The following is a 138,923-nucleotide window of genomic DNA, read 5'->3' as shown; positions in this document are numbered from 1 at the left end:
CCGAGACCATATGAGCAAAGCAGAATGGTTAAATTTAAAAAAAAAAAAAAAAACCCCTCACGTTGGTCATGCCTGTTGATATTCATATTATTTATGGAGTAGTGTAATTTCTTACGGCCATTCCACAATTTCAGGAACTACATTTATATATGTGCTAAGTATTTCATTTTTTTTTCTTTTTGCGCTAAAGAAAGCATTTTATTTAAAAACTAAGTAAAGGAGTTTATTACAGAAATGGCAACTGAACGAAATGTTACGGATCCCCCAAGTCTAGTTGGAACTAAGGGTGTTAAACGGGTGGGCCGGTCCGGTCCGGGTTGGGAAAAAACGAAACCGGCCGAGTTTCAATCTGGGCCGGTTACGGGTTAGGGTTTACCGGGCTTAACGTGTCCGGGTCTATCTGGGTAAAAAATGAACTGTAAGGGCTACGGTCCAAGGTGGCCGGGCCGGTCCGGGTTAGTGTTATTTTTTTTTGTATTTTGTATAACTATTGTAATTTATATTAATATAAAAAATACAATGAAGATGGAAAAAAAATTGCACTTGTAATTTGCAAGTGCTTTTTTAATTTCAAACTTACAAATTGAACTTTGCAAATTAACAACAAGTAAATTAACGAAAAAAGAATAAAACTAAATTTTCATTGCATAATAATACTTCAAATTAATCTAACAAACTAAAACAGTAAGCATAAATACGTCTAATAATTTTAAAATAACACAAATTGTCTCAAATCAACTTAAATACGAATTTCTGGAGGACGCTCAAGACAACTCTTCATATGCTTCCTTAGACTGCTTGTGCCCACCCACTTTAGACGAAGATTTAAAACTAGACCACAGTTCTTGCACTTTACTTTGTAAACTTCTTCATTTTCTTCTACCACCTAAAAGTGTTCCCAAACATATGACCACACTCTAGAAGTACGAGGCATGATTTAACTTGAATTGAGAATATGAGTTTGAGAAATGAGAGATGAGTGAAGAAATGAAGAAGATGGGGGTGTATTTATAGTTTTTCAATGGGCTAAATTAGTAATTACGAAAAGTGTTATTTTATAAAATATTGCCCAAAAAGGGCTATTTGTGCAATAATAACGTTGGGCAACGACCATAAGGTAGTTGATCGTTGCCAATGTTCTTCAACCTTAAAAAAATTGAAATCTAGCCATTAAACTGGTCCGGGCCGGTTAACCGATTCTACAAGGATTTTGGTTGACCGGGTTAACCGGATGAATGAAAGTGAACGGACCAACACCCTAACCCAGCCCACCCGGCCTCCTATATACCGGTCTGGGTTTCAATCGGTCCGGGCCGGTCTGAAAACAGGTTGACCCGGCTCGTTTAACACCTTTAGTTGGAACTGACGTAAGTAAAGATATTTTCCATAAAGTGCAACATCATGCTCCTATTTAGTAGCTATCTTATTCCCAAACTTTGCTAGTTGATCAGCTACACTACTCCCCTCCGATAATGTATGGCAGACCTCTCACTACTAGAAATTGCCAAATTTTCGACCATGAAATCCGTCGGAATCAGTTGGAATCTCTTATTTCGGGCGAATTTTAAGTGGTAGGAAAAATGATGGTCGCAAAATATTTGCGATACAATCGATTGCAAATTCCGACCATTTTGGTTGCAAACAGGATTTTTTAGTTGACCGGGTGAAATTAAAGCTTGCGACCACTTTGGTCGGCATATTTGCGACTGATTCAGTTGCAATATTATTAATACAAATTAATTATATATTAAATTTTTCGACTGATTTGGTAGGTAATTTAATTATTATTTTTTATTTTATTTAAAATTTTTTGACCGAATTGATTGGAAATTAAGAATAAAATAATTAATTATAATTCCGACGACTTCAACCTCAAATCTAGGAATTTTCAGGTCTAATTACCGATCACTTTGGTTAGAAATCACTCACAAATTTTGGTAAAATACAGCAGTAAGCCACACTCCCTGCCAAATCAAACAACCAATACACAACAACCACTATCACAAATATTCTGTCAATAGAACCTAAAACAACAAGTATCAAACTTGTTTAAACAAAACCAACTATTCTATTAAACCATATAAAAATCTAAAGCTTTCAACCAAAATCACAATACATCAAGTCTAAAACGAACAAAGTTTTGCAATAACCAATAAAGTCTAAATATCCTATTACACAATCCAAATTGCTATCGATCATCATTGGTTTCAGTCTCTTCATTGTTAGATTCTTCCATTGAATGATGTTGTTTTCCATGGTTTGCCATGAATGTCCGCATCATATTATTGTTTCTTGAACATTGTTTCATTGTTGAGATAATTCATTGATTTGTATCCGCTCATTCTCAATTTCTTCGGGTGAAGTAGAAGCACCGCTAAATAATGCGGTTGGACGACTAGGCGATGGCTGCATTCCAAATCCGTAGACTCTGTTTATTTTCATGAAGAGCAAGAGAAGAAACATACAACTTGTGCAAAATAACATTAAAATGAAGTCATATCTAAAAAATTATTAAAATACCTTTATTTATTCCACGGCTACCTGTGTCCATATCGAAGTCATATCTTCGGGCGTCGGTTGAGAATCAAGCTGAGTTTGTTGCCACTCCTCCATTCTTCTATGATACCTTTCATGAAATGTTGTTGACAAACATTATATAAACAAATTAATCTTAACCAAGAATAAAGGTAATATTGTTAGAATCTTATATATGTATTTGATGCACGTGGTTCGATGCATCCTCCTCCTCTGTCTCCTCAAAGACAGTAGCATTTTCTTTCAAAATTCTTCTTCTTCTTCTTCTTCTTCTTATGTGTCAATATGAGTTTATTACTTGAATCTCATATAAGTAAAGCAAAGTAAAATTTTATAAATACCTTATTAATCTCAATCAATGGGCCGCAAAATTGATTGAGCCTCCAATGTGCAACGAGCCACCCTTACTGGAGGCTCTGTTTTCCATCGCCTTCTTCTTCTTCTTCTTCTTATTCTTCTTCTTCTTCTTCTTCTTCTTCTTCTTCTTCTTCTTCTTCGCCAATAGTTGAAGCCAAACATCTTCAACCATAAAGGCCTGCTCCCACCTTTTAGAGCAACAAAATGAGTATCTTTAATCTTTTTCTGAGCTCTCTTCTCGAAATTTTCATTCACCTGATTTTCATGTTGAGGCTGCCATACACACTTAGTATGTAATTAAAATAAATGTTAGACGGACACAATAAATATTATGTAAATTATATATATTCATACCTTAAATTTAAGCCACATATTCACTCTGATTTTGTATAGAATCTCTCTCCAAAAATTCTACGGCTCATGGAAAAATGGCTTCATAGCTTCCACAACCATATGTGTGGCCTGAAAGGATGACAAAAACCTACATTATATGTAAAATAAACATTCGTTAAATATATGTAGATCTTTATTCTAATAATTAAAAATTTAAGAATTACTTACCCGTCCCCATAGGGTACGATAATCAATCGATGCATATGATCGTACTCTACTGTCCCACCAACATACTGTCTCCATGAAGGAGCAACTGAAGCAGTATTAGTAGATGGAGATGCAACCGCCTGAGATCCTCTAATATCCAGTCTAGAAATACTAGGCGTAGATGATGATGGATATGATAATGGAGTGGATAATGATGGAGGCACAAAAGATGAACCATTATACTAACCGTAATGCCCGCCCTATGATGGAATCAATGGTGAGACATCATGGTGACTAGCAGGAACACGATGACTCAAATGTGGAATATTACGCGTGGGCATAAAATTAATAGTAGTGGAGGTTGAACCACCCTGGGTCGGCATGGAATAATACTGTACTGTGTTAGCCGGAGGGAGGAGGGACTCTGAAAAACTCATGTGGTAATATAGTCGTCGACTGAGAAAGACGAGGAAAACTAGGAGGAGGACTCATCCCAGGCATGTGTAAAGGAACTTGATCACTCGTGGATGGCTACGTATTTTTTTTCTTCTTAGATTGTTTCGATTCTTTACCCTTAGAAGCCACCTGTGCAATTTAAGTAAAACAATATATAATAATAATAATAAAAATAACAGGTAATAATATAAAGCAATTCTTCTACATATTATAACAATTAAAAAAGAACATATATAAAGTCCAACAAGATATAAAAATAAAACAATAATATAAGAAATAACATAAGAATTCAAACATGTTATAAAACACACAAACAACTCAATCCTCATCGCTTTCTTCAAATTGATCATATTTATTTTCATCATCACTTTTTTTCAAATTCATCATATAATTCTTTATCCTCGCTTGCTTCATATTCATCACTTGGATCCCCATACTCGTTTTCCATGGTTGTTCCTTCCTCATAATCACTTTGATTTGATCTAATGCCTGAAGGCTCAAATTGGGAATGTTATAAGAAGTCAAGAAAGCAGCTTATTTGAAACTAGTGGAGAGCACAGGAGGAAAAGAGGATGAATTGGGAATGTTATAAGAAGGCAAAGAAAGAGGTGAAGTTAGTGGTTATGGCAGCTAAGACTGCTGCCTTTGGACTCATGTATGCGGAGCTTGGGAGCAAAGTCGGGGAAAAGAAGTTGTACATGTTAGCCAAAGTGAGGAAGAGAAAGGATCGTGACTTGGACCAAGTAAAGTGCATCAAAGATGAGGACGACATGGTATTGATGGAAGATGCCCATATTAGACGAAGATGACATACATACTTCCACAAACTGTTGAACGAGGAGGGGGACAGAAGCATTGTGCTAGGTGAGTTGGAGCACTCCGAGAGTCTACGTGATTTTGGCTATTGTAGGCATATTAAGGTTGAAGAGGTTATGGGAGCATTGCGTAAGATGAGCAGGGGAAGAGCGACTGTGTCAGACGAGATCCCGGTAGAATTCTAGAAGAGTGCGGGTTGTACAGGCGTGGAGTGGCTTACTGGGTTGTTTAACATTATTTGTAAGACGAAGAAGATGGCCGAAGAATGGAGGTGGAGTACGATGTATCCTTTGTACAAGAACAAGAGTGATATCCAAAACTGCATAACTATAGGGGTATCAAGCTACTGAGTCATACTATGAAAATTTGGGAGAGGGTGGTGGAATTCAGGGTGAGAAAGAGTGTGTCTATTTCCGAGAATCAGTTTGGATTTATGCCGGAGTGATCGACTATAGAAGCCATTCATCTGGTGAGGAGATTGGTAGAGAAGTATAGGAAGAGAAAGAATGACCTGCACATGGTGTTTATAGACCTAGAAAAGGCGTACGATAAAGTTTCGAGGGAGGTTTTATGGAGATGTTTGAAGGTTAGCAGCATTCCAGTAGCTTATAGTAGAGTAATCAAGGACGTGTATGATGGTGCTAAGACTCGGGTGAAGACAATGAGAGGTGACTCAGATCACTTCCCAGTAGTGATGGGGTTGCACCAGGGATCAGCTCTTAGCCCGTTCTTATTTGCTCTAGCGATGGATGTGCTGACGTGGCACATTCAATGAGAGCTGTCATAGTGCATGTTATTTGCTGATGACATAGCGCTGATTGATGAGATGAGGAGCGGGGTCAATGCGAGGCTGGAGATCTGGAGGCAGACCCTAGAGTCTAAAGGTTTTAAGTTGAGCAAGACCAAAATGGAATACTTGTAGTGTACGTTCAGTGACGAGACTCATGAAGCGGACATAGATGTGAAGCTTGATACCCAAGTCATCCCGAGGAGGGGTAGTTTCAAGTATCTCGGGTCTATAATCCAGGGTAACAGGGAGATTGATGATGGGGTCTCCCACCGTATCGGTGCGGGGTAGATGAAATGGAGGCTCACATTCGGAGTTTTGTGTGATAAGAATGTTCCACCAAGACTTAAGGGTAAGTTCTACAGAGTGGTGGTTAGACCTACTATGTTTATGGGGCTGAGTGTTGGCCAGTCAAGAACTCCCATGTTCAGAGGAAGAAAGTATCAGAATGAGGATGCTGAGATGGATGTGTGGGCATACAAGGAGAGATAAGATTAAGAATGAAGTTATTCGGGACAAAGTGGGAGTGGCCCCCGTGGAGGAAAAGATGGGGGAGTTGAGGCTGAGATGGTTCGGGCACGTGCAGAGGAGGAGTACAGATGCTTCTATTAGGAGGTGTGAGAGGCTGGCCATGGTAGGGCTGAGAAGAGGTAGAGAAAGGCTGAAGAAGTATTGGGAATAGGTGATTAGGCAAGATATGGTGCTACTTCAGCTTACCGAGGACATGATCCAGGATAAAATGGTGTGGAGGTCGAAAATTAGGGTAGTTGGCTAGTAGGTAGTCGAGAGTTCCCCGTTCTTTTTAGTAGTATTAGTAGATCCCTTGTTTTTTTTCGTTCACTCTATGTATCGTATGTTATAGCCTGTTACTGTTTGATGCTATTTTCTGTTACTGGTTTCGTTGTTGTTGTTGTTATTGTTTTTATTGTTGTTGTTGTTATTGTTGTTACTATAATTGTCTTTCTCCCCTTTTCTTTATAGTCCTTTGTCCCCCTATTCTTTCTTTCTTCTTCCTCTTTCTTCTTCGTCTTCTTCCTTTCTCTCTTTTCACCCTTTCTTGAGCCGATGGTCTATTGGAAACAACCTCTCTACTTTGCCAGGTTGGGGTAAGGTCTGCGTACATAGTACCCTCCCCAGACCTCACTTGTGGAATTATACTGGGTATGTTGTTGTTGTTGTTGTTATTTACTGAAGGCTCGAATTCCTCATAAAGGCCTTTACTATCCTGCAATTCACCTACTAGTTCATCATCCACCATTGCTTCAACACTTAAAATATCATTCTAGTATGCTACATCTAATGCATCATCGACCTCAACTCTACCCATGGGCTTTGTTTTTATCACTACCCGCTATGCAACCTTCTTCTTTCCCAAATGAGAAAATGTGTAATACACCTGTTTCACATTTTGTGCTATGATAAATGAGTCATAGAGTCTATACCTCCCCGTGTGCTTTATTTCAACTATTTTATACAGAGGATGCACCTTTTTACCTCTAGTAGGTGTTGGATCATATCATTTATACTGAAAGAGTATCAACTTTTTCTTCGGCCAACAAACACTGTACTCGGGTTCTAATATCTGTTGAAGCACACTATAATAGTCAATATCACCATCAGCTTTCACACATACGCCATTATTATTAGTTTTTTCCCCTTTGACCTATTCTTCTGTATTTAACTTGTACCCATTGACGGAGTACTTAGACATCATTCTGACCTTAGGGCTAGGGTCCCAAGCAATGTCACACAAAAATGAATAATTTATGCCATTATCTGGATTATGAACCTAGATCGAACCCAATATATAACAGTTAATAAGAAATTAAAAAGTATGTACAACTAATAATAATTTGCATTGAAAGAAGCTTCGCTAATACTTACAAAGTGTGTTTAGGAACATGCTCATGCCTATATGTACCCACAAACCAACTGTCCGACATATTTGAAACTTTCATTAGTAAAAATGATTGATAATTGAGATTGAAGGTAAGTCGGCAATATAAATTTACACTTACGTATAATAAGGTTGGACCTCGGGAATATTTAGTAGAACATGTGTTATAGCTGACTTTAGCTCCATATCGGTCAAAAATCGTGTTGGACTACATTTTGGACCGCCTTTTCCAGATTGATTGAATATGGAATAGGGTAGTGCTAATAGATCGCTATTGTCACCACCATCATGCTGATCGGGTCTATTTATTAAACATGACACATCCTTTTCAAAATAATATAAATAAGAAGTTTCTTTAGCCAGATATGCCTCACATATCGATCATTCAATCCTTGATCTATTTTTTATGGTCCGCTTACATTTTCCAATCATCCTTCATAGCACGATTTAAGATGAAATTATTCTTAACTAAAACATGTAAGGATAATTGATTAAAGATAATTACCTCTCGAAGGGACATCTATTTGCATTGAACTGACCCTCCTAGTCATGCCTCTTGTGCAAGATAAATTGGAAGATGTTCCATGACATCGAAAAAACCAAGCAGGAAATTTTTTGCCAACTTGTTTAAAGTTAAACGAGTGTTACTATCCATTTAAGCTAGGTTCTCCGCCCTCAATGTGCTAGAGCAAAACTCCTTGAAAAATAAGCATATCTCTGTGATGGACTTCCATATTCTATCAGGCAAAGCATTGAATGCAATAGGCATCAAAGATTCCATGAAAATGTGACAATCATGGCTTTTCATAGACGTCAACTTCCCTTCTTTCATGTCAAGTCGCCTAGATAAGTTTGATGCATACCCATCAAGAATCCTCAAAATATTAACCCAATAACAAATCTCTCTTCTTTCATCCAAAGTGAGTGTGTATCTGGACTTAGGCTTCTGAATCTTGTTGTTCAAGTATGTCAAGTACAGCTCAGCCCGCCTACAATATTCTTTCAAATCCATAATGACCTTCAAGTTATCTTTTGTCTTGTTGTTTACATCCATCACAGTATTAAACAAGTTATCAAAAAAGTTCTTCTCGATATGCATGCCATCAAGATTATGCCGAAGAAGATTGTGATTCCAATAGGGCAACTCCCAAAATATGGTCTGTTTTGTCTAGTTGTGTGTTACTCCATACTCCGGTATCTTATTAGGCAATGGATACTCGGTTAACTTAGGTAGATTCATAACTCTGTTTCAAATATCTTCAGGAGATAAGACATGTGGTGGCCTCATAATCAGTTTTGTTCTTCATAAATGCACTAGTATTTTTCCTAAACTCATGCTCCTTTGGAAAGAAGCGGCGATGACAGTCAAACCACGTGTTCTTGCCTCCATGTTTTAAAGTGAATGACTTTATGTCTTGAATACAAGTTGGGCAAGCTAACTTTTCGGTAGTTGACCACCCAGAAATTATTTCATAAGCAGAAAAATCATTTATAGTCCACATTAAAGCAGCACAGAATCTGAAGTTTTGCTTAGTTGATACATCATATGTTTCCACACCTTGATACCATAATAACTTCAACTCATCAATTAGGGGTCGCATGTATACATCAATCAATTATTTTTGGAGTGCGTGGACCTGGAACAATACAAGTTAGAAACAAATATTGACTTGTCATACACAATTTTGGCGGCAGATTATACGGTGTAACAAACACTGGCCAACGAGAATATGGTGCAGAAGATACCGCAAATGGAATGAATCCATCATAACATAATCAATGCTCGGTAGTTCTTAATGAAGCACATATGGAAACTCACTACTGGAACTGAATTAATAGTAGGAGTATCAACACTAACATCTCGAATAGAAGCCAAATATGTCAAACATCCCTTCTCAATCATCTGTTAAGCCTTTAAAATGAAATCACCCTACTAGGAGTGCCACTAAGAGAACCACTCCACTCCAGCATCGACAACCCCAGCATAGCCAACCTCACACTCTTAGCGTGACAATCAAGGATAGCATGGTGTGGAGATAACCAATCCATACCATAAATCATATCGAAGTCCACAATACTAAGTCGGAGATCAACAATGGTCTCATACCTACACATAGTGACCACACAAGATCGGTACACACGATCCACCATAATAAAGTCACTCATATGTATAGACGCATGCATAGAAGCATCGGGTGAACCAAAAGGCATATCCAAATAAGAAGCAAATTATGATGACACATAAGAATAACTAGATCCCGGATCAAACAACACAGAAGCATCTCTATGACTAACTGAAACCATACCTATGATCATAGCATCAGAGGCCATCGCCTTGAATCCCTTTGGAAAAGTGTAGAAATAAGACCGACCACCACTAGCCTGACTAGCACCAACCTGACCTCCCCCTCTAGGGTGTCCTCTCACTGCGTGACCTCCCCCTCTAGCTATTTGATCATGGGGAGATGCAACTGGAGCCGGAACTACAGACTGAGAACCCTGATGAGCTACGCCTCTAATAAGATCGGGGTAATAAATTCTCATATGCCCAAGCTCTTCACACTCATAGCAACCCCGAGCTGAATAAGACTACAAATATTGATATTGTCTTTGAGGACACAAATAACCACTAAAGGAACCCTGCATTGATAGAGCACATTATGAGATTGCTAGAAGAGTACTAAAGGATGACAAAACTAGAGAACTGAAACATGACCAAGACACCACACTGCGGGCCCTGTGTTATACATACTAAACAGTCTTGCTAGGAGGTCCCTCTACTAATTTTCTCTTTTCCCCTAGATGAGGTACTACTAAAACCACTAGAATGTCGAGGCCTCTTGTCCCTCGTCATGACCTCTCTACCCGGTCAAAACATACTCGATCCTCTTGGTGAGATTAGATATTTTGGAGCCAAGCAGTGTTCTCGCTTATGTTTTTTCACTCATCTTGGTTGAGCGCATTAAGGTACATTAGTATAAGGATCTCCATTTGCTTGTCCTCAGGTACACGATGCAGTGTAGTGCTGCTACAAAGGTGACTATTGATGATGATGGTATATTACGACTTTAGAGTTGGATTTGTCTTCCTAATGTTGATGGCTTGAGAGAGTTCATTCTTGAGGAGGCTCACAATTTGATAAATTCTATACATCCAGGTTCTATGAAGATGTATCATGATTTGAAGCAACATTATTGGTGGAGAAAGATAAAGAAGGCCATTGTTGGGCATGTTGCACAATGTTTGAATTGTTAGTATGTCATGTATGAGCACTAGAGACTGAGTGGTTTGCTTTAAAAGATTGATATATCAAAGTGAAAGTGGGATCATATCACTATGGACTTCGTGGTAGGGTTTCCATGACTTTGAGAAAGTTTGATACAATTTGGGTCATATTGGGCCGGTTGACCAAATTAGTGCATTTCATTCCGGTTATCACTTCGTATACTTCATAGAAGTTGTCTAAGATCTATATCTAGGAGATTTTTTGCTTGCTGGTGTACCTATTTATGTCATCTCAGATTGCAACACTCGGTTTACATCATACTTCTGGAGGGCTATTCAGTGTAAGTTGGGAATGCAAGTTGAGTTGAGTATGGCATTTCATCCTCGGACAGACGGACAACTCGAGTGAACCATTCAGATATTGGAGGATATCTTAAGGGCCTGCATTGTTGATTTCAGAGGTTAGTAGGATCATTTTCTACCTTTAGCAAAGATTTCCTACAATAACAGCTACTCGTCTAGCATATATATGGCTCCGTATAAGACATTATATGGAAGGCAATGTCGTTATTTGGTTGATTGTTTTTAGCCCAATGAGACTAGATTATTAGGTACATATTTGCTTCACTGGAGAAAGAGAAATTGATTTAGGAGAGGCTTCGCACATCTCATTCCATGAAGAAGAGTTATACTGATAAGAAGGTTTGTGATGTGGCATTCATGGTAGGTGAGAAGGTTCTACTTAGATTTTTTTATTTTGAAGGGCATGATGAGGTTTGAGAATAAGGGCAAGTTGAGCTCGAGGTTTTTGGTTCTTTTGAGGTGTTGGAGAGAACTGGCGAGGTTGCCTACAAACTTGCTTTGCCTTTTAGCCTTTCGGGATTACATATGGTGTTTCATGTTTCTCTTCTTCAGAAGTATCATGAAGAGAAGTCACATATTTTGGACTTCAACATAGTACATTTGGATGAGAATCTGGCTTACGAGGAGAGGTCGGTGGCCATTTTGGATTGGTAGGTTTGAAAGCTCAAGTCTAAGAAGACCGTGTCAGTGAAGTTCTGGTGCAGAGGTCAGCCGGTTAAGGAGGCAACTTGGGATACTGAGAATAATATGCAGATAAGATATCCTCACCTATTTGGCATTTCAAATATGATTTTAAATGCATTTGAGGATGAGCGCTTCTTTAAGAAGGAAAAAATATAATGTCATGGCTGATCATTTTATGTATTTGAGCCTCGATCCCCTATTTAATGTTTCCCCATGCTTGTTTAATGTTTTGTGACTTGTGGCAATGGTAGATTTGGTTCTAGTGAGGGTTTGAAGGGAATGAGAATACTTATTTCTTTTGTTGGAAGCTTAAGTTTTACGAGTTGATCAAGGTTTGACTTTTTGTAAATGATATTGGATTGGTGATTTAAGGGTTCCAATAGGTTCATATAATAATATTAGACTCTTAGTAGGTTCGGAATTATATTTGGAGGTTCCTAGGGTGTTTTGGTACTATTTGCCAAAAGTTGGCAATTTGAAGGTTTGGAGAGTCCTATGTTTGATTGGGAGTTAACTTTGATGATATCAGGCTTGGATTAGTTTTTTGTAAGTTGAAATATGTTCGTCTTTTCATTTTGGACTTGTGTGAAAATATTACTTATAATCCGCATTGGTTAGGCTTGAATCGGATGTATGGTTTGAAGTTTGGAAATTAAGGAACGTAAGAGAAGCTTAACTTATGTGTTGATGGTCGATTCATGGTTTTGATATTAGTCATGGTGTTTTGAGAATTGGTAAAAGTTTGGATAAAGTATTGGGAATTGTTGGTGAGATTCGATGGGGTCTCGGTTGGCTCGGGTAAGTTTCGGACCACCTGGAGGATTGTTAGCGTTGCAAAAAATTTATTGGTGTCAGGTCTTCATTGCAATCACGGGGGCATTGCCTCGATCGCGAAGTGTATTTTTGGAGTTGGGGAGGCTTCTTATTTCCCTTTGCGATAGGTTGGTTATGTTCACACTGGTTGGAGGGACTTGCTCATCGAGTTCGCGTCGGGAGGGTCGCGTTTGAGAGCTGGGAGCTAGTGGATAGCCTCCGCGTTCCCGAAGGTATGGAAGCATTCGCATTGGTTGGGTCAGTTTGGTCATCGCATTTGAGATGTAGGTCCTGAAAATGTGAAGGTTTATTTTTGGGCAATGACTTTTTGTACTTTGCGAACGCGAGGCACTTGCCGCGTTCACGAAGGGTACCCCTAGGCAAGCCATTTAAGTGTTATACTTTTGGGATTTTACTCATTATCTTATAATTTGAACCCTAGACTTCGAGAGGTGGAGATTTTGGAGAAAAAATCCGTTACTATATTGGAGGTAAACAATCTTCACTTGGATTTAGCTTTACATCTTAATTTCCCATGGATTTTCACACCTAAAACATGGACTTTTAAGGAAAATTTTGGGGTTTTTGTCTAAATCTTAAGAGAGTGAAAATTAGGGATTTGAAGGTCGATTTGGACTTGGATTTGAAATCTAATCACATATTTGGACTCGTGGGGTTATGGATAGTGGGGATCTACCACTCGGCTCGGGTTTTGATCATGTGGGTCTGAGTTGACTTTTGTTTATTTGATTGAAGGTTAAAGCTTTATTATTTGGGGTTATTTTCTATAACTTTATTTGATGTTATTGAATTGTGTTTGGCCAAATTCGAGCCATTTGGAGTTCAATTCGTTTGGGAGGAATTTTTGAAGTATTGATTTTACTTGTTTGAGGTAAGTATCTTTCCTAGCTTTCGCTCGAGGGATTAGTTGCTTGAATTGTTGATATTTTCTATGTGCTAGGGGTGGCGTACATGCGAGAGTCGAGTCCATGTCCGTGTATCTGGTTTATCCATGTTTGGGAAACTTCTTAGGCTATATTATACCTTGTTTTGAATATTTGTGATTCTTGCTATCATGATTTACATGTTGTACGACTATGCAATTTCGTGAATCATGTTAGAGATCATGTATAGGCTTATATTTCCTATTTGAACATGATGCTCGTTGTTCTGTGGCGTATCCGTCTAATTTGAGCCTTGTACACTTCACACATGCATACACCTTAACATGTTATTTTTTAGACTAGGAGAATGTTATTTGATATCCTTTGACAATATACATTTATTCTTGTATATTCTTTCTATGTTATGGACTGGTTTGACAACACGTGAATTGTCCGTGCAGGTTGAGTTGATTGTGGCTTGTGAGTTGTCCGTGTGGTTGTTTTATTACATAAGTCATTCATGCGTGTGGATACAGATCCATCTTCCTAGGTTGTCCGCTCATGTTTCTCCTTTATGGCATACTCGATTTTTGTGTATTTTCTCTAAATGCAAACTCCTTGGATGTATACAAGATTTTACTACATATCTCCTCTGTATACTAGCTCCGTACTTGTGTACTAGCCTTTTATGCATATCTTCTCTATATGCCGTTTCTGTTGATGAAGTGATACACAATGCACATTTTATCTATCTATCTCTCTGTGTAACTTGACTCGTATATTTATGCATATCTCCTTTATATGCCGAATTGTTATTCTGTTTGATGCTTGTGCATATCTTCTCTATGTGCACCTTGAACTTTATCTGCAGTCATGCTTAGACTCTGGTATTGTTACTGCATATTCGTACATATGAGTTGTAAAGTTTTTTCACATTAGTATCTGTCACGATCCAAAATCTCACCATAAGGGTCGTGATGACACCTAGTTCCTTAGACTAGGTAAGCCTATCAGAAGAAGAGATCAAATAATATATAACATCTTAAATGTAAAATAAAAGCAGAGAAATGCCATAACATAGCAAAAATGGGAATACAACAGTCATGAATCCCAAAACTCGGTAATACAGAGTCATAAGCTCTACATGGAATACACAAGAAGTCTAAAAAATACATCACTGTTTGGGGTACGATAAAGAGTAAAAAATGAAGTAAGATGGTGACTCCAAGGCCTTCGAGCGAAACAACAGGTATACCTTGAAGTCTCCAACAGGTCGGTCTTAACTCTCTAATGACCAACACGATCTAATGTACCTGGATCTGCACAAAGAATGTGCAGAAGTGTAGTACGAGTACACTGCAATCGTTATCCAGTAAGTATCAAGACTAACCTCGGTGGAGTAGTGACGAGGTTCAAGTCAAGACACTCACTAGTCAATAACATGTGCAAGGTAATTAAGGAAAACTGACAATAGAAAGCATAAACAAACATATATCAACAACCTCGAAGCACAAGTAATATCAACTTCAAGTAGAATAACTCCTCCATACTAACTAAGAATCAAACAAAAGTGGGAAATGTGATATCATATCTAATAAGCCAATAACTCATGAAAATGCAGGGTAGAAAAATTTAAGAGAAACAAGTAGGTGACCAAAACATCAATCCCCATTCTAACACATGAACAATAACAAGGGAAGACCTTGAATTATCCCATAATATCATCAACAAGCCACCCTTATTTCGCCATGTGATAACCACAATAAAATATTTCCCTTATATTGCAATCACACACATAAGCCACCCTTATCTCGCATAAAATATTCCCCTTATATTTCAACACGTGCATAAACCACCCTTATCTCGCCGCATGTGCATAAATAAATACATCCTTTATGTCTCCACATGCGCATCAATAAATACATCCCTTATGTCTCCGCATGCATCTTGCTATCCTTATACTTCACACAACAAAAATCAACCCGTACAATATGTATACATGTGCCACAATATCACCGAAGCAACAATACCAAATTCACATCAAGATATAGCCCACAACTCAACAACAACGTGCACAAGAATCAAAAAAATAACCTAAGAGTACGGGGAATATTCAACAATAAAGCATGTTCATATGTTAAACAACCCCAATTCAAGGCATATTAATATCCTAAGTTCTAATCCAATCACAAACCACACATACACCCATATATACATTCTTCACCTCATGCACACACCATTTCACATAACACAACTAATACAATTTAGACCAAATCCTAAGGAAAAATTCACCCACATAATGTTAGGCAAGATAATTACCTCAATTAGGCCAAATTAATACTCTAAAAATGCTTTACTTTAAAATTTACCTCCGCTCAGCTCAAATCTAGCAAAAAATGACTTAATAATATTAAATAATGCAAGAGAAAATAATTTCGATGAGCTTTATACAATTCTCAAAAAGTAAACAAAAGTCAACCTCCGACCCGTCTGGTCAAAACCCGAGTTGAGGGGTAGATCTCGACTACCTATTATCCCATTATTCCAAATATATATATTTGGTTTTCAAATTTGAGTCCAAATCGACTCTCAAATCTCAAACTTTTACTTTTCAAAACATAGTTAAAAATCACCGAAAATTCCCTTCAAATCTTATTATTTTGATTTTAAAAGTCATACATAATCATGTTATATTATCAAAATTAGATGAAAAATACTTACTCAATAGCTTCATGTGAACATCCTCTCCTAAAATCGCCTTCCATCGAGTCTATGCCTAAAAAAATATGATAAAATGAGATTAAATTCCGAAATTCCAACTTTTGTTCAGCAACAAAAGTCACATTTGCGACCTGGAGTTCGCAAATGCGACCCTTGGCAAATGCGACACAAACATTGAAAATGCGAATCCTTCCCAATCCTGTGAATGTCGCGAATGCGACTTGTTCATCGCAAAAATGGAGACTGGATGCATCACAAAAGCGACCAATTGATCACAAAAGCATCAGACCCTACCCCAGCTCCCCCATATCAATTGCGATACAACGGCCATTCCCATCGCAAATTCGAACTGGTGCTCACATTTGCGAGACCTGTAGCACCAGCTAAAAACTGGCAATTCTAAGACAACCTCAAATCATCCCAAAATATTTTAAGAACTCACTCGACCCCTCGGGGCTCCAGACCAAACATCCACATAAGTCTAGAAAAATCATAAGAACTCGCTCCCAAGTTTAAAACATCAAAATAGCATCCAAAACCAAGAATCTAACACCACAACGCATAGAAAACACAATGAAACTCAAGAACCACTAAAATCACAACTAAGTGTCTGATTCCTATCAAACCAACTCGGGATGACACGAAACTTGCGCACAAGTTCCAAATGACAAACAAGCCTATTCAAAGTCCTAAAACTAAAATCCAAACCTGATATCTATAAAGTCAACCCATGGTCAAACTTAGTAAAATTTTAAACTTTCAAATTGCCAACTTTTGGCAAAATGAGCCATTTCATCTTAGGAACATCCTAATTCAATTTCGTGCATACATCTAAATCCAAAATTATCAAATGAACCTATTGGAACCATCAAAATACCGCTCTGGGGTCATTTTCATAAAAGTCAAACCTCAGTCAATATTTTCAACCTAAGCTTTCAAACTAGGAACTGAGCGTTCCAAATAATCCAAAACCTCATCACAACCTAACCAATCATCCCCGTAAGTCACATAACAATAGACACACATACATGAAGTTTCAAAAGGGGAAACATGGCCCAAATACAGAAAACATCTGGTCGGGTCGTTATATTCTACCCCTTTTAAACAAATATTCGTCCTCGAATTTTGTAATTTTGGTCGGGTTTCGAGATGCGAGCCGGGGTTGAATTTTTGAGTTGAATTTTTGTTTTCTTTAAAAATCGTAACTTTATTGTTTGGAGTAGCTTCGTATAGTTTAAATTAATGATATGAAGGTATATTCGATAGATTCGAGACGTTTAGAATTGGATAATCGAGGGAAAAACTTACTAGTGTATTGAGTTAGCGTGTTTTGAGGTAAGTGTCTTGCCTAACTTTGTGTGGGGGAATTACCCCTTAGGATTGGCGTTGTTTTATTTTAAATTGTGCTATGTGAAAATCGTGTACACAAGGTGATGAGTGTGTACACGGGCTAAATGTGGTAATTGACCGATTTTAGCTATATAGATTCCTTTCATGCCTTTAATTGAGTTACCATAATATGTTATATTCATCATCATTAGTCTATCCTCACTTGATTTACTTGTCTTATCTCTTGCTTGTTAATTGTCTTTACATGTTTAATTGAAATTATTATTTTCTCTATTCTTTATTCATTATTTAACCGTTGTGTTCCTTACATGAAATTGTTATTCTTGGAAGATCTTATTGTTGAAATTGGTATTGAGTTATAAAGACCGTTGTTTACTGCGAAAATGGTAATAACAATTAAATTTGTTTATGAGACTCTAAAAATACGTGATCTATTTTTATGCTAGTTTGTTAAGGAGTTGATACTATGTATGTGAGATTTAGAAACAGAATAAGAGTCGAGGATAGGGTGATAATCAAACCGTTGGACCAATTATCGGGGCCTCGAGCTTGCTGATTCGGGGCCTCGGGGTCGATCCCAGAACTCGACAGGGAGCTGTCGAGGGGGGTCAGAATACGGCTAATAGTTATAACTAAATTAACACAGGCTCTTTATGGCCAATGTTAAGCAATAAATGATGAACAAATATGAAGATAATAAATAAAAGCAATAATATCAAGAGAATGTGTTAGAGAGCAAGTAGAATGTTCTTGTATATTTCGTATAAAGCAATTAAAGCAACATAGGCCTATAAAATGGTAAGGATCCCCTTTATATAGGAGGGGAATCCCAACATAGTACAAAATACATTAATGATAAAGAAACGGAGATGGGACAACTAGAAGACATCCTGACTAAGGGCTAGGGTAGTCCTGTCAGTCCTAACCATGTGCCTTGGGAACTCCCCATTTCTACCGTGGCCGAGGTCAACGTTGTCCCAAGATCGGGCCTCGACGAACCCCGAGGGAGGAGATTCGACCATAACCTTGTAGCTTCGAGACTTCGAGATGGTTTTCTGAGGTGCCTCGATGTCGAGAAATTGGGCTCCCAGATTTTACTGTATACAGCCGTGACTCACATTGAGTTAAAGTTGTGAAATACTATTCTTGTTGAGTTTTTTATTTTCGATTGTTATTGTTGAGCCATGGGCTATTTATAGCGGAAACATTGTTGATTTCTTTGGCAAGTTGCGATATTGGGCACTTGAGGTGCGATTTGTGATACGTTGTGATATTGATACACATACGATGGTAAAATGATTGGGGTTGAAACGCATGCGGTGAGATAAGGTGGGATTGATACGCGTGTTGCTAGTATGGGAACTACTTGAAGCCACACGGTGTGATTCAAAACTAAATGCAAAGCTCCCGTGGTGATATAAGGAAAAATTGTGAATTGTTTTGTAATATGAGACTACGAGGCGGTACCTCGATAGTGATTTTTGTTGATACTTTTCTATTATATCACTTGTGTTTTGGTTGCTTTGTTTCCTTAGCATATCATTCTTTGTTTTCTTCCGTGATTCCTTGTTTTCCTTGTTCAGTGTAGCTATTCCTGGTATATTTCTTCATTATTTTATTTCCATTGTTTATCATTATTACACTGTTATATACATGTTCAGTTTCTTATTTATTCCAGTAGGACCTTGACCTGAACTCGTCACTACTCTACCGAGGTTAGGCTTGACACTTACTGGGTACCGTTGTGGTGTACTCATGCTATGCTTCTGCACATCTTTTTGTGCAGATCCATGTACTTCTTGCCAGTCCAGGCACCAATGAGTATAGTTCAGATTCTAAGACTTCAAGGTATATCTGCCGGCGTCCGCAGACCTTGGAGTCATCCTCTATTTAATTCTACTCCATTTTCCTTTTTATAAGATACTGTTGTATAGGGATGTTCAGTATACCCTTGTAGAGCTTGTTACTTGATATCAACAGATTTTGGGGAGTTTGTTTCTATTGAGTTGCGGAGTTCTTTTACAATAGTTGTTGAGTTATTTGAAAGTTTTTATCATTTCTAAGTTAAATTCTGCACGTATGTTATGCTTACCTAATCTTAGAGACTAGGTGCCATCACGACATCCTACGGAGGAAAATTTGGGGTTGTGACAGTCTCGTCTTGTCTTTTCCGTCTACTTGAGCTGAGGGTCTATCGGAAACAGCCTCTCTGCCCCATCGGAATAGGGGTAAGGTCTGCGTACACACTACCCTCTCCAGACCTCACTTGTGAGATTTTATTAGGTCGTTGTTGTTGTTGTATCGAGTTTTCGTTTGATAATAAACTAGAGCAATAGCTAGTTTATTAGGAGATTTTTAAGTGTTTGATACCCCTTCTTTTTTTTTTTTTTTAACAAAGGTATTTGTGCTAGCTTCCACGCATCTAATATTTGATACCGTTTCTATTGCTAATTGACTTGCATAACTATCCATCATTTGGTATGTAAAGTTATAGATGAACTTTAAGCGTTTCATATCGATGGCGGAAGGTTATCTAAATTTGACATGATATTCCATTCCAATTTCCAGTAAGAACAAAATTTTCAACTGCAGAAAAGAAGAATGATATATATATATATATATATTTCAATCATCGGCAACTTCATTGAGCAGACTTTTCAACAATCATTACAACAGTTGTTTCATAGTCCAATATTGTTTCAAATGACACAAATATTACCCGTATGTTAGCTTAATTAACATAGTAGGTTCATGTCAGCTGAAGCATTGTTAAATACAATATCCAGTTGAGGGACGGGATACAGAGCGTGATCCAATTTGCACTGTCCTTGCTTTAACGTGATGATACATGGTCACAACTTGCTTTTGATATGATAATCGGGCAAAGTTATATATCTTAAATATGAATGGCTTGCTTTAGATATGATAATCATTTAAGGGGTCGTTTGGTTGGAATACGATTTATACCGGTATAAGTTATATTGGGATAAGTTATGCTGGAATTGTTGTTTATTCATTGTTTGGTATGTTATGTTAAGAATGACAATTGCATAATTTCTAAGAAGAAAGTATAAGTTATGCTGGTGCTAATTACCCCACCTTCTATAAGGTATAATTTATCTCAGTGTTAAATTAACACCGGAATAACTTATACCTGATTTGCTAACCAAACAGAGTATTAAAATGGTATTAAATTTTTATACCACCCTTATACCTTCGTATACCTCATGCCAAACGAACCCTAACAGGTTAATTAGTAAGCTTTCTATCAACTATGTCATGCTGAGTATTTGTGAATGGATTTAGTGATATCTTTTACTGTTGAATTGAATAAAGCATAGACTAGTGAACCAAATCTTTCTACTTGTAAACTACCCTGCAACATTATATATAATTATACATGCCGTAGTAATGCTTATTCGGTAGTTGTACATTTAATTTTGTTGTGTTACTAAGATATATAGTGAGTAATTTGTGGTATCCACCAAATCTTTTATGCATTTAATTTGGCACTGTTCTTTTGTAAAATAGGTTGGTCAATTGCCCTTAAAGCTAGCTCTTTTTACTCCTAAACTTGAGCAGCTTCTTCCCTATATAGACCGAAAAAGTATGAAATTAGTGAGGGATCGATGGAGAGTAAGTTTGCCTTTTCGATAGAGGCATGCAAGCCTATATTTAAAGAGTTGTCAATATTTGCAGGTGATTGGGAAAATGTGAATTAAAGTAATCACTATAGATCATACCATAGGCAAAAAACATAGAAGTTTCTTTTACCAATTAAAAACAAATTAATCACTCCAGATCATATCCACCATTTATGTCATACTGCACATCTACTGCAGTGGTCCATTATGAAGCCTACAAACTGGAGGTTTAGTCCATTAGTAAAAACTGGTAATTCATGAATATGAATCTAATGTTAAATAACCTTTGAGCACTTCTACTGTCCTAATCATGTGGTAGAGCTTATATTGAAGGGTATTTGTAATAGATTTAGTGATATTTTTACTGTTGAATTTAATGATATTGAGGTAACACACGCTAACAGCTTATTTTTGTGAGATGTTCTTCCCTTTGTTTTACATCCTACAATAGTACCACTTAAAAATCGTAAATGCTCATTTGTTTTATTTAAAAAAAGGAGCTATGGTAGATGTTTTCTTACTAAACTAACATGTAGTATGATGCCATGATTGCAATAGTACCACTTGTTTTACATCCGAGTATAAAGCCATGATTGCAGGTCTCGAATTAGCTAAAAGCCTTGGGGCCGAGGTGATCGTAGCCAAGTGCGACTCCTTCCTCGTGGTAAATCAAGACAATGAAACGTTCGAAGTGAAAGAGGAACGGATGCGAAGGTACTTGGATAAATTACAGGTAACGCTGCATCAATTCAGGGACCATGCAGCACATGCCCCGAGATCAGGACATAGAGTCTGATACTCTGGCTAACTTGGGATCATTGGTCGATGTCGATGAGTTCAGCTCAGGGACAATAGTACAACTCATGAAATTGTGATAGACGAAGGTCATGCCAAAGTAAATTCCACTAGTTTAACTTGGGATCAGAGGAACAATTATATAGATTACTTGAAGACTGGAAAATTGCCCTCGGATCCCAAAAAATCGAGAGCTCTGCCTACCAAGGCTGCCAAATTTAGCTTGGTCAAAGGGACATTGTTGAGGAGAAAGTTCGATGGTCCACTAGCGAGGTGCTTGGGGTCGGAAGATACCGATACGCATTGAGGGAAGTTCACGAAGGCACTTGTGGGAACCATTCGGGGGCAGAATCTTTGGTTCGAAAATTAATCAGGGCTGGCTATTACTGGACCGAAATGGAGAAGGATGTGAAGGACTTCGTACGAAAATGCGACGACTGCCAAAGACATGTACCGATGATCCATCAACTGGGAGAGCTACTCCACTCGGTCCTGTCTCCGTGGCATTTATGAAATGGAAAATGGACATCGTCGGTCCCCTACCGTGGGCACCCAGTAAAGCCCAATTCATATTATTCATGATCGATTATTTCTCCAACTGGGTCGAGGCTCAAGCAGTCGAAAAGGTTTGGGAAAAAGAAGTCATCGAATTCATCTAGGACCACATAATATGTCGATTTGGGATACAAGCCGAAGTCGTGTGCGATAATGGAAAACAATTCACAGGCAACAAGGTAAATAAATTTTTCGAAGATCACAAGATTAAGAAGATACTATCAATACCTTACCACCCTAGTGGGAACGGGTAGGTGGAATCAACAAACAAGACCATACTTCAAAACCTAAAAAAGAGGTTGATCGATGCCAATGGAAAATGGAAGGAAATCCTGCCCAAAGTCCTATGGTCTATTACTGGGGCCACTCCGTTTTCGTTGGTCTACGGGGCCAAAGCCTTAATACCAGTCGAAGTGGGAGAACAGAGCCTCAGGTTCCACTATGCAATTGAAGAGTCAAATGGCGAGGCCATGACTAGTCTGGAACTATTAGATGAAAGCCATGAGGCCACCCTAGTCTGGTTGGCTGCCCAAAAACAGTGGATAGAAAGATACTACAATCGAACAGCCAACCTCCGACACTTCAAGATCGGGGACTTGGTGTTGAGGAAAGTAACATTACACGCCAAGAACCTGAACGACGGGAAGCTGGGACCGAATTGGGAAAGACCATATCGAGTCGTCGAAATTACCAGAAAAGGCTCATACAAACTAAGCAGGAAATGGTGTGCAGCTACCGAACAATTGGAACGTGACACACTTGAAGCAGTACTACTGCTAAGGTATGATCTCAACTGCTTTTTAATAATATTATGAATCGGACTAACACTTGCAGGCAACGACCAATGATGGATGTGGCTATTAGGTCTGAAAGCACACATTACACTTTTTTTTCCTTGAACTGGTTTTGTCCCAAAATAGGTTTTTCGTCAAAGTTTTTAACGAGGCAATAGTAAAACATGCTAACTTAGATTCGAAGATCAGTCTCAAATCAGAGCCAGTGATCATTCACTTCATGTCAACAGTATCCGAGCCAACTCAAGCTCGACCTCGAATATTGGGGGCTATCACCCTCAGATTAAGATTTTTAACAAGGAAAAAGGAAAAACTTTGTACTTTAGAAGCTAAAGATCGATGGTTAGGATTCGTTGTAAGGGCCAAACGGCCGTGTGAACCGTGCCCACATAGACCACTTTAGCCATGATACAAGTTTTTACGTGATTTTGATCATGTACTTTACACATTGAAATGAAAGGAGGTTCCACCTTGCTATTGTGCATTTTCTTGCCTCTTGAAATATGGATCCTAAGAGCCCACGGGCTACCCCTACTTGGGGACTATCGAGCCCAAGGACTATCTCTACTTATGAACTGTCGTCCGAAAAATGTTCGCACAACCTGGGCTGCCAAATCGAGGAGGCACCAAACCTATTAGGCGGTGCCCAAATACAAAACGCTACGACTACCCTAAAAATGGCTCGGAGATGTCTGAAGCTCGTAATAAGAAAGTAAGGCCTTTATAAAAACTCGAAACCTGCAAAAAGTTTACGCTCGGTAAAATTATCGTCTAAAATCACTTAAGCATCTTGAAACCGATTAGACCGAGGTCTCAAAACTTCAAAAAACGTTGTATCGAAATCGGGTTCCGTTCGGACCCTTGAAAAACGAATGACCTATAACTACATTTAATTCTATGCTAAGGCATCAAAATCATTAAATGAATAGAAATTATGAAAAGATGCTGGAAAAGTAAAGACAAGATATTGCCAAAAAGGGAAAATTTCATATATATTCTAAAATATATTTACAAAGGCTCGACATAATGTCCTTGAAACAAAAAAAAATATACATCAGGCAAAAACTAAAAAATCACTAAGGCATCTACACCTAGTCTTCACGGGGGCCCGACTCGTCGCCAGAACCATTGGAGCATTCGGATCCCTAGGAACCCTCAGTACCTTTAGGCTCGAAAAGCTCCTTCACTCCAGCTTTGAGTTTCTTTGATTCCTCGATCTCGGACAATAAGTCGAAGCCTCGGACGTGTATCTCCTCGAGGGTCTCCTTTCGGGATAGCCACTTCATGTATTCAACCTTTGTCTTTAGGCGAACCTCGGCTGCCTCCACATCGACCTTGTATTGGGCCACCATTTCTTCGACATCAGCAGATTTTATGTCAACTTGGACTTTAATGCCTCATATTCCCTACCGAGGGCATCCTGCTCTACAACAACCGAACTTACCTATGCTCGAAGATCGTCATTCAGCTGAGACCATTTCTCAGCTTTGCCTTTCGCCACGTGGAGTTCGTTCTCCATCGATGCCAGCTCTGCCTTCGCAACCTCCTTCTCCGAGACCAGTCGGTCCATCCTTCCCTTCCACACTTCGTTCTGGGCCTTGACCTTGTCCATCTTGACCCACAATTGGTCGTTAGATCTATCTTCCGTTGGACATGCGAAGTTGTGTTGTTAGTCATTGTGACTAGCTACTCGTTCTTATCTTCAAAGACCTTTACTTTTTCAATTAGGTCGACATGTTCCTGTTTGAGGATCGAGGCATCCTTTCGAGTTTTTTCCAGTTCGTCTTAGATAATCGGGAAGTCCTTTAGGGCCTCGTCCTGTTGCTCACTCAGAAGCCTGTACATGTTCATTTTTTGAATCTACTCCTTGAGCTCGAACTTGAGATGGCTAGTTTCCAAGAAGTACCGAAGGAAACTCTCGTGGTGAAGCACCGAAGCCTATAAAGCAATGGAATTAAGTAAGAGGAATCAAAGGAAAATTTAAATGATTTATAAGGGGAGTTTGAGGGTGTTAGAACCTTACCCAGTTTAGCGCCTGTTGTGCCTCATTGAAGAGACTCGACGTGCCTACCTCATTCATCTTCGTCTAGTCCTCTTCGGTCACCAGGCATCAGAGGTATCTAGGTATCTAGCTATGCCTACCGGAGTGGATAGGAACTGGGCATCTTCCGGGACTGTAAGGACAACCGACCTCTTGCGCTCGATTTCCACACTCGACGCCAGGAATTGTTCACTGATCTTGGGCTTGTGCTCGGCCCGTCAGATCCCGAAGGCATGTCCTTCTTTGGTATCTCCAGGTGGCCTAGCCCAAAGAAATCTTCCAATGTAGACATGTCCATGACATCGAAGAAGGAGTAGAGAGGATCCTCCGCACCCTGAGCTCCTTCACTTGAGTTTTCCTTGCCCGCTTGGTCTCTTCGAGCATGGACTCAGTAGGTGCGCGTCTTGACAATGTCTATCACACTAATCGCCTCCTTTGGAATAGGATTGACTTCTTGGGAGGTCATAACCCCCGTCTCTATCTCAGCCTTTCGAGTCCGAAGGGGATCAGCCTCATGGTCCCTTCTATCGATCGCCGCCTGCTCCCCAGCAGGGGTTGATCCATGAGCGGGAAAAATGTCGTCTTCTTCAGACTCATCCCTGGGGTGATAAAGCAAATTAGATTCTGATACACGGGACTCAGTACTCTTCTTAGGCTTGCGAGCCCGGGTGGCCGCCCTATTTTTTATCTTCACCTCGGGCCCTTTTGAGCCCGGGGATTTTCTTTTCCTTTTATTCTGCCCCGCAACAATCCGGGGTTGTCTTAAGATGGAGGGTTCTTTGGGTAAGGACGGGTCCTCATCACCATCCTGCGGCCTAAGCCCAATGATCTTAGGAAAACCTACAAGGGAAGAGAGAAGATCAACATCATGTAAGCTTGGAGCATAGTAATAACTATCCAGGAGAAAGCCTTACCATGAGAACGGGCCTCCCATCTGCCCTTCGAAAGTTTGCGCCACCTGCGCTCGTAGTATGACATCTACTGGAAGATCCCTTCGATCTACTCCTTGAGCTGAGAGACAGCATTAGGAACCTGAGCAACAACTGCACGACCACAAATATTGCTGATGAGAGAAGAAATGAAGCGAAATTGACACTTAGGGAAAGACTATACTTACAAGATACGTTCTATTTCTCGAGGAATAGCATGAACTGGGGAGGGACCAAGTATTCACTTTTCACCCGAACAAAATGCCCCTGCCAACCTCAGTCTCGATTCACGTCGATCCTCGAAAATGGAGCCTTGATGGCTCGGTGAGCAAGCTTGGTTAGTCCCCCTCAAAAAAAAATTGGGGATTGTACAAACGGAGTAGGTGGTCGAGGGTGAACCGAGAAGATTCGGTGTTTTTCACAAAGTGGTGTAAGAGGATCACGATCCTCATGAAAGACGGGTAGATTTGCCCGAGGCCCACTTTGTACCTCTTGCAAAAGGCCGGGATCACCAGGTCAACCGGGCCCAATGTAAAGAGATAAGTGTAAACACTTAAATACCCCTCCACGTGGGTGGTAATGTCGTGTTCAGGCCCTGGGACAACCACGTCTTTGCCTTCCCATATACAGTCCTCTCGGACTATGGGAATTGTATCTTCAGTAATGGAGCATATGTATTTCCATGCTCCTTCACCCCAGCCCTGTTTGGAGGAGGCCTTCTCGACTTTGAAGTCATTCCCGATTGAACAACCCCCGGGTATAAAGCTTTTCATGGGAGGCTTTGGGCCGCCTCGGGAGCAGCAACCTCAACATCAGTGGTCCGGTGGGAAGATGAAGGGGTAGTCAGCTGAGGAACTGATTTGGAAGTTTTAGCCATTGCAATCTGGGAAAATATGAAGATTTAAAGGAAAATGTATGAAGGTTGAAGAAAAGAGTATGAAGATCTGAAGGTAGGATGAAGATCTGGGTAGAAACTAAGTGTCACACCTCCTTTCTCTCGAGGGATAAAGGAGTAGAAGGCGATAAAAATTCAAATATAATAAAAAGGTAGGTGCTCACACTAAGAACAATTATGAAGATTTGGAGGCCAAAGATAAAGCTGTGAGCACGTGATTTTTGCCCTATGAGAACTACTTCTAAAAATTCAAAATAAAATAATTTTTTCTTTGTGTGCAATTTTGAGAATTCGCGTGACATATTTTTTTGGATAATTATTTGTATTTTTGTCTGTGAATGTTTATTCTATTTTTAAATACAAAAAATATATGTGTTGCATTTGCATTTACGATTTAGTTTTGCAATTTAGGATTAATTAAACAGTAATTTGTTTTACGAAAATGAAAAATCGAAAAAATAACGTACTTCGCATTTTTAATGTCTAATGTCAAAATTGTGTGATTATCTTTGTATTTAATTTTGTGTGATAATTATTATTAAGGGTTAATTAGTATTTTTCTAAGTTAATTTTGGCTTTATTAAGGGTTAATTAGTCAAAATTGGCATAAGTTAAAATGAAAATAAAAGAAAAAGAAGAAACAAGAGAAGAAAAGTTAAAAATCGGACTGGGCCAGTTTTAAAAGAAAGGTTCAGGCCCAATGTCACACCCCATATCCAGGCCCAACCGGCCGGTCCAAGAGACCATACCAAACGACTCCGTTTCGTCGCCAATCAATCTCAACCGTTCAATCACCCAATCCAATGGTCCAAGATCCCCCTCCCATAACCCGTATCTAGCCCGACCCACTTACCCCGAACCATACCCGCCCCAGCTAAGCCTAAACGACCCCGTTTGGCTTAAGTGACTTAATCTGGACCGTTGGTTCCCATCATCCAACGGCCCAGATTAATCAACTAATTTTGATATACCAAACACCCCCCCACTCGTCTCTTCAGAGACCAAAACACACACCACCACACACCGCCGCCTTTCGCCCACCGGAAATCGCCCACGGCGGCGGACGATGTCCAAACAACCCCAAAATCACACCCCTGAACCATCAAACCATCCCCTCTCCGAATCCACACTCATTTTTCTTCGAATCACCCTCGAGCCCCTCGAATCCCCTTGACCTCCTCGTCGCTAATCCCTAACCAAATTGGCTCAAATCCGAGTAAAACTCGTTGAATGGAGGATCTAGGGTTCAACGGTTCGAGTCTGTTTCAAAGCTGTCAGGGTTGAATGGGTTCTAGTTAGTATTATAAGCCTATTTCTGGCGAAATAGACGTGTAATGCTAACTGGAACTCAAGTTTTAAAGGGCATGTTGGTGGGATTCGTGAAAAGAATAGTAAGTTCTTCTTAGCTTCTTCTTTTCCTTTTTCTATATGTTTATTTGTTTGTGTTAAGTTGTAATTAGTTGTTTCTTTAGGTTTTCAGTTTAAGTTAATTCTTAATCCAGTAAATATTCTGCCTCTTTTTCTGATTCTGGTCAGATTAAATACTCCAATGTTCGTTTGAGTAGTTCAATCGATTATTCGTTTGCCTAAATTAGGTTCGTTGTAATTCGTCTTTGTCCGTTATTTTCTCCTTTCTCCATCAGACCATTTACTTAGTCCAGTTTTCTTCTGTCAATTAATAACATATGTTATAAATAATTTCGTCGATTAATTCATTCTTGTTTGTAGACCAGTAGTTTTCGTCAAATGGTTTGATGTCGAGTGTTGTATGTACTGATCCTTAGACACTTAGCTTCAAGGCTCATCGTTAGTATGCTTTCTGCTCCTACATCTTTGTTTTAATGCTATTCATTTAATTTGAGTTTCGAGCTCAAATTGTGGTCTGAGTTTGATGAATTGAATCCTAAGGTTGTCATGTTCAGGGTCTAAAATGAATCTGACATTTGAATTCAGTGTTGGTATGATAATGTTAATTAGATAGTAGTGAGTTATAAGGTTGCATTCAGAACTTAGGAGAATTGGTTATAACTGCAGTCACAGGGTCTTCAGGGGTATTTTGGGGGTTTAAAAGTTTGGCAAATGATCTTGCTAAGTGGGTTGTCAGTAAAGTACTTAATTAACCATTAATCTAATGTGTTAGTGGGGAACAAAACATAATGGTATGGGGAGGCTTAAAAGGAATTGATTAAAATATGTTGCCCATACCTGCTTGAACTTTAAATAAAGAAAAGACAAGGGTTAGTGGGGAACAAGTGAATTAAATAAAGAAAAGACAAGGGTTAATGGGGAACAAAACATACTCTAGTGGAGTTCTAAAGAATATTATGGGCAGAGTTAGTTTCTCTTTAAGAACAGAAAACCAAAATAAAGATACTGTTTCATTGCATCCTTAGGTGTAATTCGAATTCTGGATAGTGATTCTCATTCCTTTTGATTCTTAAGTGGTTCAGTGGTCTACTGGTTCAGTTTTGGGTTTAATACAATCTTGGTTGAGTCTGTTTGTCTTGGTATTTGCTGTTGCTGTTGGTTTACAACCTTTCTGGTTTTTTCTGGAGTATTGATTGAGTCGCTGCTACTGGTGTATTGCTGTTGTATTGACTGCTACTAGCCTGTTGTTGACCTCCTTCTCTTCTCATTGTATTGCCATTTCCAGGTATCCCTTGAATCCATAGAAGATGAGATACAGAAATATGTAAAGTTGTAATTACATGAAGCTTGATGAATGAATGATCTTTGGCCTTCAGTCTTCAATAACAACTTGTTTGGAATCCAGTAGCATAATGTGAAAGGAGTTAGTTTAGTCTATTTCATCCTAGTCCAAGTAGTGTATTCTGGGAACCATGTTGCTCTTTCTTTTTTATCTGAATATTTGTGGTATGTAAAGTTAATTGAATACTTGAGATACTGTGTATATGGACTATTAACCTATGCTTATTCTCTTCAATAGAATCGACTTTAGTGTGGTTCAATTTTAGTATAGTCCAAGTATGGCACCCTGTTCTATAAAGTATTAAAACTGGAATATGATGGAGCCTAAAAGGTTAGGAAGAATGTCTATGTCCGTACCAGTAATTCCATGTATAATAGATAGTATAAATGGTTTATACTTCATTGTTTAGTGTCAATAACCCTAGCCTGGATATCATGTAGTCATAGTTCAGAAGTTGCATCTCTTTTAGCTTCAATATTGAGTTATTATGATTCGCCCACTAATTGCATATTGAAGGAAAGGATTGAGGCATTAGTGTAAGTTCGTTTGGGTAAATTCTGAAATTTTTGGACCATGGAGATTGGGCTTGAATGCGTGGCAAAGAAGCCCAAAGATTTCCCTACCCACAGAAAGATCTCCTAGGGGAGATTAAAAGAACGTTTGGCTCAAGAACTGATCCACGACTTTGAGCCCAAACGCTGGTGGCTAAAATGCCGGGTTGCTGCAATCGTGCACAAGCAAATTCATTATTTGGACTTGGCTGGAAGAATTCAATTCATAGTTCAACGTATTATAATTCAATACATAAGTAACTAGGACTCTTTCTTTTATTTTAGAGACAAATAAATTAGAGAATCATAGTTGCTCTTAGGTTTGCCCTTTAAATAATGAACGAGATGAGCCTTGCCAAATAAAACATCTAGATTGCGGGGCCCTCAATAATTATATATATTAAAATACTTAGATTTCGGGACGGGCCGTTTAGAAAATTTCATGGTCTTCCCCAAAATAATAACGCGTATTGAAATTTGAAGCCGTTATTATTTCCAAAATACTTTGAAAGAGTTGAAAGCCGCTAGGGAATTTGAAGGTAAAAGCTAGGATCAAAAAATAAAAGTACAAAAGGTCGAAGCTTTTATAGGAGGAAATAAAATCAATACGCGATGATTCTTATTCGGAGACGACCAGTCGATGATCGACATGTGTGTGAAGTCAGAACGATGTGACTGATGGGGCGTTTTGGATTATTCGTTATCTTAGTTTTAACGTACAAAGGAAGGAACCAGGATTCATTATCGTTTCCCATCATTTCGACGAACCTACTCTCTAAGAAACAAGGGGACTATCTGTATACGGGTGATCTCGGGTTTAGCGCACACACCGACTTCCTGGTTGGTCCAACTAAGAAAGAGTACGATGTATGAGATCGAGTTCGAAGTTGAGAACTCTTTGGATCGAGGCTGGAGCGGGGTACTCGCTACCGGGCCTGACGAGATAACGCTCCCCAAACCTAGAACGAGCTCCAAGACCTCGAAAGCACTATAAACTCTTGCACACGACTAACAGAGAGCCGTGATATCCACACCCAACTAGATATTACGGGGGATCTCGCCCAGTGTCGGTAGTATATCGGTAATTGATGAGAAAGGAGGATTTGTACCTTTTTTAGAATTGTACTAGAGATTTCTTCTCCCTCCTGAGGAGTGCACGCTGGTCGTGACTTCTTTCTGTTAGTGTCAAATCCCAAATAGAACGAGGTTCAGACAAGTTGCAAAGCCGGATGATCTTTTGGTTACCGGTACACACCCCCCCCCCCGGCTTGAGTTGTCCGCTCAGGTAAGCCAGGTCTAGAACAAACAAACCTAGGTTTTTAAACCTAGCATAACAATACCTCATGCCGGATCCCTAATAGGAACGTTTGTTTGCATCATGTGTATTTTGACTTTGGAGACTCAACACAGGGGTTGGGTCTGTCTAGGACAGGTGTGAAAAAAAACGAAAAGACCATCCTGATGCATCCTACTTGCTATTTGTGCATTTATTTGCTTCGGATTTTTATATTGACCAACTTTGGAATGAAAGGAGAGAATTTGGGAAAGAAATAGTAGTGTAAAGGGTTAAGAGAGTGAATCACATGTTTAAAGAAAAACCAGTGTCCAAATTGCGCTGAAACTCTGCCGAATTTTTGGAAAAAAAGAAGAGAGAAACGAATTAAAAATGAGAAAGGAATTTTGTTTTCGAAAATAGTTCATTTTATTTGCCCGAACTATGCCAGTTTGATTCTCACAGGGTGTGAGATACGTAGGCAACCCCCATCGGGTCCAACTTCCTTTTTGCAAAAATAATCCGAAAGAATAAAAATTTTACTTTTTATTTTTTGAAAATAGTTAGGGTGATTCCATTCTTGTCAGAAATAGCCGAATGGCCCTAAAAGGGCACCGGAAGGCTGTTTTTGCCAAAACAGCTGCCTGTGGTCATTTTTCAAGGTTTTCACCGATTGGCCAACACAGCCTTAAAATCTTCGTCTTCGAGGTGCTGAAAGGCCGTATTTGCAAAATCGGATTTTATTTTTTTTTGAAAAAAGGGGAAAAGAAAAAGTGTGTCAATTTTGTCTTCAAGTCAAATGAGTCTTGATTTTTGCTTAATCACCCTAATAAATGTGCAGAATGAGCACGAGTCCAAGTTTGCCGATAGCAGTTATGAACAAGATCCCTTTGGAGTTGCGTTTGTGGTGGGAAGATCTGGGCAAGTCAGAGCAAGATAAGGTCAATCTACATTTGGGAGGTCTCACCGGGTTATTAAAGATCAGACCTAGAGGAGACATCATAAAGGCTTTGGTTACGTTCTGGGACCCGGCACATAACGTATTTCACTTCTCGGATTTTGAACTCACCCCGACCTTGGAAGAGATAGAAGGTTATATGAAAAGTACTACAGGTTTGAGGCATAAGTATCTGATCGCTCCAAGGGCCGTTAACTCTCACAAATTCATGGATTTGCTAAAGATAAACAAGGGAATCCCATATTCCGAGGTGGAATGGGGGTTTTCCACTCTACGTTTTATATACCAGAAGTACGGGCATGTAGGAGGGTCCAATGATCCGCAAAGCGGGTTTTTTAGTAAAGGGAACCGAACAAAATGGAACGAGCATAGGCGTTTCGCTTTCATGGTAGTGTTCTTAGGCCTTGTGGTGTTTCCCCAAAAAGACGGGAATATCGATTTGCGGGTGGCTGGAGTCATCAAGGTCCTAGTTACCAACGCCAAGAGCACTCTCGCCCCTATGATAGTGTCTGAGATATACCGAGCTCTCACAGCTTGTAAAGCTGGGGCAGACTTCTTCGAGGGATGCAATTTGCTACTACAAATATGGATGATCGAGCACTTGTGCCACCACCCTCAGTATATGAGTTATGGATCCGCAGAGAAAAGTTGCATTGAAGAATTCAACACAAGGGTTTCAGGGTTCAAGTTACCGGAGGGGTTTGGAGAATGGATAGCCCGCCTTCGCTCCATCACTACGAGACAAATAGAATGGAAGCTAGGTTGGCTTCCTGCTGAAGAACTTGTATATATACCCGCCACGGGTCCTTACTTCCTCCTAATGGGTCTTCGAGGTATTCAGCCTTACGCTCCCTACCGAGTGATGAGACAATTAGGAAGGTGTCAGGTGATGCATCCAGATGAAGATCTCAGTATCCACGCGGTTGAGATTAGCTCCGACGGCCAATTTCACGAAGAAACAGTTCGTTCTATTTGGAATGAGTGCCAATATTGGACGACAAGCACCCGAGTGCGGAACCTATCTAAAGGAGAGGTCTCACCCGCCTACCTTGCCTGGTATAGAAAGAAGAACACTGCAAGGGCCGAATCAGAAAGACCGGCCAAAAAACCGCACATTCAGGAATTCGTCGAGGCATCGCAAGAACCATGGGCTTGGTTGGCCAAAGAAAGGAGTACAGGGCCACGATAGGAAAGCTGGAGAAGCAAGTCAAAGACCTTCAATTCAAGAACGACTTACAAGCAGCGACGGATGAGGGTGAAAAGAAAAGTCTAGCCAAAGAAAATGAAGTCCTTCGAGCTCAAATTCAGAAACTGAAAGTAGCAGCAGAAAATCCAGTCCGAAGTAACAGGGATGAAAAGCTCGTAGCTAACCTAAGGCAGAAAGTGAGTAACTATAGTTTCTATTTGAACAAAGCAGAAAGTGAACTAGCCGGGGCTCAAAAACAATTGGATAAAAATGTAGATGAGGGGCATGCCTGGTTAAGCAGTTGAGAGAAATGTACGACGATGAGGTCGCGGGGTTGAAGAAAAGGGTCATCGCCACGAGAAACAAAATGATCAAGCAGGCAAAAGACTTCAAGGATGAAAGGGAACACTGTTACACGACATTGGCACAATTAGAAATAGACTTGCAACAACTTCAGGAACAAAACTGTGCAGCCAAGCAAACTTTAGAGGCCAGGTCCCAGCAGATTGGGCATTTGTTACAAGAAAAGGGCGTCATAAGAGAGAGAAATAGAAACGTTGCTGACTACATCGTTATGAAGTGCCACATTTGTGAGGATATGACCCGCACTACATTCTTTACAGCGGTGATGACCTTTGTTAAACAAATAATGTACAGCTTGGACCGACTTCAAAGGGATCTTGCACATAGGCCCGTGGCGAGACCGAATGATGTCCCACAGACACCAGGAGCATTGATGTACTCATGATTTTCAGTTTGAGTCTGTATTTCCTTTTCTGTCAGAGCCTGTAAGGCATGTTGGGTTTTCTCTCTGTTTGAGTCTGTATTTCTTTAAAGTATGATAGCTTAATTTCAGAGTCTGTATCTTGTCTTTGCATCAGAGTCTGTTAGTCTTTTGAAATCTGTTAGTATTAAGTCTTTGTGATCGAAGCATCTGTTTTTATAAAAGCTGAAAATCCCAAAAATATTTTATTCACTTTCACACTTATTTGATAGAACTACGCACAGTCTGATTCATGCAGGGACATGATACATAGGCAATATCTATAGGATTCGACCACCACTAAAAAGAAAGAAGGATAGAATAAAAGAAACTTAAAAGAAGAGGCACAATTATGGGAGGCCGGGATGACGCACGCAACCGAAGCAAATACATGATAGAAAATGGTTAATTGCCTAGGCGCATTGCATCCCAACGTGTAATTGCATAAGTGTTAAACTCTAAGAACTTACAAGTTTGTTTCTTTCCAAAGAGTTCAAGCAGTTTGTTTATTTAGAGGATACTGGCACATTATCATTACCAAACCAGATCAAAGGGACCAATACCAGAAATCATGTCTATCCCGGAGGTCGACACTAGTGTTGAGGTAGAGGAGTTGGACGTCAATAAAATGAAAGAGGAGATGTTCAAGCTTAAGCAACAGATGGCCGAAATGTACCAGGCCTGGTCCCAAGGGCAATCACCACCGTCTTACCCAGCCAACCCGACTTTTACCCCACCATTAGCTCAGTCTCAGGTTCATCCCTCCACCAATCTAGTTTTCCCATTTATCAACACTACCATGGCACTACTTCTCATATGCCGCAATCTCCACCACCAAAATCGATTCCACGCCCTCCTCCGCCAGTCACCCCTGTCTTTGTGGCATCTCTACCAGCTGCACTCCATAGATCCCTGAGTGAACTCGTGTTCCAAGCTCAGGACAACCAGTGTTATCCCCCGGAACCCACTTTCAAAGCTCCCCGAAACCTACCCCAACGATCCACGTTCTGATCTCCCGAGAGAAGCTGAGAGACCAGCCAAAAATCCCGAACATGAGGAGATATTCAGTAAAATGAAAAGCATAGAACAATCCTTTAGGGATATAAGAGGGCTAGGAGGTTAGGTAAGCGTGGCATACAAAAACCTGTGTTTATTCCCAAATGTACAACTACCGGCAGGGTTCAAAATGCCCAAATTCGACTTGTACAACGGACACGGTGATTCGGTGACTCATTTGAGATGTTTTTGCAGTAAGATGAGGGGAGCCGGAGGAAAGGATGAATTGCTAATGGCTTACTTCAGTCAGAGTTTGAGCGGAGCAGCATTGGAGTGGTACACCCGCCAAGATAACGGAAGATGGTACACATGGGATGATCTGGCACAAGCATTCTCTTGTCACTTTCAGTATAATCTTGAGATCATTCCAGACCAACTATATTTGACTAAAAGAGAAGAAGCACAATGAAAGCTTTAGAGAATATGGTTTCCGGTGGAGGGAGCAAGCAGCAAGGGTAGATCCCCCAATGAAAGAGAGCGAGATGGTCGATTACTTTTTGCAGGCTTTGGAGCCAACTTACTTTGGTCATTTGGTGTCCGCAATTGGAAAGTCTTTTAATGAGGTTGTAAAAATGGGAGGCATGGTCGAGGAGGGGCTTAAGTCCAACAAAATCATGAGTTATTCAGCGATCAAGGCAATCACTCAGGCCATTCAAAGCGGCACTGGGGGTGTACTTGGGAAGAAGAAGAAAGAAGATGTCACGAATGTTGAGTCCGGAGCCTGGTTCGGATCTAGAGGCCCGTCATCCTACTATATCCAACCGCGACCCTACCACCAAAATTACCCCATACTCCATATAGCCCTCTACAACATTACTACCCACCGCTAGATCCCCATTTTTCCGTCCATCATGCACAAACTATACCCAAACTCCAACACACGCACAATGGCGTGCGCCGGCTCCACAAAATCCATACCCAGCTCCACAAAACACATATCCACCCCAAGAGCCTACATAAATGCCCCCGGAACGGGTTTTAGACCAAACCAAGCCTTCAAGAATAAGAGGTTACAGAAGCAAAAGACTTTCACTCCACTGGGGGAATCATATACCAGTCTTTTTCATAGGTTGAGGCAGTTGGATATGCTGAATTCAATTGAGCCTAAAGTGCCTAATCCTCCTCCTAGAAATCTTGACCACTCGGTGAGTTGTGAGTACTGTTCAGGAGCCCCGAGACATGATACAGAGAAGTGTTGGAAACTGAAAACAGTTGTGCAGGAGCTTATTGATACTCATCGGATCGAGGTTCAGGCCCCAGAAGCACCAAATATCAATCAGAATCCACTGCCAGCTCACCATGAGACCCATATGATTGAGTTGATACACAAAGGAGGGGATCCCAAGAAGCCCTCACAGACGGTAATGATGGTCCGTTCCAGTGAAACCAGCTCAAAGGAAAAGATAACTAATGGGAAATCAATGGTCCAGTTGAAAGGGGTAGACAATAAGCCAGCTGTGGTAGCCGAGAAAGGGTCGTCAAGCATTGTTGTAGTGAAACCCGAGAAAGCTAAAGTGGTAGTACCAGGGGTTGCAAGTGAACCTATTGTGGTCGTGAAGGGGGCTCGCACAGAGCCTGTTATCATAAAACCAGTAACTCAGCTTTCAGTGATCAACAATGAAGCTGTTCCTTGGAATTATGAACGGGTGACGGTGATTTACAAAGGGAAAGAAATCAAGGAAGAAGTTTGTGAAGCACAAGGTTTGACTCGCTCAGGAAGGTGTTTTACTCCCGAGGAGTTAAGAAGAACTAAAGATGATCCAACACTGGTGAAGAAAGCTGTAACTAAAGAAGAGGCAGAGGAATTTTTGAGGAAAATGAAAGTGCAGGACTATTTTGTTGTAGAACAGTTGAGGAAAACGCCCGCTCAGATTTCATTACTCTCATTGCTAATCCATTCAGATGAGCACCGCCAATCACTGATGAAAATCTTGAATGAGGCCCATGTTCCCGACAAGATCTCGGTAAACCATCTGGAAAAGATAGCCAACAAGATTTTTGAAGTAAATAGAGTCACTTTTTCCGACGATGAATTGCCGGTAGAGGGTACTGAGCATAACAAAGCCCTTTACCTTACAGTGAAATGAGAGGATTCCGTGGTTACCCGGGTATTGGTTGACAATGGTTCAAGTGCAAACATTTGTCCTCTCTCCACTCTAAGCAAGCTGAAAGTAGAAGATGAGAGGATCCATAAGAACAATATCTGTGTGCGGGGATTTGACGGCGGAGGCAAAGACTCAGTCGGGGACATAATGTTGGAGCTGACCATAGGTCCAGTAGAATTCACAATGGAATTCCAAGTGCTGGATATAGCTGTTTCCTACAATTTGCTATTAGGGCGACCATGGATTCACGCCGCTAAATCAGTGCCATCAACACTCCATCAGATGGTCAAGTTTGAATGGGACAGACAGGAAATAATGGTGCACTACGAAGATAATTTGTGCGCTCACAACAACACCATTGTGCCATTCATTGAAGTGGAAGATGACAAGGGACCATGGGTCTACCAAGTTTCTGACGCAATATCAGTCGAGAAAGTTCCAGTAGGTAAGTGTATCCCGAATCCGAAGATAAACGCCGCATCAGTCATGGTAGCCTATGAAATGTTGAAGAATGGTTTTGTACCAGGAAAGGGTTTGGGATCAGCGTTTCAAGGCATCATACGGCCCGTGTCTCTTCCCGAGAACTTGGGAACATTTGGTCTGGGATTCAAGCCCACAACCGCAGATATAAAAAGAGCCAGGAAATTGAAACAGAGGGCATGGGTCCTTCCAAAGCCAGTCCCACGTCTTCCCAAATCATTTGTCAAGTCCGGTACGAGGAGTCGCCCAGTGACAGCAATTCCCAGTTCTATGATTAATCCTGACAAGGAGTTGATTGAAAGATTTGAGAAGTTGTTCGATAGTGTGAACATGGTGGAAATTGGAGAAGGTTCTAGCAACGCGGAAGTGCAATTTGTCGGGCCAAAAACAAAGCTTAATAATTGGAAGGCTACTCCTCTCCCTACTCGGAAGGAGTCTTGGTAGTTTGCCTTGATTTTCCTTTAAGTTTGTACGGATTATTCCAGGGTTGTAATCCAGATTTCATTTTTTCAGTCTGTTCGAGTGTGCAAACCTTGTTATCTTTTATCATTCAATGAAATACAATTTCCCTTTCTTCATCATTCCTGATAGTTTTTCTTTTGTTTTTGTTTTCCTTTCTATACAGTTCTTTTTACGCTGGTTCTAATGACATGACATGCATAAGGAATCCTCAGCCCAGTCTTAAAAATCAATCTGACTCCGAAATATTTCAAGAAGTAGATTGTGATTACAAATCAGAATACAAGGATGAGGATGAAGCCTTCGAAGAGATTAGTAAGGAGTTAATTCACTTCGAAGAAAAACCCAAACCCAACCTGAATGACACAGAAGCCGTCAATTTAGGGGACACAGACAATGTCGGAGAGACTAAAATAAGTGTCCACCTTGAGCCAAAAATCCGGGGGGAGTTAATCAAAGCACTCATCGAGTACAAAGATGTTTTTGCATGGTCATATGATGACATGCCGGGTTTAAGCACTGATTTAGTAGTCCACAAATTGCCCACTGATTTGGCATTCCCTCCCGTCAAGCAAAAGTTGAGGAAATTCAAAACTGATATGAGTGTGAAGATTAAAGAAGAAGTTACCAAACAGTTGGATGCAAAGGTTATACGGGTCACCCGATATCCTGTTTGGTTGGCTAATGTCGTGCTTGTACCGAAGAAGGATGGCAAGATCAGAGTATGCGTCGATTACCGCAATCTCAACAAAGCAAGTCCAAAGGATAACTTCCCATTACCCAATATCCACATTTTGATCGATAATTGTGCCAAGCGTGAGATTGGATCTTTTGTGGATTGCTATGCCGGGTGTCATCAGATTCTAATGGATGAAGAAGATGCAGAAAAGACGGCGTTCATCACGCCATGGGGAACTTATTGCTACCGGATAATGCCATTTGGTTTGAAGAATGCTGGGGCAACTTATATGAGGGCGATGACTACTGTATTTCATGATATGATACACAATGAGATTGAGGTGTACGTAGATGATGTGATCATAAAATCAAAACATCAGGCCGACCACGTCGAGGATTTGAGGAAATTCTTCCAGAGGCTTCATAGGTACAACCTCAAGCTTAACCCCGCCAAGTGTGCATTTGGTGTTCCATCCGGAAAACTGTTAGGATTCATAGTCAGCCGGCGAGGCATCGAGTTGGACCCATCAAAGATCAAAGCCATACAAGAATTGCCCCCTCCGAGGAACAAGACTGAAGTGATGAGTCTATTAGAAAGGTTGAACTACATCAGCAGGTTTATTGTTCAGCTCACGACAACTTGTGAGCCTATTTTCAAGCTGTTGAAGAAGGACACTGCGATCAAGTGGACTGATGAGTGTCAAGAAGCATTTGATAAGATAAAAGGTTACTTTTCAAACCACCTGTGCTGGTTCCGCCAGAACCAGGGAGACCTCTGATTCTTTACTTGACAGTTTTGGAAAATTCATTTGGTTGTGTACTGGGGCAGCATGACGCCACCGGCAGGAAATAACAAGCTATCTACTATCTTAGCAAAAAGTTCACAGCTTATGAGGTTAAGTATACTCACCTGGAAAGGACATGTTGCGCCCTAACTTGGGTGGCACAGAAGTTGAAACATTATTTGTCATCCTACACTACTTACCTCATTTCACGCTTGGATCCATTGAAGTATATCTTTCAAAAGCCTATGCCGATAGGAAGACTTGCGAAGTGGCAGATTCTGCTCACAGAGTTTGACATAATCTATGTGACTCGAACTGCGGTGAAAGCCCAAGCATTGGCCGATCATTTGGCCGAGAACCCAGTCGATGAAGAGTATGAGCCACTGAGGACTTATTTTCCTGATGAAGAGGTGATGCATATTGATGAACTAGAACAGGTCGAAAAACCAGGTTGGAAACTTTTCTTTGATGGGGCTGCTAACATGAAATGAGTGGGAATAAGAGCCGTGCTTATTTTTGAAATAGGACATCACTATCCTATTACAGCTCAACTTCGTTTTTATTGTACCAACAATATGGCTGAGTACGAAGCATGCATTTTGGGTTTAAGGCTAGCTGCAGACATGGATGTCCAGGAAGTCTTGGTCTTGGGAGACTCGGATCTTCTGGTACATCAAATTCAAGGAGAATGGGAAACACGAGATCTGAAGCTCATACCATACCGACAATGCTTGCATGATCTTTGCCAACGGTTTAGATCAGTGGAGTTCAGGCATATTCCAAGGGTCCATAATGAGGTTGCCGATGCTTTGGCTACCCTAGAGTCAATGCTGCACCATCCGGACAAAGTCTATGTTGATCCTTTGCACATTCAAATACGAGATCAGCATGCTTACTGCAATATGATTGAAGAAGAATTTGATGGCAAACCATGGTTCCATGATATTAAGGAATACATCAGATTGGGGATATACCCAGTGCAAGCCACGGGGGATCAAAACAGAACAATTCGACGGTTGGCAAGTGGATTCTTCTTGAGTGGAGGAGTTTTGTATAAAAGAACACCAGACCTTGGATTGTTAAGATGCATATATGCTAGATAAGCTACGGCTGTCATGTCCGAAATACATTCAGGAGTCTGCGGACCACATATGGGATATGTGCTGGCAAAGAAAATTCTCCGAGCAGGTTATTATTGGCTCACCATGGAGAGAGATTGTATTAGTTTTGTGCGCAAATGTCATCAGTGCCAGATACACGGAGATTTGATTCATTCTCCACCATCGGAATTGCACACAATGTCAGCGCCATGGCCCTTCGTCGCTTGGGGCATGGATATCATTGGACCAATTGAGCCAGCAGCATCCAACGTGCATAGGTTCATTCTGGTAGCCATTGATTATTTCACTAAATGGGTTGAGGTCAAAACTTTCAAGTCTGTGACCAAGAAAGCAGTGGTCAATTTTGTTCACTCAAATATCATCTGTCGATTTGGAATCCCAAAGGTGATCATCACGGATAATGGTGCTAATCTTAACAGCAATTTGATGAAAGAGGTATGTCAATAGTTTAAGATTACACACCGCAATTCTACCCCATATCGTCCCAAGGCGAATGGAGCAGTTGAGGCAGCCAACAAAAACATAAAGAAGATACTTCGGAAAATGGTAGAAGGTTCTAGGCAATGGCTTGATGGGTTATCGCACTACTGTCCGTACTTCAGTAGGGGCAACTCCTTATTTGTTGGTATATGGAACTAAAGCCGTAATACCTGCGGAAGTTGAAATCCCGTCCCTTCAGATTGTCACTGAGGCTGAGATTGATGATGATGAGTGGGTCAAAACCCGTCTGGAGCAGTTGAACTTGATTGATGAAAAAAGATTGGCAGCTGTGTGTCATGGCTAGTTATATCAAAAGAGAATGGCAAGAGCATACAACAAAAAGGTACGTCCCCGGAAATTTGAAATGGGCCAGCAGGTGCTGAAACGTATCCTTCCACACCAGGCTGAAGAGAAAGGCAAGTTCGCCCCAAATTGGCAAGGGTCATTCATTGTAACCAGAGTATTATCCAATGGTGCCTTATGTTTAACAGTTATCGAAGGAAAATGCATAGACATGGCTATCAATTCTGATGCAGTAAAAAGATATTATGTATGATTTCTTTGGTATAATTGTTGATTGTTTGTATTTGGCATTATTTTGAAGATTGAAATGACGAAGGCAATTTGTTCTACTATCTAAACACTTTACCCTTTGTTCCCCTTTTTGAGCCTTATTTATTTCTTTCATACCCCTCTTTTGGAATCAATAACGAAAACAGAGAAAAAGAAAGAAAATAAAAAGAGAAAAGAAAAGAAGTGAAAAAAAAATATGTATAACAACAAGGAAATTCAGGTGTGAACTACGTTTGACCTGATCCCTGTTAAGGGTACGTGGGAAGCTTCATGGCTCGGTCATAGTAAAATAAAATATCCCAAGATCCCCAAGCAAGAAATTGTGGCAGAGGTTGTATTTGTAATGAGGAATGTGATTCCAAAAGTTGTAATTTCAAACCCATATCAAATTATTTGGAACCTTTGATACCCTTTCTTTCTAATCCCATCCAAAAGCCCACGTTACGGTCCAAAGAAAGACCTTCTGATCAGTTTTTCGAGAGATGACGATTCGAGCAAACAGAAGTGATTCATATCAGGGTAATACTCCAGTCCAAGCAGGGAAATTAATAAAAATGAGAGAGTCTTATTGGTGAAAACCTTCACAGGCACCATAAGGTGACAGAAGTTGAGAGAAATAAAATAAGAGAGTCTTATCGGTGAAAACCTTCACAGGCACCATAAGGCGATGGGAGTTGAGATAAACGAGAGAGTCTTATTAGTGAAAACCCCTCGAAGGGCACTATAAGGAGACAAGGAATTAAAAGGGGGCAAACGAGATAAGCTTGATGGAAAGGATCCGTCGAGACATCAAGCAGAATAAAGATGTTGTTTCGGCAAAAGAAGATGGGTTGCGAGACCTTTGAAATGAAAAGTAGGGGCATCATAAAGATTGATTGATATAAATAGACTGGGTTGATTAATCCAAAAATGCACAACATGACCATTGGGATCGGTTATACCATTCAGATAAGTTATTTTCTCTTCAAACAATTGTTCAGAAAGATTTTTCTTGTCCTATCTTTCGAAGTCATCATTTTCCATTTATTTTTGATCAATAGTAGTTTGTTTTTAAGAAGGATTTTCAGAGCTAACTACCAGTTGCCAACATGGTGCAAGGTAAATGGGAATAAGACAGGCAAGGATAATGTGATGGGACGAGAAAGACGTCATTGTAAGACCAAATGATGGATTGGTCTAAAATTTCGGGACAGTGTGGAGCAAAGGTGGAAAACAACGGTTGAGAAGTTGTTGAATACAGAATCATCAAGAAGGTCGGAAGTTATCAGCCAAGTTTCAAGATGGTCGAACAACGCGGAGCATGGAAAAGAGCGAAAGGGAAAACCGTCCCCAGCAGGAGCATCCCCACGTTTTAAACTAACAAATTCTCTTTGATTTTAAGCAGGGACAGGAAATGTTATTGATGATAGAAAGACATACCACAAGAAAGATTGTCAAACTGGGGCAGAAAATTTTCTTTCATTTTGAAATTTTCTGGAAGTCAGGTACCCACTTGGGGAAGAAGGAAGATAACACAAGTTTGGAGAAAAGTGGTATCCCCAGCAGTTTTTGGAAGAAGGCAAAACAAGTTTAAAGAAAGCAATTTCGGGAGGAAGATAACACAAGTCTTAAGGGAAGTAGTTCCAGAGGAAGGAAAACACCAGCTTTAAGGGAAGTAGTCTCTGAAGGAGGAAAATAACATATTTTTGAATGAAATACCGGTGTTATCCCCAGCAGTTTTCAGAGATATGAAACACCAGTTTTGAGGGAAGCAGTTCTGAAAGCGGTCGGAGGATAATTCGCGTGTCGGAGGAGAAACAATTCGAATTTCACAAGAAAGAAAGAAACATCAAAAAAAACACAAGCCAACAAGAAAGCAAGGCAACAAGAGCAAGTTTGAAGATCTAGATAAGATTTTGTAATTCCTAGTTTAGTCCAGCTTCTTGTTTTTTTTACCATGATGTAATAAGGAGGTAAGTAAGCGGTAGCAGCAGCAGCAATAGCAGTAACAGCAAAATTACAGCTCCATGGTAGTCCCAGCTACCAAAACTTCCCGAACTACATTGACCTGATTCCCTTTTAGCCAGGGATATGTAGGAAACCTTCGAAGCAGAGGTTCGGTCAACTCTCTTTCAAAAATATGCTTCACATGGAGTATTCCAACGGGCAAAAATCACTCGTATCCGCTCACTTTATCTTTGCACGAAAACCCCTAGTGTTTTCGGACAAAGAGGGGCAGCTGTGAGCACGTGATTTTTGCCCTATGAGAACTACTTTCAAAAATTCAAAATAAAATAATTTTTTCTTTGTGTGCAATTTTGAGAATTCGCGTGGCATTTTTTTTTTGTGGATAATTATTTGTATTTTTGTCTGTGAATGTTTATTCTATTTTTAAATACAAAAAATATATGTGTTGCATTTGCATTTACGATTTACTTTTGCAATTTAGGATTAATTAAACAGTAATTTGTTTTACGAAAATGAAAAATCAAAAAAATAACATACTTCGCATTTTTAGTGTCTAATGTCAAAATTGTGTGATTATCTTTGTATTTAATTTTGTGTGATAATTATTATTAAGGGCTAATTAGTATTTTTCTAAGTTAATTTTGGCTTTACAATTTATTTTAGAATTTTTGGTAATTAGGAATTTAAAAGAAAATAAAAGAAAAAGAAGAAACAAGAGAAAAAAAGTTAAAAATCGGATTGGGCCAGTTTTAAAAGAAAGGTTCAGGCCCAATGTCACACCCCATATCCAGGCCCGACCGACCGGTCCAAGAGACCATACCAAACGACGTCGTTTCGTCGCCAATCAATCTCAACCGTTCAATCACCCAATCCAACGGTCCAAGATCCCCCTCCCATAACCCGTCTCTAGCCCGACCTGCTTACCCCGAACCATACCCGCCCCAGCTAATCCTAAATGACCTCGTTTGGCTTAAGTGACTTAATCTGGACCGTTGGTTCCCATCATCCAACGGCCCAGATTAATCAACTAATTTTGATATACCAAACACCCCCCACCACTCGTCTCTTCAGAGACCAAAACACACACCACCACACACCGCCGCCTTCTGCCCGCTGGAAATCACCCACGGCGGCGGACGGTGGCCAAACAACCCCAAAATCACACCCCTGAACCATCAAACCATCCCCTCTCCAAATCCACGCTCATTTTTCTTTGAATCAGCCCCGAGCCCCTCGAATCTTTGATCAAAGATCCCCGTCCCAAACCCTAGCATGTCCGCTTAACCCCAAAAGCACACCCAATAATCCCCTTGACCTCCTCGTCGCTAATCCCTAACAAAATTGGCTCGAATCCGAGTAAAACTCGTCGAATGGCGGATCTAGGGTTCAACGGTTTGAGTCTGTTTCAAAGCTGTCAGGGTTGAATGGGTTCTAGTTAGTATTATAAGCCTATTTTTGACGAAATAAACGTGTAATGCTAACTGGAACTCAAGTTCGAAAGGGCATGTTGGTGGGATCAGAGAAAAGAACAGTAAGTTCTTCTTAGCTTCTTCTTTTCCTTTTTCTATATGTTTATTTGTTTGTGTTAAGTTGTAATTAGTCGTTTCTTTAGGTTTTCAGTTTAAGTTAATTCTTAATCCAGTAAATATTCCGCCTCTTTTTCTAATTCTGGTCAGATTAAATACTCCAATGTTCGTTTGAGTAGTTCAATCGATTATTCGTTTGCCTAAATTAGGTTCGTTGTAATTCGTCTTTGTTCGTTATTTTCTCCTTTCTCCATCAGACCATTTACTTAGTCTAGTTTTCTTCTGTCAATTAGTAACATATGTTATAAATAGTTTCGTCGATTAATTCATTCTTGTTTGTAGACCAGTAGTTTTCGTCAAATGGTTTGATGTCGAGTGTTGTATGTACTGATCCTTAGACACTTAGCTTCAGGGCTCATCGTTAGTATGCTTTCTGCTCCTACATCTTTGTTTTAATGCTATTCATTTAATTTGAGTTTCGAGCTTAAACTGTGGTCTGAGTTTGATGAATTGAATCCTAAGGTTGTCATGTTCAGGGTCTGAAATGAATCTGACATTGGTTTGAATTCAGTGTTGGTATGATAATGTTAATTAGATAGTAGTGAGTTATAAGGTTGCATTCAGAACTTAGGAGAATTGGTTATAGCTGCAGTCACAGGGTCTACAGGGGTATTTTGGGGGTTTAAAAGTTTGGCAAATGATCTTGCTAAGTGGGCTGTTAGTAAAGTACTTAATTAACCATTAATCTAATGTGTTAGTGGGGAACAAAACATAATGGTATGGGGAGGCTTAAAAGGAATTGATTAAAATATGTTGCCCATACCTGCTTGAACTTTAAATAAAGAAAAGACAAGGGTTAGTGGGGAACAAGTGAATTAAATAAAGAAAAGATAAGGGTTAATGGGGAACAAAACATACTCTAGTGGAGTTCTAAAGAATATCATGGGCAGAATTAGTTTCTCAATTCTGCCTAAGTGCTCTTACGAGCTGGCAGGGTCAGTGTTTGGGTATAAATGGAGGGACTTATGACAGAGTTAGGGGCGGATTTGGAGAGAAGGGAGATCAGTCTTTGATCAGTTTTTTTAGAGTTAAAAGAGTTCAAAAGGTTCTGAATTTTGGGTCCTTAGGAGTTTGAGAGAGGTTCTGCTTTTGGTTCCTCTCTAATCAGTCTTAGAGAGCAGTTTTGAGGGTCCAAAAGATCAGTTTTATTTGAGGGATTTTAGGATCAATTTTCAGAGGTTAAATTTAAAAGAATCTTTGAGGAGAGTTGAGGCCAGTTTTTGAGAGTTTTAAACAATCAGTTTCTTTTAGAGAGTGCTGGAGAGTTTAAGAACAGAAAACCAAAAGAAAGATACTGTTTCATTGCATCCGTAGGTGTAATTCGAATTCTGGATAGTGATTCTCATTCCTTTTGATTGCTTAAGTGGTTCGGTGGTCTACTGGTTCAGTTTTGGGTTTAATACAAGCTTGGTTGAGTCTGTTTGTCTTGGTATTTGCTGTTGCTGTTGGTTTACAACCTTTCTGGGTTTTTCTGGAGTATTGATTGAGTCGCTGCTACTGGTGTATTGTTGTTGTATTGACTGTTACTAGCCTGTTGCTGACCTCCTTCTCTTCTCATTGTATTGCCATTTCCAGGTATCCCTTGAATCCATAAAAGATGAGATACAAAAATATGTAAAGTTGTAATTACATGAAGCTTGATGAATGAATGATCTTTGGCCTTCAGTCTTCAATAACAACTTGTTTGGAATCCAGTAGCATAATGTGAAAGTAGTTAGTTTAGTTTGTTTCATCCTAGTCCAAGTAGTGTATTCTGGGAACCATGTTGCTCTTTCTTTCTTATATGAATATTTGTGGTATGTAAAGTTAATTGAATACTTGAGATACTATGTATATGGACTATTAACCTATGCCTATTCTCTTCAATAGAATCGACTTTAGTGTGGTTCATTTTTAGTATAGTCCAAGTATGGCACCCTGTTCTATAAAGTATTAAAACTAGAATATGATGGAGCCTAAAAGGTTAGGAAGAATGTCTATGTCTGTACCAGTAATTCCATGTATAATAGATAGTAGAAATGGTTTATACTTCATTGTTTAGTGTCAATAACCCTAGCCTGGATATCATGTAGTCATAGTTCATAAGTTGCATCTCTTCTAGCTTCGATATTGAGTTATTATGATTCGCCCACTAATTGCATATTGAAGGAAAGGATTGAGGCATTAGTGTAAGTTCGTTTGGGTAAAGTCTGAAATTTTTGGACCATGGAGATTGGGCTTGAATGCGTGGCAAACAAGCCCAAAGATTTCCCAACCCACAGAAAGGTCTCCTAGGGGAGATTAAAAGAACGTTGGGCTCAAGAACTGATCCACGACTTTGAGCCCAAACGCTGGTGGCTGAAATGCCGGGTTTCTACAATCGTGCATAAGCAAATTCATTATTTGGACTTGACTGGAAGAATTCAATTCATATTTCAACGTATTATAATTCAATACATAATTAACTAGGACTCTTTTTTTATTTTAGAGACAAATAAAGTAGAGAATCATAGTTGCTCTTAGGTTTGCCCTTTAAATAATGAACGAGATGAGCCTCACCAAATAAAGCACCTAGATTGCGGGGCCCTCAATAATTGTATATATTAAAATACTTAGATTTCGGGACGGGCCGTTTAGCGAATTTCACGGCCTTCCCCAAAATAATAATGCGTATTGAAATTTGAAGCCGTTACTCTTTCCAAAATACTTTGAAAGAGTTGAAAGCTGCTAGAGAATTTGAAGGTAAAAGGTAGGATCAAAAAATAAAAGTACAAAAGGTCGAAGCTTTTATAGGAGGAAATAGAATAAATACGTGATGATTCTTATTCGGAGATGACCAGTCGATGATCGACACGTGTCTGATGTCAGAATGATGTGACTGATGGGGCGTTTCGGATTATTCATTATCTTGGTTTTAACGTACGAATGAAGGAACCAGGATTCATTATCGTTTCCCATCATTTCGACGAACCTACTCTCTAAGAAACGAGGGGACTATCTGTATACGGGTGAACTCGGGGTTAGCGCACACACCGACTTCCCGGTTGGTCCAACTAAGAAAGAGTACGGATGTATGAGATCGAGACCGAAGTTGAGAACTCTTTGGATCGAGGCTGGAACGGGGTACTCGCTACCGGGCCTGACGAGATAACGCTCCCCAAACCTAGAACGAGCTCCAAGACCTCGAAAGCACTATAAACTCTTGCACATGACTAACAGAGAGCCGTGATATCCACACCCAACCGGATATTACGGGGGATCTCGCCCAGTGTCGGTAGTATATCGGTAATTAACGAGAAAGGAGGATTTGTACCTTTTTTTAGAATTGTACTAGAGATCTCTTCTCCTTCCTGAGGAGTGCACGCTGGTCGTGACTTCTTTCTGTTAGTGTCAAATCCCAAATAGAACGAGGTTCGGACAAGTTGCAAAGCCGGATGATCTTTTGGTTACCGGTACGCAGCCTCCCCCGGCTCGAGTTGTCCGCTCGGGTAAGCCAGGTCTAGAACAAACAAACCTAGGTTTTTAAACCTAGCATAACAATACCTCATGCCGGATCCCTAATAGGAACGTTTGTTTGCATCATGTGCATTTTGACTTAGGAGACTCAACACAGGGGTTGGGTCTGTCTTGGACAGGTGTACAAAAAACGAAAAGACCATCCTGATGCATCCTACTTGCTACTTGTGCATTTATTTGCTTCGGATTTGCATATTGACCGGCTTTGGAATGAAAGGAGAGAATTTAGGAAAGAAATAACAGTGTAGAGGGTTAAGAGAGTGAATCACATGTTTAAAGAAAAACCAGTGTCCAAATAGCGCTGAAACTCTACCGATTTTTTGGAAAAAAAGAAAGAGAAACAAATTAAAAATGAGAAAGGAATTTTGTTTTCGAAAATAGTTCATTTTATTTGCCCAAACTACGCCAGTTTGATTCTCACAGGGTGTGAGATACGTAGGCAACCCCCATCGGGTCCAACTTCCTTTTTGCAAAAATAATCCGAAAGAACAAAAATTTTACTTTTTATTTTTTGAAAATAGTTAGGGTGATTCCATTCTTGTCAGAAATAGCCGAATGGCTCTAAAAGGGCGCCAGAAGGCTGTTTTTGCCAAAATAGCTGCCTGTGGTCATTTTTCAAGGTTTTCACCGATTAGCCAACACAGCCTTAAAATCTTCGTCTTCGAGGTGCTGAAAGGCCGTATTTGCAAAACCGGATTTTATTTTATTTTAAAAAAAGGGTAAAAGAAAAAGTGTGTCAATTTTGTCTTCAAGTCAAATGAGTCTTCATTTTTGCTTAATCACCCTAATAAATGTGCAGAATGAGCACGAGTCCAAGTTTGCCGATAGCAGTTATGAACAAGATCCCTTTGGAGTTGCGTTTGTGGTGGGAAGATCTGGGCAAGTCAGAGCAAGATAAGGTCAATCTACATTTGGGAGGTCTCACCGGGTTATTAAAGATCAGACCTAGAGGAGACATCATAAAGGCTTTGGTTACGTTCTGGGACCCGGCCCATAACATATTTCACTTCTCGGATTTTGAACTCACCCCGACCTTGGAAGAGATAGAAGGTTATATGAAAAGTACTACAGGTTTGAGGCATAAGTATCTGATCGCTCCAAGGGCCATTAACTCTCACAAATTCATGGATTTGCTAAAGATAAACAAGGGAATCCCATATTCCGAGTTGGAATGGGAGTTTTCCACTCTACGTTTTATATACCAGAAGTACGGGCATGTAAGAGGGTTCAATGATCCGCAAAGCGGGTTTTTTAGTAAAGGGAACCGAACAAAATGGAATGAGCATAGGCGTTTCGCTTTCATGGTAGCGTTCTTAGGCCTTGTGGTGTTTCCCCAAAAAGACGGGAATATCGATTTGCGGGTGGCTGGAGTCGTCAAGGTCCTGGTTACCAACGCCAAGAGCACTCTCGCCCCTATGATAGTGTCTGAGATATACCGAGCTCTCACAGCTTGTAAAGCTGGGGCAGACTTCTTCGAGGGATGCAATTTGCTACTACAAATGTGGATGATCGAGCACTTGTGCCACCACCCTCAGTATATGAGTTATGGATCCGCAGAGAAAAGCTGCATTGAAGAATTCAACACAAGGGTTTCAGGGTTCAAGTTACCGGAGGGGTTTGGAGAATGGAGCCCGCCTTCGCGCCATCACTACGAGACAAATAGAATGGAAGCTAGGTTGGCTTCCTGCTGAAGAAATTGTATATATACCCGCCACGGGTCCTTACTTCCTCCTAATGGGTCTTCGAGGTATTCAGCCTTACGCTCCCTACCGAGTGATGAGACAATTAGGAAGGTGTCAGGTGATGCATCCAGATGAAGATCTCAGTATCCACGCGGTTGAGATTAGCTCCGACGGCCAATTTCACGAAGAAACAGTTCGTTCTATTTGAAATGAGTGCCAATATTTGACGGCAAGCACCCGAGTGTGGAACCTATCTAAAGGAGAGGTCTCACCCGCCTACCTTGCCTGGTATAGAAAGAAGAACACTGCAAGGGCCGAATCAGAAAGACCGACCAAAAAACCGCACATTCAGGAATTCGTCGAGGCATCGCAAGAACCATGGGCTTGGTTGGCCAAAGAAAACGAGTACAGGGCCACGATAGGAAAGCTGGAGAAGCAAGTCAAAGGCCTTCAATTCGAGAACGGCTTACAAGTAGCGGCGGATGAGGGTGAAAAGAAAAGTCTAGCCAAAGAAAATGAAGTCCTTCGAGCTCAAATTCAAAAACTGAAAGTAGCAGCAGAAAATCCAGTCCGAAGTAACAGGGATGAAAAGCTCCTAGCTAACCTAAGGCAGAAAGTGAGTAACTATAGTTTCTATTTGAACAAAGCAGAAAGTGAACTAGCCGGGGTTCAAAAACAATTGGCTAAAAATGCAGATGAGCAGGCATGCCTGGTTAAGCCGTTGAGAGAAAGGTACGATGATAAGGTCGCGGGGTTGAAGAAAAGGGTCATCGCCACGAGAAACAAAATGATCAAGCAGGCAAAAGACTTCAAGGATGAAAGGGAACACTGTTACATGACATTGGCACAGTTAGAAATAGACTTGCAACAACTTCAGGAACAAAACTGTGCAGCCAAGCAAACTTTGGAAGCCAGGTCCCAGCAGATTGGGCATTTGTTACAAGAAAAGGGCGTCATAAGAGAGAGAATTAGAAACGTTGCTGACTACATCGTTATGAAGTGCCACATTTGTGAGGATATGACCCGCACTACATTCTTTGCAGCGGTGATGACCTTTGTTAAACAAATGATGTACAGCTTGGACCGACTTCAAAGGGATCTTGCACATAGGCCCGTGGCGAGACCGAATGATGTCCCACGGACACCAGGAGCATTGATGTACTCATGATTTTCAGTTTGTTTTTGTATTTCCTTTTCTGTCAGAGCCTGTAAGGCATGTTGGGTTTTCTCTCTGTTTGAGTCTGTATTTCTTTAAAGTATGATAGCTTAATTTCAGAGTCTGTATCTTGTCTTTGCATCAGAGTCTGTTAGTGTTTTGAAATCTGTTAGTATTAAGTCTTTGTGATCGAAGCATCTATTTTTATAAAAGCTGAAAATCCCAAAAATATTTTATTCACTTTCACACTTATTTGATAGAACTACGCACGGTCTGATTCATGCAGGGATATGATACATAGGCAATCTCTATAGGATTCGACCACCACTAAAAATAAAAAAGGGAAATAAAGAAGGATAGAATAAAAGAATCTTAAAAGAAGAGGCACAATTATGAGAGGCCGGGATGGTGCACGCAACCGAAGCAAATGCATGATAGAAAATGGTTAATCGCCTAGGCACATTGCATCCCAACGTGTAATTGCATAAGTGTTAAACTCTAAGAACTAACAAGTTTGTTGCTTTCCAAAGAGTTCAAGCAGTTTGTTTATTTAGAGGATACTGGCACATTATCATTACCATACCAGATCAAAGGGACCAATACCAGAAATCATGTCTATCCCGGAGGTTGACACTAGTGTTGAGGTAGAGGAGTTGGACGTCAATAAAATGAAAGAGGAGATGTTCAAGCTTAAGCAACAGATGACCGAAATGTACCAGGCCTAGTCCCAAGGGCAATCACCACCGTCTTACCCAGCCAACCTGGCTTTTACCCCACCATTAGCTCAGTCTCAGGATCATCCCGCCAACAATCCAGGTTTTCCCATTTATCAACACTACCATGGCACTACTTCTCATATGCCGCAATCTCTACCACCAAAATCGATTCCATGCCCTCCTCCGCCAGTCACCCCTATCTTTGTGGCATCTCCACCAGCTGCACTCCATAGATCCCTGAGTGAACCCGTGTTCCAAGCTCAGGACAACCAGTATTATCCCCCGGAACCCACTTTCAAAGCTCCCCGAAACCTACCCCTACGATCCACGTTCTGATCTCCCGAGAGAAGCTGAGAGACCAGCCAAAAATTCCGAACATGAGGAGATGTTCAGAAAAATGAAAAGCATAGAACAATCATTTAGGGATATGAGAGGGCTAGGAGGTCAGGTAAGCATGGCTTACAAAGACCTGTGTTTATTCCCAAATGTACAACTACCGGCAGGGTTCAAAATGCCCAAATTCGACTTGTACAATGGACACGGTGATCCGGTGGCTCATTTGAGAGGTTTTTGTAGTAAGATGAGGGGAGCCGGAAGAAAGGATGAAATGCTAATGGCTTACTTCAGTCAGAGTTTGAGCGGAGTAGCATTAGAGTGGTACACATGCCAAGATCACGGAAGATGGTACACATGGGATGATCTGGCACAGGCATTCGCTTGTCACTTTCAGTATAATCTTGAGATCATTCTAGACCAACTATATTTGACTAAAAGAGAAGAAGCACAATGAAAGCTTTAGAGAATATGGTTTCCGGTGGAGGGAGCAAGCAGCAAGGGTAGAACCCCCAATGAAAGAGAGCGAGATGGTCGATTACTTTTTGCAGGCTTTGGAGCCAACTTACTTTGGTCATTTGGTGCCCGCAATTGGAAAGTCTTTTAATGAGGTTGTAAAAATGGGAGGCATGGTCGAGGAGGGGCTTAAGTCCAACAAAATCATGAGTTATTCAGCGATCAAGGCAATCACTCAGGCCATTCAAAGTGGCACTGGGGGTGTACTTGGGAAGAAGAAGAAAGAAGATGTCACGACTATTGAGTCCGAAGCCTGGTTCGGATCTAGAGGCCCGTCATCCTACTATAGCCAACTGCGACCCTACCACCAAAATTACCCCATACTCCATATAGCCCTCTACAACATTACTACCCACCGCCAGATCCCCATTTTTCCGTCCATCATGCACAAACCTATACCCAAACTCCAACACACGCACAATGGCGTGCGCCGGCTCCACAAAATCCATACCCAGCTCCACAAAACACATATCCACCCCAAGAGCCTACAGAAATGCCCCCAGAACGGGTTTCCGACCAAACCAAGCCTTCAAGAATGAGAGGTTACAGAAGCAAAAGACTTTCACTCCACTGAGGGAATCATATACCAGTCTTTTCCACAGGTTAAGGCAGCTGGGCATGCTGAATCCAATTGAGCCTAAAGTGCCTAATCCTCCTCCTAGAAATCTTGACCACTCGGTGAGTTGTGAGTACTGTTCAGGAGCCCCGAGGCATGATACAGAGAAGTGTTGGAAACTGAAAACAGCTGTGCAGGAGCTTATTAATACTCATCGGATCAAGGTTCAGTCCCCAGAAGCACCAAATATCAATCAGAATCCACTCCCAGCTCACCATGAGACCCATATGATTGAGTTGATACACAAAGAAGGGGATCCCAAGAAGCCCTCACAGATGGTAATGATGGTCCGTTCCAGTGAAACCAGCTCAAAGGAAAAGGTAACTAATGGGAAATCAATGGTCCAGTTGAAAGGGGTAGACAATAAGCCAGCTGTGGTAGCCGAGAAAGGGTCATCAAGCATTGTTGCAGTGAAACCCGAGAAAGCTAAAGTGGTAGTACTAGGGGTTGCAAGTGAACCTGTTATGGTCGTGAAGGGGGCTCGCACAGAGCCTGTTATCATAAAACCAGTAACTCAGCTTCCAGTGATTAACAACAAAGCTGTTCCTTGGAATTATGAACAGGTGACGGTGATTTACAAAGGGAACGAAATCAAGGAAGAAGTTTGTGAAGCACAAGGTTTGACTCGCTCAGGAAGGTGTTTTACTCCCGAGGAGTTAAGAAGAACTAAAGATGATCCAACGCCGGTGAAGAAAGCTGTAACTAAAGAAGAGGCAGAGGAATTTTTGAGGAAAATGAAAGTGCAGGACTATTCTGTTGTAGAACAGTTGAGGAAAACGCCCGCTCAGATTTCATTACTCTCATTGCTAATCCATTCAGATGAGCACCGCCAATCACTGATGAAAATCTTGAATGAGGCCCATGTTCCCGACAAGATCTCGGTAAACCATCTGGAAAAGATAGCCAACAAGATTTTTGAAGTAAACAGAGTCACTTTTTCCGATGATGAATTGCCGGTAGAGGGTACTGAGCATAACAAAGCCCTTTACCTTACAGTGAAATGCGAGGATTCCGTGGTTACCCGGGTATTGGCTGACAATGGTTCAAGTGCGAACATTTATCCTCTCTCCAGTCTAAGCAAGCTGAAAGTAGAAGATGAGAGGATCCATAAGAACATTATCTGTGTGCGGGGATTTGACGGCGGAGGCAAAGACTCAGTCGGGGACATAATGTTGGAGCTGACCATAGGTCCAGTAGAATTCACAATGGAATTCCAAGTGCTGGATATAGCTGTTTCCTACAATTTGCTATTAGGGTGACCGTGGATTCACGCCGCTAAAGCAGTGCCATCAACACTCCATCATATGGTCAAGTTTGAATGGGACAGACAGGAAATAGTGGTGCACGACGAAGATAATTTGTGCGCTCACAACAACACCATTGTGCTATTCATTGAAGTGGAAGATGACAAGGGACCATGGGTCTACCAAGTTTCTGACGCAATGTCAGTCGAGAAAGTTCCAAAAGGGAAGTGTATCCCGAATTCGAAAATAAACGCCGCATCAGTCATGGTAGCGTATGAAATGTTGAAGAATGGTTTTGTACCAGGAAAGGGTTTGGGATCAGCGTTGCAAGGCATCATACGGCCCGTGTCTCTTCCCAAGAACTTGGGAACATTTGGTATGGGATTCAAGCCCACAGCCGCAGATATAAAAAGAGCCAGGAAATTGAAACATAGGGCATGGGTCCTTCCAAAGCCGGTCCCACGTCTTCCCAAATCATTTGTCAAGTCCGGTACGAGGAGTCTCCCAGTGACAGCAATTCCCAGTTCTATGATTAATCCTGACAAGGAGTTGATTGAAAGATTTGAGAAGTTGTTCGATAGTATGAACATGGTGGAAATTGGAGAAGGTTCTAGCAACGCGGAAGTGCAATTTGTCGGGCCAAAAACAAAGCTTAATAATTGGAAGGCTACTCCTCTCCCTACTCGGAAGGAGTCTTGGTAGTTCGCTTTGATTTTCCTTTAAGTTTGTACGGATTATTCCAGGGTTGTAATCCAGATTTCATTTTTTCAGTCTGTTCGAGTGTGCAAACCTTGTTATCTTTTATCATTCAATGAAATACAATTTCCCTTTCTTCATCATTCCTGATGGTTTTTCTTTTGTTTTTGTTTTCCTTTCTATACAGTTCTTTTTACGCTGGTTCTAATGACATGACATGCATAAGGAATCCTCAGCCCAGTCTTAAAAATCAATCTGACTCCGAAATATTAGTTCAAGAAGTAGTTTGTGATTACAAATCAGAATACGAGGATGAGGATGAAGCCTTCGAAGAGATTAGTAAGGAGTTAATTCACTTCGAAGAAAAACCCAAACCCAACCTGAATGACACATAAGCCGTCAATTTAGGGGACACAGACAATGTCCGAGAGACTAAAATAAGTGTCCACCTCGAGCCAAAAATCCGGGAGGAGTTAATCAAAGCACTCATCGAGTACAAAGATGTTTTTGCATGGTCATATGACGACATGCCAGGTTTAAGCACTGATTTAGTAGTCCACAAATTGCCCACTGATCTGGCATTCCCTCCCGTCAAGCAAAAGTTGAGGAAATTCAAAACTGATATGAGTGTGAAGATTAAAGAAGAAATTACCAAACAGTTGGATGCAAAGGTTATCCGGGTCACCCGATATCCTGTTTGGTTGGCTAATATCGTGCCTGTACCGAAGAAGGATGGCAAGATCAGAGTATGAGTCGATTACCACAATCTCAACAAAGCAAGTCCAAAGGATAACTTCCCATTACCCAATATCCACATTTTGATCGATAATTGTGCCAAGCGTGAGATTGGATCTTTTGTGGATTGATATGCCGGGTATCATCAGATTCTAATGGATGAAGAAGATGCAGAAAAGACGGTGTTCATCACGCCATGGGGAACTTATTGCTACCGGGTAATGCCATTTGGTTTGAAGAATGTTGAGGCAACTTATATAAGGGCGATGACTACTATGTTTCATGATATGATACACAAGGAGATTGAGGTGTACGTAGATGATGTGATCATAAAATCAAAACATCAGGCCGACCACGTCGAGGATTTGAGGAAATTCTTCCAGAGGCTTCGCATGTACAACCTCAAGCTTAACCCCGCCAAGTGTGCATTTGGTGTTCCATCCGGAAAACTGTTGGGATTCATAGTCAGCCGGCGAGGCATCGAGTTGGACCCATCAAAGATCAAAGCCATACAAGAATTTCCCCCTCCGAGGAACAAGACTGAAGTGATGAGTCTGTTAGGAAGGTTGAACTACATCAGCAGGTTTATTGCTCAGCTCACGACAACTTGTGAGCCTATTTTCAAGCTGTTGAAGAAGGACGCTGCGATCAAGTGGACTGATGAGTGTCAAGAAGCATTTGATAAGATAAAAGGTTACTTGTCAAACCCACCTGTGTTGGTTCCGCCAGAACCAGGGAGACCTCTGATTCTTTACTTGACAGTTTTGGAAAATTCATTTGGTTGTGTACTGGGGCAGCATGATGCCACCGGCAGGAAAGAACAGGCCATCTACTATCTTAGTAAAAAGTTCACGGCTTATGAGGTTAAGTATACTCACCTGGAAAGAACATGTTGTGCCCTAACTTGGGTGGCACAGAAGTTGAAACATTATTTGTCATCCTACACAACTTACCTCATTTCACGCTTGGATCCATTGAAGTATATCTTTCAAAAGCCTATGCCGACAGGAAGACTTGCGAAGTGGCAAATTCTGCTCACAGAGTTTGACATAATCTATGTGACTCGAACTGCGATGAAAGCCCAAGCATTGGCCGATCATTTGGCCGAGAACCCGGTCGATGAAGAGTATGAGCCACTGAGGACTTATTTTCCTGATGAAGAGGTGATGCATATTGATGAACTAGAACAGGTCGAAAAACCAGGTTGGAAACTTTTCTTTGATGGGGCTGCTAACATGAAATGAGTGGGAATAGGAGCCGTGCTTATTTCCGAAACAGGACATCACTATCCTGTTACAGCTCAACTTCGTTTTTATTGTACCAACAATATGGCTGAGTACGAAGCATGAATTTTGGGTTTAAGGCTAGCTGCAGACATGGATGTCCAGGAAGTCTTGGTCTTGGGAGACTCAGATCTTCTGGTACATCAAATTCAAGGAGAATGGGAAACACGAGATCTGAAGCTCATACCATACTGACAATGCTTGCATGATCTTTGCCAATGGTTTAGATCAGTGGAGTTCAGGCATATTCCAAGGGTCCATAATGAGGTCGCCGATGCTTTGGCTACCCTAGCGGCAATGTTGCACCATCCGGACAAAGTCTATGTCGATCTTTTGCACATTCAAATACGAGATCAGCATGCTTACTGCAACATGATTGAAGAAGAATTTGATGGCGAACCATGGTTCCATGATATCAAGGAATACATCAGAATGGGGATATACCCAGTGCAAGCCACGGGGGATCAAAAGAGAATAATTCGACGGTTGGCAAGTGGATTCTTCTTGAGTGGAGGAGTTTTGTATAAAAGAACACCAGACCTTGGATTGTTAAGATGCATAGATGCTAGACAAGCTACGACTGTCATGTCCGAAGTACATTCAGGAGTCTGCGGACCACATATGAGCGGATATGTGCTGGCAAAGAAAATTCTCCGAGCAGGTTATTATTGGCTCACCATGGAGCGAGATTGTATTAGTTTTGTGCGCAAATGTCATCAGTGCCAGATACACGGAGATTTGATTCATTCTTCACCATCGAAATTGCAAATGTCATCGCCATGGCCCTTTGTCGCTTGGGGCATGGATATCATTGGACCAATTGAGCCAGCGGCATCCAACGGGCATAGGTTCATTCTGGTAGCCATTGATTATTTCACCAAATGGGTTGAGGCCAAAACTTTCAAGTCTGTGACTAAGAAAGCAGTGGTCGATTTTGTTCACTCAAATATCATCTGTCGATTTGGAATCCCAAAGGTGATCATCACGGATAATGGTGCTAATCTTAACAACAATTTGATGAAATAGGTATGTCAACAGTTTAAGATTACACACCGCAATTCTACCCCATATCGTCCCAAGGCGAATGGAGCAGTTGAGGCAACCAACAAAAACATAAAGAAAATACTTCGGAAAATGGTAGAAGGTTCTAGGCAATGGCTTGATGGGTTATCGCACTACTGTCCGTACTTCAGTGGGGGCAACTCCTTATTTGTTGGTATATGGAACTAAAGCTGTAATACCTGCGGAAGTTGAAATCCCGTCCCTTCAGATTGTCGCTGAGGCTGAGATTGATGATGATGAGTGGGTCAAAACCCGTCTGGAGCAGTTGAACTTGATTGATGAAAAAAGATTGGAAGTTGTGTGTCATGGCTAGTTATATCAAAAGAGAATGGCAAGAGCATACAACAAAAAGGTACGTCCCCGGAAATTTGAAATGGGCCAGCAGGTGCTGAAACGTATCCTTCCACACCATGCTGAAGCAAAAGGCAAGTTCGCCCCAAATTGGCAAGGGCCATTCATTGTAACCAAAGTATTGTCCAATGGTGCCTTATGTTTAACAGATATCGAAGAAAAATGCATAGACATGGCTATCAATTCTGATGCAGTAAAAAGATATTATGTATGATTTCTTTGGTATAATTGTTGATTGTTTGTATTTGGCATTATTTCGAAGATTGAAATGACGAAGGCAATTTGTTCTACTATCTAAACATTTTACAATTTGTTCCCCTTTTTTAGCCTTATTTCTTTCTTTCATACCCCTCTTTTGGAATCAATAACGAAAAGAGAGAAAAAGAAAGAAAAGAAAAAGAGAAAAGAAAAGAAGTGAATATATATATATATATATATATATATATATATATATATATATATATATATATATATATATATATATATATATATATATATAACAACAAGGAAATTCAGGTGTGAACTACGTTTGACCTGATCCCTGTTAAGGGTACGTAGGCAGGTTCATGGCTCGGTCATAGTAAAATAAAATATCCCAAGATCCCCAAGCAAGAAACTGGGACAGAGGTTGTATTTGTAATGAGGAATGTGATTCCAAAAGTTGTAATTTCAAACCCATATCAAATTATTTTGAGCCTTTGATACCCTTTCTTTCTAATCTCATCCAAAAGCCCACGTTACGGTCCAAAGAAAGAACTTTGATCAGTTTTTCGAGAGATAACGAGTCGAGCAAACAGAAGTGATTCATATCAGGGTAATACTCCATTCCAAGCAGGGAAATTAATGAAAATGAGAGAGTCTTATTGGTGAAAACCTTCACAGGCACCATAAGGCGACAGAAGTTGAGAGAAATAAAATGAGAGAGTCTTATCGGTGAAAACCTTCACAGGCACCATAAGGCGACGGGAGTTGAGAGAAACGAGAGTCTTATTAGTGAAAACCCCTCGAAGGGCACTATAAGGCGACAAGGAATTAAAAGGGGGCAAACGAGATAAGCTTGATGGAAAGGATCCGTCGAGACATCAAGTAGAATAAAGATGTTGTTTCGGCAAAAGAAGATGGGTTGCGGGACCTTTGAAATGCAAAGTAGGGGCATCAGAAAGATTGATTGATGTAAATAGACTGGGTTGATTAATCCAAAAATGCACGAAATGACCATTGGGATCGGTTATACCATTCAGATAAGTTATTTTCTCTTCAAACAATTGTTCAGAAAGATTTTTCTTGTCCTATCTTTCGAAGTCATCATTTTCCATTTATTTTTGATCAATAGTAGTTTGTTTTTAAGAAGGATTTTCAGAGCTAACTACCAGTTGCCAACATGGTGCAAGGTAAATGGGAATAAGACAGGAAAGGATAATGTGATGGGACGAGAAAGACGTCGTTGTAAGACCAAATGATGGATTGGTCTAAGATTTTGGGACAGTGTGGAGCAAAGGTGGAAAACAACGGTTGAGAAGTTGTTGAATACAGAATCATCAAGAAGGTCGGAAGTTATCAGCCAAGTTTCAAGATGGTCGAACAACGCGGAGCATGGAAAAGAGCGAAAGGGAAAACCGTCCCCAGCAGGAGCATCCCCATGTTTTAAACTAACAAATTCTCTTTGATTTTAAGCAGGGACAGGAAATGTTATTGATGATAGAAAGACATGCCACAAGAAAGATTGTCAAACTGGGGCAGAAAATTTTCTTTCATTTTGAAATTTTCTGGAAGTCAGGTACCCACTTGGGGAAGAAGGAAGATAACACAAGTTTGGAGAAAAGTGGTATCCCCAGCAGTTTTTGGAAGAAGGCAAAACAAGTTTAAAGAAAGCAATTTCGGGAGGAAGATAACACAAGTCTTAAGGGAAGTAGTTCCAGAGGAAGGAAAACACCAGCTTTAAGGGAAGTAGTCTCTGAAGGAGGAAAATAACATATTTTTGAATGAAATACCGGTGTTATCCCCAGCAGTTTTCAGAGAAATGAAACACTAGTTTTGAGGGAAGCAGTTCTGAAAGCGGTCGGAGGATAATTCGCGTGTCGGAGGAGAAACAATTTGAATTTCACAAGAAAGAAAGAAACATCAAAAGAAACACAAGCCAACAAGAAAGCAAGGCAACAAGAGCAAGTTTGAAGATCTAGATAAGATTTTGTAATTCCTAGTTTAGTCCAGCTTCTTGTTTTTTTTACCATGATGTAATAAGGAGGTAAGTAAGCGGTAGCAGCATCAGCAATAGCAGTAACAGCAAAATTACAGCTCCATGGTAGTCCCAGCTACCAAAACTTCCCGAACTACATTGACCTGATTCCCTTTTAGCCAGGGATATGTAGGAAACCTTCGAAGCAGAGGTTCGGCCAACTCTCTTTCAAAAATATGCTTCACATGGAGTATTCCAACGGGCAAAAATCACTCGTATCCGCTCACTTTATCTTTGCACGAAAACCCCTAGTGTTTTCGGACAAAGAGGGGCAGCTGTGAGCACGTGATTTTTGCCCTATGAGAACTACTTCCAAAAATTCAAAATAAAATAATTTTTTCTTTGTGTGCAATTTTGAGAATTCGCGTGACATTTTTTTTTTTGTGGATAATTATTTGTATTTTTGTCTGTGAATGTTTATTCTATTTTTAAATACAAAAAATATATGTGTTGCATTTGCATTTACGATTTACTTTTGCAATTTAGGATTAATTAAACAGTAATTTGTTTTACGAAAATGAAAAATCAAAAAAATAACATACTTCGCATTTTTAGTGTCTAATGTCAAAATTGTGTGATTATCTTTGTATTTAATTTTGTGTGATAATTATTATTAAGGGCTAATTAGTATTTTTCTAAGTTAATTTTGGCTTTACAATTTATTTTAGAATTTTTGGTAATTAGGAATTAAAAAGAAAATAAAAGAAAAAGAAGAAACAAGAGAAAAAAAGTTAAAAATCGGACTGGGCCAGTTTTAAAAGAAAGGTTCAGGCCCAATGTCACACCCCATATCCAGGCCCAACCGGCCGGTCCAAGAGACCATACCAAACGACGTCGTTTCGTCGCCAATCAATCTCAACCGTTCAATCACCCAATCCAACGGTCCAAGATCCCCCTCCCATAACCCGTCTCTAGCCCGACCTGCTTACCCCGAACCATACCCGCCCCAGCTAATCCTAAACGACCTTGTTTGGCTTAAGTGACTTAATTTGGACCGTTGGTTCCCATCATCCAACGACCCAGATTAATCAACTAATTTTAATATACCAAACACCCCCCACCACTCGTCTCTTCAGAGACCAAAACACACACCACCACACACCGCCGCCTTCTACCCGCTGGAAATCACCCACGGCGGCGGACGGTGGCCAAACAACCCCAAAATCACACCCCTGAACCATCAAACCATCCCCTCTCCAAATCCACGCTCATTTTTCTTTGAATCAACCTCGAGCCCCTCGAATCTTCGATCAAAGATCCCCGTCCCAAACCCTAGCATGTCCGCTTAACCCCAAAAGCACACCCAATAATCCCCTTGACCTCCTCGTCGCTAATCCCTAACCAAATTGGCTCGAATCCGAGTAAAACTGGTCGAATGGCGGATCTAGGGTTCAACGGTTCGAGTCTGTTTCAAAGCTGTCAGGGTTGAATGGGTTCTAGTTAGTATTATAAGCCTATTTTTGACGAAATAAACGTGTAATGCTAACTGGAACTCAAGTTCTAAAGGGCATGTTGGTGGGATCAGAGAAAAGAACAGTAAGTTCTTCTTAGCTTCTTTTTTTCCTTTTTCTATATGTTTATTTGTTTGTGTTAAGTTGTAATTAGTCGTTTCTTTAGGTTTTCAGTTTAAGTTAATTCTTAATCCAGTAAATATTCCGCCTCTTTTTCTAATTCTGGTCAGATTAAATACTTCAATGTTCGTTTGAGTAGTTCAATCGATTATTCGTTTGCCTAAATTAGGTTCGTTGTAATTCGTCTTTGTCCGTTATTTTCTCCTTTCTCCATCAGACCATTTACTTAGTCCAGTTTTCTTCTGTCAATTAATAACATATGTTATAAATAGTTTCATCGATTAATTCATTCTTGTTTGTAGACCAGTAGTTTTCGTCAAATGGTTTGATGTCGAGTGTTGTATGTACAGATCCTTAGACACTTAGCTTCAGGGCTCATCGTTAGTATGCTTTCTGCTCCTACATCTTTGTTTTAATGCTATTCATTTAATTTGAGTTTCGAGCTTAAACTGTGGTCTGAGTTTGATGAATTGAATCCTAAGGTTGTCATGTTCAGGGTCTGAAATGAATCTGACATTGGTTTGAATTCAGTGTTGGTATGATAATGTTAATTAGATAGTAGTGAGTTATAAGGTTGCATTCAGAACTTAGGAGAATTGGTTATAGCTGCAGTCACAGGGTCCTCAGGGGTATTGGGGGGGTTTAAAAGTTTGGCAAATGATCTTGCTAAGTGGGCTGTCAGTAAAGTACTTAATTAACCATTAATCTAATGTGTTAGTGGGGAACAAAACATAATGGTATGGGGAGGCTTAAAAGGAATTGATTAAAATATGTTGCTCATACCTGCTTGAACTTTAAATAAAGAAAAGACAAGGGTTAGTGGGGAACAAGTGAATTAAATAAAGAAAAGATAAGGGTTAATGGGGAACAAAACATACTCTAGTGGAGTTCTAAAGAATATCATGGGCAGAATTAGTTTCTTAATTCTGTCTAAGTGCTCTTACGAGCTGGCAGGGTCAGTGTTTGGGTATAAATGGAGGGACTTAGGATAGAGTTAGGGGCGGATTTGGAGAGAAGGGAGATCAGTCTTTGATCAGTTTTTTTTAGAGTTAAAAGAGTTCAAAAGGTTCTGAATTTTGGGTCCTTAGGAGTTGGAGAGAGGTTCTGCTTTTGGTTCCTCTCTAATCAGTCTTAGAGAGCAGTTTTGAGGGTCCAAAAGATCAGTTTTATTTGAGGGCTTTTAGGATCAGTTTTCAGAGGTTAAATTTAAAAGAATCTTTGAGGAGATTTGAGGCCAGTTTTTTAGAGTTTTAAACAATTAGTTTCTTTTAGAGAGTGCTGGAGAATTTAAGAACAGAAAACCAAAAGAAAGATACGGTTTCATTGCATCCGTATGTGTAATTCGAATTCTGGATAGTGATTCTCATTCCTTTTGATTGCTTAAGTGGTTCAGTGGTCTACTGGTTCAGTTTTGGGTTTAATACAAGCTTGGTTGAGTCTGTTTGTCTTGGTATTTGCTGTTGCTGTTGGTTTACAACATTTCTGGGTTTTTCTGGAGTATTGATTGAGTCGCTGCTACTGGTGTATTGTTGTTGTATTGACTGCTACTAGCCTGTTGCTGGCCTCCTTCTCTTCTCATTGTATTGCCATTTCTAGGTATCCCTTGAATCCATAAAAGATGAGATACAGAAATATGTAAAGTTGTAATTACATGAAGCTTGATGAATGAATGATCTTTGGCCTTCAGTTTTCAATAACAACTTGTTTGGAATCCAGTAGCATAATGTGAAAGTAGTTAGTTTAGTCTGTTTCATCCTAGTCCAAGTAGTGTATTCTGGGAACCATGTTGCTCTTTCTTTCTTATCTGAATATTTGTGGTATGTAAAGTTAATTGAATACTTGAGATACTGTGTATATGGACTATTAACCTATGCATATTCTCTTCAATAGAATCGACTTTAGTGTGGTTCATTTTTAGTGTAGTCCAAGTATGGCACCCTGTTCTATAAAGTATTAAAACTGGAATATGATGGAGCCTAAAAGGTTAGGAAGAATGTCTATGTCCGTACCAGTAATTCCATGTATAATAGATAGTAGAAATGGTTTATACTTCATTGTTTAGTGTCAATAACCCTAGCCTGGATATCATGTAGTCATAGTTCAGAAGTTGCATCTCTTCTAGCTTCGATATTGAGTTATTATGATTCGCCCACTAATTGCATATTGAAGGAAAGGATTGAGGAATTAGTATAAGTTCGTTTGGGTAAAGTCTGAAATTTTTGGACCATGGAGATTGGGCTTGAATGCGTGGCAAACAAGCCCAAAGATTTCCCAACCCACAGAAAGGTCTCCTAAGGGAGATTAAAAGAACGTTGGGCTCAAGAACTGATCCACGACTTTGAGCCCAAACGCTGGTGGCTGAAATGCTGGGTTGCTGCAATCGTGCACAAGCAAATTCATTATTTGGACTTGGCTGAAAGAATTCAATTCATAGTTCAACGTATTATAATTCAATACATAATTAACTAGGACTCTTTCTTTTATTTTAGAGACAAATAAAGTAGAGAATCATAGTTGCTCTTAGGTTTGCCCTTTAAATAATGAACGAGATGAGCCTCACCAAATAAAGCACCTAGATTGCGGGGCCCTCGATAATTGTATATATTAAAATACTTAGATTTCGGGACGGGCCGTTTAGCGAATTTCACGGCCTTCCCCAAAATAATAACGTGTATTAAAATTTGAAGTCGTTACTCTTTCCAAAATACTTTGAAAGAGTTGAAAGCCGCTAGAGAATTTGAAGGTAAAAGCTAGGATCAAAAAATAAAAGTACAAAAGGTCGAAGCTTTTATAGGAGGAAATAGAATCAATACGCGATGATTCTTATTCGGAGACGACCAGTCGATGATTGACACGTGTCTGAAGTCAGAATGATGTGACTGATGGGGCGTTTCGGATTATTCGTTATCTCGGTTTTAACGTACGAAGGAAGGAACCAGGATTCATTATCGTTTCCCATCATTTCGACGAACCTACTCTCTAAGAAACGAGGGGACTATCTGTATACGGGTGAACTCGGGGTTAGCGCACACACCGACTTCCTGGTTGGTCCAACTAAGAAAGAGTACGAATGTATGAGATCAAGACCGAAGTTGAGAACTCTTTGGATCGAGGCTGGAATGGGGTACTCGCTACCGGGCCTGACGAGATAACGCTCCCCAAACTTAGAACGAGCTCCAAGACCTCAAAAGCACTATAAACTCTTGCACACGACTAACAGAGAGCCATGATATCCACACCCAACCGGATATTACGAGGGATCTCGCCCAGTGTCGGTAGTATATTGGTAATTGACGAGAAAGGAGGATTTGTACCTTTTTTTAGAATTGTACTAGAGATGTAACTCTCCTACTATATAAAGGGGAAGCATTTATTCAATGGACACATTGTAACATGCATATCAAGGCAATACAAACTTATTTCTCTGCTTTCTAGCTACTGCAAAGTCTTGACTTTAGTTTTGTTCTTTTTCTTGTCTGGCTTCGAGCCCAGGACCCAATCGAGGGCAAAAATTATTTCTCAGTCCAAGTTCAAGCTAGGCCATATCGTTACGATTGGTTTGATTATTCATTATGTCCTTAACTTATTTATCTAACATTCTTGATTATTTGTGTTGAATCAATCCACATATCTTTAAAACCACATATAAATTTAATTGTTATTCATTTTAAGAGTAAACAATTATCATTGTCAAACTAAAAGTTTTCAGTTTTTCCATAATTCAATCACAACTATAAGTTTAGCAATAGTGCCTTCGCAGAAAAATTAAGAAAACGTAAAAAGAGAACAACCAAAAATACATTTGTCTTGGGAATCTTATTAGCCCAGTTTGGTGGTTACCTGAATTTTCATTTTGGTGGTGACTGGTGAGGGTTTGATTCCAACTTTGTAATCCCCTTCCCTTATCCCCTCTCTCTCTATATATATAGAGGCCTTGCTAGTATATTAATAATGCACCCATTTTTGGATTCTCTAAAGCGCCCTTATTATTTTTTATCCTTTCACCAAAATTTCACTATGAACCTAAAAACCTACACCCAAGCCTTCTCTACCCTCAGCTCCTTCCTTGTTTTCCATCGTCAATGGCAAAACCAAGCATAAAGGAAGGAACTGGTAAAACATTGACTCCTATGCAAATCACAATAACTACTAGTTGGGCAGAGGATTTGGTTTTTCATTAAAATCTTTTTAGGCCCTTTAAAGCTCTATTCTCCCGCTTCTTCGAATTCTCAAAATGTTATTCAAAAACCCCCCATTTCAGTTTCTAAATCTGATTCGAATACCTCAAAACATAGTATCAATTCACCCAACAACAAATCCAGTGAAATTACACAAGTGGGGTCTGCGGAGAGCAGTGTATACACAAATCTTACCCCTACCTCTCAATCAGCTTCACATCTTCTAATTTTATATTTGCTTAAAATAAATGTAGAGGAAACAAACAGAAAGAAACAACGAAAGAAAAATTTCCGTCACCCAAAATGGTTTTAAGAGAAGTTGTTTATGTTTAATCTATTTCCCAGTTTTATGTCTGTTGCTGTTGGCGGAGTCACCATTGATGAGGGAGAGACAGAAAAGAAAAGATAAAAAAAGAGAATTGACTTTCAATTTTGGTGAAAAGACAGTAAAGCCCCTCCTATAGGTGTGTTGGTCGTATGCTGCTAAGGACCTTCTAGAGAATCCAAAAATGAGTACATTGCATAATGTTTTGATGATTGCACTCGCAATTGTTTTGCACCTCAATTTCTCGCCACCCTGTAGGAAATAAAGTAGTAATATACTATCTCGAGATTTTGTTATTTATCAAATTTTATGATGAACTTCATAGGGGTTTCGAAATGCGTTTCTGCAAATTTTCACTTCATATGGAACTCGTTCATAGGACTTTTAACCATAGACGACATATATACACATTTACACATGTTTGAGATACTATAAACCCGAGTACAAGCTCCTACGAAACACGAAAAGGGCAATTTCCTACCAAAGATGCACACAGAACGCATCTACAGAAAAGCATTCCCCCAACCTGAAGCAGGTAACTCTAGCTACAACAGAAACCAAATTTCTACACATGTTAATCACCTTTACTTGCCTTGTGCTTGGATAAAGAAGAGTTGCATTTCCATCAGGAAGTTAATCATCTTTTACTTCTGTTGAAGAGCAAGAAACCATGCGTTTCATTTGTAATAAATGTGTTCTCAGGCTAAAATCTTTCACCTGTTTTACAAACTTCTGTCAGTTCTGAACAGATAATTGACAAGAAGAATGAGATTAAAAGGCAACATAAAAATGATCGTTTCGCAAATAAGGTAAGAAATGAGCTCCATGTTACCTGTACAGCTGTCAGTGATGACAAGAGATCTCTACATTGGTCAAGCAAAGCACGTTCGCTCCCAGCTACATTTTGAAGCTCATGTACCAACAAATCCACCTGCTCAACCTGTTCACATGTATAATAATGATGTTTAACGGAGTTTTGAATATGATGTGAGAGCAGTAGGCAGACTACAATTCAAATCCGTAAGAAATAAAGAGGTGCAAGAACTGCTAATGATTTCAGAGGGTATCAGGAAATAACTTCATTTTGGTCTCCATCTCATTTTGGTCCGTCTCATACATGAGATGAGCTAAAGCCAGAAGGGTCTTGCTCTTAAGTTTGCTGAACTGACTGAAAGGGAGAGCCAGTATAGATACCTCGTCCAGCAAATTTCATTTGAAAATGATAATTCTCAAAACCCTGTTACAGCCTTACACAGGTAACCTTACAGCCATCTGAGAATTTTTGAAGAATCAAATGTTTTTCCTACCACTCCATGTGCAAGCTGTGTTTGATCCCATAAAGTCTGACACATCTTATCATTTCTTAAAGCAACATAATTTAACTGATAGAAAGCACATTGAGATGACTCCTATACTTGAGGACAAAAAGTAGTTCTGTGCAAAAGTATAGTTTTAACGAAGACCACAGAGCAGTTACAGTTGTGTAGGAAAGATTGATGAAAGAAGAGCTTTCCACATTTCAAACTAAATGATCAGACCCCAAGTGAAACACTTTATGATGCTCACATTGTCCAAGCATGTAAAATAGGAAATAAGGACCATCATAATCTAAGATTTGAAGTTTCCTAAAAAGATGGGACAAACGTACCATACAAATTAAATTGCCGAAACTGAGATATTACGAGAGATTGGATTATTTTACTTCTATTTTGTTCTGTTATTGACTAAATCTAAGTTGAACCAGAGATAATTAAGATACTTTTGGGAGAATTTTCTCCAAGTTAGTAATGTTTACCTCGTATATTTATAACCTTCAGTTATCATATTATCACACCTACGAACTACTCATTCAGATGCCTACATAAGAATACATGATCAAACCATCTCAGACGACTATTTCCCATTTTATCTTCTATCTGTGCTATTTGCAGCATTTGTTGCATGTTTTAATTCCGAACCTTACTAATCTTGTATGACTGCTCATCCATCTTTAACATCTGCATTTTGAAAACATTCATCTTCTAAGTTTGTTGGTTCTTAGAGGATCAATATTCGCTCACATTTAACATTCAATTGTTCCATTGAACTTGTCTTTCGTCTTAATAAATATCTTTATATTGCATGAACTCTCGTACCACTCCTATGTTTCATCGATTCTATTTTAATTTTGTGGGACATCTTCATTTATATGGCATTCTCTTGCACTACAAAAAAACGGAACAATTATGGCGTTATTAAAGTGGCGGTTATCAAAAACTGCCATTATAGCACTATAATACGGCAAATTTTAAGTCGTCAATGATGCATCCATAAAGCGGCGGTTTTAGCATATTAAATGGCGGTTTAAAACGACGCTATTTTTATTTTAAAATTTTCATACTTTTCTGGTTTATTTGGAGAAAGTGTATCTCTCACACAAATTAGGACACTCACTTTCCTAATAAACCCTTTTTTCTCTCCCCTGCGGCGATTTATCAGATCGCCATAGCCGGCGACTCTCTCTTCTCTCCTCTCCTACTCTATCCTTTACTACTCCTCTTCTCGCTGAGGCCTTCTATTTCAAACACTGTGACATTCAAGGCCAGTAGAACCTTTGATTGGGAAGAAATGGCGAATCTGTGGTCTACGATGAAGCTCCCATAGAGTTTGCTAAACTCCGTCACCGTCACGCTTTCAGCAATTCAAACTCCTAACTCCAAATAAAGCTCAGCCAGGTCGTCTCTATTTTTATCTCCTTTCTGCTCTGTATTGATTATGTATTGATGTGGATCTAGGATTTTATTGTTGGTTTGCTTTGCTCTGTCAACATAGTTATTGGATGACAAACCTATTATAATCTACTGTTTTGCATTTTGAGAGCCTATTGTTTATCAAAACAAAGGGGTTTAATGTGGTACTATATATTCAACAGGAGGTGGTATTCCTATATCTAAAAAAGCAAAGGATTTGGTGACATTGTTGGATATCAATATCATGCCTTTGCACCCAAGGGTGTGGCTTAGTGGTCAATGAAGTGGGTGAGAACTATGAGGTCTCAGGTTCAAATCCCAGCGGAGACAAAAAACACTAGGTGATTTCTTCCCATCTATCCAAGCCTTGGTGGATAGAGTTACCTCGTACTTGTTGCTGGTGGGAGGTGGCAGGTATCCCGTGGAATTAGTCGAGGTGCGTGCAAGCTGGCCCGGACACCACGGTTATCAAAAAAAAAAATAATAAAAAAAATCAATATCCTGCCTTTACAGGTCAAAACTTCTGAAATGCATAGTGGTGGAGTTTTGTTTTTCCAAATATCCAAAATTAGTGTTTCTTCCATTGATTTGGATCGTTTCCGTGAGTTGGTATTCCTAGGATGTGTTACTTTCTCCTTGTCTTAAGGCCACTTCATTCATTTTGTTTACTTATCTACAGGTTATACAGAGGCATACACAATTCGGATAGTTGAGGTAATCCTATTTTTTTCTTGTTAGATCTCCTTGCTTACTCTCCCCATTTCCCCATTTAGATATAAAATTAAAATTAGTAGAAGGAAGTAGAGATCTCTATTTTTTTGTACAGTAGGATCTTTTAGTTGATAGAAGGCAAAAGATGTCTTTGGTGGAATAATATCTTATAAATAATCACATCAATAGTTTTCTAATGCTGATTTTGAAAGTTCATGTAAAAGATAAACTCTGCCAAAATGTGCATTGACACAAGCACACCTATTTTGGATGTGCAAGAAGTGGTATATATATTGGCTAGCAATAAATCAAGTGAGGTACACCTGGCTTTAGAGTGTGACTGGTCTGGTTGTAATTTCCAATGATCTTTGGTGACCTTGGAGAAACTGTAAAAGGAATTTATGTTTTTCCTATTGAGAGTGTATATTAATCACTAACTTAAACTATATGAATGATGGTTCAGGGACTGAAGAACTTCAACAAATCAGCAAGAGAATTTATTCAATTCCTCAAAACTATTTAGTGTGTGACAATTATCATAAGGTACCTACCTTTCTCTCAACTAGCTCAAGTCATTGCTATCTCTATTCTTGCTTGCCGTTCTTATTATTCGTTGAGTTTCTTTGCTTTATTGAAGATTGCAGTAACTCAAAACCTATGTGGTAATCAAACTTTTCACTTGTTCTTTTTCGATAGAACTTTTTCTTTTTCTTTCAAGCGCAGGCAATGGATCTTCTGCTTTTGGCAAAACTTCAACATGTTAGTATAGTTAGTAGTAGTATTGACTAGAATAAATATCACATTGACGGAATGTGAGAATGACGAAACGCGGGATGGTAAATTGGAAATGGACGAGAAGAGAAGTCAGTGGATTGCGGTGTTTGTGAGTTTGTGAAGTAAGGAGGTAATGTATTTAAGGAAAAGGTGAAAGGACGGAGAACAACAAATTGGGTGGCGGTGTTTGAAACAATTATTCATTGTTGTTTCGCGCTATCCTAGTATTTGCTAGGCAACTGCACAAAGATTCATCACTTGCTGATCTAATAATCTTCTTTAGGTGCATATTATTTTTGCACCAACACTTGTATAATATCTTCATGTCTTTCAATTTTTGATTTTTCTCTTATTCTGCTGTTTCCTTTTCTTTTTCTTTCGTTTGAGAAATGTTCTTTTTGAACTGAAGGCATTCAAAACATATAGCAAAGCTGAAGTTGCGCTGCATAACAAGAGGATTGACTGCTGGATCATTATTAAAGCAAAGGTTTTATAAGATTTCTCTACTTGACCACCTTAAAGTTCATGTTAATTGCGATAGTGATGACATTTTCATTCTAGTCTTACTGCAGAAAAGAGCAAAAGATAAAAGTGTAAATTTCCCCAGCAAATGATACTTATTTAGAGACGTATTTCTTGCAGGTACTTGATTCAAGAAGTGGACGGCACTTGAAGATGTTCAAACGGGAGTAACAATGCGTATCATGAATGCAACCATTAGTCATTATTGTTAGGATTGACTTAAGTTTTCCTTTAACCTTATTAAGTAGTAGTTCTTTGAGATTTTAACACATTTGGTATTGTAATTTTACACTACTTAATATTCTTTTTAATATAATGAATATTTTACTTGATTTTTCCTTTATATCTGTGTCAATATATCATAAAGAAGTAATAAACTTGCATGTGTGACATTGAAAGGCAAAAGTTACAGTAATAAATAAGTGAAGATATAAATAATATTGACGCTTTATACATGCGAAACAGGCCATTTCAATTGACTAGACAATTTGTACATTGTGGCGGTTTCAACAGCCATCCAAAACCGCCGTTATATAAACTTGTGAATTATGGCGGTTACCAAAAAAGCGCCGTATAATCTTTGTGGCGAACGTGATTTCGGCGGTTTCACGAACTGCCATTAATACATAGAAATGCACATTGCGGCGGTTAGAAACTGCCATTATATGAAGAAGTAACCGCCGCAAATACCTCCTGTTTTTGTAGTGTAATTGGAAGACTAAGTTTAGCTATCTGAATTGTCAGTATTTAGACACCAGAATTCCAGCTAATCTTCAGAACCTGAGCTTGAAGTACATATATTCTGTTTTGCTTCTACCTATCCTAAAACTTCTAGTCTCCTAAGTGCTACTGCAAGTTCAAATTTTTTGTTGACTCCCTTGCTAGTTCATCATTTATAAGACAACCCTTGCTAAGTCTTTATAAATAAATAAAAAATCATCTGCTAAATAGGGAAGCTTCATCAACCAAACTTGTATTAGTTAGCCCATCCATAATTATGTCAACAAGTAAAAACTCAAGACACATCCATGGTGTAAATATGTGATTACGGCAACTCCTCCAAATATTCTCCAAACTGTTCTCACACTAATGATTGATCATTCATGGTGTAAACCTACAAAAGGATTGTTTAATCCAAGGGAACTCATATTCCATAATACTATGAACTTGATAAGACCTTTCCAGTCTTAAAGAAATACTATTTCGCTACATTTGTGTCCTTTTTCATTCCAATCCTCAATAAGTTGTATTTGAGAAAAAATTAATTATCTAAAAACTAAAAATTCTCCATAAAAACATTATCAACTATAGAAGAAGACCAAATATTATGGGACAACTGAACAAGGAAAGCTGGTTTTATGGAATAGGTCGGGGGAGTAAGAGAGGTGCCCATACCATGAGGAAGGAAAATGGAACCATATATTCGCAAACGTTGTGAAGGAGATTATAAATTGGGGAGGTAGGTTTGGACCAGACCAACCAGCAAAAGATAATAAAAATATATGAGATTAACTTGCCAAAGGCATGGCGTATTCCAATCACAGGTTTACAAGCGAAAGGAATACTAAAGAACTCTAACACGGAGTGGTAAATACATTTTACAAGCCTAAGTGAAGGTTGGTTGTTTAGATTTGCGCAACTTTTAATTTAATCAATATTCTCCGGACCCCACTTGTGGAATTATACTGAGTATGTTGTTGTTGTTGTTAATTTAATCAATCAATCAAGTAGGCCGTGTTGCACTGAGTGAGTCAATCAACTAGGCCTCAATCCCATACTAGTAGTTGAGGTTGGGTCCTCTATTATGAAACCTCTATAGTTTATTCAAGCTTTGAGGCTCATTTTAGTGTAATATTGATAAATAATTTGTCTTTTAAGGTAAATCAATTATTTAAATTAGAGGTTCCACTTATTCTTATACTGTCATTTAAGTTTCTAACTAGGCTAAAAAGATTTCGGGCAAACATCTGAAGTAATGTAAGTATTTCATCTTTAATCTGAACTAGTTGGTATCTCCTATAAAGATCCTTTGCTTCCATTCTACTATGCTCTTAGCTAAGTGAAAAGATTTTGAGAGATATAGGTCTTATGAGACAACTTCCTTCTGTATAACATAACTGTTATAAGTCAGATATCTTCCATTTTGGTCGCCATATTTTCTTTGTGCTGGATTTCCTGACACGTGAATCACAGGTCATAGTGAATCAATCACAACATAAGGATAAAAATAGTTCTGTATTTATGCATTGCTTGCACGTGTATATATGCTAACAAGAAGAAGAATAAATGTGGTCAAAGGGTCTTGACTTTGGCACTTTGCTATAAGGATAGCTCTCTTATCCGCCCTCCCCTCACCCACCGACCCACCCACTCTAAAAAAAAGGATCGCTCATTCAGCAACTTATATGGGCTCAATTTGATTGGTGCTTCTTCACCAAACCTCAAACACAAAAGATGCTTAATAATTTAGCAATTTGGACATCTTTTAATACAATAGTCAAATTAGCTACTTACACATTTCCCTTTCCTGGCATTTGAAAAAATAAGTGTCCACTAGCCATAAGTTTCATTTATTTATTAGACAAGAGAATGAGATCACCTTTGACAGTGAAGAACAAATGGAGGATGCCATTGCCTGCATCACATCAACGGCCGAAGAGATAGCATCTTTCACATTTTGAACATCTGCCTGTTGATATTACAACCAAAGAACATTATTATCCCCTCAGCCTAAAACTGCAAAATTAACATGAAGAGCACTCAAAACATCAATAAGAAAATATAATTTCAGTTAGAATGAAAAGGAAAGATATACCACAGCCCCTGCAACAACAGGAAGACGGATAGTGCTTGATTCCAGAGCACATATAGCTCCTGACATGGAATTGGAGTGATCTCCATCTGTCAGATCCCAATTCTCCAAACTTGGCACCTGCGGTCATGAAAAAAAAAATGTTTCCATAGTGAATGGTTTAGTTCACCTACTGGCGTTAGCAACAGATAGACAACCAAATATAGTAAAAATGCTTTTGGACAAAATGGAATAGGAAATATTACGATATCATCAATTTTAATCTTGTTTCTTCTTTGTTTCTATTTCTTCAAATGCCTTTCACATTCATATGCATATTCCCACATCTAATATCTACATTGCGAGCAGTTGCAATTCATGGGTACGTGGTTATATGAGCAAATTTTATGTACGTCAACGGATTCCTAAAGCTTGGTTTGGAAAAAAAAGGAAGCAAGTCTTACTTGTCCTTTGAGGATGGAATACAACTTCACATTTTGTTGCAACAACTGCAGCTGGATTCTTTTGGACTTAACTGAATGCCGTAATTTTGAAGTGGCCAACCATGCATTGTACAGGGTCCTCTAGTACAAAATAATTAAATGAGAAGCACCAAAATTTCATGCAATTTCTACTCAAATAATAAAAGCACTTGAATTTTCAACTAGACTGAAAGAATAGAGCTTATCAAAAGAATAGAGCTTGCCAAAAGATCAGACAAACTGAAGAACAGAGACCCTAATATAATGCACCCAGATCGAGAAAACAGATAAGTGGGGAAGAAGTAGAGATATCTCGTCCAATCTCATAAAACATCTATACGTGTTAAAGTCTTTCAGAACATATTCAGCAGCTGTCAAGCTCTGACAAGAAACAAAATGTTTTTTCTAATGCAGACAACAATAACATCATACCCAGTATAAATCCCACAAGTGGGGTCTGGGGAGGATAGTATGTACGCATACCTTACCCTACTTGGAGAGGTAGAGAGGCCGTTTCCGATAGACCTTCGGCTCAAGAAAAGGTGGAAAGGAAGAGAAGGGACGAAGAAGAAGAAGAGGAAGAAGAAAGAAAGAAGAGGGAGATAAAAGACGATAAGGAAAAAGTGGAGAAAAAGAGAAGCCGAAAAAGAAAAAGTAGCATCAAATAGTAACAATCAGGGAAATAGGATACACAAAGTGAACAAAACAACAAGCAAATACTAGAGATCAAAGAATACGGAAATACAAGAATGCTACTAATACTACTAGTAAAGAACGGGGAACTCTCTACTACATACTAGCCTTCTACCCTAATCCTCGGCCTCCACATCCTTCTATCCCGGGTCATATCCTAAAATTCAACAGAGCTCCCATCTTTCTACTATCAGTGCACCTTAAGTTCACAGGCTTGATTCTATGGAGCTTGTGCACATCCTTCCTCTAAACAAAATTTTAGTTGAAGTCACTCTCCAAATTTGGACTAGTACAATCCAAATCTCTACCCTTAGAAAAAAGAATAAAACATAAGAACAAAACAAATGCATGAAACTGAGAAGAAAAGGTCTTGCTCAAGACACTTCTCATGCTTCTCCTGCATAAAGCGGCCACAATTCACCACTCCAGATTGAAGGATTTCTCAATCAACATGATGACTTACACAGTGCAGTGAACCCTCCAAAGTTTTACTATATTTCTTTTTCTTCACGCAATTAAGCATGCACTATGGTTCAAATGCGCTATATGCCTGTGCATTAAACTTCCTGTTTGTTTCTGTCAAAATCATAAAATGAGTTCCTAACATACAATCCTGGCCCATATTCGCATGAACTTCCAGATGTCTGAAGAAACTAATCCTTTTATCTATCACAAACTTTTACACCTCTATAAGTAGCAGTCTCTGACAGCTTGGTTTAACATTAATGTCGTTCAGCAAATATGGATGCCTTCGAGACCTTCAAGCTACACATTCTATGTTTGGTACGATGAAAATGAGGGTCATGGTAAAGGAGAGAAAGTCATTGGTAAACCTCAAATTGTTAGGTATAAAGAGAAACAGAGTGAAACACAACAAGAGTTGCATACCTCTCAACATTACTTCCAAACATACCAAGAAAAACAACCATTACTCTTTTTTACTTCATTCCTCCAATCCTCACTCTTCCAACCAGTCAAGCACAGTACACCATTCAGAGAACCATAGTCAGAGAGTTTATTTGTTTGGGGTTTTAAGAATTTATAGCTTTTCCACATTTATACTCGATACAAAGATTGGCAACCAATAGTAAAATCCAAGATGATGCTGCATATTCAGTATCTTTGTGAACTATTGAATAAAAAAATTGTACAATAGACCCGTTTTTAACCAACATCTAGAGAACCAGTGGCATACTAGAAAACCATTACCTCTGATGTCTCTGTCTGTGACGTTAGACCAGCTTCGGCTCTAGCATTGGCAAATCGCCATTGAATTTGCCGATTATTCAGTAGCCTCAGTTCATGTGCATCACTGATACGATTCTCCCCAGCTTTTCCTCTTCTCGCATCGGCAGCAAAACTCAAACTTGAAGGCATAATGCAAGCATTATTAGGTATTGTACGCGTAACACCATTTCTTATTCTCGTAGGACTGGGCATACCCCTTGATAGAGAATTTTTTGATGGTGTAGCCATTACACCATTTCTTATTCCTGTAGGACTTTGCGTACCGCTTGATAGAGAATTTGTGGATGGAGTATCCGTAACACCATTTCTTGTTCTTGTCGGACTTCGCATACCCCTTGATAGAGAATTTGAGGATAGTGCCACTGCCTTACCTAGTGAAGCTGGCTTTGCCCCTCCTCGAAGAGGAGATACGAAACCTCTAGAAGCTGGAGTACCCGTAACACCATTTCTTGTTCTTGTTGGACTTTGCATACCCCTTGATAGAGAATTTGAGGATAGCACCACCACAGTACTTGGTGAAGCTGGTCTTTCCCCTCCTCGAAGAGGAGATACAAAACCTCTAGAAGCTGGCATACCCCAAGGTGATGGTGTGGGACTATCAATCAAATTTCTCCTATTAGACATTTGCTTCAAAGGAGCCGCTGTTTTCAATCCACTATTTTTGGACACTGGTGAACCAGGTTCCGCCCTGCATCGGATCCTGCTACTAGTCTCTTGCCAAAACTTCACTGGCACAACTATACCAGGGGAACTGCCTCGCCCTTGAGCGACATTACCACCTTCATAGACCCCTGAAGTACTCCCTGATGAAACACTTTCACTATCTGAATTCACATTGAGCTTAACCACATTACCACATTGTGGTTTCAATTTAGCTGCAATTTTAACTCCATGATTGTCATCAATCACTGATTTTGATAATGACCTAAGTACACTTCTGGATCCAAATTTCGGTATTTCGTTGCCACAATTCAAGCTTCGAGTCAGAAAACTTGAATTCACCGGTTTTAATCTCCCCGGCCACCGTTGTTGATCACTCAATACCCGATCATTCGCCGGCGTAACTAACTCCGGTCCAGCTTTTCTCCGCTCCGGCGTACCTCTCCTCGCACTACTCAAATTGTTCCAGGTAGGAGCAGGTTTTTTCTTACTAACAGGAAATGAAACCGACTCACCTTGAAACGAAATCGATAAACTCCTTGTGGAGGTCAATAACATCTTTGCCGCAGTAGGCATTTCCCTTGTCACAGGCGTCGTCGGCCGTCTCCGGTCCACGGACTGCGACCGCTTAATCAAACCGGAATTCTGAACCGGCGTTGCAACGGGACGAGTAACCATCGGTGATTGACTCCGCCGTGATGCGATTGACTCCGACGATGATGAATAACTACTTGTGTTCGAAGATGACGTTGTTGAGATAAAAGATGAAGATGATGTCGATAGGTACCGAGATGTAACCTCTCTCGATTTCGGTCTTCTTTGAGGCACATTTTCAGCTTCAGAACGAAGCAATGGCGGCCTTTTCGGATTCTGACAACTCATTGACACTGCAATCACCATTCTAGAATCTTCACATCTCCGTCTACAAAATTTGACACAAAAGAAACCCTAATCCTCCAAACTCAAGCTGAATTTATTGACTACAACTAGAAATATGGAAATGTGCAGAAATGAAATTATAGTGAGACTGAGTGGATGTGTATATGAGTAGATAGAGAAAGACTCCAACAGGGAGTTTTAGAGAGAGAAAGTGATCGGAAATATGACCGTTACGAACGGCCGGCCACAAATTAGGCGGGGAAAGGAGAGAGAAGGAGTGGGGGCCGACGGCGAGATTTTGGAGTATAACTGTCTTTCCACTGTGTGCTGTGCGTGTGAGAAGAAAAAAAGAGAATATGCCTTAAGAAGTTGTACAATTACGCATCCTGGTTGTACCTTTGATACGGAATTTGAAGGAATGTCTTGGAGCAAGAGTCTGACATGGACCTCAGTGATTACGCGCGAGATTAAGGGAAAGGATATCACGCGCTAGGCTTTGGCAAGTGGAACGGGTAAATTGAGGAACCGAGCACGTTAGTGGGTTTTGTGGGCACGTTGATAGAAGTGAGTGGGCAATCCCGCAATGTGTAGGTCCCACCATGGCTCGATCTTAAAGGAAGTGGTGTGGGGCCAGAAAGTCCTCTTTTTGTTGTTGAATCGTCGGAGAAACGGTATGCTAGTACAATTGATTTTGATAGTTTAATCACATATTAAGAGAATTAAGTAAATGATTTTTTATGTCCCTTCGGGAACATCCGATATTTAAAAAAAAAAAAGCAAATGTTTTTTTATTAATATAAGAAAATATATTGCGTGCCTGCAAAAGCTGTATCATAAAAGAACATTTCTTACCGAACACAAGGAATTTTAAGATCATAAACAGAGCATGTTGTAAGACTACGAGGCTGAAATTACTTTCATAATTCCTCTCTCAAACGAAACTCCAGAATCATGAATCCCCAGGCCAAAAACCACCCAAACCACCTGATATTGATCATGACATTTCCATACAATCCAACCTAGATACTAAGTTATCCTTCAAGGACATGCTAACAACATCTAATCCGATGATGTTTGATGCTAACCTAAACCATAAAGATATAGAGTTAACAGATAGCTCTCAAGCGGAAGAAAGGACTGACAATCCGGAGTCCCTCGTTACAAGAGGTATCAAAGTTATTGCTTTGTCAGAAGAAGATAGACAAAGAATTTACGAATCTTGTGTTTAACCAAAAAGTGGAATTCGGTCAAAGCTTTAATTTAGAAGAACTCGGGTTACTGATAATCAAAAAATGTATAAGAGAAAGTAATTTGGCTAGCAATAAGATAATTAGAAGGAGATAAAGTAAACCGATGTATTCAAATAGTTCTTCTCCTACAATTGACCCAACCTTTCCCTTTTATAGTTATCTTGGAAATATACATTTTGCCTTTGTCATAATAAGGCAATTATAGACAATTAAAGACATTAAATGCTACGTTACATAATCATTGTATTTTAATACAGATTCTCTAACTTTTTTTAGTATTTAATGCTCATTAAATATTATATCTGTACTCTCTTGTGCTGTCAGATTCATTCTCCTTGATTCTTGGACTTAAATAGGTACGGGCGTTGAATCTTTTGAGTATCCGCTCGTGCCTCCTCTTATGTCTCTGCTCGTATCTGTTGCAACTCGTGCCTCTTTGCCAATCATAATTCTTTGACCAGTCTACGTGTCATGACACGTCATCTTCCAATCACTTTAATATGTAAACTCAATTTTTTCCAATACAGATAGTCCCCCCACTTGCCATTTATTCATCAATTGAATATTTGGGAAGTGAAATTCATTAAAACGGGAATTTTTGTCACCATTAATGCTATAGCAGAATCAACGCTTCATTTGTCACTTCCATTTAATGCTCTTCACACGTGGCACCCTTTTACTGGTTCTGCAACATTGCAGCGCTTTTTAGGGCTTTTTCACGGCTTCACTGATCACAAAGCGTCAGTTCTCATTATGACTTTTCCATCATTGCACCTTTTCCTTTGACGGTTGTTTCACAGTATAAACATAGTTTTCTTCTTTGTCTTTATCACACAAAGTTCTCAAAATATTCAGTTCTTGAATCTTTGTTTGTTTCTTCCTCATACTATCATGTCTTCATCAAACTCTAACCCTAGAAGGGTCCCCATAGTTGATAACATCCCTAATGCCCGCAGTAGGAGTAGAAGGGGAGGTAGGCTTCGTAATTTAGGATCTTCATCCTTGCGTGGTTCTTCTCTTCCTTCGCCTAGTTGTGGCCCTTATTCTAGAACTAGAGGTTCTCTTTCACACAGATTTTCTTCTAGAGGTAAGGAATCTTCTGAACCTCCTCGTGAACTTCTAGTAGAGGAGATAGTTCCGGCAGAACTATCTTTCTATAATGACAGAGAAACTCTTAGAAATCAAGTATCTTCTTTAGATCGCGTTGATATCTATCCCACTCAAATCATTGAAGGTTTGATTTCTTTAGTCCGTAGAGACTGCCATTGGAGTCATGATTTTCCTATCATTATTCTCAATCCGAATCAAAGAATTACCTCTTACTTAACTGGATTTTCCTTTGTCTATACGTACCCTTTCACATTAGGATTCAAACCTGCTATCGATCCTGTTATTCTCGAGTTATGTCGTTTTTTTGATGTTTGCTTAGGTCAAATTGGCCCAATAATATGAAGGGTTGTTGCCTGTTTGAGGCATATGACCAACATAGCCAGTGTGCCTTTTACTTTCCCACATCTAATTCATCTTTACTCCCCTAGACTCTTTCGCAATGGTGTTTTTACACTAGTAGCTAGGAGCAAAAGAGTTCTAATTAGCCTTGAAGATGACAAAGACCGTGGCTGGTATGCCAGGTTTATTGCTGCCCCCACTATTGATTTAGTGGGTGATGAGAACGTTCCCTTCCCCCGAGAAGTGGAATTTTGCATGTGAGTCTTCTAACTTTCTCGTACCTTTTTCTTCAATTTTGTTGATTTTTCTAATTTTACTTTTCTTTTCTAGCAACCATGGGAGTTGTGGAAGATGTTCCCAATTTCCGTGATTGGGTAGGAAAGCTGTTGAGTATTGCACCAATAGATGGTAGATCTTGGAAGACCCTTTCCCAACGTTTTGGTTGGAAAGTAAACACTCATGGTAAGATCTTTTATTTTATTTTACATATTGTTCTTTCCTGAACTTACCTCAATCCTTCTTTCTATCAGGATTTGCTATTCGAGGAGTTACTGCTGAGGCGGTTGCGGCTTCTCGCATCTCTTTGGAAAGGGCTCAAGAAATAATTTTGGGCTCTTCATCGAAAAGTAAAGCCGTTGATGACCAAGATTCCGAAGAAGAGGAAGACGGGGGTTCCTTGGTAACAAGGCCACGGGCTCGTAGACGCATTATTTTCGATGATGAAGCAGAAGCATCCCCCCGTTGTTCTATTCCTCTTACCGAATCTGTTGAAGCCTTGGTAGTGATCCCTGATGATATTGATGATGCTCCCGTTGCTGCTCATGATTCTGTTGAGCAGCTTTTTGACCGCGGGTTTGGTAGTGAAAGTTTAGGTCCCGTTTCTGATGAAGCTCCCTTGGCTTCTTTTTCTCCTCCCGTGCCTGTGACTCCTACTTCGCCGATTATGGCTGCTTCCGTTGCTCCCCAGGCTGTTTTTACTACTTCTACTGCTCCTCCTTCGATAATTCCTCCTCCGCCTACTCATCATGCTGAGGTTGCCTCCTCAAGTAGGAGTGGTGCTATGAGTCAAGTGATTATTGAAGTCCCCGCTGAGGGCAACCTTTTAAGGAAATTGGGTCAAGTAGATGTGTGGCTAAAGCCTTTAATTGGTCCTGTTGAGAGAGCCAAGCTAGAGAGCCATAGTTCTTTGACCTTGATGAATAACATTGTGCATGCTTCTTTAAAGTTATTCCTTTTACTTTGTCATTTTTCTATCTTTGGGATTCTCATTTCCTTCCCTTTTCCCTTTTTAGGCTAATATCATCGGCACGGAGATGATGAAAAGGGTTACCCTCTCAGAGCAGTTAATGCGTGATTACTAATTGGAGGCATATAATTGGAAGGAACAGTATGAAAGTCTTCGGATCGACATGGAGTACTTAGAAGAAAATAAAAGTACCTTGGAGCAGCAGGTGCGGGCTTTGACTTCGGAATTGGCAGTTGAAAAGGCTTCCTCCAGTCAAGTAGACAAGGAAAAAGCTCGTCTTGAAACTTCTTTTTTCGAGCAGCTTTCCAAGGCAAGTGAAGATATTAGAGAGTTGAAGGCTCTCTTGGATGCAAAAGAAGTCTATGCTGGTGAACTCGTACAAAATTTGACTCAAGCCCAAGAAGACCTCCGGGTTTCTTCTGATAAGGTTTGTTCCTTAGAAAATTCCCACGTCTCTCTTCAAACTTCTTATGAATCTACCTTGGCTGAAAATGAAAGCTAAAGAACGAAATCGCTGACTGGGAAAGAGATTATGAGATCCTTGAAGATAAGTCTGTCATTGAAGTGAGTTGGGCATTTTTGAATTGTCGCCGTGATACTCTTGTTGAAGCTAGCCAAGAGAATTTTAACTTGGAATCTGAGCTAGCTAAGATCAATGAAACTATTGAGAAGACTTAGCAGAACCAAGATTTTCCTGCTCCCGTGGCCGAATCTTCCGCAAATGTTTAAGATGATACGGGTATCACCACTCCTTCAAGCCAAGTTGAACCCGTTGCTGTTGATGTACCTGCTTTAGTTCCTTCATCTTCTCAGTGACAAGTTTAAGTTGTTTGAATTCCTTTGTGTCTCTTTTTTTTTCTTTTTGGAAAATTGTGGTTAAAACCCTTGGTCTCATTTGAGGGTTTGTTTTGGAAACTTAAGTCCCCAGACCTTTTATGGGGCAATATGTATAAACAATTTTCAGTTTATGACTAAGTTCATACTTAGTCTAAGCTTTTTAATATTAAGAAGTTTTTCGTTACTATTTGAACTTTTGTTTTGTTTATTCTTGCCTTTATTTCTAAGGACTTACTGAATAACTTGCATTTTTACTCTTCAAAAAATGCTTCTGTTAACTTCATGAATACTTAAATTAATCATGAATTTTATAAAAGAGGGCCCTTTTATATTCGACACTTAATGAAGAAGACGTCTCAACATCATAACGGTGTTAATATATGATAAAAGAAACAGGAATACACATGTTTCTTGAAATAACTTTGACAAGTTTTTATTTGAACTTTGTCTAATTTTGAATAACACTTTACATGTATTTGAATTACATCTATAACTTTCTCGTAACTGTTTTTCTTATAACATATTTAAAAAAGAAAAATAAACACGAGGTTTTTATTTATAACCCATTTCAGTACATTTCCTTTACCCTAGCTATGGTAAGGTCTTTCGTTAGGCTTAGCTCATGACTTTGCTCTGTACTTGACTCATTCATTGAGTGAACTTTTCAGGCTTGATCTTTGATTATTTCTCAATCTTCTTTGCCTTCATTATACACATGTCTGTGTATATTATATAGTCCTCCAAGTGTTTGAGCGTTGAAGTATGAAGCCTCGAGCACTTGATTGTTCCTCTCATTTGGTCCTTTACCTGAAAAGGAAAAACATACAGGACTCGGAGGTGCGATTATAGATGAAGACTGCTTAGCCCATTTGAATTTCTATCAGAATAATTGTAACCCTATACCAGGAAGTTTAATTTATTCCACGTGCCTTGCAGGTCGTGACTCATCATTTAGTATGGGCTAGCTTTTTGTCTATCATCTAAAATCGTTAGTAAAATTGAACAATTCAAAAATTAAATTTTAAAATACGGATACCTAACCGCGGGTATTCCTTAGAAATAGTATCTCTTCAGGTGAACAACATTCCAATGTGAAGGTAGTATCTTGCCATCCATTGTTTCCAGCTCGTATGCTCCTTTACCTGCAATATCATGAATCTTATAGGGTCCTTCCCATGTTGAACTTAATTTCCCCGCATTAGCTACCTTCATAGATTGAAAAACCTTTTTGAGCACGAAGTCCCCAATTTTGAAGAATCTTAGGCGTGCTTTTCAGTTGTAGTATCGTTCTATGATCTGCTTTTGTGCTGCCATTCTTATCAGTGCAGCTTCCCTTTTTCCTTCAAGTAGATCAAGATTTATGCGCATTTCTTTGTCATTAGACTTTTCTGACGCTTGTGTAAATCTTGTACTTGGCTCTCCTATCTCAACTTGAATTAAAGCTTCAACTCAATAAACCAATAAAAATGGTGTTTCTCCCGTACTTGTTTTTGTTGTTGTGCGGTATGCCATAAAACACCAGGTAACAATTCTGGCCAATTACCCTTGGATTCCTCCAAACGCTTCTTTAAATTGTTGATAACGACTTTGTTTGTTGACTCAGCTTGTCCATTACCCACCGGATGATAAGGTGTGGATGTAACCCTCTTGATTTGCCAACTTTGAAAAAACTCTGTAATTTGTGCGCCTATAAATTGAGGGCCATTATCACACACGATTTCCTTTGGCACACCGAACCGGCATATAATAATCCATCAAATAAAATCTCTAACTTCTTTTTCTCGTACCTGTTTGAATTCTCCTGCCTCCACCCATTTAGTAAAATAGTTAGTGAGTACGAGCAAGAACTTTACCTGTCCTTTTGCTTGTGGTAGCAGACCCACGATATTTATCCCCTATTTCATAAATGGCCACGGTGCAATGACCGGATGTAACAACTCCGCAGGTCTATGCATGTTATTATTGTACTTTTGGCATTTATCACATTTAGCCACAAAATTTTCCGCTTATTCTTCCATTTTAGGCCAGTAATAACCTGCCCTAATCATGGTTCTTACCAATGATCTTCCTCCGGCGTAATTTCCACAATGCCCCTCGTGTATCTCTCTCATTATATATTCCGTCTGTGAAGGCCCGAGGCACCTTGCTAAGGGTCCACCGAACATTTTTTGATAACGATTGCCTTGCTTTAAACAATATCGAGCAGCCTTTTTCTGAAGCGCGTGAGCTTTTTTCTTATCTTCAGGGATGGTTCCATACTACAAAAAAGCAACAATCTCGTTCCTCCAATCCCAGGTTAAGTCATTAAAATTTACCTCATTTTTGTCTGGATCGAGCACTGAATGAAACAAATGAATTACGGAAGCATTTTCATTGCTTGCCACATCTGCTGCAGATGTGAGATTGGCTAGGGCGTCCGCCTCAACATTTTTATCTCTTGATATTTGCATAACTTTCCAGGTTTGGAATTGCCTGATCAGATCCCGTACCTTCTCTAAATATTGTTGCATTCGTGCTTCCCTGGCTGTATAAGTCCCCAGCATTTGGTTAACTACTAGCTGCGAATCGATTTTGAACAATTTGATTAATACCGAGTTCCCGTGCCAGTTCTAAACTAGCAATTACAGCTTCATGCTCTGCTTCATTGTTAGTTATAGAATGATATTTAATGGCTTGTCGAATGGTTTCACCCGCAGGTGGTACCGAAACAATTCCCAAGCCTGCACATTTCACATTAGAAGAACCATTAGTGAATAAGGTCCAAATTCCCGGATTAGAGCCGTTGAACACTTGCAATTCTTTTTCTGCTTCCAATTGCATTCCTTGGCTAAAATCAGCCACGAAATCTGCTAACACTTGAGACTTAATCGTGGTTCTAGGTTGGTATGTGATATCATATTCACTTAATTCTACAGCATACTTGGCTAACCTACCTGGCAACTCGTGCTTGTGTAATATGTTGCGTAATGGATAAGCAGTTACTACAACAATATGATGACATTGAAAATAAGGCCTTAATATTCTAGATGCCATGATTAATGCAAGTGCAAGTTTTTCTAATTGAGGATACCACGTCTCTGCATCTAATAAAGATTTGCAGACATAATAGATCGGAGATTGTTTACCTTGGTCCTCACAGACTAAAACAGCACTTACCGCTACTTCTGAGACAACAAGGTAGATGAGCAGTCTTTCCTCAACCTTTGGTTTTGCGAGCAATGGCGGATTTGATAAGTATGTCTTCAAATTTTTGAGTTCCTGTTGACATTCCTCATTCCATTCAAAATGATCTTGCTTTTTACGAGCTAAAAAGAATTTAAAGCACTTTTCTGATGATTTAGAAATGAATCTTCCCAAGGCTGCAATTCTTCCCGTCAACCTCTGCACTTCTTTTTTACTTGCAAGTATGTCAGGGATTTACTCAATGGCCTTAATCTGTGTGGGATTCACTTCAATACCAAGGTTAGAGACAAGAAAACCTAAAAACTTACCTGATGCAACACCGAATGCACACTTCTCAGGATTTAATTTCATATTAAATTTTTGCAAAATCTGAAATGCATCAAACGGGTGTGATATATGATCCCCTGAATGTTGAGTTTTGATGAGCATGTCATCTATATAAAACTCCATGGTTTGTCCCAAATGTTCTTGAAATATTTTGGTCACCAATCTTTGATATGTTGAGCCAGCGTTTTTAAAAACAAAAGGCATTACTTTATAACAATAAGTCCCTCTGTCTGTTGTAAATGAAGTTTTTTCTTCATCCACAGGATCCATTTTGATCTGATTGTATCCTGAATACGCATCTAAAAAACTTAATAATTCATGTCTTGCAGTAGCATCAATTAGTTGATCTATATGCGGTAGGGGAAAAGAATCTTTAGGACAGGCTTTGTTAAGGTCTGTGTAATCTATACAAACTCGCCACTTACCATTCTTCTTCGGTACCACAACAGTATTGACTAACCAATTAGGATACTTTACCTCACGGATATACCCAATATTTAGTAATTTTTGAACCTCATCTCGAATCACCTGATTTTTGAAAGTTCCTTGCTTTCTCTTCTTTTGTTTGACATGAGGATACGATGGGTTTTCATTTAATTTGTGAGTCATTACCTACGGTGGTATTCCTGTCATATCAGAGTGGGACCAAGCAAAACAATCCACGTTAGTTTTCAAAAATTCAATTAACTTACCTTTCATGTCCTGGCTTAGATTGGCCCCTACGTAGACTTTCCTATCAGACCATTGTGCAAATAACACCACAGCCTCCAGTTCTTCAATTGTTGTCTTGATATTTTTGTTTTCCTCTAGTTCTTGAATGGTATTTGGCCTTGAGTCCACATCTGTTCACCCTTGTTTAGTTGAGGTTTGTGTTGTGGTACCCTCAACTGGATTCTGTGATTGCTATTTTTCTTCGTTTCTCGTACTTGAATCCGCTACAGAGTTGATGTTCCTAGATGTATGTTGGTCCCCATAGTGATGGAGATTTAATAACTTGATGCAAGGTTGACGGAACATCATCCATCTCATGGATCCATGGTCTCCCAAGGATCATATTGTAAGCAATCTTCATATCTACTACTTGAAACTTTGTATCTTTGACAACTCCTTCTGCGAATGTAGTAAGTATTACCTCTCCTTTTGTCACGACACTAGAATTGTCGAATCTAGATATAGTATGCGCCTTTGGTATTAATTTATCTTCGGCTTGCATCTCACGTAATACTCTTAACAGAATAATGTTCACGGAACTACCTGGATCAATCAAAACTCGTTTTACATTAGTATCATGTACACGTAGAGATATTACCAGTGCATCGTTATAAGGAGATAATACGCCATCCGCATCTACATCATCAAACGTAATGCTTTCTTCCTCTAAGACATGTCGCACCCGTTTCCCTTGGGTAATTGTGACTTTGGAAATTTTATTGGATGTTGTGTACGTCACACCATTGATGTCTTCACCTCCACTTATAACGTTGACAGTCCTTTTGGGAGAAGGTGGTTTAGGGGCCTCCTACCTATTCTTCATGTATGCTTGCTTACCTTTCTCACTGAATAACTTGGTGAGATAACCCTGTTTTAATAAATGATCAACTTCACTTTGTAAAAACCTACAGTCCGCCGTTTTATGCCCGTGATCGTTGTGAAATTCGCACCAATGATCAGGATTGCACCTGTTTGGATTCGATCTCATCTCTTTTGGCCATCGTACCTTGTCACCTATGCTTCTCAAAACAGCTACGAGTTCGGAAGTGCTCATATTGAAATTATAACTGCCAAACCTCGCCTTCAAGTTTCTATCATCATCTCATGACTCACGCGTGTTTCGATCATTCCCAAATCTTGATGACGAGCCCGACTCTCTATTCCTCGACCTGTGATCGTACCTTTGATTGTCCTATTTTGACCGTGAGTCTTTTCCCGCTGGTCCCATGTATGATTCGTACCTATTTTTACCAGACCTTTTTTCGATTTCTGCCCGTCTCGAACTTACCTTTTCTTCCTTTAGAGACCATGAGATAATATTGATAACGCCAAACTATGCCTTATACAAGGACACACACGGACGTAGCGAATATAATCTGAGTAATTCTGCCCAGAGTCGAACCACAGAGAATTAACATATCAATTACTTTTGTCGGATTTACTAAATTCACAGAATCAATTTCCCCAAACTTTGTAATTAAAAATTGATGATATTTCTAACAACTAAAAACTGAAAATAATTAACAGCTGAAAATTAACTATGTTTGATGTGTAAACAGTTGGAATAAGGTCTAAGGTAATGGTTTCCCCCGTTGGTGATTTCCTTGGTTGTATGTTTCTTATAGAAATGCTTTAGTTGTCTCTATCAATCAAGAACTCTCCAGCTATCATAAATCTCTCTCAAGCAATTATGATAATTTACTAGACGCACTCTCTCAAGCTACGCTAGCTAGATTCACATTACCGTTCTTTTAGATTGCACCCGAGGTATCGTTATCTCTAATCCAACCTCTAAACCCTCGGTTATGACTCTCGTCTATACTCTGGGAGTGATGTTGTTCAAACAACTACCTAAACATGCACTCTCTCTCATGAAGATACATAATAAATAGGAACGGATATTGAGGGCCCTTTCAACTAACCACAATCAAAACGTAGATGAACAAATAGAGATTAACAACCAATTCAAACTATATTACTATCACAACCAAGTCATTTCCAACAGGTTTCACCAAAACCTTAGATTAAAGTATTTAACTACTCATGACAATGTAAGAATAAACTATGAAAATATTCATAATGGAAAATTGCCAGAAAAATAGAAGAGAATAAGAACTATGATGTTTTGGGTGATCTCTCACACTTGTCTTCTTGCAAAAGTAATCTCCAAAATAAGCCCCCCCTCTTCTCTTGGGCGAGTTTCCTACATCTTATAAGGGTTTTACAAAAGCTTTCCCGAATTGACACTTTGGCCCCTTAAATTTCTAGACTGTGAACATGCCGCTGCGACCGTGGCGTCAACCACGGCGCTGACCGCGGAGAACACTGACTCCAACCGCGGCGTGGACTGCGGTGGAAACTGTGGTGAGTATGCTGGGCCTTTTTGTCTCTGCGTTCCTTCTCTTTTTGCTCTTTTGTGTTTGGGTACTTCTTGAGTGGGTGTTTTCTTCACGTTATTGCCTCTAAACACTTCATGTTGCTTCCTCGCATCTTATATTCCCTGCGAAACCAAATAGCATTAATTAAAGCATTTTATTGGCAACTTACATTATAAAACAATAACAAAGCATGGACAATTATGGTGTAAATAACAACTATATAGCCTATTATCAAATATCTTCCTCTATCCTCAGCTTCGCGCTATACCTATTATAAACATCATTCCATGTTATAGCTGGGAATTCACGAAGACTTTCCTTGAGTCACCTTGTAGCTTCTGAGCTTTTTTCATTCAAATTACTTGTGAAAGCTATAGCTGCCCAATTGTCAGGTACATGCGGTAATGTCATTCTTTCATGTTGGAATCTGTCCACGAACTCTCTAAGCAATTCTGAGTCCCCTTGCTTGATTTTGAAAATATCTTCCATTCTTTTTTCGATTTGAGCTCCCGAGTGTGCTTTGATGAAAGAATATGCAAGCTCAGCAAAAGAATTTATAGAATCTTCGGGTAAAAGAGAATACCATGTTAATGCACCCTTAGTGAGTGTTTCACCGAATTTCTTGACCAATACTGATTCGATCTCCTATTTGGTCAAGTCGTCACCTTTTACACCTGTTGTGAATGTAGTCACGTGGTCTCATGGATCAATTGTTCCATCGTATTTTGGAATATCGGGCATTTTGAATTTCTTTGGAATTGGGAGGGGGGCAGCACTTGGCTTCCAGGGTTGTTGCGAATATTTATTCATATCTATCCCTTTGATTACGGGCGACACCTCGGGTATTTGCTCTATGCGGTCGCTTTGCTCCTTGAGCTATTTCTGCAATGTTAGTACTAAATTTTGTAAATCAGAATTGACTAAGTTACCTGGTACTCCCTCTTGTGATTCGCTGGGGGTTTCACCACTACCTGAATTAACAAGCCCAGAACGAGGGTTCTCCAAAGTTTTGTTATTTGGAGTGGGTGTGGGTGGTGTAGCTGGTAACTGGCTAGTAAAAGTCTCAAGAGCTTTATTGACCTGTTCAGTAATTAGTTCTTGCAAAGCTTCATCGATAGCTTGAACATTTTCAAATTGAGCGTTTCCATTTGCATGAGATCCATCAAGAGTGCCTTCTTGAGACCGCCGAGGAGAGCTTTGTGGAGAAGGGTCCGAGGTGTGATTATCCTATAGATTTCCCTGAAGTTGTTGGTTTCCTTGGTTTCCTTGAATGTTGTCATTATTGTTCGACATGGTTGATGCAACAAGGAAAGTTAAACTAAAAAAGAATAGATTATCAGATTCCCGGTAACAGAACCAATTTATTTAACCAAAAAGTGGAATTTCGGTCAAAGCTTTAATTTAGAAGAACTCGGGTTACTGATAATCAAAAAATGTATAAGAGAAAGTAATTTGGCTAGCAATAAGATAATTAGAAGGATATAAAGTAAATCGATGTATTCAAATAGTTCTTCTCTTACAATTGACCGAACCTTTCCCTTTTATAGCTATCTTGAAAATATGCATTTTGCCTTTGTCATAACAAGGCCATTATAGACAATTAAAGACATTAAATGCTACGTTATATAATCATTGTATTTTAATACAAATTCTCTAACGTTTTTTAGTATTTAATGCTCATTAAATACTGCATCTGTACTCTCTTGTGCTGTCAGATTCATTCTCCTTGATTCTTGGACTTAAATAGGTACGAGCGTTGAATCTTTTGAGTATCCGCTCATGCCTCCTCTTATGCCTCTGCTCATATCTGTTGCAACTCGTGCCTCTTTGCCAATCATAATTCTTTGACCAGTCTACGTGTCATGACACATCATCTTCCAATCACTTTAATATGTAAACTCAATTTTTCCCAATACACCTTGGAAGTATGCATTATAGTGAAATTAGTGGGCAAACGCATGGTGCACCACTATTTGCAAAAGAAAATCCAAGACCTATGGAGGCCAACGGAAGATTTCCAAATGATTGATCTAGGAGAGGACTCTTTATAATGAAGTTCAAAAAAAAGGACAATATGGAAAAAGCTATTCAACAAGGCCCTTGGTTTATTAACGGACACTTCCTCTCCATTACAAAATGGAAACCAAATTTTGTAGCTTCCAAAGAGAGGTTGACAACAACGGCTGTTTGGATTAGACTCCCACAACTGCCTACGGAATTTTACGATGGAAAAATACTACAAAAAATTGGCAATGCAATTGGTCGTTTACTAAAGGTGGATGTTTGTACCTCAACTATACTAAGGGGAAGATATGCAAGGCTATATGTTGAACTTCCCTGAGAAATCCCAGTCCAACCATTTCTATATGTGGGACAACACAAACAACACATCCACTACGAAGGAGATAATTTCCTATGCACAAATTGTGGTAGGCTGGGACACAAAAAAAATCAATGCACCTTTATCAAATTAGATGCCATGGCTATTGAAGCAGGAACTGAAGAACATGCAACTAACTCAATGATGGAAAAAAAAGAAGAGGAGTGGAAAACAGTCTCGTTTAGTATGGGAAAAAGGCTAGCACAAAGGAACATTCATCAAAATACCACAAAGCCAATCAACAACTCTAAAGGTCCAGATATCCCCGTTAAGATGTTCAATGCTAGCATTGGTAAGTATCTTGATACTAAATACTTACATTACGAATCAAAGGATTTAAAGGACTCCCCTACTTTAATGGATATAAAGGTTGATAAAACTAATACTGTCAACTCCATGGTGAGAAATCCGGCAACCATGGCCAAAACCACCACTTCCCTACTAATTAAAAATAATTTTAATATCCTAGAAAATGAGCACACGGTTTTAGAGGAAACCACTAATGAAACCATCCAAAATAATAAGAATTTTCTTAATAATCCTAGTACTACCCATGCAAAAGAACAAATGTCCAACACAAACAAGAATTGTGTCATGTTGGATATTAATGTGTCTAACTCAAAAAAAAAAAAAAGAAGGGAAAATGGCCCTATGCAAGAATTAAGGGGAAATGACTTACCCTTCTACTAATAATACACCCACTACCCTCCCTACTAATAAAATAAAACCTATTGGTAATTATACTATTTTAACCAAAAATCCGGACAAAAATCTTCCTTTAGGATCTCATAATCTCTCCCTCCCTGAGCATGTAATCCAAATGGCAAATAAAGATGGTCAATGCTTACATTTGTCCAACCAAAATAACCAAGCAATGGATACTACTCCTATAGAGGAAATACCTATAAACCATGGCATTGGGCAACCAAAATCCATGAAAGCGGAACACCAAATCATTAGCCTACCACCCAATCCTTCTCAAGCTTTCCCTAGCCCCTCTCACACACCTAAGTTAGAAACGTTAGGTATTCCTATCCCTCCTCAAAATGCCCAGAATTCCTTCAACCATAAGGAGACGTCCCAGATTGATACAGATCCTAAGGCAACACAGAGCAATTGCCATGGAAAACCTTCTACCCTTTCCTCCACAAGTAGAAAATCCACATATAATTTACGTCCAACTACCACAAGCGCAGGACTATCAACCAGTATCGTGGATGGAAATGGGATTAATGGGACATGCAGTATCATTCAATCTACAAATCAACGGCCAGGACTCAATTGTGATTCTTCACAACACCTAGTATTTGGCTCAACTATTAGCGGAGGGCATGAGACTAGCCATGACCAACTACCTCAACCAAGTTTGGCTAAACAATATCCTACAACCCCTAGCTCCCTCAGTAAACCCTCAACTAGTGCATGCAATGACAAATCACTGGAATTTACCCCCTCACTTCAACCCCATATACCCTCACAATGCTCTTCTGGACATGCCATTCTTTCCTACAGAGACACTAACTCAATTCAACCCTATGTTCATTCCTTGGGAGAATCCTTCACCAGTCCAGGAGCAAAACATTCCTCAACCACCCCATCACCACCCCAGCAACAAGTCCAAAACCTAGAACCAGTAGAGGCAGAAATGGAGGAGGAGGAACCTCTCAATATAATCTTAGAACGAATCCTAGAGTTCTCAAGCCTAGACGGGATAAAGGTATTTCTCTTTACGGAGATGCAAGAGAAGAGGCACGTACTCAACTGCCCATTAGCATTGTACAAATGCTCGATGGACATCAGGTCACCCCAGGATCCAACTGTGGGGAACATGGCCATGATATTAGTACCAGCTTTGAGAAGGAACCCTATTCTATGGACTGTGAGGAAAAATGGGGAACCACCAAACCAAAACCTTAATGTCTCCATGAATCGTCCAACAAATGTCATTATTTGGAATATAAGAAGTGGCAATAATGAAAACTTTAGGAGGAATTTCAGAGAGATGGTCGACACTCATAGACCTTGCATGGTGGCTTTATTGGAAACAAGAATGGGAAGCCATGTTGAATTGCTCAATAACTTTGGCTTCACAGAAATGATAGAAGTTCCATCCGATGGCCAAATTGGAGGAATTGTGCTGCTATACAACCATGAGGTGGTGACTGTCCAAAATTTCGTTCGTAGAAATCAGGAAATCCATGCAATGATTGAGGTATTACCTATACGTAAATAGTGGCTCTTTAGTACTATTTATGCTAGCACTGATTTATATAATAGAAATGCTATGTGGGATAACCTAGAAAAAATTAGTAGAAACCATATAGGTCCTTGGATGGTGGGAGGAGATTTTAATGATGTGTTTACTGCTAATGATAAGTTTGGTGGTAGGCCTATAAAAGGTTCATGGGCAAAATTCCCTTGGTCCAAGATTAATAGCTGCAATCTAGTTGATCTTGGATTCAAGGGGTGCAAGTTTACTTGGTCAAGTTTACTTGATCCACTTCTTATTATGTCATATGTCAATAATTATTTTAAGTACACTTTTACCTCTTCCCATGCAATGACCAGTAGGAGAAACCCCCTAAACCCTAGTTCAAATATTAGCCAAGTTGACATTAGTGCACTGGATAGACCCTTGCAAGAAATTGAAATCAAAAGGGCTATCTTTTCTTTCAAGCCTTTTAAAGCCCTGGGACCGGATGGACTTCACCCTTTTTTTTTTATCAAAAATATTGGAGTATCATAGGTCCTTCAGTTGTGAAACTTTGTACAGACATATTCGACAGCCAAGCAATCCCTCCCATTATTAATACTACCTACCTTTGTCTAATACCCAAAATACCTAATGCAAACAACATTAGGAATTTTAGACCAATTGGTTTGTGTAATATGTTATACAAAATAATCACAAAGATACTAGCTAATAGACTTGGAATGGCTAGTAGAGCAGGCTTGGAATGGCTTACTGCATTGTTTAGTGTTATATTCAAGACTAATAGAATGCCTGAAGAGTGGAGGTGGAGTACAATGGTCCCGTTGTATAAGAACAAAGGTGATGTCCAGAGCTGTAACAACTATAGGGGCATCAAATTACTAAGTCATACCATGAAAGTTTGGGAGAGAGTGGTAGAAATGAGAGTGCGAAGGACGGTGTCTATTTCAGACAACCAGTTCGGGTTCATGCCGGGACGATCTACCACAGAAGCTATCCACCTTATTAGGAGGATGGTGGAACAGTACAGAGATAAGAAGAAGGATCTCCACATGGTGTTTATTGATCTGGAGAAAGCGTACGATAAGGTTCCTAGGAAGGTCTTATGGAGCTGCTTAGAGGATAAAGGGGTCCCGAGTAACTATATTAGGGTGATTAAAGACATGTATGATGGAGCTAAGACTCGGGTTAGGACAGTAGGAGGCGACTCTGAACAACTTTCCAGTTATTACGGGGTTGCACCAAGGGTCTGCGCTCAGCCCATTCCTATTTGCCCTGGTGATGGATGCACTGACTCATCATATTCAAGGGGAGGTTCCATGGTGCATGCTATTTGCTGATGACATTATTCTAATTGACGAGACAAGAGGCGGCGTCAACGAGAGGCTAGAGATTTGGAGACATGCTCTTGAGTCTAAAGGTTTCAAGTTGAGTAGGACGAAGACGGAATACCTCGAGTGCAAATTTGGAGTTGAGCCGACGGAAGCGGGAGTTGAAGTGAGGCTTGACTCTCAAGTCATTCCCAAGAAAGGTAGTTTCAAGTACCTTGGATCGGTTATTCAGGGGATCGGGGAGATTGACGAGGATGTCACACACCGTATAGGGGTGGGGTGGATGAAGTGGAGGTTAGCGTCGGGAGTCTTGTGTGACAAGAAAGTGCCACCGTTACTAAAAGGTAAGTTTTATAGAGCAGTGGTTAGGCCTGCCATGTTGTATGGAACTGAATGTTGGCCGGTAAAGAACTCACACACCCAGAAGATGAAAGTAGCAGAGATGAGGATGTTGAGGTGGATGTGCGGGCATACAAGGATGGATAAGATTAGGAATGAAGATATTCGAGAGAAGGTGGGTGTGGCCCCCATGGAGGACAAGATGCGGGAAGTAAGACTCAGATGGTTCGGGCACATTCAGAGGAGGAGCACTGATGCACCGGTGAGGAGGTGTGAGCGACTGGCTGTAGTGGGCACGCGGAGAGGTAGAGGGAGACCTAAGAAGTATTGGGGAGAGGTGATCAGACAGGACATGGCGCGACTTAGGATTACTGAGGACATGGCCCTTGATAGGGAATTATGGAGGTCGAGCACTAAGGTTGTAGGTTAGGGGAGAGTGTGAATATTTCTACAGCACAATAGAGGGAGACTATCTAGTTAGGAGTTAGACTAGGAATGTCATTGGTCATCTATTGATGCAGGGCTTTACCTTCTAGTGGTACTATACCAGCCATCTATTTCGTATTTAGTATTTCGTATCCTGTATTTCATATTTCATATCTCTTATATATTGTTGTTATTTTTATTACGCATTTTTATGGTACTAATATATCATCTCCTATTGCTTTTTTGAGCCGAGGGTCTCCTGGAAACAGCCTCTCTACCCTTCGGGGTAGGGGTAAGGTCTGCGTACATATTACCCTCCCCAGACCCCACTTGTGGGACTACACTGGGGCGTTGTTGTTGTTGTTGTTGTATACTAGCTAATAGACTAAAACCTTTTCTAAATAACCTAATTAGTCCCTTCCAAGCTAGCTTTGTGAAGAATAGAAGAGCTTCCGATAATGCTGTTATTATCCAAGATATAGTTTTAAACTTAAAGAGATTAAAGAGAAAACAAGGTCAAATGATCCTCAAAATCGATTTGGAAAAAGCTTTTGATCGTATTGAATGGTCTTTCATACACTATACCCTTCAATACTTTAAATTTCCTCCCAAGTTCTAAAAACTTCTGTTAAATTGTATTACAACTAGCTCGATATTTGTCCTAGTAAATGGCTCTGTCACAAACTCTTTTGAGCCAACTAGGGGAATTAGACAAGGGGACCCCATTTCTCCATATATCTTCATACTTTGTCTGGAAATGCTTTCATGATATATTCATTATCAAGTAGACTTAAGGAAATGGGATCCTATAACCACTGGAAGGAAGAGTCCAATTTTTTCCCACTTGTTCTTTGCGGACGATCTCACTTTTATGGCTAAAGCCAATAAGAAGTCGTGTAACTCTATCAAAGAAGGTCTTAACTATTTTTGTAAAATTTCTGGGCAAAAAATTAATCTCTCGAAATCTAAAATTTTGTTTTCAAAAAATTGTCCTGAATCCGACATAAAAGATATAACTAACATACTAGGTATTAGGAAAAGTGAGTATTTTGGCACCTACCTAGGATTCCCAATATTAAATAACTCCCCTAGGCCAAGTGACTACCAATTCATAATTGATAAGATGAGATCCCATCTAGCTACTTGAAAAATGAATTTCATTAATATAGCTGGCAGAACTACGCTGGCACACTCTTGTTTAAATTCAATTCCAAACCACTATATGCAATATACCTTACTACCAAAAAAGATTCTCAATAAAATTGACAAGGTGCAAAGGGATTTCATCTGGGGGTCCACCAATGAGAAGAAAAAAATGCACCTTATTAATTGGTCTACCATTTGCCGAGCAAAATCTAATGGTGGTCTAGGAATACATAGTGCCACTTCAAAGAACCTATGTACTTTGGCTAGTATGGTTTGGAGATTGCTCACAAATCCCACCTCTCCTTGGGTTACTCTTATAATCTCCACCTATGCTTCAAATAATGCTATTAATAAAAACTCTTTTTTTTTGGAGAAGCATCAAAAAGGGTTGGGCGTTATGCTCTAAAAGAATCACTTGGTCACCCCACATCCTCTCAAACATGAATATTTAGGAAACTAATTGGATCTCTGGAGTAGGAAATCTTAGAGCTACTGTGGAAGGCCCTCTTCAAAAAAGTGAACAAACCATAAAATTAAAGGACTTACTAAATGGGAAAAATTGGGAACTTGATAATCTTTCTATTGATATCCCAAATCACATTAAGGACATTATTAAAAAGGTGAGAATTCGGGGAAAAGACCCAAGGAGTGACATCCCTATATGGTCACTAACTACCAAAGGCCTTTTCACAACTAAAACTTGATTTAATTTACTTGAGTCTTCAAAAATCAACTATCTGGATTTCCAATGAATTTGGAAGCTAAATTGTCCCAATAAAATAAAATACCTTTTGTGGCAATGTCTCCATAACAGGATTCCTTGTAGACAATACCTGGCGAGAATTGGTTTGAACTTAGATCCAATGTGTCCGGTATGTAGAAATAACGAGGAAGAATCTATTATTCACATTTTCTTTAGCTGTAAGGCAATCAAGCCCTTTTGGGAAAGGGTTGGGTGGCATCACTACTACAAAGTTTCAGGTGATCACTGGCATCCAACTGAAGATTTTTAACTACCCAATTACGAATAATATCATAAATTGGGACCTTCTCTTCCCGTTCATTATTTGGTATACATTGAAAAATAGGAACAATAACAATCATAAGAACACCATTTCCCCAATCAATGGTGACTTTATCATTAAAAGGCTACTAAATATAAACTCCTCACTGAAAAAAGCATCTTCACTCCTAAAATTCTTATTAATATTGCACGGCACAAGCCACCAAAAGGGTGGACTAAGCTGAACATAGATGCTAGCTATAACAATGTTACGCAAAAATGTGGTTTGGGAGGCACTTTTAGAGATACTAAAGGATACTGGATTGTGGGGTTTGGAAAATCTTCATATGCAAGTGGATCACTAGAAGCAGAGTTGAAAGCTCTACTAGAAGGGCTCAAAATGGCTAAAAAATGGAGACTATACCCGCTTGCAATAGAATCAGATTCTGTGGAGGCTATACAAACGATCCTTCAAGGAAATATGCTTTATGATGATATTGTTAATGAATACAGGTGGTTAATGCACCAGCAGAAGGAGATAATCCTCTGGCACACATTCAGGCAAGGGAATAATGCTGCTCATCACATGGCAAAAAAGGCAAAGGAAGAACGTGAAGGCATGTAGATTTTTGTTGAAGCTCCCTCTTATGTTAAATGTTTTGTGGAAAAGGACTTATTAGAACAATGTATTTTTGTTAAGCTACTCTCTTATAATGCTTGCAACACTTTGGCATGCCTAGGTAATGAAAGTGTCCTTCGAGACACCAAATATGGGAACAATGTATTTAACCCTCCTTAAGTATTAATATATATATATATATATATATTTCCTGTTTGCTCAAAAAAAAGACTACAAGGGTGTTTGGCTAAGCCTATAAACTGGTCAAACTAGCTTATAAGCACTTTTTATTTTATCTACGCATTTGGTAAAGTTAAAAGTGCTTATAAGTCAAAAATAAGCCAAAAGCTCACCCCAGCTTATGAATTTTTAGCTTATAAGCACTTTAAGTTTGATCAGGTGTTTTACTATTTTATTATTAAAATATTCCTTTTTAGAACAGAACATCTACATCGATACTCACCAATCTAGCCCCCCTTCTCTTCTGATTGACTATTTATGATAAGCAAATTCTCTATTCCTTTGCATATTTATATCCATGTGATTGTGTATTAATCTTTGAACTGTTTGTAATAAATGAGGACATATCAAATTTTTGGTGTATTGCTTTCTAACTGTTGTGGAGATGAAGAGAGTATTTGTTTCTCCTCAAATATTTTGTCCAATTTAGGTTTATTTTTTACTGAGAAACTTTTTTCAATTTATTAATTATTATAACTTATGATTATATGCTTATCATAAAATAAATTATATTTATCATAAAAATTATCATATCTAAGCATAGTTGTATTTAAAATAAAATGCTAAATAGAATACTTTGTATTTGATTCGATCTTGAATCTAAAATTTTGAAGAAATTAAGTTCTTATAAGTGTAAACAATTCTAAGGTTATTTAAGTCATTTTAACAGAAAAAGAGCTTATCAGCAATTTTTTTAATTTACTACTGCACCAACTTATTATCAATTTCAGCACTTATACCCAATACATAACTGCTTATTTATTAAATCAGTTTCAGCATCTAATGCTTATCAGCTACTTCAAGTCAGCTAATCCAAACGGGCTCTATGTAAGTTTTGTCACAACTCAAAAATATGCAGGTTTACCCGTAAAACAGTACATTTGAATTTGTTATATTGTTTATACACAAATGAATTGATTTGATCCAAAAATGGTAAATAAATAAGATTAAAAGTAAGACTTAGCGATTAAGATTGAAGAAAAATGACAAGCCTGGATCCGAGAACAGCGTCTCCGAGGATAGAAATGAGAACAATATAAAAGAGCAAATAAAGTTGTTTTAATTGAGAGTGAAAGTAGAATACATCATAAGTTTTGCTAAGAATTTCCTGTCTGACAATGGCTATTGACCCTGCTATTTATAGTTATACTTAGGGAAATAAGTTCCTAGGATCAAGCACCACTTAAATGATAATAAAGGAGTCATTGATGAATATATAATGGCAGACCATGAATACAAATATTCTCTGCAACGACTGCCTATTTTATGATAGAGAATATTCTTTATTGAATGTTATCCGATGGCAAACATTCAAACTACTCTCGTTGATCAGACTCTCTTCGGGGTTTATCGATACCAACTGCAGATGTTTTTCCTAGTACTGGTAGTTACTTGACTCGCATTTTACCTCTCTTCAATTCCACGTGACATGCTAGCATTAGACCATTTATTACGGACCAATTTTATCCTATACAGACAATCCACCTACTTTTTAGTGACATATCTTTGTGTCACTAGGAAGTTGGTGAAGATTCATTTCTTGGCAGGAAATCTCCTGAACAGTATCTGATGCTTGAAAGGGCGCACGTCTTCTCGCATTTAATACCCCGAATACGTGTTGCCCCACAATTCAATAATATTTTTGCTGGTTCTCAAGGTAGTCATGATCACGATTTTTGTCGTCTATACCTTTACTTATTTTTATTATTTTACCTCTTTCACTTCCAAAATCTTCATAAGTTCAACATCTTTTCTCCACTTAGCCTCTTCCTTCTTAGAAACTTCCATCTTTCTGACTTTCTCTAAAAAACTTCACTACATTTTTACTACCATAACTTCTTCTACTGAATCTTTTCGAAACTCTAGTCTTCTCCTCGGTGGAGGCCCAAATAGAAACAAAGACAAAGAGGTCAACGTTGATTCCGAGCCTCCCACGATAAGTACCATCATACCCAAACACCTGACCATTACCAATGAGTTCCAAGAGAAGTTTTCATCCGCGTCCCTACAGACTTGGGCCACTAGCAGGTACACTTCATCTATTTGCCCTTCTAGTACTCTTGCTGTGAAGGAGGACTGCAACTGTCCAAATCTTAACATCTTTTCTCCGGTTATGATAGAGCGGGTCAACTTCACAAAGAAAGGTTTTACGTATGTCTATACGTATCCTTTTACTTTGGGTCCGTTTGTCTTGGGACGAGTGAAGGGTTTGACCCCATAATTTTGGAGTTCAGCCACTAGTACCAGGTTTGCTTGGCACAAGTAGGCCCATCTATATGACGAACTATGACTTTCCTATGCCAATTGTGCATGGAGACTAGGAAAATCCCAACCTTGGCACACATGATGTATCTCTAGTCCCCAAAAATCTTTTGTGGGGGAGTAATAAATTTCATCAAACAAGGTCACCATGCCCTTTTCACCAGCGTGGATGATGACAGTGACTGTAGATGGATGGAGAGGTTTGTCATAATTGCTGCCAGGATATTATCCTGGCCATAGCTCCATCTCTTTCTGAATCATGGAACCGTTCTCGTAAGTTTGTAATTTATTCAGCTCTTTGTCACGTACTTAGTATTTAACTAAGTACACGTGTGGCACTTGACAACTCGCTCATGATCTTGCATAACTTGCTCATGTTCTTGCTATACCAAGTCAGCCTTACTATACTCAAGAATGCTAAGAGAATGTTAGAAAGAACACAAGAGACTTGCTAAAGAAAACTTTGTATTAGAGAGAACTTGAATTGTTTTGCTTGGTGAATTACAAATGGATGATCCCCTTTATATACTAGTCTCCTAGGGGCTAGAGTGTAAATATTAATTGTTACTCAATGTCACGCCCCAAACCTGGGGAGGCGTGGCTGGCACCCGGTGTCGTACTGGCCCGAGCTAACCACTCTGTAACTCATCTTTTTCTTTCTTAACTTTCATGGGCCAACATTGCCACAACTCGCAATGTATAATAATAAGTGGGAAAACACTATATCAATGAACCATCTTTCTTAAAATATGAATACATATGGGCCGTTAAGGCCTCTGACATACTGTACAAAATGAAACTTTGTCTACAAAGCTTCTAAGATTATTTGACATCAAATGGGAAAGGGTACCGACCTACCCATAAATCTGTAGCAAAACTCTGACACGATGTCTTATAGACTCGGAAGCACTTCGAATGAGGTGCAGTCTTACCAATTCTTCGTTGAATGCTGACCTCGTCTACTATAAGGGCTCGTTAAATTGATTGTCTACACCTGCAGGGATGAATGCAGCGTCCCCAACAAAAGGACGTCAGAAGCCTTGTCGGCCCATATGTATTCATGTTTTAAGAAAGATGGTTTATTAATACACTCTGTTTCCACTTATTTTTATACATTACGAGTTGTGGCCATGTTGGCCCGTGATAGTTAAAAAGGAAAAAAATGAGTAACAGAGTGGTTTGCTCAGGGTATAATGGCACCGGGTGCCAACCACGCCTTCCCGGGTTTGGGGCATGACAAAGTGGTAGCAGAGCAGTTCTGTCCTAGGTAGTCTATAGACCGTATCTAATAGAGTCTTGTTTATCACTTATAGACAAGAGGCTAAAAGACATACAGGAAAATCCTCTCTTCTTATCTAAGATCGTGCGATAAGAATTCATGTTCCTAACGATATGTTATATTATCAGCAAGATAACTTCATCAAAGCAACATGAGATTCCATAGATTCTTCAACAAGTCGAGACGTAATATTTCATAGGTTTTTTTGACAATTCAAAACGTGAGATTTTGCAATTATAAAGGAGTACGGTGCAATCTTTCTCAAGAATATCATATGGATTTTTCCCTACTCCAATTTTGTCGTAACGTGTTTCGTCGCAATTAATATTTGTTAGAGGTATTGTCAAGAGAATCGGTTCAGGTATGTTAAGGCTAATCCCTTCTTTCTTTTTGACATGACCCATACGATACAAATGAAACGAGCAAATGCACAACTTTCATAAATAACTCTATTCATAGAATTACTAAGGATGCTTATATTCTTGATCTCCCATGTGATTTATCATTATATCTTCTGTTCATGGGTCTCAGAAAAATACGTAGTTGATAAAGTTATCCGAAAGGTATAATAATCTCATAACATTCCGAGAAAATCTTATTAATGTATTTCTTATGCATTTCATTCACTTATACATGTACATTGACCCATGACCAGATGACGTTATATACGCGTATATTATATATATATGGGATATGGGAAAATGTTACGGCGTTATATATGCAGTACCACCTGATCAGCTGGTATATGTTGATGATTTTGCCCATAATGGCCTAGATGATATGATGGGATGCCCTCAGAGGCTTGATGATGTTACGAACACCTATACCTATGCATGACATGACATTTATACGCACATGCACGACATTATAAATGTTTCAGGATTTACAATGATATTTAGACTTACATGCGAAATTGTTTATTACATGTTTCATCTATGTCATTTATGTACTGATTTTCATGCCTTACATACTTGGTACATTATTCGCACTGACGCCCTATTCTCGGGGACTACGTTTCATGCCCGCAGGTGTAGGTAGACAAGCTTACGGTCCCCATTCTTAAGATCCTTGATTAACGAGAGTGGGTATGCTCCATTTGATCCGGAGCTACTTTGGATTTTGGTACGATATGTTTGTATACATATATGAGTATGATAGGGCCCAATCCCGTCCTTGTACAGTTGTATATTCTGTTAGAGGTCTATAGATAGTCATGTATAGTTGGGTAGTATGTGGCCTTGTCGGTTCCAATTTCTTATATGTAGTTTTCTATAGTAGCCTTGTTGCCTTACCCTATGTATCTCGCACGTGTGTATATATATATGTGTGTGTGTGTCTTTTGGACATGTTTCCTCATGTATGCTATTCTCATGGTTCAACAGATGTTATTTATGTTTATATGTTAGACGCATGCTTAAGGGTGTTCAATGACTTAGGCACTCATCATGACCCATCAGTTTGGGTTGTGACACACAAGTCCTTAATATTTACAATATAAGGGCTTTCTCTAGAACTTTCTACAAGCCTAGAAGATTCCAATGACTTTCCTAGCAAATCCATAGGGATCTAGGGTTTTCCAAAGGAAATGTCCATACTTCTCTAGAATCATCTCACAAATACTGAGGACCAGATTCTAGAGAAGTATGGACATTTCCATAGGAAGACCCTAGATCCCTATGGATTTGCTAGGAATATCCTTGAAATATTCTAGGCTTGTAGAGAATTTTAGAGAACGCGCTTATCTTGTAAATATTAAAGGACTTGTGTAGCAATTAATATTTACACTCTAGCCCCTAGGAGACTAATATATAAAGGTGGTCATCCATTTATAATTCACCAAGCAAGCAATTCAAGTTCTCTCTAATACAAACTTCCTTTAGCAAGTCTCTTGTGTTCTTTCTATCATTCTCTTAGTGATCTTGAGTATAGTAAGACTGACTTGGCATAGCAAGAACATGAGCAAGTTGTGCAAGATCATAAGCGAGTTGTCAAGTGTCACACGTGTACTTAGTTAACTACTAAGGACGTGACAAATAAGTTCTTCTCGGCCGAGAAGGAGGCGCAGGCCGAGACGAAGGGATGTTATATATGCGTAGGGCTGCACGAATTCTGGAATTGTCCCGACCTCAATAGCCTCAGTGCACTGGTCCGTGAGCAAAAGAACAACCGCAAGGAGAGATTTTGGGAACTGCATAGTTGGGTATGATCGGATTATGTGGTGTTGTCACGAAGAAAGCTATCCAACCTAGCAAAAATGGCAATCATTATGTGAATCTCACCATCAACAACAAGCCCGCTCGTGCAATGATGGATACTAGAGCAACTCATAATTTCATGGCTGAGGCTACCAGAAAGAGACTAGAATTGAAGCTTGCTCCAACTAACTTTTGCGTCAAGACCATGAAAGCCGAGGTACAAAATGCTCGTGGGGTAGCTATTGAAGTTAGTGTCAAATTGGAAACTTGGAAAGGTATGACGAACTTTACCATAACTGCTATGGATATCTTTGACATCGTACTAGGGGAAAAGTTCTTTAGACATTGTCATACTATGATCGACCCCTACGTTCAAAGTCTCTTGGTTATGGAGAGAAAAGGATCTTGCATGGTACCTACAGTGACTATGCCGCACGGACAGATCCAAGTACAACTCTCAGCTATGCAAGTTGTCAAGGGGATTAAGAAGGGGGAGCTGACGTTCGTGGCAACCATTGCAAGTCTAAAGGAAGACAGTAGTTTTCAAGAGACATCGCCACCTTGCATAAAGAAGTTACTTGAGGAAAATAAAGATGTCATACCCGAGGAGTTGCCTAAGCACTTGCCATTTAGGCGAGAGGTGGATCACGAGATTGAGTTGGAGCTAGGGGCTAAACCACCCGTATTTGCCCCATATCGTATGGCACCGGCTGAGCTAGAGGAGCTCGGAAACAGTTGAAAGAGCTGCTAGATGATGGTCACATTCGCCCATTGAAGGCACTTTTCGGCGTACCAATATTGTTCCAGAAGAAGAAGGATGAATCATTTCGCTTATGCATAGACTATTGAGCACTTAATGAGGTCACATTGAAGAATAAGTACCCGATCCCGCTCATTATTGAATTGTTCGATAGACTTGGGCAAGCGAAGTACTTTACAAGGTGGATCTTTTCAAAGGCAACTACCAGGTTCGCATTGTAGAAGGGGATGAGCCGAAGATAGCATATGTGACGAGATATAGAGCCTTTGAGTGGTTGGTGATGCCCTTCGGTTTAACCAATGCATCGACCACATTTTGCACCCTTATGAATAAGATTTTCCATCCCTACCTTGATCAGTTCGTGGTAGTCTACCTAGATGATATAGTCACCTATAGCAACACCTTGGAGGAGCACTTGGAGCGCTTAAGCAAGGTTTTCCAAGTCTTATGGGAGAACAAACTGTACATCAAGAGGGAGAAATGCAAGTTTGCACAATTAAAGGTGTACTTCTTGGGCCATGTCATTAGCAATGGCGAACTACGTATGGAACGAGACGAAGGTACGTGCTATCCAGGAGTGGGAGGAACCTATAAAGGTAAATGAGTTGAGATTCTTCCTTGGCCTTGTTAACTACTATCGTCGATTCATCTGTGGCTACTCAGTAAAGGCCGAACCATTGATTGAGTTGCTAAAGAAGAACAAGCCATGGGTTTGGACGAGAGCATTGTCAAAAGGCATTTGCCTTAAGGCAGCTATAATAGAGAAGCCAGTCTTGGCGTTACCTGACTTTGCCAAGACATTTGAGGTACACACAGATGCCTCAAACTTTGCCATTTGGGGTATCCTAATGCAAGATAAGCATCCCATAGCGTTTGAGAGCCGCAAATTAAATAAGACAGAGCAGCGTTACACAATGCAAGAGAAGGAAATGACTGCCATTGTGCATTGCCTTCGTACTTGGAGACATTATTTGCTCAGGTCGAGGTTCATGGTCAAGACTGATAATGTGGCTACTAGCTACTTTTAGACACAGAAGAAGCTCACACTAAAACAGGCTAGGTGGTAGGATTTCTTGGCCGAGTTTGATTATATGTTGGAGTATAAGCCGGGCAAAGGTAATGTTGTAGCTGATATCTTGAGCAGGAAAGCCGAGCTTGCTGCCATCACTTCAGCAAGTTGGGGCATTCGTGATGCTATAAAATAAGGCATGCAACATGATCCAGCAGCCAAACAGCTTATCGAGTTATCCAACCACGACAAGACAAGACGTTTTTAGGTAGAAGACGACATATTGCTTACCACGATTCGACGGGTCTATGTGCCTAAGTTTGGAAGCATTAGATGGTGAATCATAAAGGAGAGTCATGACACAATGTGGGCTGGTCATCCATGCCAACATCACACTAGGCCTTGGTTGAGTCAGCCTACTATTGGTCGCGCATGCGAGATGACATAGAAGACTTGTCTTATATGTCAGCAAGACAAGGTTGAGCAACAACAACCCAGAGGACTTTTGGAACTACTGCCAGTCGCAGAGTGTCTATGGGAGAGCACAACTATGGACTTTATTACTTGTCTACTGAAGTCCAATGGTTATGGTACTATTATGGTGGTTTTAGCACCCCGAAAATTTTTGAAGTAGTTAAGCTCTATTAAGAAAGTTGATGTGCGCTAATTACATTATTTTGGTGTGCAGACAAAGACTATTAATATGATGGATATCAATTGGATATGATAATAAGTGTACAAGCTATATTATAAGTGATTTGGGGTCTAAGGAGGGGCATAAGTTTAAGCCAAGTTGGAAAAATACATGACAAACTAAAGTTCCTTATAAGTACGCAAAAGACCAAACTTTGGACAAGCATATACACATATATATAAGGATTTATGGGATGAAAAACCTATCAAATTAAAGACCTTCGAGTCTAATTTCTAACGCTTCAATCTGTTCATCATTTGGACACTCATACAAGAAGTTATGACCAAATTATCAAAGTTGGCAGAATTTAACACTACCGCGTCGTCCAATTTGGCGCCCCATGCGGTGTGGCTGTGCAAATTTCCAGAACACTTCAAAATTTTGTTTCTAGATACATTGTTCACTACCGCACTAGCCTATGTGCCGTAGCAGTGCTAATTCTATTTTTTTATGAAATGACCCCATTTTAATAAATAGCCTTTGGGGCTTTATTTGGGATGATTTTCTGGTGAGTTTGAAGAGAGGTAAGAGCATTTTAGAGAGAGAAAGAGGAAACCTAACACCCCAATCATCCAATCTTGCACCAATCCTCAAGAATCAAGGAATCCAATCATTAGATAATTATCTTTCCGAGTAAGTCTCACTTCTAAGCTTTCATACAAGAGGTTATGAATTCAAATATATTGTGAGGTTGGAAATAGGGCATGCATGTGACACAGAGTTGTAGTATGTGGAGTAATGAAACATTTTGGGTAGTTTCTTGTTGAAATTAGTTGAGGGAAGAAAGGGTCGACATTGTAGAGCCTTGTAATCTATTTCACATGTTAGGTATTTGACAAAATTCCTAAGAGAGTTACATCACAGGAATCCTTCTAATTAATAACTGTTTTACACTATCTTCCTATAGATTGTTATTGCTAGAAGTGTTGGGGTTATAGTAACTTAAGAAAATCTCAAACCATTTTAGCTTTATATATATATATATATGAGGAATTATGTGATGAAAAACCTGTCAAATTAAAGATCTTCGAGTTTAGTTTCTAAAGCTTCAAATTGTTTGTCATTTGGACACTTATACAAGAAGTTATGACCAAATTACCAAAAGTTGGCAGAATATAACACTACCGCGCCAACCCATGGGGCGCCCCATGCGGCGCGGCTGTGCAAATTTCCAGAACACTTCAAAATTTTGTTTCTAGACACATTTTTCACTACAGTGCCGCCCCATGCGCCGCGACTGTGCAAATTCTGGTTTTTTTTATGAAACGGCTCCATTTTATAAGTAGCCTTTAGGGCTTTATTTGGGATGATTTTTTGGTGAGTTTAGAGAGAGGTAAGAGCGTTTTAGAGAGAGAAGGAGGAAACCTAACACCCCAATCATCCAATCTTGCAACAATCCTCAAGAATCAAGGAAGTCAATCACTACATCACTATCTTTTCAGGTAAGTCCTACTTCTAAGCTTTCATACAAGAGGTTATAAGTTCAAATATATTGTGGGGTTGGAAATAGGCCATGCATGTGACACAAAGTTGTAGTATGTGGAGTAATAAACCATTTTGGGTAGTTTCTTGTTGAAATTGGTTGAGGGATGAAAGGATGTCCATTATAGAGCCTTGTAGTCTATTTCGCATGTTAGGTGTTTGATAAAATTCCTAAGAGAGTTACATCATGGTAATCCTTCTAATTATTAACCGATTTACACTATCTTTCTATAGATTGTTATTGATAGAAGTGTTGGGGAGTTGTGGTAACTTAAGAAAAGCTTAGACAAGGTACATTGGCTAAACTTTCTCTCTTAGAATCGAATTCCATTGTGTTCCCGTAAGTTCAAGTATAATTGGCTCAAAATTCCTAATTTCTATATTCCGGGTTATCCCCTATAAACTTGATTATTCCGAATGAGCCTTATGTCGAAAGATAGATGTTCAAAATATGGTTTGCATATTGAAATATTATGGCTTTGAGTCGTGTTTTAAATGAAAACTAGTATACCAATTGGGTGAGAAAAACTTGACATGCTTAAGGCTCTAAATTACTCATATGTTTACCTAAAGTATTAATTGAAAATGTCTTGTTGTTGATAATCTATAAAGATACTTGAAAATAAAATAAGTGAATTGGGGAAATAGTGTGCTACCAACGTGCCAAGATTTTAAGTTATAATTGTGGCTAGTGGTGCCAATTAAGAGGATGTGATAAAGATTATGAAATGAGCCTCGACTCAACTGACTAAAAATAATTTCGAAAATAGAATTTCCTAAAAGCTTTTGTACTCAATTCATGCCCATAAGTGGCTATTTTAACTAATGTTTTGCTCTACAAATATATCCAGTGTGATTCGAGTTCTTATATACTCAGGTGTTAAAATTGTACATTGTCATTTCTGGAAAAGTATTGCAAGAGTAAATGATGTATTGATTGTTTATGATTTTGATCTTTGGGAAGAAACCTTTTGTGTTTAAAGTTTCCATTACTAATAATTTTCAGGTATATGATTACAGAAATATTCTATATGTTGATATTTGATGGTGATCTTTGAAATTGAAAAAGGTGAAAGTGTGGAATAGGAAATACGGCTGCAGTACCAGGAATAAATAATCTTGTGAATGCCAAATGAGCTAAGGAAATATTGTTGTTGTGAGTGACTGGAAATACTAATGAGGATTCATACAATGTGAAAGAGGTTGAGGTGAGTACAATTGTATTTATGTTACCTTTGTGTGCAAATCAATTCAAAAATTATTTTGGAAGTATCATTAAAAAATCCGAGGAAGGGTGGGTCATAAGACCCACACCTGAAACTACACGTGTTGGTGTAGGGGCGGGTCGTGATTACTCCCCTTATTTGGGTTGAAATTGAAATATTGGTGTCACACCTCCTTTTTACCCGAGGGGATATAAAGGAGTTTTTCCAATTAAAGTGACATTATTCGAGATGAAATTATTTTATTTATTTCAGAGTCGCCACTTGGGATATTTATGGTGTCCCAAGTCACCGGTTTATTTTAAATCCCAAATCGAGGAAATTGACTCTATTTTTTGGTCTGCGAACACAAAAAACCGGGTAAGAAATTTTGTTAACCCAGAAGAAGGTGTGAGGCACTCCCTAGTTCCATGGTTTTAGCACAGTCGCTCAACTATTAATAATTGGTCTCATTATCTGATTTATTATGTGCTTAAACCTATTGTGCATTTTTAACCTTTTATACCGCTTTTAATTATTTATGGAGTTATTTCTGAAATAAGTCATGATTGTCGTACACCTATTTATTTTTGTACAAGTTGCGAATCGTGTCACAGGAACCGTATCCACAATTTACAATATGTGTATTTTACTATTGTTCGAAGTTGTGGTCGGGTGACATGAAATATGCACCCGAATTTGGGAATTAGGTATCACGACTATGCCACGAGAACCGTCCCCATAGTCATGATTATTTAATTACACACTTAAAGTAAACTACGATGTTCATGAATCATTTTCCTAAACTATTTTGAGATTATTGTGAAGGCCATATGTTATAGAAATATAAAAAAAAAGGGAAAAAACGAAAATTGATCAGTGAGTGTATTCAAGGCTTCTCTTCCAGCACTTAATCAAATGACTTGTGAAAAAGTGGGTTTCCAAAATCCAATTCCACCAAATCGAGTAGCAGCCTCTTTCACAGACTCAAATGGAGCAGAAGTGTCAATTTCTGCTCTAACAACATAACCCCTCTCCGTGAATCTAGGGTCTTCCATTTCAGAACAAGAACTAAACATATTCACAACAGTATTGGCACTAGAGATTTCAGAAGCATTCCTTATAAAGTAAAAACAAAAAAAACAAAAACAAAAAATGATGACATAAAGTAGTACAAGGAAAAGAGAGGTAAATGCCGCTACTAGCTAGTGGCGTGTAAACAAAGGATGTAATGAAGGTTTTTTGCTTAAATTATAAGAATGATTATTATCAAGAACACCCGCTATAGGACATGCTTAGTAAGGTTCAATCGAAAACATACCACAAGAAACAACATCATCAATCTTATATAAAAATCAAAACATTTTTTTTGAGATTCTTGTTTCTTGTTTCACCATCAATAACGACCAACTGTAAGTTGATGATACATGACACCAAAGAAACTATCGATACCACAAGCCTATGAATAACATTTCTAAGACAAAACAATAAACAAGACCATATCACAAGGTGAGCTTTGATACAGAGCAGAATACATGACGAACTTCGTTACTTACAACTTTTGCCAAACCTTCGTCACAACATCCGTAAGACAAGAAGCACTAACACTATTTATAAAATTAAGTAAACTACACACACTGTCACAGGACCGTACAACCAGGAATCAAAACATGCTCAAGAGATTAAAAGGAAAGATAAAAAGAAACTAAACTAACTATTAAATTATATCTCGAAGGAACCGATCATCAAAATATATGGCTTAAAGAAACTCCAGTTTCCTCTATTTGCATAAAAATAAAAATAAAAGGTTCAAAACATGACTTCAAACAAGAAACAGAGATCTATTCATCACTAAATATAACTAAATACAAAGGGGTTCTTTTGCGTTTACCTCTTAAGCAAGCAAAGCAATAAGGAAAAGCCAAATAGAGGCTGAAAATAGTAAGGATGGAGCTCAGCTACGCAATAGTCGCCGGCAACAACAATTTGCAGATTAATTCGACTTTTCAAACCCAGAAACTGTAGAGAAACTATTTGTACTGTTGATGCAGATGTTGACCACGCAATTTTTTTTTTTTTTCCCGTCTGAAACCATAGTTCTTTACTCTGAAAACTGGTGAGAATTGGAGAGGGTGTTTGGAGATGATGGGGAAATGGAGGACGACTGGTGCTAGTAAGGGAGTGGAGAAGAAGAAGGGAAAGCTACCCAGTTTGTCTTGTTGGAAGGGGTCTGATCTCTATTGTTGCTTGTTTAGAGAAGGTTGCTGGTTAGCGCTTCAAAAATCAGAGGGAGCGGCGTTAGGTTCATGCGGAAGGGGGGATCTGATTTTTTTGTCTCTAATGTCTAGAGGGAAGGTCTGACGAGAGGGAGGGATTAGGGTTGTATTAATGTGGGGGAATGGGCATTGGACCAGGCGAGTATTGGGCCGTGAACTGGGTTGAGGTGGAAACAAGGCAATTGGGCCAAAAAATTGGCCTTGTTCGGATTAAATTGAAAAATAAACTTTTTTTTGTTTGTTTCTTTTCTTTGAAATTAAAATCCTAACTTAAAGTCAATTTTCAATATTAAACCTAATTTATTAATTAATCAACTTAACACTAATGAAAGATAAATTACTAAATTAAAACTAAAACTAAAAATATAAAAATGACCAATGTATTCTTCTTCTCTTTTTTTTTTTTTTGATTTTCAATTATTAATAATTGTGATTAAATCCTAAATGCAAACAAAATCTAAAATTCCATGCAACGAAGAATTAAACATTTTTTGATACTTTTCATGATTTTAGAATATTAAATATCCAACTAAATACAAATCAAAATAAAGAAAAACTCCTAAACCATTAAAATTATTTTTGGACTATTTAGGAGTAATTTCCATGTGGGGCAAAAATTAGGTGCTCACAGCTGCCCCTCTTTGCTCGAAAATACGAAGAGTTTTCGGATAAAGATAAAATGAGCAATTATGAGCAATTTTTGCCCGTTTGACACTCCATGGGAAGCATTTTGAATAAGCTTGACCGAACCTTGCTTCGGAGGTTGCCTACATATCCTTGGCTATAAAGGAATCAGATTAGTATAGTTCTGAAAGTTTTGGTAGCTGAGACTATCGAATAGCTGTGATTTCACTACAGTTGCTGATGTCTGCTTGCTAAGCTCCTTATTACACCAAAATCAAAATGAAAAACTAAACTAATCCTATCAGATACGAGTTACAAGATTCCTATCTAAAAGTCTTCTGAAGCTTGATCTTGAGTCTTGGCTGGTTCTTCATGCAGGCTCTGATATGAATCTTGATGCTTGATAGCTGCAGGTGCTAGTTCATTCCTCTTCAGCTTTTGAATCAAAATGGGACATGCAAAGCTTGTGACTTCAATCATGTCTTGAGCAGTCCACATCTTTTCCCCGCTTCTGCACTTTGAGTTCATTTCTTTTCTTTTGTTCTTTTTCTTTTATCTTGGATTGAGACTTTCTTCTTTTAGTCGTCTCGAAACTTGTGCCTCAAGGTAAAAACCTGCTCAGGTACCAAAACAAACAAACAAACGAAATTTTTCTATCCCAATGTTCACTAGGAAAATTTCGTAAGTTATTTGTAACCAAAACTCTATACTACTTCATTATTGAAAGCAATAAAATCAGGATTGTTAATCCTTGAGAAAATGAGATTAAGGAGTGGAGACCCTATATCTAAAATGAAATCAACTAGGGATTGAGGACCCTATTGTTGGAAAATTATCAACTAGGGAAATGGTGACCTTATGTTGGCATCAACTAGGGAATGGGGACCCTGTTGGAGTATCATCGGGTTATGCCGACATCAGGTTATGCTGACATCAACTAGGGAGTGGGACCCTATGTTGGAAAAGTCATCGGGTTATGCCGGTATCAACTAGGGAGTAAAAACCTATATTGAAAAAGTCATCGGGTTATGCCGGCATCAACTAGGGAGTGGGACCCTATGTTGGAAAAATCATCGGGTTATGCCGGCATCAACTAGGAAGTGGGACCCAATGTTGGAAAAGTCATCTGGTTATGGCAGCATCAACTAGGGAGTGAGACCTTGTGATGGAAAAGTCATCGGGTTATGCCGACATCAACTAGAGAGTGGGACCCTATGTTGGAAAAGTCATCGAGTTATGCCGGCATCAACTACGGAGTGGGGCCCTATGTTGGAAAAGTCATCGGGGTATGCCGGCATCAACTAGGGAGTGGGACCCTATGTTGGAAAAGTTATCGGGTTATGCCGGCATCAACTAGGGAGTGGGACCCTATGTTAGAAACGTCATCGGGTTATGTCGGCATCAACTAGGGAGTGAGATCCTAAGTTGGAAAAGTCACCTGGTTATGCCGGCATCAACTAGGGAGTGAGACCCTATGTTGGAAAAGTCACCGGGTTATGCCGGCATCAACTAGGGAGTGGGACCCTATGTTGGAAAAGTCATCGGGTTATGCCGACATCAACTAGGGAGTGTGACCCTATATTGGAAAATCATCAGGTTATGGCAGCATCAACTAGGGAGTGAGACCCTATGTTAGAAAATCATCGGGTTATGCCGGCATCAACTAGGGAGTGGGACCCTCTGTTGGAAAAGTCATCGGGTTATGCCGACATCAACTAGGGAGTGTGACCCTATGTTGGAAAAGTCGCAGCTAAGGATTGGAGACCCTATACTACCATGATTTTGAATTTTTCTTCTTCTTTTTATTTTTTTTTTCATTTTCATCATCATTTTTTTTAATTTCATAGAATGAGTAAATGCGGGAAAGAATTTTGGAGGAGACTTCCTTTTTTGGATTTGTTGCTGCAAAGCTATTTTTTAGCTCTTGAGCAGTTTGTTTTTGGTAGCACCCGCTTCTTGCAAGGTTGCTTGTGCATTGCACCTGTTTCCTATTTTTCAAACAAAGAACAATTCGTCTGTTTGAAATGGTGGTTGGTTTTGTGGCCTTGATTATTTCAACCACATGATCTCGGCCCCTTTCATCTGCAACTGGTTGTTTCCTGAATACCGATTGCATTTCAGACCCTGGAGAAACTCTGGCTTTTCCAGACTTTGTCATGATGATTGGTCGGTGGAACTCAACCTTTTCGACTTTATTTTGCCTTCTTAGGCCTTTCCCTTCTAACTTTTTTTTTTCTTTTTTTCTTTTTTTAACTTTGGAGCATTGGGGAACTTTTGGCTCCTCAAACTTTGCTGCAATGGCTAGTCGCGTGGGACTTAACCATTTTTAACTTTTTTTCGCCTTCATAGGCCTTTCATTTCTGGCTTTTTTCTTCCAATTTTAATTTCATAGCATTTGGGGTACCTTTGCTTTTCAAACCTTTGCCAAGACGGTTAGCCACGTGGGACTCAACCTTTTTCAACTTTATTCGCCTTTATAGGCACTTTAATATTATTTTCTCCTTCCAAGAGTTTTCAATTTCAAAATATCAGTCACCATGGTCGGTCGAAGTCGATGCCCTTGCCGAGGCTGGGTAGCTTATCGTGTATTAGCTTGTATCAAAGGAGACCCCTATAAATCGGTCTTACTATCCTTTCTTTGTCTTAGTTTCGGAACAAAGTTAGACCGTAAGGGATTCAAAGAAAAATAAACAATGGAAATGACAATGAATTTAAACTAAAAGTATCCCTTTCGGGGAAAGGACAGAAGGACTTATCTGGAGTACATGCGGACTTCAATGAACATGACATGCCTTTTGGACTGGATGCCTGATCTGTGCAAACCGTCCAACTCTCAGAAATTCATCATAACCTTTGCCTCAAAATCGAGAATCCTTACCCAGGACTGTGTCAATGGTGAAGATCTTCTTTTCGATCAGCGGTGCCCTTTGCAGGTTTTCACGAGCCGACCTTTCTCATTTCTCTTTTAACCATCACCTTATAGTGCTCTTTGCGAGTTTTCACTAAGAAGACTCTCTCATTTTTAGTTTCTCTGCTTACTGTCGCCTCACGGTGCCCGTGTGGGTTTTCACCAATAAGACTCTCTCATTTGATTGCATCGAATCCAAATAGTTGTATTCTCTGATCCTTGAACATTCTCATCGATTGGTCGGAAGGACTTGAACATGAGGGGGGAAAAGCGTTTGGATAGAATTACAACTTTGGAACCCTTCGGGCGAAACCATCGCTGAATCATCGTAACTTTTGCCCCAATTTTAACTTTGGGAAAATGCGGATTTTTATTTTGGTGTGACTGAACCCCAGAGTGAGGCTACCTATGTATCCTTTCAGAATCAAGTCGAACGTAGTTCAGGGAACTTTGTTTTTGATTTTCTTCTGTTCTGTTTTGTTTTCTCTTTCTTTTTTCCGTTTTTTTTTCAATTCATTTTCTTTGTCTTTTCTTCCCCCCTTTTTTGTATCTTTTTTTTTCTTTTTTTTTTTTCATTTTTCATTTTATTTTTTCAAAAAAATAAATTTCAATAACACTTTCAGGTTCCAAAGAGGGTAATCAAAGAAAAGTAACCGGCTCAAAGGGTTTACAAAGGGTTGAATATTTGGATAGTGATAAAGAAAGTCTTCTTCATCCCAATCAAAGATCATTAATGCTATATAAAGGATCCAACATAGTACTTTTTGATTGCATTTGCATTGACAGTTGTTTCAGGGACATTTCCTTCGATTTGTCCCAAGTACAACGCACTCTTTTAGCATTACTCTTGTTGTAATGTATGGACATTTCCAATCTGGAACCAATATTCCTTCAGTTGTTCCAACTCTTTATTTTATTCCCTTAAACTTATCTTCATTGCGATCTAATTCTTGATTCATTATTTCGAGATCTGATAGCGTTCCAAGATCTGGGCATGAAGTCCGTAAGCATGTCATGTTATTAAAATTTGCATTTAACAGAACTAAAAGGAGAATAAGAAAAACGACAAGATTAAGAAAAGAGACATCCCTGGAAGAATTTCATTTGATAATTTTGTTTTGAATTTTAAAGATAGAAGGGTTTACATCGGAAAGTAAGACAATAAAGTAAAACATATGAATCACACCCTGAGATAATCCGGACGCAGAAAGTATAGCAAGACTGGCTACCGAGACTCCCGTCTGATGGGAAACTTTCAGGCTTAGCTACTGTCTTTCGGCTTTTCTTCTGTTTCGACAATGGCTGCAATAGCCTTCAGTACCAGATCAAATTCATCATCTTCACAAATCATTCCGACTATTGGCCCAGTGTTGTGGGCAGGCAACAGATTGTTCACCACATCAGGAGCCTCTTCATCCCGAAAAACAATTCTTTCAGCTTCAATCAAGTCTTCAACTACCCTTTTAAGGGTCCAACATTCCTATGTACTGTGTTCCACTGCTCTAGAGTGGTATTCACATCCAGCGTCAGCTCGGTGCGAGGGGGACTTGGGGTTTGGCCTATTTGGGGCCACTGGCTGCAGCAGACCTCGCCTGACTAGCTTTTGGAACAAGCCCAAGTATGATTCACCAATAGGGGTGAACTGATTCTTTTGAAAGGATCTCTTGGGCGAGGATTATACTGGGGAATATTTGATTGGGGATTATATGGAGCTTGGTAAGGATGGGTATTTCTGGGAGGTGGAGCTCAGTTTTGTGTATAATGTTGTGGCCACGTGCAAGGTTGCGCGTTCATCATCGCATACCAACCAACCACCTGAACAGAACTTGGCTAATTTGCTCACACCACAACCTTGTTAGTTTTGAGACATTTAACGTATAGGAAATCGCACGTGGGGATGCAATGCACCTAATGGCTAAACGCTTCTACCATGTGCTTGAACGGTTGCATTTTTAATCTCGGCCTTAACTAACCCTTTAAGTATGTACCTCTTTTCTTTTATTTTTGTCTTTTTAATCACTCTTGATTTTTTTTATTTTTTTGTCGCTCTTTTATTCTTGGCACTCTCTTTTCTTTTTTATTTTTGTCACTCTTTTATTTCTTGTCGCTCCTTTTTTTCTTTCTTCTTTTTTTTTTCACTCAATCAAATTTCTTTTCCTCTTTTTTTTTTCCAAATTATTTTTCATTCAGTTTTATTTTATAGCTATGATCGAATCCGATGGGGATTGCCTACATATCATCATGCCGCATGAATTAGATCTTGCGTAGTTCGGGAAGATTGAGAATTGAGTAAATAAGCTAACTCTTTTTTTTGTTTACTTTTATAAAACTTAGACCATGAAAGCTTTAAGAAAAAGAAAAACATATTTTTTTGAATTTTTTGTTTCTTTTTGAGATTTTCGAAAGAAATGCTTTAAAAGAAAGGAAATATTTTTTTTTTTGGATTTTTGATTTTGATTTTAGTTTTTGAAAGAACGACTTCTAAAAATTCCTTTTCTTTTGATTTTAACTTTGGAAATTTCAAAAGTAAAAGGAAGATATTTTTATTTGAATTTTCATTTATTTTCTCTTTTTCTAAAGAATAAAGAAAATATTTTTTGGATTATGGATGTTGCCTCTTAATTTTCGAAAGAGGGACTTTTAAGAAAATATTTTGGATTTCTGAGTTTTTTGTTTTTAAATTTACAAAAGTACTTCTAAAGAAAAACGAAAATATTTTTGGACTTCAATTTTTCAATTTTTATGACATTCACGAAAGAAAGACTCCTAAAAAAAATATTTTTGGATTTTTGTTTCTGATTTTTTTTGAATTTTTGGGAAAACTACTTCAAAATGAAAGAAACCCATATTTTGAATTTTGATTTTTTGATTGATTTTTCTTTTTATTTCTTTTTTTTTTTCGTATGAAAGACTTCAGAAAGACGGAAACTATTTTTTATATTTTATTTTAGTTTAAAATTCTTTTTTTTTGAACTTTTTAAGGAAATGCTTCTAAAGAAGGAATTAAAGGTAAATATTTTTGGATTTTTTAAAATTGGGGCCGGAACCGATGAGGTTTGCCTACGTATCTCACATCTGGAAAGAATCAGATCCGTGTAGTTTGGTCAGTTTTGATGGAACAAGGGAAATATGACACTTGAAAATTTTGGTTCATTTTGAAATGACTTTTTTTTTTCCAGAATTTCGGCAGAGTTCAGGATTTTCAAATACCTACCTCATCTTGGTTTTTTTGATTTTCTTTACCTATTCCAAACGACCGGTCAACATGCAAATAGAATCAAATAAATGTACAAGAAGCACGTAAAAATGCATCAGGATGGTCTTTGATTTTTTGGGTACACCTGTCCTAGACGGACCCAACCCCTGTGTTGAGCCCCCAAAGTCAAATGCACATGATGCAAACAAGCGTTCCTACTAGGGATCTGACATGAGGCTATGTTATTCTAGGTTTAAAACCTGGGTGTATTGTTCTAGACCTGGCTTACCCGAGCAGACAACTCGAGCCGGGGGGAGGGGGTGGGGTGGGGTGGGGTGCAACGTACCAGTAACCAAAAGGCCATCCGGCTTTTGTAACTGTTCCGATCCTCGTTCTAAATTAGGGTATGAATCTAACAGAAAAGAAGTCATGTCAGCGTGCACTTCCCAGAAAATTTAGAAGACTCAGAGAGAAGAAGGGTTTCGTAATAGTTTATATACAGTTCAAATAATATCAAAGCGGTAAAAAGCGGCATTTATCACATTAGGCTCAAACATGTAATAAGAATCAGATAATAAATAAAATCCAAGTATAACAGTTATTCTAAGCTCGAATTCTTGAACCTTGAACCAGAAGTTCTGGGTTCTTTTTCCTAGCAGAGTCGCCAGAGCTGTCACACCTCCTTTTTACCCGGGGGTTATAAGGGAGTTTTTCCAATTAAAATGACATTATTCGAGATGAGATTATTTTATTTATTTCAGAGTCGCCATTTGGGATATTTATGATGTCCCAAGTCACCTGTTTATTTTAAATCCCAAATCGAGGAAGTTGACTCTATTTTTTGGTCCGCGAATATAGAAGACCGGGAAAGGAATTCTATTAACCCGGGAGAAGGTGTGAGGCACTCCCGAGTTCCGTGGTTTTAGCACGGTCGCTCAACTATTAATAATTGGCTTCATTATCTGATTTATTACGTTTTTAAACATATTGTGCATTTTTAACCTTCTAACCGCTTTTAATTATTTATGGAATTATTTCTGGAACAAGTCACGATTGTCGTATACCTGTTTATATTTGCACAAGTTGAGAATCGTGTCACAGGAACCGTACCCATAATTTATAACATGTGTATTTTATTATTGTTCGAAGTTGTGGTCGGGTCACATGAAATGTGCACCCGAATTTGGGAATTAGGTATCACAACTATGCCACGAGAACCGTACTCATAGTCATGATAATTTAATTACGCGCCTAAAGCAAACTATGATATTCATGAATCATTTTCCTAAACTACTTTGAAATTATTGTGAAGGCCATAGGTTATGAAAATATATAAAAAAGGGGAAAAACGAAAATTGATCATTGAGTGTATTCAAGGCTTGTCTTCCAGCACTTATCAAATGATTTGTGAAAAAGTTGGTTTCCAAAATCCAATTCCACCAAATCGAGTAGCAGCCTCTTTCACAGACTCAAATGGAGCAGAAGTGTCAATTTCTGCTCTAACAACATAACCCCTCTCCTCGAATCTGGGGTCTTCCATTTCAGTACAAGAACTAAACAAATTCACAACAGTATTGGCACTAGAGATTTCAGAAGCATTCCTTATAAAGTTTAAAAAAATAATGACAAAGAGTGGTACAAGGAAAAGAGAGGTAAATGCCGCTACTAGCTAGTGGCATGTAAACAAAGGATGTAATGAAGGTTTTTTTTCTTAAACTGTGATGACCCGGCCGGTCGCCTTAAGAATTAATACCCCGATCCCCTATTAACTGCTTTTTCCAAGTTTATTTATGCTATTTTGATTTGCCGGGATGTTCAGTTTTGAGTTTCAGAGAGTTATGGGACACTTAGTCCCTAAATGAGAGCTTAAGTGTTGGAAAGTTGGTTGTAGTTGGAACAGTGTGAAGACGACCTCAGAATAAAAATTTGATGGTTCCGTTAGCTCCTTTGGGTGATTTTTGGGTTAGGAGCGTGTTTGGATTGTGTTTTGGAGGTCCGTAGCTAATTAAGACTTGAAATGCCGAAAGTTGAATTTTTGAAGTTTCCAGTTCGATAGTGAGATTTTGATCTGAGGGTCGGAATGGAATTTCAGAAGTTGGAGTAGCTCCGTAGTGTTTAATGTGATGTGCGTGCAAAATTTTAGATCATTCGGACGAGGTTTGATAGACTTTTTGATCGAAAGAGTATTTTAGAGTTTTTGGAATTCTTAGGCTTGAATCCGATGAAAAATAGGTGTTTTGATGTTGTTTTGAGCGTTCCGAAGGTTGGAACAAGTTTGAATGATGTTTTAGGTTTGGTTGGCAGGTTTGGTTGAGGTCCCGAGGCCTCGGGGGTATTTTGGATGCTCAACGGACCACTTTTGGACTTGGAAAGACAACAGATTTTCTGCTGTTGTGTTGCAGAGAAAACATTCATCGCATTCGCGAGAGGGTCTCGCGTTCGCGTAGAGCATCTGGGTGAAGCAGCTGAAATATGCTTCGCGTTCGCGAAGGTAAGGACCCGTTGGTCTTCGCGTTCGCGACATGGTCATTGCATTCGCATAGGGTCTGCCCGTGTAAGCTACGCGTTCGCGAGTGGACCTCGCATTTGTGAAAGAGAAATTTGGCCAGCAGGACTTTTGTGCATCGCGTTCGCGATAGTAGCCTCGCGTTCGCAAAGAAGAACGCGCCTGGGCAGATATGAGATTTCAAAATCGAGGGTTTAGCCATTTTTATCAAGACTTAAGCTTGGGAGCTCGGATTTAAGCGAAATTTTGAGGGATTTTCAGAGATATCGATTGGATAATGGTTCTAGACTCCTTTTTTATTGTAACCCATTAATCTAAACATGAATTCATCCTTTAATTTCGGAATTTTTATGAAAATTGGGGAAAAGTTCTTAGACCAAGAAATTGAGTTTTGATTGGGGATTTTACATCAGATATGGATTATTTTTGTATGGTTAGACTTGTGAGAGTGTGAGGATTCTGAAACTATAAATTTTACCCTATTCCGAGACGTGGGCCCGAGGAGCGTTTTGGTAATTTTACATAATTTCGCGTATTAGCTTAGAATTTAATTGTAGAATCAGTTACTTGAAGTGTTATTTTCATTATGCAATTGAATTGAATAGATTTGGGCCATTTGGAGTCGAGCACTCGTGGCAAAGACATGGTGTCGGGTTGATTTTGAGCCGGTTCGAGGTAAGTGGCTTGTCTAACCTTGTGTGGGGGACTTTCCCCTTAGGATTGGTATTGTGATAATTGAAATGCCTTGTACGTGAGGTGACGAGTGCGTACTTATGCTAATTGTTGAAAATCCTGTTTTTATTAAGTAACTTTAATTGTGTTTTCCCTTTCTATTTATTCTACTTGCACTTTTAAATTTGTTGTTAGTTAGAGAACATGTCTAATTGACTTAATTGCTTTAACTGCCTTATTTGTATTACGTGAAGCATGTTAGGTTAGAATTGTCTGTGTTACCTCGTTATGAAGTTGAGTTTATTTGAGTACTCCTTGTGCTATTGTTGTGTGTTTTACTTTGGGACTATGAGACGGCATCCTGGGAGATCCCCTGTACGCATTTACGATTTGAGCTGAAGTGCGGGATACCAAGAGATCCCTAGTATGTACATTGAGGATACCAAGAGATCCTCGGGATACCAAGAGATCCCTATAATACACTGAGGATACCAAGAGATCCTCGGAATACCAAGAGATCCCTATCATACATTGATGATACCAAGAGATCCTCCGGATACCAAGAGATCCCTAGAGTATATTGAGGATACCGAGAGATCCTCGGGATACCAAGAGATCCCTAGTATATATTGAGGATACCGAGAGATCCTCGGGATACCAAGAGATCCCTGGCATATATTGAGGGTTCTAAGAGATCTCGGGATACTGAGTGATCCCCGGTTACTTCCTTGTGGTTTGCCTTCATCTCTGTTTTCCGTTATTGTACTCTTATTATCCTGTATAGATTCTTACTGTAGATTCTCAATTGTACTGCTTATCTTATCCTATCATCTTTATATTTATTTAATCTTAGTAGGGCCTTGACATTCCTCGTCACTACCAACCGAGGTTAGGCTTGGCACCTACTGAGTACCGCTGTGGTGTACTCATGCCCCTGCTGTGCATGTTTTTCATGTGCAGATCCAGGTAGCGCTACTCAGGCCTATCATCCTTGAGGAGACGACTGCTTTAGAGACTTCGAGATACATTTGCCACGTCCGTAGACCGAGAAGTCCCTTTCTATTCCTGCTTTTAGTATTTAGCCCTTCAGTACTTTCCTGCTCTTATTAGATATTCCGGAGTTAGAGCTATGTAGTATTGAATCTTAGCTTGTGATTCGTGGGTTTCCGGGTATTGGATTTATGAATTGGTATTGGTAGTTAAACATGGTGTAAGATGAGCGGCTCATTACACACTGTCACTACTTTATTTCTTTTTTAAATTGTTTTACTTCCGCAAATTTTGGTTTTCTTCTGCAAAATAGGCTTACCTAGTCGTACAGACTAGGTGCCGTCACGATGGTTCACGAAGGGCGAACCAGGGTCGTGACAAGTTGGTATTAGAGCTCTAGGTTCATAGGAGTCATGGATCACAAGCCAGTTTATTAGAGTCTCGTTGATCAGTACAGAGACGTCTGTACTTATCTACGAGAGGCTATGTAACTGTTAGGAAAATTTCCACTTCATTTGATTCCTTGTCGTGCGATATTTTGACATCACAATTCTAAACTTCTGTCTTCTATTCTCTCACATATGGTGAGGATAGGTGCAACCAGAGATGATCAAGCACCCGCGCCCCTTGCGAGAGCCGTCAGAGGTCGAGGCCGAGGTAGAGGCCGAGGATGCGCACGTGGTGTAACTAGAGCACCCGCGCGATCTGCCACCGAGGAGCCACCAGGAGTTCCAGCTAGAGCCCAGGCACCAGATGTGCCTACTACTACTGCTCCAGCACTTCAGGACACATTAGCACAGTTCCTGAGCATGTTTGGTACGTTAGTTCAGGCGGGGTTGATTCAGGTTGTACCAACGACTTCACAAATCGGAGAAGGGACCCAGACTCCCACCGCCCCCACTCCAGAGTGACGAGTTTGCATTGGTCGGATTTTGGGCATCATAGCGACACATCCTGTGGTCCCAGTTCAGCGGGTGGTGAGGACCTCTCGCCAAGTAGAAGACATGTGGGTCCAGTAGAGAGAGGACAGACGAGGTCAGGAGAGAGAATATAGGGAAGTGAGGAGACCTTGTGGTTTGGAGAGACCCACTGATCCTTATTTTGGAGGAAGAGTATGGCATGGTAGAGGTTTTGTGTGTTAGCCAGCTTAGTTTGCATCTCGGAATTCACACAGTGTTTCAGGTGTTCAAGGGTCTTGGAGTACCCATACCGCATAGTTTTCACTGCCACGTCCTCCCAGATCTTGTTTTAAGTGTGGTAACACACGCCATGTTGTGAGGGATTGCCCTAGACTTGGAAGGAGTGCACCTCCACAGACTTCTCAGCCACAATATGCTCCAAGAGTTCTCAGGCTATGATCACTGCACCAGTTACTACCCCACCTGCCCAGCCAGCTAGAGGGGAAGGACATGCCACATATTATGCCCTTCCTGCCCGTACTGAGGCTGTCGCCTCCGATTCTATCATCACAGGTATTATCCTGGTTTGTCATAAAGATGCATCGGTTTTATTCAATCTAGGCTCCGCCTATCCTTAAGTGTCTTCTTATTTTGTTCTGTGTTTGGGTGTACCTCGGGATTCTTTGAGTTCCTCTATTTATGTTTCTACTCCTGTGGGAGATTCTCTTGTTATGGACTGCATTTATCGGTTGTGTTTGGTTGCGCTTAGTGGTTATGAGACCAGAGTCAATTTATTATTGCTCAACATGGTAGATTTTTGATATTATCTTAGGCATGGACTGGTTGTCAGCCCATTATGCTATTCTTGATTGTCATGCCAAAACCGTGATGCTGGCTATTCCAGGTGTACATCGTGTTGAGTGGAGGGGTACTTTAGATCACACTCCCAGTAGAGTTATTTGTTTTCTTAAAGCTTAGCGTATGGTTGAGAAGGGGTGTGATGCGTACTTAGCTTATATGAGAGATGTCAGTGTTGATACCCCTTCAGTTGATTCAGTCCCAGTAGTATGGGATTTTCCCAATGTGTTTCCAGCTGATCTTCCGGGCATGCCGCCTAATAGAGATATTGATTTTGGCATTGATCTGTTGCCGGGCACTCAGCCCATTTCTATTCCCCCATATCGTACGACTCCTCCTGAGTTGAAGGATCAGTTACAGGAATTACTTGATAAGAGTTTTGTTCGGCCCAATGTATCACCTTGGGGTGCTCCTGTCTTGTTTGTGAAAAAGAAAGATGGTTCCATGCATATGTGCATTGATTACCGCCAGTTGAATAAGGTTACAGTAAAGAACCGTTATCCTTTGCCTTGTATTGATGATCAGTTTGACCAGCTTCAAGGCACACAAGTGTTTTCTAAGATTGATTTGCGCTTAGGTTACCATCAATTGAAGATTCAGAAACCAGATATCCCGAAGACTGCTTTCAGGACTCGGTATGGTCATTACGAGTTCCTTGTTATGTCATTTGGGCTGACCAATGCCCCAACAGCCTTTATGCATTTGATGCACAGTGTGTTCCGACCGTATCTTGACTCGTTCGTCATTGTCTTTATTGATAATATTCTAGTGTATTCCCGGAGTCGGAAAGATCATGAGAAACACCTGAGGACTGTGCTTCAGACTCTGAGAGAGAAGAAGTTATATTCTAAGTTCTCGGAATGTGAGTTTTGGTTGGATTTAGTGGCATTCCTAGGCCACGTGGTATCGAGTGAGGGTATTTAGGTGGATCCGAAGAAGATAGAGGCCGTGTAGAGTTGGCCCAGACCATCCACAACTATCGAGATCCACAGTATCCTTAATTTTTCGGGCTACTACTGTCATTTTGTGGAGGGGTTTTCATCGATTGCAGCCCCTATGACAGGTTGACCTGGAAGGGTGCTCCGTTCCAGTGGACGGAGGAGTGTGAGGCGAGTTTTCAGAAGCTCAAGACAGCTTTGACCACAGCCCCAATTTTGATACTGCCTCCATGTTCGGGGTCTTATACGGTTTATTGTGATGCCTCGAGGGTTGGCCTCGGAGCGGTGTTGATGCAGGATGGTAGAGTGATTGCCTATGCATCCAGACAATTGAAGATACATGAGAAGAACTACCCTGTTCACGACTTTGAGTTAGCTGCCATTGTTCACGCCTTGAAGATTTGGCGCCATTACTTATACAGGGTGCCTTGTGAGATTTAAACTGACCATTGGAGCTTGCAACACCTGTTCAAGAAAAAGGATCTAAATTTGCGCCCGAAGAGGTAGTTAGAGTTGCTGAAGGACTATGATATCACCATTTGTATCACCCGGGCAAGGCCAATGTAGTGGATGATGCTTTGAGTCACCGGGCGGAGAGTTTAGGGAGTTTGGCATATTTACCAGCATCGGAGAGGCCTATGGCGATGGATGTTTAGGCCTTAGCTAGCCAGTTTGTGAGATTGGATCTTTTAGAGCCCAGTGGGGTTCTAGCTTGCGTGATTTCTCGGTCTTCCTTATTTGATCGTATTAGGGAGCGACAGTATGATGACCCTCATTTGCTTGTCCTCAAGGACAAGGTTCAGCACAATGATGCCAGAGATGTGACTACTGGTGATGATGGGGTATTGAAGATGCAAGGTCGAATTTGTGTACCCAATGTTGATGGGCTGCAAGAGTTGATTCTAGAGGAGGCCCATAGTTCGTGGTATTCCATTCATCCGGGTACCATAAAGATGTATCAGGATTTGAGGCAACACTATTGGTGGAGGCGGATGAAGAAAGATATAGTCGGATTCATAGCCCGGTGTCTCAACTGTCAGCAGGTGAAGTATGAGCACCAGAGACCAGGTGAGTTGCTTCAGTAGATAGATATTCCGGAGTAGAAGTGGGAGCGAATCACCATGGACTTTGTAGTTGGTCTCTCACAGACTTTGAGGAAGTTTGATGCTATTTGGGTGATTGTGGATCGGATACAAAATCAGATCATTTCATTCCTATGTGTAGTACTTATTCCTCAGAGCGGTTGGCGGAGATTTATATCCGAGAGATTGTTCATCTGCAAGGTATTCCAGTGTCCATCATTTCAGATAGAGGTACTTAGTTCACATCACGGTTCGAGAGGGACGTTCAGCATGAGTTGGGTACTCGGATGGAGTTGAGTATAACATTTCACCCTCAAATGAATGGACAGTCTGAGCGCACTATTCAGATTCTTAAGGATATGCTCCGTACATGTGTGATTGAGTTTGGAGGGTCTTGGGATCAGTTCTTGCTATTGGCGGAGTTTGCTTACAACAACAACTATTAGTCCAACATTCAGATGCCACCGTATGAGGCTTTATATGGTAGGGGTGTAGATCCCCGGTGGCTGGTGTGAGCCGGGTGAGGCTAGACTATTGGGCACAAACTTGGTTTAGGATGCTTTCGAGAAGGTTAAGGTGATTCAGGATAGACTCCGTACAACCCAGTCCAGACAGAATAGTTATGCGGACCGAAAGGTTCGTGATGTTTGCTATATGGTTGGAGACCAGGTTCTGCTTCGGGTTTCGCCTATGAAGGGCGTTATGAGATTCAGGAAGAAAGGAAAGTTATGTTCGAGATTTATTGGCCCTTTTAAGATATTGAGGCGTGTTGGGGAGGTTGCTTATGAGCTTGCCTTACCTCCCAGCTTGGCCGGAGTTCATCCGGTATTCCATGTTTCGATGCTCCGGAGGTATCACGGTGATCCATCGCACATGTTGGATTTTAGTTCAGTCTAGTTGGACAACGATCTATCTTATGTTGAGGAGCCAGTGGCAATATTGGACAGGCAGGTTAGAAAGCTGAGGTCAAAGAACATTGCTTCGGTAAAGGTTCAGTGGCGGGGCCAGCCGGTCGAGGAGGCGACCTGGGAGACCGAGCAGGATATGTGCAGCCGTTACCCTCATCTTTTCACTATTTCATGTGACGACCCGGCCGATCGTCTTAAGAATTAACGCCCCGATCCCCTATTAACTGCTTTTCCCAAGTTTATTTCTGCTATTTTGATTTGCTGGGATGTTCGGTTTTGAGTTTCGGAGAGTTATGGGACACATAGTCCGTAAATAAGAGCTTAAGTGTTGGAAAGTTAGCCGTAGTCAGAACAGTGTGAAGACGGCCTCAGAATGGAAATCTGATGGTTCCGTTAGCTCCGTTGGGTGATTTCGGGGTTAGGAGCGTGTCCAGATTATGTTTTGGAGGTCCGTAGCTAATTTAGGCTTGAAATGCCGAAAGTTGAATTTTTGAAGTTTCCGGTTCGATAGTGAGATTTTGATCCAAGGGTCGGAATGGAATTTCGGAAGTTGGAGTAGCTCCGTAGTGTTTAATGTGACTTGCGTGCAAAATTTCAGGTCATTCAGACGAGGTTTGATAGACTTTTTGATCGAAAGCGTATTTTTAGAGTTTTTGGAATTCTTAGGCTTGAATCCGATGAAAAATAGGTGTTTTGATGTTGTTTTGAGCCTTCCGAAGGTTGGAAAAAGTTTGAATGATATTTTAGGATTGGTTGGAAGGGTTGGTTGAGGTCCCGGGGCCTCGGGGGTGTTTCAGATCCTCAACAGACCACTTTTGGACTTGGAAAGACAACAGATTTTCTGCTGTTGTGTTGTAGAGAAAACATTCATTGCGTTCGCGAGAGGGTCTCGCGTTCGCGTAGAGCATCTGGGTGAAGCAGCTGAAATGTGCTTCGCGTTCACGATGCTGTCCTGCGTTCGCGAAGGTAAGGACCCGTTGGTCTTCACGTTCGCGACATGGTCCTCGCGTTCGCATAGGGTCTGCCCATGTAAGCTACGCGTTCGCGAAAGAGAAATTTGGCCAGCAGGACTTTTGTGCATCGCGTTCGCGATAGTAGCCTCATGTTCATAAAGGAGAACGCGCCTGGGCAGATATAAGATTTCAAAATCAAGGGTTTAGCCATTTTTATCAAAACTTAAGCTTGAGAGCTGGGATTTGAGCGAGATTTTGAGGGATTTTCAGAAATATCGATAGGGTAACGATTTTAGACTCCTTTTTGCTTGTAACCCATTAATCTAAACATGAATTCATCCTTTAATTTCGGAATTTGTATGAAAATTGGGGAAAACTTCTTAGACCAAGAAATTGTGTTTTGATTGGGGATTTGACATAGGATTTGGATAGTTTTGGTATGGTTAGACTCGTGAGAGTGTGAGGATTCTGAAACTATAAATTTTACCCAATTCCGAGATGTGGGTCAGATGGCTGTTTTGGTCATTTTACATAATTTCGCTATTAGGTTAGAATTTAATTGTAGAATCAGTTACTTGAAGTGTTATTTACATTATGCAATTGAATTGAATAGATTTGGCCATTTGGAGTCGAGTACTCGTGGCAAAGACATGGTGTCAGGTTGATTTTGAGCCGGTTTGAGATAAGTGGCTTGTCTAACCTTGTGTGGGGGACTTTCCCCTTAGGATTGGTATTGTGATTATTGAAATACCTTGTACGTGAGGTGACGAGTGCGTACTTGTTCTAATTGTTGAAAATTAGATTTTCATTAAGTAATTTTAATTGTATTTTCCCTTTCTATTTATTCTACTTGCACTTTTAAACCTATTGTTAGTTAGAGAACATGTCTAATTGACTTAATTGTTTTAACTGCCTTATTTGTATTACATGAAGCATGCTAGGTTAGAATTGTTTGTGTTACCTCGTTATGAAGTTGAGTTTATTTGAGTACTCCTTGTGCCATTGTTGTGTGTTTTACTTTGGGACTACGGGACGACATCCTGGGAGATCCCCTATATGCATTTACGATTTGAGCTAAAGTGCAGGATACCGAGAGATCCCCAGCACGTACATTGAGGATACCAAGATATCCTCGGGATACCAAGAGATCCCTATCATCCATTGAGGATACCAAGAGATCCCTATCATACATTGAGGATACCGAGAGATCCTCAGTATACCTAGAGATCCCTAGCATATATTGAGGATACCAAGAGATCCTCGGGATACCAAGAGATCCCTAGCATATGTTGAGGGTACTAAGAGATCCTCGGGATACTGAGAGATCCCTAGTTACTTCCTTGTGGTTTGCCTTCATCTCTGTTTTCCGTTATAGTACTCTTATTATCATGTATAGATTCTTACTGTAGATTCTCAATTGTGCTGCTTATTTTATCCTGTCATCTTTATATTTATTTAATCTCAGTAGGGCCCTAACCTTCCTCGTCACTACCCAACCGAGGTTAGGCTTGACACTTACTGAGTACTGCTGTGGTGTACTCATGCCCCTTCTACGCATGTTTTTCATATGTAGATCCAAGTACTGCTACTCAGGCCTATCATCCTTGAGGAGACGACTGCTCTAGAGACTTTGAGGTACATCTTCCACGTCTGCAGACCGAGAAGTCCCTTTCTATTCCTGTTTTTAGTATTTAGCCCTTCTATACTTTTCTACTCTTATTAGACATTCCAGAGTTAGAGCTATGTAGTATTGAATCTAAGCTTGTGATTCGTGGATTTTCGGGTCTTGGAATTATGTATTGATAATTAGAGTTAAACATGTTGTAAGCCGAGCGGCACATTTAAACACTATTACTACTTTATTTCTGTTTTAAATTGTTTTACTTTCGTAAATTTTGGTTTTCTTCCACAAAATAGGCTTACCTTGTCATAGAGACTAGGTGTCGTCACGATGGTTCATGGAGGGAGAAACGGGGTCGTGACATAAACTATAAGAATGATTACTATCAAGAACTCCCACTATAGGACATGCTTAGTGTTGCGGAAGCCAAATGTATATAGTGTGAATAAGTCACAACTACTATACCAAAAATTATGACAGCCACCAAATAATAAATAAGACAATAAAACAACAATAAAGGAAACACCAGAATTTACGAGGTTCGGCTAATTTTGCCTACTCCTCGGACACAACCAATATTTTATTCCACTCCAAAAATACAAGTGAAATAATACTAAAGAGAGAAGATACAAATGCCTTAAACAGATGAGAAGGCAAATGAGAGGTGTGTCTCAATCCTAAACATTAGGCCTTCTTTTATAGGGGAAAAATCCCCTCCAAACTTAACTCCCAACCAATGTGGGACTTTGGCATTTTGCCAAACTTCAACAAATCTCCACCTTGGCAAAATTCCACATTTTCAATTCTCTCTCAATAACAAATTTTGGTTGTGTCTTCATCTTCAATCTTCAGTGTTCAACAATGTTGATCAAATCCAAACAATGTTGAAACTTGACCGCAGTCACCACCTTTGTCAGCATATCAGCAGGATTCTCTGTAGTATGAATTTTCTTCACCGTGACTCCACCTTCTTCTATGATTTCTCGTACGAAATGATACCGAACATCAATGTGCTTCGTCCTTGCATGATAAACTTGGTTCTTCGCTAATTGAATAGCACTTTGACTATCACAAAAAATTGTGATACCTTTTTGTTCAACACCAAGCTCCTTTAGCAATCCTTGAAGCCAAATTGCCTCTTTCACAGCATCTGTAATAGCCATGTACTCTGCCTCTGTTGTAGACAAAGCAACTGTTGACTGCAAAGTAGACTTCCAACTAACTGGTGCCTTTGCAAAAGTAAACACATAACCAGTAGTTGATCTTCGTTTGTCCATATCACCCGCAAAATCTGAGTCACAATATCCAACTACAGACTGATTGTCTTCCTGCTCAAAAACTAACCCGACATCTACAGTATTATGAATATACCGTAGAATCCACTTCACAGCTTGCCAATGCTCCTTCCCTGGATTGTGCATATATCTGCTAATAACTCCAACAACTTGTGAAATGTCAGGCCTTGTGCAAACCATTGCATACATCAAGCTACCAACAACATTTGCGTATGGTACCTTTGACATATACTCTCGTTCAGCTTCATCCATTGGCGACATAGTAGTACTTAGCTTAAAATGGGAAGCAAGTGGAGTACTAACTGGCTTAGTCTTGTCATCTATGCCAAAACGTTGAAGTACTCTCTTCAAATATTCCTTTTGAGATAAACAGAGTTTCTTTGAACGTCTATCTCTAATTATCTCCATGCCAAGAATTTTCTTTGCCTCACCCAAATCCTTCATCTCGAACTCCTTCTTCAGTTGAATCTTCAACTTATCAATTTCTTCCAAATTCTTGGAAGCTATCAACATATCATCAACATATAGGAGAAGATATACAAAGGAACCATCTTTAAGCTTGTGCAAATACACACAATGATCGTATTTGCTTCTCTTGTACCCTTGCCGCAACATAAACTCGTCAAATCGCTTGTACCATTGTCTAGAAGATTGTTTCAATCCGTACAACGATTTTTCAAGTTTGCACACCATATTTTCTTTTCCAGCAACTTTGAATCCTTCTGGCTGAGTCATGTAGATTTCCTCCTCCAAGTTTCCATGTAAAAACGCAGTTTTTACATCCATCTGAACTAGTTCCAAATCCAATTGTGCTACCAAAGCCAACATAATTCTAATGGAGGAATGTTTTACAACTGGAGAAAACACTTCATTGTAATCAATTCCCTCCTTTTGAGCATATCCTTTGGCCACCAATCTTGCTTTGTAGCGAACATCTAATTGGTTAGGAAATCCTTCTTTCTTTGCAAATACCCATTTGCACCCAATTGCTTTCTTTCCCTTCGGGAGATTGGCCAATCTCCATGTATGATTCTGATGAAGGGACTGTATTTCATCATTCATGGCAATCCTCCACTTATCTTCTTCTGAACTTTGGACAGCGTCTTTATAAGTAGTAGGAACATCATCAGCTACAATTGAGGTTGCACAAGCAACCGTCTCTATGAGACGAACATGTTTCGTTATTGTTCTTTTTGGCCTGCTGGTTGCTATTGATTCAAGTTGTTGTTGAGATTCCTGAGTTGGAATCTCCTCTACTGGCTCTCCTTCCAGAGGGTAATCTTCATTTGTTTCCTCCTCTGCTTCTTGTGTAGGAAAAATAAATTTTCCCTCAAACTCCACCTGCTTAGAAGCACCTTCATTTTGTTTGGTATCTTCTGTTACCTTATTTACCATAGCAAATTCATCAAAGGTAACATCTCTGCTGAACATTACTTTCTTTGTCATAGGACACCATAAGCGATATCCTTTGACTCCAGAAGTAATTCCCATAAAAATAGCCTTCTTTGCCCTTGGATCCAATTTTGACTCCGTCACATGATAATATGCAGTTGAGCCAAACACGTGCAAAGAGTTATAATCTACAGCAGGTTTTCCGTACCATTTTTCAAATGGTGTTTTGCCATCAATAGCAGCAGATGGTAGACGATTAATGAGGTGGCATGCATATGTAATTGCCTCAGCCCAAAATTCTTTGCCCAAGCCAGCATTGGACAACATACACCGTACCTTCTCCAGCAAGGTCCGGTTCATACGTTCTGCCACTCCATTCTGTTGTGGTGTATGTCTAACAGTGAAGTGTCGGATGATGCCATCATTTTCACAGACCTTATTGAAATGATCATTTTTGTATTCACCTCCATTGTCTGTGCGAATACACTTGATTCTCCTGCCTGTCTGATTTTCCACCATCGTCTTCCATTTGAGAAAAATTCCCAACACTTCATCTTTGCTCTTCATTGTATACACCCATACTCTTCGGGAAAAATCATCAACAAAGGTTACAAAATAGTGCTTCCCACCCAATGAAGGTGTTTTGGAAGGACCCCAAACATCAGAGTGTACATAATCCAAAATGCCTTTAGTATTATGGATCGCTGTACCAAATTTAACCCTTGTCTGTTTCCCTTTAACACAATGCTCACAAAACTCCAAGTTGCAAGCCTTTACTCCTTTTAACAATCCTTGATCTGATAGAGTTTTCAAGGATTTTCCTCCAGCATGTCCCAAGCGCATGTGCCATAGCTTGGTTGCTTCTGCCTCTTTGTCGTCACTGGATGTTACTGTCGCTGTCCCAATAACTGTACTGCCACGATAGCGGTACATATTATTATTCTTCCGATTAGCCTTCATTACCACTAGTGCACCGGAGCATACTCTCATCACTCCATTTTCTGCAATGATTTTGAACCCTTTTGATTCTAGGGCTCCCACAGAGATGAGATTCTTCTTCAAATCCGGTACATATCGAACATCTATCAATGTTCTGATCATTCCATCATGGTTCCTTAATCGTATTGAACCAATGCCATATGAGGTAAGAGGGCTGTTATCCGCTGTGTGGATGACTCCATATTCTCCTTCTTGAAATTCCACGAACCAGTCCCTGTTGGGACACATATGATAGCTACAAGCCGAGTCCATCAACCATATGTCTGATGATGTTGATGACTCTGTTGTAACTAATGAGAAGTCTGAATCATCACAATCAGCTACATTTGAATCCATAATAGCCTTTCCATTGTTATGTTTGGCCTTATTCTTCAACTTCGGACAGTCTTTCTTCCAGTGCCCTTTTTCTCGACAAAAGGCACATTCATCTTTGCTGGGTCTGGATCTTGACTTGGATCTTCCCTTCTTTGTCCTCGTTTGATTTTGAGGACGACCCCTCACAAACAGTGCTTCTCCTTCTCCGCCCTTCTGTTTTTCTCGCTTTCTTTGTTCATAGCTGTACAAAGCTGAACAAACTTCTCTGAGAGAAATTTCGTCATTTCCATGGAGTAGAGTAGTTTCAAGGTGCTCGTACTCATCAGGAAGTGACGCCAACAACATTAAGGCCAAGTCACCATCATCATAAGTTGTATCCATATTTTGCAAATCTGTGACCAACTTATTGAAACTGGTGATATGTTCATTCATCGTGGTACCAGGAACATAGGTGAAGTGAAACAGTCTCTTCTTCATGTACAATTTATTTTGACTGTTTTTCTTCAAAAATTTATCCTCCAGTGCTTTCCATAATTTACTTGCAGAAGTTTCCTTTGTGTATGGATATTTCTGCTCTCTAGCAAGGTAGGATCGAATGGTACCGCAAGCAACACGGTTGATAATTCTCCAATCTTCTTCTCCAATAACATCTGGTTTCTTTTCTTCAATGGCCAGATCTAGCCCTTGTTGAAAAAGGACATCTAGAACCTCGCCTTGCCACATCCCAAAATGTCCGGACCCGTCAAAAATTTCTACCGCAAATTTCGCATTTGACACAATTCTTGTCATAAGCGAAGATGCCAATGATGACGTATTGTTGACACTTGATGTAGATTCTTCTTGTTTATTGTCTCCCATATTTGACACAAATATTATTTAATAGCTGACGACACAAATCAAGATTATTTCCTTTCTGATGTAGAAGATCAGACTAAGCTGCAACTACAGAGCATACTCAGACAGAACCTTGACTCAGTTACCAAGATAAATCTTTTCTGATGTGGAAGATCAGACTATGCTGCAACCACAGAGCATACTTAGACAGTACCTTGGCTCTGATACCAATTGTTGCGGAAGCCAAATGTATATAGTGTGAATAAGTCACAACTACTATACCAAAAATTATGACAGCCACCAAATAATAAATAAGACAATAAAACAACAATAAAGGAAACACCAGAATTTACGAGGTTCGGCTAATTTTGCCTACTCCTCGGACACAACCAATATTTTATTCCACTCCAAAAATACAAGTGAAATAATACTAAAGAGAGAAGATACAAATGCCTTAAACAGATGAGAAGGCAAATGAGAGGTGTGTCTCAATCCTAAACATTAGGCCTTCTTTTATAGGGGAAAAATCCCCTCCAAACTTAACTCCCAACCAATGTGGGACTTTGGCATTTTGCCAAACTTCAACACTTAGTAAGGTTCAAACAAAAACATACCACAAGAAATAACAACATCAATCTTATACAAAGATCAAAACATTTTTTTGAGATTCTTGTTTCTTGTTTAACCATCAATAACGACCAACTGTAAGTTAATGATACATGACACCAAAGAAACTATCGATACCACAAGCTTATGGATAACATTTCTAAGAAAAAACAGTAAACAAGACCATATCACAAGGTGAGCTTTGATATAGAGCAGAATACATGACGAACTTCATTGCTTACAGCTTGTGCCAAACCTTCATCACAACATCCGCAAGATCAAGAAGCACTAACACTATTTATAAAATTAAGCACACTACACATACACCGTCACATGACCGTACAGAACATTCTCAACTAGGAATCAAAACATGCTCATGAGACTAAAAGGAAAGATAAAAAGGAACTAAACCAACTGTTTAATTATATGTCGCAGCAGTCGATCATCAAAATATATAGCTTAAAGAAACTCCAATTTCCTCTAATTGCATAAAAATAAAAATAAAAGGTTCAAAACATGACTTCAAACAAGAAACAGAGATCCATTCATCACTAAATATAACTAAATACAAAGGGGTTCTTCTGAGTTTACCTCTTAAGCAAGAAAAGTAGTAAGGAAAGGCCAAATAGAGGCTGAAAAACGGTAAGGATGGAGCTCAGCTATGCAACAGTCGCCGACAACAACAATTTTTAGATGAATTCGGCTTTTCAAACCCGAAAATGGTAGAGAAACTATTTGTACTATTGATGCAGATGTTGAGCACGAGAATTCTTTTTTTTTTTCCGTCTTAAACCATAGTTCTTTACTCTGAAAACTAGCGAGAAGTGGAGAGGGTGTTTGGAGATGACGGGGAAATGGAGGACGACTGGTGCGAGTGAGGGAGTGGAGAAGAAGAAGGGAAAGCTACCCAGTTTTTCTTGTTGGAAGGGGTTTTATCTCTTTTGTTGCTTGTTTAGAGAAGGCTGCTGGTTAGAGCTTAAAAAAATCAGAGGGAGCGGCGTTAGGTTTATGGGAAAGGGGGGGATCTGATTTTTTGTCTCTAATGTCTAGAGGGAAGGTCTGATGAGAGGAAGGGACTATAGTTGTATTAATGTGGGGGGAAGGGCATTGGACCAGGCGAGTATTGGGCTGTGAATTGGGTTGGGACGGAAACAAGGCAGTTGGGCCAAGAAAATTGGCCCAGTCTGGATTAAATTGAAAAATAACCCTTTTTTTGTTTGTTTCTTTTCTTTGAAATTAAAATACTAACTTGATTTCAATTTTCAAAATTAAACCTAATTTATTAATTAATCAACTTAACACTAATGAAAGAAAATTACTAAATTAAAACTAAAACTAAAAATATAAAAATGACCAATGTATTCTTCTTTTTTTTTTTTGATTTTCAATTATTAATAATCGTGGTTAAATCCTAAATACAAACAAAATCTAAAATGCCATGCAATGAAGAATTAAACATTTTTTGATACTTTTCATGATTTTAAAATATTAAATATGCAACTAAATACAAATCAAAATAAAGAAAAACTCCTAAACCATTAAAATTATTTTTGGACTATTTTAGGAGTAATTTTTCATGTGGGGCTAAAATTAAGTGCTCACAATTGGTGAAGTT

General features: G+C 39.5%; 2 protein-coding genes and 2 long non-coding RNA genes across 6 annotated transcripts; 1 reads left to right on the top strand and 3 right to left on the bottom strand.

The window, feature by feature from the left end:
• Positions 1–68,292: 68,292 nt before the first annotated feature.
• On the bottom strand, positions 68,293–80,096 carry LOC104214212 (QWRF motif-containing protein 2-like). Of its 2 annotated transcripts, XM_009763852.2 has the most exons (6): positions 77,899–80,088; positions 75,979–76,098; positions 75,539–75,655; positions 75,323–75,412; positions 68,820–68,927; positions 68,293–68,704 (listed from the first exon to the last, which is right to left on the bottom strand). In XM_009763852.2, the coding sequence occupies exons 1-6, from the start codon at positions 79,495–79,497 to the stop codon at positions 68,621–68,623; spliced, it is 2,118 nt and encodes a 705-aa protein (XP_009762154.1). In that variant the 5' UTR covers positions 79,498–80,088; the 3' UTR covers positions 68,293–68,620. The 2 variants fall into 2 exon arrangements, with proteins under 2 accessions (XP_009762154.1, XP_009762155.1); XM_009763853.2 differs by lacking the exon at positions 75,979–76,098 and having other exon boundaries at positions 77,899–80,096.
• On the top strand, positions 68,713–73,157 carry LOC104214211 (uncharacterized). Of its 2 annotated transcripts, XR_011403554.1 has the most exons (6): positions 68,713–70,701; positions 70,899–71,152; positions 71,396–71,430; positions 71,891–71,970; positions 72,611–72,688; positions 72,844–73,157. It is a non-coding gene; the product is annotated as an uncharacterized lncRNA (long non-coding RNA). The 2 variants fall into 2 exon arrangements; XR_707853.2 differs by having other exon boundaries at positions 68,713–71,152.
• Positions 80,097–86,264: 6,168 nt separating the features above from the next.
• On the bottom strand, positions 86,265–88,377 carry LOC138881071 (uncharacterized). The gene is made up of 5 exons (XM_070161271.1): positions 88,194–88,377; positions 87,750–88,055; positions 86,884–87,341; positions 86,574–86,816; positions 86,265–86,516 (listed from the first exon to the last, which is right to left on the bottom strand). The coding sequence occupies exons 1-5, from the start codon at positions 88,375–88,377 to the stop codon at positions 86,265–86,267; spliced, it is 1,443 nt and encodes a 480-aa protein (XP_070017372.1).
• Positions 88,378–90,430: 2,053 nt separating this feature from the next.
• Positions 90,431–113,789, bottom strand: LOC104214210 (uncharacterized). The gene is made up of 2 exons (XR_011403645.1): positions 113,328–113,789; positions 90,431–90,979 (listed from the first exon to the last, which is right to left on the bottom strand). It is a non-coding gene; the product is annotated as an uncharacterized lncRNA (long non-coding RNA).
• Positions 113,790–138,923: the final 25,134 nt, after the last annotated feature.

This window comes from Nicotiana sylvestris, chromosome 11, assembly GCF_000393655.2.
Source record: "Nicotiana sylvestris chromosome 11, ASM39365v2, whole genome shotgun sequence".
NCBI classification, from domain to species: Eukaryota; Viridiplantae; Streptophyta; class Magnoliopsida; order Solanales; family Solanaceae; genus Nicotiana; species Nicotiana sylvestris.
This window is presented reverse-complemented; position numbering and strand designations above follow the sequence as displayed.

What these genes read in the sequence shown, in the direction of transcription:
- LOC104214212 (XM_009763852.2), bottom strand. Translation starts at nt 79,497, where the DNA reads ATGGTGATTGCAGTGTCAATGAGTTGTCAGAATCCGAAAAGGCCGCCA. An exon ending in CACAGACAGAGACATCAGAG is followed by an intron (nt 76,099 to 77,898) that starts GTAATGGTTTTC and finishes ATTTTGTACTAG; the next exon opens with AGGACCCTGTACAATGCATG. An exon ending in CATCACTGACAGCTGTACAG is followed by an intron (nt 68,705 to 68,819) that starts GTAACATGGAGC and finishes TTTGTAAAACAG; the next exon opens with GTGAAAGATTTTAGCCTGAG.
- LOC138881071 (XM_070161271.1), bottom strand. Translation starts at nt 88,377, where the DNA reads ATGACTCACAAATTAAATGAAAACCCATCGTATCCTCATGTCAAACAA. An exon ending in TGCATTCGGTGTTGCATCAG is followed by an intron (nt 87,342 to 87,749) that starts GTAAGTTTTTAG and finishes AATCTTTATTAG; the next exon opens with ATGCAGAGACGTGGTATCCT. An exon ending in TCGATCCAGACAAAAATGAG is followed by an intron (nt 86,517 to 86,573) that starts GTAAATTTTAAT and finishes GCTTTTTTGTAG; the next exon opens with TATGGAACCATCCCTGAAGA.